Source organism: Diadema antillarum, unplaced genomic scaffold (assembly GCF_040938485.1).
Source record: "Diadema antillarum isolate AM-2024a unplaced genomic scaffold, OU_Dant_1.0 seq00002019_RagTag, whole genome shotgun sequence".
In the NCBI taxonomy this organism is placed as follows: domain Eukaryota; kingdom Metazoa; phylum Echinodermata; class Echinoidea; order Diadematoida; family Diadematidae; genus Diadema; species Diadema antillarum.
Window position 1 is genome coordinate 1 of NW_027272674.1, and position 144,179 is coordinate 144,179.

General features: G+C 39.2%; 2 protein-coding genes across 2 annotated transcripts; one reads left to right on the forward strand and one right to left on the reverse strand.

Moving 5' to 3' along the window:
- The first annotated feature begins 74 nt into the window (after window positions 1–74).
- On the forward strand, window positions 75–97,553 carry LOC139713634 (laminin subunit gamma-1-like). Its single transcript, XM_071625341.1, has 30 exons — window positions 75–465; window positions 34,702–35,003; window positions 40,288–40,418; window positions 45,925–46,100; window positions 60,432–60,620; window positions 63,851–63,968; window positions 65,153–65,260; window positions 66,076–66,212; window positions 67,332–67,454; window positions 68,486–68,675; window positions 69,462–69,574; window positions 70,349–70,579; window positions 71,260–71,445; window positions 72,045–72,174; window positions 73,354–73,469; window positions 73,966–74,256; window positions 74,984–75,121; window positions 75,343–75,534; window positions 75,904–76,032; window positions 76,610–76,790; window positions 77,788–77,922; window positions 78,163–78,337; window positions 79,141–79,263; window positions 81,326–81,440; window positions 82,435–82,634; window positions 84,004–84,162; window positions 85,307–85,406; window positions 86,308–86,492; window positions 90,010–90,142; window positions 97,430–97,553. The coding sequence occupies exons 1-29, from the start codon at window positions 99–101 to the stop codon at window positions 90,082–90,084; spliced, it is 4,815 nt and encodes a 1,604-aa protein (XP_071481442.1). The 5' UTR covers window positions 75–98; the 3' UTR covers window positions 90,085–90,142; window positions 97,430–97,553.
- A 9,587-nt stretch (window positions 97,554–107,140) lies between these two features.
- On the reverse strand, window positions 107,141–126,982 carry LOC139713636 (probable polyketide synthase 1). Its single transcript, XM_071625343.1, has 7 exons — window positions 126,874–126,982; window positions 120,998–121,114; window positions 118,000–119,520; window positions 117,458–117,655; window positions 109,278–114,439; window positions 108,441–108,560; window positions 107,141–107,618 (listed from the first exon to the last, which is right to left on the reverse strand). Exons 2-7 carry the CDS (start codon window positions 121,050–121,052, stop codon window positions 107,400–107,402), a joined length of 7,275 nt encoding a protein of 2,424 aa, XP_071481444.1. The 5' UTR covers window positions 121,053–121,114; window positions 126,874–126,982; the 3' UTR covers window positions 107,141–107,399.
- Window positions 126,983–144,179: the final 17,197 nt, after the last annotated feature.

Here is a 144,179-nt window from a genome sequence, read left to right on the forward strand (position 1 = left end):
CACCACCACCAGCGACCGTCCCCCTTGCAACGCTCGCAGGCAGGTGCGCGAAAAGTTCTGTGGAAAATCTTCGTTCTTCGGAACTTTTTACTGTCACCATGATGAAGTTGATCCTGTTAGTGCTAGGCCTTGTCGGACTTTGCCGGGCAAATGAAAATTCTGTGCCTTGTTACGATGACAGAGGCCTGGCTCAGAGGTGTGTTCCCGAGTTTGAAAATGCTGCTTTCAATCTCAGTGTGGAAGCTACCAATACCTGTGGAGAGTTGCGTGACACCAGCTACTGTCGGCAGACTGGCGTGCAGGGCGCCCGGGCTCGCGGCCAGTGCTACTCATGTCGGAGAGGGTCGCATCCAGCACGCTATTTGACTGATTTCCATAGCGAAGAGCGGATGACAAGATGGCAGAGCGAGACGATGTTCGAGAATGTACAGTACCCAAATTCTGTGAATCTTACGATACATCTCGGTAAGTACGTGGTCCTTAATCACTTCACTTCCATGAAGTTTGTTAAGTTTCGTAAGTTGTCACTCCAACAAAGAAAACTACCCAGTCTCACTCCACTCTCAGTATCCGTTAAAGCATCTACACTTGTAACGTCAGATCTACATAGAATTCTACTTTTTATAGCTAGGACTATAAGGAGTAGGACTTCCTGTAATTTGTAAAGTAGACTAATCCATCCGCATCCCTAAATTGCAGCATCAGAGAGGTGGTCCACAAATCCACCTCCCTGGTTACAGCTTGCACATAACACTTAAAATTCACAGCACCGTGCTAATGTTGTTGAAGCTTCCTCGATTAATAATTTCAAAGATTTATTAGACAGACATTGGAGGGGGGAAAAATTTAAAACCTCTGCTCCTCAACGCACATAAAGCAACAAAGTTGAAGATGATTATATTATGTTGAGACCGGAATACTACAGGACCAGTCCTCTACTTCCGTATCAGATGTGATGTGATGTGATGTGCTAATCTATTTGAATACAACTTGTCAGGTACAGATGTACAGTGTACATGGTCAAGCTGATTTGTGCAATAGTTTTATAAAAAAGTATTCAAAAAGAACTTGACTCTACTCAGTCACAATCTATTCAACTCACTCTTTGAGGTATAACTAAGTGGCTCCAGACCTCGTAGATCTGCAGGCAAGATTTATTGTCAAGTTATGATTGTGGATTTGGAAGAATGAGTAGTCAAAATGAAAAGGTTATGTCTTAAAATAATGCAACATCACTTTTCAACATCAAGTTTGCAACATCAAGTTTCATGATGTAGAACCTCTAGACACCAAGTTTTTACTAATTGTTAATGAAACTAAACAAATAAAAATTCACATGCACAGTTTCTTTCAAAGGGAGTGTATGAAAATGAAAATCAGAGACTTAGGAATGAAGGACTCAGTCTTACCCAGTGAATGAAGGCAGTTTGTTTAGTTGTACGTTGTACATACTAGTGTAATTATCAATTTCTATCTAAACTTATCCATTTCTAGATCATTGAAATGCATACAAAAAGACATATTAGGTTAAGAAAAATCCTCTCACTGTTGTGGGCTATTCATATCTGACCTGGAAGCAAGTAAGGATAGTACACATGTACTTACACTCCCATACAGATTATGATGATGATGATGATGATGATGATGATGTAAGTAGACATGATAGGATAGGACTAGATCAAAGAAATTCTTGGACAAATGGTATTCCTAATTCTCTTGGCCAAACACAGTTGTAAGAGATGAAATTTCCCATGTGATTTCACATGTTATCATACTGTACCAATGAAATGCCTTCTTCAGATGACATTTCACCAAAGCAGTGAAAATTTGCATACAGACACAATTGTATGCTGTACAGCAGGATTTCACACTAAATCATTTTCTGTTGTGGCCATTTGGGCCATTAAATGTTTGAATTAGAAATTTTAGTGGCCAAACAAAAAAAGAAGAAGAAGAAGAAATACTGTGGCCCAAAATAAAATGGATATAAATCCTAGATTCACATTGAGTTTTAGCTACAAAAACTGGCCTAAGAAAGATATACATTATACTTGTAGAGTACAATGTAGGCTTTGTAGAAATTTGGTGGCCTGACATCAGTTTTTACAATAGTGGCCCCAGGCAACCAGGCAACCACTAATGTCAAGCCCTGTCTACAGTGTAACATACGCGTACTTGTTTAGGAGTGCACACTAAAATTCTAGCGGTAATATTATTGTGTGTATGTGTATTATTTAATATTGATTTGTATTCTATTAGTGTGTCAAGTCTCTATCTATTCCTATCATCAAATTGCAGGAATTTCTTCACAAGTTTTGCAGATTCACTTCTATTCACTTGGTTTTCAGAAATGCTTAAGAGCTGCTCTTCACCGTGGAAGAGAATGTCATTGCCAAAACTTTGTTTCAGTTTGATCTTTTCCAACCCATTTTTCCTACTCCCTGGGATTGAACACGTCAGGGAAGTGTCATCTTTCAGTCAGTCACACCCAACTGCATAAAAAAGTGCAATTCCACGGCATGATCAAGCAAACTTTACTATACTAGTGTCAAATTTGATGACCAAAATGGTATGCAATGTTAGTTTTCACCAATGCAAAAAAGTTATAACAAAATCTATAGAAAGAAATCAAATTTAGAGTTTCACATGTTTCACTGAATAATTGATCTTACACTGTACAGTGTACCTGCAATACAAAAATGTGAGATGTCATTACCTGCCCTCAAAACTTTGTTGTATGCAGAAATATCATTAAAATCATGTTGTTGGTATTAAATATAGTGTATAAATCCTCTCTTCATCCTCTTTCATCATCATGGTTGATAATGCTACAAGTACCAAATCTTCAGATTACAATCAGGCCTACTATTGTAGTCAATTGATATATTGTTGATATTGATGATTAAATTGATGCCAAAACAAGAAAACACAAGCTGTTTAATATTAGTGAAGGTGTCTGATCTGTATGTAGATCAAGGGGAGACTTGTGACAGGTGATCACAATCTCTTCCAATTTGCACATCTGGATGCAATAGTCACGTCACTCTTTGGTGAATGTACACAACATGTTACAATTCTGTAGCTTCTTTGATCTTAAAACTCAAACATGGTATGGAATTGACAGAGTTTACCTGTAAAGAGGATGTCTTGGAAAGCCCAGGGGTGTGAATTGTTTGTTATAAGATACAGTGTAGGTTACAGGTACAAATTGTAAATCTTGACTATTAAATCTTGTCTTTGTTAAAGGTTGTTGCGGACTGTGTTATTATTCTGCTTAAAAATTAATGTCACCACAACTCTTATAAAGGTGGAAATGATGTGTGAAACCATGGGGGAAAAAATCCCTATCAAACATCCTGACTGAACAGGCTTTGACACAGAAACTGTCAGGGTCAGCTTTAGTAATACTGGATGGATCCAACAGTTGTAGCTAAAATATCAGTACAATGTCTATAAACTTGTGTCTGGATCACAAAATCGTGCACGCGCAGGTAAGTGGTAGCCAGGAAGTGATAATTTGGACAGCGATTATTCATCCGGCGGCGAATAAGCCCTGGAAAATGTGGTCATGCCTTCACACGGCATTCATCAAGGTTCTTTCTGAATGGCGGTGTTGTCATCACAGTTTTTCCACGATAAGATCTCTGGTAATGATGTTGCTTATCATCTACCTGATTAAACTCATTAGCCAATGGTGTTATAATCAATGGCTTAATTGAGAAAGTAGAGTGATAATAGGAGGTGACAGGTTCATCGGAATCGAAAAAGTATTAGTGGGACAGATGGAAAAAAAAAAGTGCAGAGCTGGAATTATTTTCACAGACAGCTGGTAGAGGAAGTAGGACCTTCAGACAGACGCGAATATTGCTGTTTTGAGACCACGAAACGGGAAGTTTCCACAACGTAGACCAAACAGAAGCCAGACAAACACGGTGCCGAGGCAAAGCCCATCCTTGTTTCATTGGACGATTAGTAACATGTCAAAGGCGAAATGGGAAACCTCAATAACCTTATCGGTCTGGATTAATTCTTGTCCGACTGTTTGCTGTTCCCATAATTTGTAGATGCACTATTTGTTGAATGTAGAAAAAAAAAAACTATGTTGATTGAAAAGCCATTTGTCACTTTTGCATACCAAAACTGTATTATTGACTTCAGGCTCAAAGATACAATTGTAGTTTCAGTATTTTCCCAAAATGAATTTTGTCATCTCTGGAAATAAACAAGTAGGCCTTCATATCCCAAAATATATCTTTGCAATTAGCTTGCAAGGGTTTTGATTTTGCAATTATGATGTAATTTTTAAACCTGACAGTTTTATCATCAGTCTAGCTTTCTACAAGGTGCTGCAGGAATTATCCAACCAAGGCTGTTTGGCATACAGCAGCAATTCACATTCCCACATATCAAGGACAACATATACTTACACATGTGTATTATTGTGGCGACCCAAATTCAAGAGCAGTGCTTTCCACTGCATCGTCTTCTCAACCTTCCACTCACCCTCCACTCAACTGACCGGGGCTGCATCAATGGGTCACTATTACAAAAATGTCAGTCATCTATTAAAAGTGTATGTATGGTCAGTTGTAGTGAAGAGGTCAAGTATTCTGATATTAGCTTCACTGCTAAGATTAAGAGTTGATAGTATGTAGTAGTATGCCCATGTCCCCAGGGATATTGTTCTTGTTTTTTTTTCTCACAAATGTAAAGATTCAAGCATGATTCTGTTGACATTAATATGTTACAGTCTGACATTACTGGGAAAAATGGCTCAAAGTGTATCAACTCTAACTACATTGTAAAGTCAATCTTCACCTGCTGTCTTGAATATTCCTAAACCGCAATAGAATCGAGTTTGTCCACAAACCTCAGGGTGGAAAAAGGAGAAGGACACACACAAAATCAAACTCATCAAGTTCTTGAGAAGGGGATTCTTGTACCAAGCGCAAACAGATGAGTGAAGTGATAAAAAGGTGGTGAAAAGTTCAGTGCAGCTCTACCACCCTACCCCCCCCCCTTTGGTCAATTTAACTGTGGTGGACAAAGGGTCCTTTCCTGTCAGACTTGCTTCAGTTGGATTGCTCATCCCCAAACACTGTCTTCCCTACTTATCCATCAACCACAAAATTTGGGTATGAATGGGTCCAGGGGATAATGGATTTTTCCCACTGGAAGCTTCTGCGTCTTTCTTCTTGGGGGGGGGGGGGGGGGGGGGCTCTCTCCCTCTCTCTCTCTCTCTCTGTGCTTTTCTGCCTGGATACCCCACATAGCCCAAGCCTAAAGAAGATTGATGGTGTATCTTCTCTTGCAGCAGCATTTACTGAATGCATGCGATTGTTGGTTGGTTCTCTTTGCCAACTTCGTGATGATCAGCTAGCCATACAGTGGGATAGGCCCTACGTGCGTAATACCTCCATTTATAGCCCCACAGCAGAAAATCTGTTGAAGAAGAAAGATTGTGAAAGTTAAAGGTCAAAATGGAAAATGGACAGTGCAGACCAACCCCCAGACTTTCTTGTGTGACAGCATGAGTGTACAAAATACCTTTGTTTTGGAACTAGAAGTACTGTACAAGGGTGACATCAGTTATATTTTCAATTTAGAATATGTTTGGCAGGATTTGGATGTCTTAGAAAAAAAAGGGGGGGCTTACCACTGTGACTTTGAGGGAAATTTTAGTGGCATAATCTGATTGGTGGAGCACTAAACATTCTGGAAAGTGAGGAAAATGTTTGTTCCATGCTTGTCGTTGTTCTTTTTTTTTTCAGGAATCTGAGGAAATTCCCTGTCCAGTCTATGATGGAATATTGTGTATTTCCAAATTTGTGACTGCTTGTGGGAAAATACGAAATCCTTGGGGGAAAAAAAAAGAGAATCCAAAGGAAAACCACGATGTTGTTGTCACCATACTTTCCTTTTTTGTGTGTTTATTTGTTTGTCTGTGCGCAAGGCTCTGTGGTTTTTCGTCCTGCTTATTGTTGTAGAATCATAGAAGCCAGTGAGATTATGGAAGAAAGCACACAAAAGAAGGAACAACCACCATCCTCAATGAAGGACAGAACACTGCTGAGAGAGACAAAGAACAAAAAAAAAAACAACAACTAATAAACATCGAGAATGAGTCATAGAATTATTCCTGGTTCCTCGGCGAGGAAATACCACAACTCTCCAAGGACATATCAAAACTGTGGATCACAACATCACAAACCATTGCCTTCTTGGCCTTAGTTCAAGTTTTCTCCCCGAACAACAAGCCCATTGTAGAAACCTGGAGTAGACAGGGACTGGTATTCATGTACTGTGTACACGCAGTAAACTTACAAGCGGTCCTTGATGTCTAGCTATCTCATAGCTCTAGGGAATTTGAAGGAATTTGATGGGAAGAAAAAAAAAAAAGGCTGCCGTGACCCTCAGAATGCAGAGTTCAGGCCCAAGCTGAGGAGAATTCTGTGGATACTTGTACAACTTACACAGTACACTGAATTTGTGTGCTGTGCATTGGCTTCATGTTTAATCTATTGCAGCAGTTTTCTAAATTGGGTCTCACATGAAGACAGAGCTTAAAGGATGCTTGAGTACAAATATCATTCTTACATGTATGGAACTTTTAAGCAGTTTGGCCATTGTTACACACGTTTTTCATTAGGAATTACATTTTTAGAAGTTAGCTTCTAAATATATTCAGAGCTGCAGTACTGAGTCTCCTTGATACGATAGAAGTCTGCCTGAAAGATATTTCCCTCTATTGGGACTTCCTGACAAAAAAAAGAAAAGAAAATAAATTGCAAAATGATCCTTAGCAAAAATACACGTATGTAGGCCTACAAGTGTACAGTGTATGTACTCCTTTGCAAATTGTACCTGTTTTTAAAACTCAACTGTTTTATAGCCATGGCAGATTTACATTGATGTATCGTAGAACTGTCCACTTTCTTTTCAATGTGGCTGAATCAGAAAATTTGAATAATACAATGTGTTCCACCTTCCTAAGAGCTCCTTCTTCATCCATATTGTTGCAATGGAGTGAAGAGGGTAGGCCCTACTTGTATTCAAAGCCCGGTCACACAGCGCTTTATGGCTTAATCACGTCCAAAACCCGTCAAAGAGTGGTCTCCCATCAAGCAGATGATGTTGTTCGTGTTGATGTCAAGTTTAAGACGAGCTACGGTCAATTTATAGACGTGGCAGGACGTGGGGAAAAATTGGAACGGCGTCGGACGCGGTAGAAAGTTTTGAACTGCTCAAAATTTTAGCCCGCGGACAACCACGGGCGGCACATGTGGTAAAGACGTGCAACACACGTGAAACACACGTGATAATCCGTGTTCCGGCAGTGATTAAAATTTGGGGAGACACAGAAGTTTAGCGGTCTGTCACAGGCAGAGCACGGTCAACGGACGCGTGTTACGCGTTGGTATCAGCGTATGTTTAGCAGCTTATCACTGACAAATGGATTTTTCCGCGTACATACACGTGGCTGGACGTGGTTAGCCGTGCTTAGGCAGTGCTTCAGCAGTGGAACAGCTGCCGACGGCCATACCCCGTACAAAGCACGGCCAAACCAAAATTGACCAAAAATTGCCACTTACGACCATGTCCACCAGATTTTCATAACTTTTTGTACGTGATTTAGACGTGGAGTGCTGTGTGACCGGGGCTTTAGAAAGAATTGGTTCATTCCAAAGTTCTCACATACATATGTCCCATACAATACTGGTGTAGGCTTCTGCCACGTAGGCCTACTGTATGTTGGTTGATCTACATTGTGAACTTGTACAAATGCTGTCATATGCACATATACATGAATGTGGTCTCATTACCATCTCAAAGGCGGAGGGGGCAGCGACAATAATTTATGTGTATATGTTGCACCAAACTATTATGTTGATGGGAGATATTCTGTAGAAGGTTGGAGGTTAAACAACGTGACCTCATGTTGACCCCTCTGCTGACCTTATTCGAGGATACTGCTCTACAGTTCGGCCTTGCCTCCTCCAACCAGGGAGGTGCTATGCCCTGCTCCAACACTCCATTCCTGTGGAGGAGGCTCAGCATAGTCTTGATGTCAATCAAAACAACATGAGAAGAGAGATTACAACATGCAATGAGATGGTCAGATGAGCTACAGACAGTGCACCTATACCATATATTTAGCGAGTCTAATTTTATGGGAACCGGGACTTCATGACAATTTTGTGAGTGGTTGAATTTGTGATCGTGGAGTACAGTGATGGACAGAAAAATGTATTATGCATTCACAATCACATCATTCACATTCATTTTGCTGTAAAAGTTGTGAAGAGCACCCGCCTCATGAAATTTAAGCAAAGTGAAAACCCTTGGGAGATTCATGGTATGGCATAGGCCTATACAGTATCATTGTAGAATTTTGATTCATACAGGAAGTTGACAAGTCTTGCAACTTACCATAAGAAACCATTGTCTTCATGGTTTACATGCATGTACCTGTTGACTAGAATTGGGCCTACCAAGTTTCCACCAACCTGGTGAAGAAGAATACATTTGTGTGGCTGTTTTGTCTTCAATGCTTTATTGCAATGCTTTATTGCAATTCTTGTATGTAATCTTAAAAAAAACACACCCCAGAGTTTAGAAAGGGAAAGAGGAAGAAGAGGAGGAGGAGAGATGGGAGAGAGGGAGGAAGAAAAGGGCGGGGGGGGGGGGGGGGGGGAGATGTGGTTCATATTTGAGAGTTGATTGTACACCATCGGTTTACAACACATCGTTCATCCTCAGTCTCATGGTTTGCTTGAAATAGGCCTACATTTTGTCAGTCATAATGTTTAGAGCTTTAGTGTATCATGTGCTGGAGACCACGAGCAGGTTGTGAAATGGTCTACATGATTTTACTAGAATTGCAATGGATGCAACAGAATGCAATACTGAAAAGACTGACATTGTATCAGTCAATGGAGGTGGAAGAGAGCATTGCTGCCAACCATTAGTCTTCAAAAGCGCATTTGTGCATGCTTGTACAACATTGGACTTGTGAATATAGAATGAGAAGAACTTGAACTTAGGGCATGTATGTGCTTCAGGGATGTCAGTGAGTGAGTTGCACCTTTAAATACTGAGGCCCCCTTTGTTATAGGTAGGTGGGGTGGATGTCAGTGACAGGGGAGTGAATGTATTTGGATCAAGCCCTGAGTCAGGCCCTGTCGGCCAGGACGGAATGTCAGATATGTAACTGACTCCAACTTGTGATATGATATGCCAGTGTGTGTGTGTGTGCTTGGTAGCCCTTTCGCGGATTGGGATCACACGGATTGAGACCATGGGCTGCGTGGTTGTGTGATGAGGTGGGGTGGGATGTAGCTTCAAGCTCGCTTGGGAAAAAAAAAGTCTAATGTTTTATAGTCTTGCTTCCAGATGGTTACTCATTGAGAATACTATTATCTGCACAATCTTGAACTACACAATGTAGTGTATGTAAATGATGAGAGTCTTAAAGTTTTCAAGCTAAGACTTCTGTTTAAAGTGGGATAGAAAGTGCCACACATTAATTCAGTCGGTCTTAAAGGTTTATATCTACAGTACAATGTCCCTGCAATCATTCTTTAATGATGGGATGAATAAGACTGAGCGGTTTGTATTGTACAAGCTACATGTATGTTGCCACTGTGTATGACAACATCTAATTCATCTTACAAATTAACTGTGACAAGTGAAATATTTCACATGCAGGCAGTGTAGTTTGAAATATAAAACAGTATGAATTTCTGCAGAGGGTAATATTTTGTATTGCATGTAGTGAATGGTTCTGTCCGAGATGGGTACAGAGCATGATAGTGATTATATTGATTTTATGCAAGAAGAAAATAAAGAAAAGGACAAGAGAGCACATGGACTTCAATATGAATGAGATGTACGATGCATATAAACATAGCCAGTCATAACAGAGTTGTTAAAGAAAAATAAACAGGAAAAGTCTGAGAGAGTGCTAAAGAGCGAAAGAGAGCAAAAGAGAGGGATGAAGGATGAAGAAGAGGGAGGGGGAGAGAGAAGGGGAACGATAGAATGATGGGGAAGGGTATTCAGAAATAGACTATGAACATCTGCTTGGCTTACATAGCATGCATTAGTTTGTAAGTCACACCGTAAGGCAACAAGCAAACAGAGGAATTCCGTTGATGTCATCTTCATTAACAACTTGGCATCTGCCCGTTGCCAGGCATGTATTATAGGGAGGAGATAGAAGTCATCAAAGTTCACGAGGGATAGCGGCATCTCCTCCCAGCGACACCGAGCTCTGCTGGATCGGAGCGCGAGTGATGATAGACTGACTTCATTAGACAGGCAGCCAATATAATATACTGTATATTTATTTCTTTTTCTTTTTTTTCCCCCCACGAGACGCCGGAAAATATGCCGAGCCAATCTAGACCCCCACTGCTAGGCTGTGCATTAAGGAATCATCGGGTCCGTTATAGTGTGAAGCATGAACACTTGTTGACTGTCATTTTCTACAATTGTATATCGTGCAGGAAAAAACAAAAACAGCAACTTGACAAACTTGACAAACTATTTGAGCTGAGTTAGAGTGCAAGGGAGCTTCTTTATGTTATCTTTCAGTCCAATCTTATGTTACTATTTAAATTACTAGAGTTAAAGGACAAGTCCACCTTCATATACATAAGTATTGAGAGAATGCAGCAATATTAGTAGAACACATCAGTGAAAGTTTGAGAAAAATCGGACAATCCGTACAAAAGTTATGATTTTTTTAAGTACAGTATCTGCGCAGTCACTGCTGGATGAGAAGACTACTACAGTGTATGATGACAAATGGGTACAATGGTATAAGGAAAATAAAAAGAGAATTTCACAAAACTACTTTTTTAATAAAGTGCACATTTCTTCGACTTGTTACTGACGTATATTAAGGGTAATAGTATTCCCCCTGCCTTCTGAAAGAGAGAAGTTGAGTGTTCTTTTGTTATGCGAGAAAAATGGAAATACATTGTATGTTGATTTTTCTTTATTCTTAAATCTTTATATCGTTGTACACATGTGACATCACAAGCTGTAGTAGTCTTTTCATCCAGCCGTGACTGAGCAGAAACTTCAAAAATTCATAACTTTTGAACAGATTGTCTGATTTTCCTCAAACTCTCACTGATGTCTTCTACTATTATTGCTGCATTCACTCAACCCACATGTCTATGAAGGTGAACTTGTCCTTTAACGGCTAGAAGTGCCCTTGACTACAATGTATCAAGATTTATAAACCAAATCTGGGGGCATCTAAGTTCATGTACATGCAGTTGAAGCAATTGTACTCAATGTACACAAAATTTAGTGTAAACTCACACTGTTTGGATCCTGTAGAATGCTCAACTACAATGATGTTGGAAAGACAGTTTACTTTTTAATCGTCTCCAGATCATCACATCAAAATGACAAAATGACAAATTTGAAATCTAGTGAGCAAAACGGTTGCCAGAGATACCATGGGTAAATGCAAGCATGCAGCTTTGATTTCAATTTTGCTGTTTGAAGGCATAAGCAGTGCTACTGTTATTAAAAACAATGAATGTTCACATGCATTTTAATTTCATGAATTTTGCGAGAACCAAGATTTGCAAAATTAAAATACACCTGTACAGTGTACATGCACAAGTTCTTGTCTATGCTGTATGCATTGAATGCTAGAGGCAATTTGCGAAAATTTTGTGCAGCAAAAAAGGCGGTCGGCTCCAATTCGTGAAAGTCGCCACGAGAATACATGTATCTTGCGTTACAGTATAGCAATATGCAGTATTCTCAGTAATGATATTTAGGATGCTGACTTACTGCAGATATGTGCAGTTATATAATTTTTATTTTGTCCATGGTACAAATGGAAGCATGAACCTCCAAGATTTCTTATTTGTATGTATGTTTGTGACTAGAATGCATTATTCAAATTCATGAAATTCTTCCATCGAGATGTTTTCATTGCAACTGATGAACAAATTGCCCTACGTCGACGTAAATAAGCACTGAATTGATCAGTGTGTCGATGTCGATTTATGTCGATGTAGGGCAATTTGTTAATAAGTTGCAATAGAATGCATTTGTTTTATAAAATTATGTGAACCAATGTTAAAGAGAAGGCTTAGTTATATGGCATACATTGTATCAGCAATTACATTTAGTATTGTATCTACTTTACATACACTTACTGTTAAAACAAACCCAGTTACAAACAAACCTTTCTTTTGTTGCAAAAGTTTGTTTGTTTTGTGCCAAAGCCATAAAAAAGAAAAATGGCTATACAGCAAAAGAATACATTGCTAAATTCAAGCTGTTGCTATTTAGTGTACATGTACAGTGTGTTTTGTGTGTTGTGCATTTTAGGGCAACTGCACCTGTACTACATTATAGTTGCGGTTTCTGTATACTGTATGCATTTATAATGCATTTATATATTATGTGAAATATCTGCTTCTGAGAGTTTCCAAGGCAAAGCGGAAATATAACGAGAGTTCCAAATTGTCATAAACGAGCGGAAACCAAGGGTGGCCCCTTTCCTGCCGCCATGGTCGTTTGCTGATTGGTCAATAGTTTTGACAGGTAAGAGTGGCAGAAAGATCTGGTTTGTTATTTATGGCACATATGGGATTAACATTATTATACACACTGTATCTAAACATGTATTTATTTATTCACTTATTTTTCACCAGAGTAATATTTTAGTAAGTGAGATTGGGTACAACTTGTAGGTAGAGACCAAGAAAACAGACCAGTTTGGAAAACCATTAACTGAAAGAGATAAAGGAAATCAAAGAAAACCTAGGTTGCTAGAATGCTGGTGATGTCTAATTTCTGTAGATGTGGTGTGGTATCTGAAGTGCTATCTGAAGATACAAACAAAGTATCTCATTCTGTAGAATTAGAAGAATTTGTCTGTTGAGTATCCTGACGGAATGAATAAAGGCAAAGGAAGGCAGTCAGACATCAGTACTGAGGGCTTAAAACTGTTTGTATCATTAAATGGAAACAAACAGTTACACTAGGCATTGATGATCTATTTTATTGATACAGATATTTCCTGAATTGGTGTTTGATGGCCCTTTTACAAGGCAACTGTAAATAGTATTTTTGAAGGTGCTTGTGGGTACAGTATTTCATTGCCCATTATTTTTCATAGCATGCTGCAGGGCAAAGTTTGCTGGTTTAAATGTGACGTTAGTTGCAAAACAGAGACTTTTGATTATGCTACCATTTGCGGGGGAAAGGAAATGGCTGCAATTGTGGTTAGCTGCACTAACAATGGATCTAGTGAACTATTTCCTACTGTGAAGTAGATTTGTGTTTTGTTTTCATAATCGACTACAGAGAAGCTTCCAGTGATACTAGGCAACAGATAGGAAATACAGCTTTCACAAGATTCGCTGTCATTCAGCTGAAGAAAGTCACTCATTAGCTTTTGTATCAGAAGTTTCAGAGTCAAAAGGGCATTGATGATTCTCAATGAGTTATTTGTGATTTATCTGCATTATTTGCTGTGCAGTTTCTATTTTTTTGGGGTTGTACAAAATTTTATCAATTTTATCATCAGTAAACAAATATATAACTGCCAATCTCCTGTCAAATTATTTGTTGTGATAGACACAGCTCTCCTCTCAAACTAATAATACCGGGTATGAACAGTTACAGAGTGAGGACATTGTGTTGTACATGTGTGTGTGTGTGTGTGCATGTGTCTGTGTCTGTGTCTGTCCGTCTGTCTGTTTGTGTCCTATGTGGTGTATTTTATTATCATTTGTTTATCCCCTATTCAACTCAACAAATCTCATACATGTTTACACTGTAGTACATTTGTGTAATTCTTTCATTTTACAATGTTGATCCAATTTTAGGCCCCTAGCTCATTTTACAGCAGTTGCGCTCAAATGAAGATGCATAAATGTACGACAGGAATATCACACATTTGTTAGGCTGTGGAGGGCAGGGTTAAAAGTGATGTGAAAACAAGATTGATGAGTCGTGAAATGTGTTGTACAGCATTCCGCTTTTATATTCAACATCCAAAGTCAGGTAATCCTCCATCAGTAGACATAAAAAGTTGATCTTTTATTGCTTCTCTTTCAATCATTTTGACACAAAGTCTGAACGCCTTTCAGCATGTTAGAACATGCAGTTTTCCTTCCATATGATGGAATGAAAAGTGTTGATTTGTCTGTTATAACCTTACCGTAATTGTCACTGTAAATTTCTATGTAGGTCAGACATCTTCTGCCTTTTATGAAGAGAGATATAGGAATGCCTTTGGTTTGAGCTCTGTGTGCAGCAGTGGTATTCGGCCAAAAAAGCATCCAATTATTAGCTCCCTTTGTGAAACTAATGGGGTCTTTGGTGAAGCTCGTCATGCGAGTGGAAAGGTCAAATGTAAAGCACACCTTGGAAAAAATGGCTCTTTTGAAAGGCATCCAACGGATGGATGCCACAACCAGTAGTTTCCCAGCATTCCAATCTCCATCTACAGTGTACATGTGCTTACAATGTAGACCTCTTCATTCATCTCTGTCATTCAGGGTTTCTTTCTTTTTTTTTTTTTTTAAATTGTTGAGGGGGGATGTTTCAAAAGGAGGAAGAGACAAAAAGAAAGAAGAAAAGCACTATCAAAGATTACTAGGCCTACATCCTCCGCTACAAGCCAGGAATTATCTGTGCTGCTGAATTGTCCGTCTTAATTTCATGAAAAAAAGGCATATTTTGGTAATGTTAGCAATGTTGTGCAATAGTTCTATTGATTGTCACACAGTTGGCAATGATAAGGTTGTATTAAATGCCAACACATAAGTGGGGAATTTATTGCTTCCTCATGATATGCATTTTTGTGTTTACAACTGGCTAAATATATCATATGAAGTTTCACTCTGTGTAAAAGCTTAAAATTCATGTTTTACACTATGCATATAGGCCTATGTGAAAGGAGGGCTCTTTTGGCAATCAAATTCTTGTGAGACGAAAAAAAATACAAGGACTGTATAAGCTGTTATTTTCGCGAATTTCCCTAATCACAGTTGGACCACGAATTTAACAACACGCGAAAATGTCACCATGTGCTAAGGTAGTAGTGCGCTTACGAAGGCCTCGGTGTCAATTCGCGAAAACATCATCTCGCGGAGATGTCCGTGACCTCCTCATTCGTGAAAATATCTGTACACAAAAATAACAGCGTACACAGTAACAAAATCATGCAAAGAAGGCAATATTGCAGGATGCATAAAAAGAGAAATGGTTTATAGAATATACAACACTGATTGAAGATCAGGTGGAAAATTAAATGAGAGAAGGAAATTTGCTGCCGTACAAACTGCTGAACTGTAATTAAGCTTATGTAGTTCATATCTCTGAAAACGTATCAGCACAGCTTTGCCTTTAACAGCCCTATTGATCTGTTTTATTTCACAGATTGACAACATAGCAGAAAAATAAAACAACAACATTGGAATCTTGACCTGAGATCCTGTAGACCTACAATAGGCGTTTTCACATCAGCCCGATAAAAATCCAAGCTCGAGATATTTTTTAATTTCCCAAGTCAGAAAATAGCGCGCTACTTCGAAACATCGGGCTGATGTGAAAACGCCTATTGTGCATGATAAAAGGCAAACAGGAATGTATAACGGGCGGGGAAGAAGGAGACATGTTAAGACCACACCACCAGAAGTCTTTGCCATAGTTGGATATCTATCGATGTGGGTCACTGTTGGCTGACTGGATGATCACTTCACTGGCACAGACAAACCCCAAGGAGAAGTGGATATGGAAAGAAAAGAATGAAGTGACCAGCGACCATACAGTGGTCAGCAGATGACAAAAGGAACCAATTCTCATCCCCTTTATACGCCCTGAAAGGGCTTTGGCAAGGATGCTTGAGGATTTTGTGTGTGTATGTATGAATGTATAGTGTGTGTGTATGTGTGTATCTGTGCAAGTGTGTGTTTGAACATTTTTTTTTTTTTTTTTTGGGGGGGGGGGGGGAGACCAGACAGAGGGGAGGGAGATACCTTAAACATGTAATGGATCTTCTAATGGGAAGACGATATAATCCATGTCTTTTACTTTGATAATCTGTGAGATTAGAAGTGTTGCCCAACATATTGTTCATCTTCTTCTTTTTTCCAATAAGTATTGTAATTTACGCAGCAACAATGATCATTTGTTCTTGCCTGATCGCGTATGAAATATAAAAACAATAGATTATTGAGTGACTGTTGAGATATTGTTTAGACAGCTTCTTTCTCCTGCTTGTAAATGTGTGGTTACTTGTCTTTTCCCTGGAAACCTTCATTGTTTTCAAAATGTAGTATATTGCATCATTGCAAAAATCATTCCATTCTCAATTTACTGTTGATACAATAATATTTTTCTGAAAAAAAAAAGCCAGATACACAATATTAGTGTACTGTTGGTTATGATATACTGTAAATGATAATAGCTGTTGACTTGAAATCAGTTTTGATGGTGTGGTAGAAAGTACCAAAGAATAGGTATGAAGGAGAGATTTCAGATGATGATCGGTAAAGATGATTCTTGCATGCAGAGAAGGGCAGGGTTGATGTGTTGGAGCTTCTCCTGCTTGAAGGATGGTGGGTGGTGGTGGGTGTCCGGAAGGGCAGATCTATAGAATGTGACATTGGGCAGCCATTAGTGTGTTGTCATAGGGAGCCCTGGCGGCATATCTTTGGACAGTCATGCATGGTTTTAAAGGGACATATCCTTTTCTCATTAAAATGGATACGACCCAAGAATACATCCGTCATTGATGCTGTGTGACAAGTTACTCTCCCTTTCAATAGCATAGTTTTAAAGGGACATATCCTTTTCTCAGTAAGGGGATATGAACAATACATCCATCTTGATGCTGCATTACAAGTAATGTAAAGGGACATATCCTTTTCTCAGTAAAGGGGTACGACCAATACATCCATCATTGATGCTGTGTGACAAGTTGCCCTCCTCTCCCATTCCCCCTACCCCCCCCCCCCCCCCCCACACACACACAGTTTTGTCATATTTGGGGAGTAAAGCTGTATTAGAGATGGCAGACAAAATGCTTCCAACTGCTGATAGCACTTCTTACACCTCATCTGATTAGTCAGTGAATAGCATATAACCATGCACCGAGTTTCTTAACTTTTTGTGGAGGCCCTTGAAACACACACTGTTTTGTGCTGCATGTGTTTTGCTGTTTAACAGCAGAGCCATGTCACTGTGGAGAAGAGAATTGATGCGGAGAATGGATGGGTGACTGGTCCCATTGTCTCGGGATCACCCTGGCTCTAATTGTCTTCCTTAAAGACGATTGATCCGCACTTGTAGGGGGTCATTGTGCTCCACTTATTAGTCACAGTTGGGATCTGGATGTCCAAGAGAAAAGAGCCCAGTCCCACTGACCACAGGATTACCTTCTAGTCTCCTGTGAACCCATCCATGTCCAGAGAAGAGAATGGTCACTGGATGGAATCTCTGATGGGACTGTGATGCCATTAGTGTTTACATCCTAATCTGTAGCTGACATTTTGTCACTCTGCAAAGAGAGAAGAGAGGGGAGATGGGATGTATGTAATGGCAGCAACAACAAGAGCAAATCAGATTTTCTTCACCTACAGTGTGTATGACTCCTTGAGAACTTGAAGAGGTAGAATCACACTGCAGCCTTTGAATCAAGTTAGGATACATGCCTACGCATGCAGTATTGAGCCTTTGTAACCAAGAGGCCAGCCATTTGATGCTGTATGCTTAAATTGAAGACGCACCATTTGAACTATCGCAAGTTCAAACTCGTATGATTTTGCTCTGAAGAATTACCATTCCTTTTCTGTGAATCCATCAGTTCTAATCAAAGTTGCCCTCTCTTTCTGTTTGAGGTAAATTCCTCTAAGATTCTTGACCGAAACATAACCTCCAGAACTTGAGAAGTTGAGACATTGATACATGTTTCGCGAGTTACAGATCTTGTTGGCTATCACTGGAATCTCTTTGCGAATGGAAGCTGGCACCTGTACTTTAAACCAGAATACTTCCAAGAGGAGAGTGAGGGGAGGGAATTTGTGGTCCTCTTATAACAAACAGACCTGTGTCTTGTTCTCACGTTTTCACATTCATGGGAAAGTCGCGTGTTGTTCACATCAATGTGTTTTTAACATGAGTCTTGGATGAGAGTACCAAATGTTCAAAAATGAGATAAGGGTTAGGTCCATTCCATCACCAAATGTTGGAGAATGAGATAAGCGAATAAGTTATGATAACGAAAACAATGATAGGTCCGTTTGCCATCAGCAAAAGTTGAATTTTTGAGAGGTTGTCATGTTAGAAAAAACCAGTAGCAGTTTGCTTACTCCCAAAAGTTAAAAAGGGTTGCCCATGCTCCACTCCTTGTGGTTGGTAGGTGTGGTATCACGAAATGGATGCTGAATGTAAATGAAAGTGAACTTGCACAACTTTCATCATGCTCACATCCAAGTCTGCGGAGTCACATGACCAACACTGGAATTTTTATCACTGAGGGATGGACAAACATTTACAGGAACAAAGAAAAAAGTTTGACAGAGTACTTTAGACTAGAGATGGTTTTATGTTTTCATTGTTTGCCGAGTATTGGAGTAGTTGCCTAGCAACATCTGGATGCAAGTCAGGAATATGAGATACAGTGTATGGTGTTTTTTGTTTTGTTTTGTTTGTTTTGTTCTTTTTTTGCGGCCGATGTGGGTGCATGTACAGTGTAAGGTGGTCATTCTTGCACTGAAATTGGTTAAATGCAGACATCTGATACCATTGTGGAAGACATCATGTTGCCTCCTCCCACGATGCCAAGTACTTGTTACTTGTTGAGGATGAGTCTCCTCCAGCCCCTGACATAAGCTGCCAATTGTTGAGAAGGCAGGTATGCTATTCTTAGACTGGATGCCTGTGGATTAGTCTGTCTAGTCAGTCCCTTGAGAGGTGGGCAGTGGCAAGTGCAGCAAGGGAGCTAGATACATTGCATCGAAAGCTAGACAGACTGATAGATAGATGGATGGATGGATGGATAGATAGATAGATACAAAGATGGATAGATAGATGGATGGATGGATGGATAGATAGATAGATAGATAGATGGATGGATAGATAGATGGATTTGATAGGACAAGTAGAAGGAGGTATGATAGATGTGTTGAACTGTGGATGGATGTAGATTAATGATAATAATATCCGAAAAGTGGAGAAAGGTGAAAGAGAGAAAGTGAGACCCGAGTAGACAGACTAGTAGCGGATTCAAGATACTGTATACGCTGTTATTTTCGCGTACAGATATTATCGCGAATAACGAGGGCATAGACATTTTCGCGAGATGTTGTTTTCGCGAATTGACGCCGACGCTTGAAACGTTAATGCACTACTAACGGGGCGCATGGAGACATTTTCGCGTGTTGTTAAATTCGCGATCCAACTGTGATTCGCGAAATTCGCGAAAATGAAATCTCGCGAAAATAACAGCTAACACGGTACATTGTATGTGATGTACAGTATGTGTGGAAAGATGAATGAGTGAAGGACAGATGAATAAATGTAAGACAGATGTACATGTAGGCCTACAGGCAGTGGTAGGCTTTATCTTTTATTTTTGTATTTTTTTTTTTTTTTTTTTGCCAAAGAGGATATGGCTAGATTTAGAGCAACAATGGTAGACAAGAAAGATGGGAAATCCAAAATAGGGCAATCGAAAGGTATGAAAGACATCAACCTCTGTGTAACCCTTTAGTTTTTGACATCCCTGAAAAGAGCGGCTCATCCGTTTTTTGTCTGTGAGCATGGCATTCTACAGGGCTACTCAGAGGGGGGTTCAGTGGGGTTCCAGTGCACCAGAGGGTGAAGACTCTTGCCCAAAGCCTTTGTTCCCCTTGTCAGATAGATACCCCCTTTTCAGTCCTGTATTAGTCTCTATAGAGATACTGGATGGGATGAGTGGTGGAGTGTTACAGAAAGATAGTTGAATAACCTCTTACTTCCGAGGTGTGACGCAACTCTCAAGGCCAGCATGTAATGGTTGTACAACACATTATGACATGAGTATAAACATACACTCATTTTAATGCAGTGTTAGGAGTCAAAATCAGTTTTGAAGAGTTAGCACTAGCAGCACACAGCCAAGTTGGCAGAGGGTAGTGAATGAAAGGGAGAAGGTGGTAGTTAGGCTCCAAGCGTTTACGTATAGCGGGTATATTCATAGATCTCTTTGCAGTGCGGTTGGCTGTATTGGTGACCACGGACCATGCAATGTAGATCTGGTTCCCTTCCAAGTCCATCTCTGGAATGAAGAAAAGATTGAATCTGAAACAAAACCATCATTGAATGATGAGATAAAAACTTGAACAGTGAGGAATTAGAATTTGAAACTGGTTACCAAACCATGATGTAGTGTTGTTCACAGAGATGGGAAAGCATTTGCTTCACCTTTCTTTGTCATGTGGGAGGAGGTATCTTCTAATATATTTGTGAGATTAAAGGAGACAAATAAATCACTTGAGACAAAATCTCAGTAATTCCTATTACATGTTATGTCTTGGATAGAAATTACATGTAGTTCCACAACTTAGCCCGCGTTCGAGCGCTGAAAATTGAACCAAAAGCGAACCAATCCAAAGCGTACTGTACTGTACTGTACTGTGCCAGATTTAGAGCATTTGAGCACTCTGTGGAGAAAGCGTACCTCATTAGTTATGTCAGAGGGGCTGGTCACACTTTTTGTAGCTACAGAGTCATTCACCTGGTGTCTCGAATGAAGAAATGAAGTCTGTGAATTATTACGTACAATTGTATATGTACCTAACACACATTCTTCTCGTAGCAACTTCTGGTACGGTTTTAGTACACTTTTGGAGCATGTTGGGAAGAAGTCCACATCGGGCTTGCTATAGTACGGTATGGTACAATTTAGGAGCGCTAAAGAGCTCCTCTGGTGTGGGTATGATACAGTACAGTATGCTTTAGAAGAGCACTCAAACACACCCTTAATTGTGTTACACTGTAATACTGGACTGTGGTACTGTAAGGCATGAAAGGGGCTGTCCAGCCTTATACAATGTATACATGTTTGCTTATGCTAGAGTCACACACGGCCGGGTCACAAAACGGATTTGATCCGGGTGATAATGAGCTGGATTAGTCCCGGAATGGAGGGCAATTTATGCTGCAGTCACACACGGCCGGATTTCTAACCAGGTCCATAAGGAATTAAAACCGTATCGTCCCGGTTCGAACCGTAGAGACCCGTATTGACCCGTATCGAACCGTATAAAAAATCCGCTTTAAAATCCTTAACTGAATCCTTTTTGACCCCTACCGACCCATGTCAACCCACTTCGACCCGTACCGACCCGGATGTAAACCTTGTCATCATCCGTTGCATGAAGGCAATGCGGTTTACGGCAAGGGTCCATACGGTTCTACACTGGGTTGCAACGGGTCGATGCGAGTCAATGCGGTTCGAACCTGGTCAATTCGGATATCAATATGGAATTGAAATCCGTGAGAAAATTTTGAACATGACCAAAAAAATTTCACCGCCGTATCGTAGCCCCCAGAATCCATCAGGAATTGACACAGGTTACGATGCGGGACAATGCGGGTCTCTACGGCTCGAACCGGGTCGATACGGTTTTAATTCCATGTGGACCCGGTACGAAATCCGGGTGTGTGTGACTCTAGCATTAGGGTTTATGCCAGTAATACAGGACTTCCCACATTGAAGTGTTTAAATGAAAGTGGAACCCCATCTATAGATCTATTCTTGTTACCCACACTTCACGAGGGTATCAATCCAAGAATACTCAGTACCTGTGCGTACCTACAATATTGTACGTGTGATTGTATGTGAATCAAGAGGTGTGATGAACAGTGTGTAGTGTGCTATTACAATATCACAGAATATATAGAGGGACTTGGGTTATGTTTATTTTTTAATCGTTATTATGATGAATTCACCATGTTGCAGTGTGAAAGAGGAGGCTTACGTGTCAAAACCACATCCTGTGGAGCCGTCATGCCGATTTTGAGGTCAACCAATAATCCGCTGGGTGATTGGTCCCACATTTGGTGTACCGGTAATCATAAAGCTGGCTGAATGGATGAAACACAGACAGGTACACTTCACCACCTCCTACTACACTACCTGTAAACCAGCCACTGCCTTAACCCGTTGAGTCCTAGGGAAATTTAAGTGGAATGGAAGTCATCATCTTGTCATCAAATTGGCAACTCTGAGTTTTACTGCATATTTCATACCGGAAAGAGATTAGATGCAAACAGGTTGAATGCATTAGATCTGCACAAAATTAGACACAGAGGTTTTAATACACAATTTGCCAAGTTGATAGAGAAGTGTTTACTTTGATCTCTGAAAAATTGTTGCCAATTTAAGGATTAGTAATTAATGAATTTAGCTGTTTTGAGGTTTTGCTCCTGCACTAAACAATGGGATATCACCAAAAGAAGGTCCAAGTGAATGTTTTTTATTGTCAAATTCTAACATTAAGAGCTATCAGTCAATAGAATTGTAACATTCAAGTGCATGTTCAAGAAATAACAACAAAACACAGAGATGTGGTTAATATGTGAACCCCTGACTTAATATGCTATTAAAATGCAGTTGTATACCATGTCAACTTGATTTTAATCCATAGAGTATCTAAAAATAAGATGAACAAGTGACAGAGGTTTCATTAAAAAAATTAAGAACAAATTTATTCTAAAAGATAAGAAGGTTAGGGAATTTTTGAAAATGTCACTTTTTTCTTCTTCAAAGACGTATAGCAATATTGTTTTGCAATCACAAATGCACAGCGGAGGAATTGATGATGTCATGATTATTAGTTGAGACTGAGAGGTGATGACATCATTCCGTCTTTTTTGGGACCAATATCACTCCTTAGTGACTAACATTTTAGCATTATGTCTGATTCTGACAAAATGTCAGATACCATTTTGTTTTGGATATCATTTACTCTGACCTCTGACCTCTGACTTCTTTTTATTGAGACACAGATTTGAGATGAAGTGTAGGGAACCTATTTACTCACGAGTGGTCCCCATCAAGCTGTGGTGACAGTACTGTGTTTGTCAATATTCTGGAATATTCCCTGATCTATTACTTTCCTTTATCTCTGCTCAGGGCTCAGATAGTTATCCCCATGATACTTTTTTTTCCCCCAGCAAATACAGTATCTCTGGTATATGAACAAACCTACATGTACCCAAGTGGTGTTATGTATGCCATTGCTTTTATCTGATGAAGGCGAACTCCGATCAAGATGTCTTGAGGGGGAAAGGCGCACCCCTCTGCATGCAATATTTCCGAGATGGGTGTGAGAATGGCATCCCTGATTGATGGCAGTCTTCTGCAATCTTCACGACACTCTGTAACAAATCCATCCCACCATCGTCACAAAGGGCTGGTCCCCGATGAGATGGGACAAGCATAGACATTGTGACTGGTCTCTCCATGATGACTTAGCCGTGACCTTGACACCCTTCATACCATTCCACTCCCTGTGTACTTTTCAGGTCACATTCATATAGTCTGATGTCAACAGACCCAAGCTATTAAGTTAAATCTGAACATACATGAAGAATGTCCTCATGGTCGTAATAAAAGTGAACTATCAAATGACATGGGTACTTCAAATACATTAAAACAAGTTTGACAGAGCCTTAAAGGGTGTGTACAGTTCTGGTCGAGGTGAAGATTTAGCTTTTAACGTTTTGTGAGATATTCAGAAACCACTCTATGAGATGTCAAAGAGCATGCGGTTCTAAGGGGTATCAAAAGTTTATTTGATGAAAATCGGTTTTGAAATGGCTGAGATATCCAAAAACAAGGTGAAACAAAGAGATACTAATAAGTTGGGGCACGTCGCCTTTTATTATTAGCACTTTTTGGGATATCTCAGCCATTTGAAAACCAATTTTCATCAAATAAACGTTGAATCCTTCTTAAAATTACATACTCTGTCATATTTCATAAGAGGCTTTTCATTATCTCACTTAGGAATGTTCAAAACATGAATCCCTACCCCAACCAGTACTGTACAGTCCCTTTAAAGAGTATCTTGCAAGCAACAAAAATGCTCTTTTCCATGGTATTTTCCTGTAGATGGTGTGATATCCAGTTTAAAGAAATTATGTTTTGTTTGACACGTTTTGATTTATTTCCCAGGAAAGTGATTTGATGAGGTTATACAATTACAACCACACACAAGGGAAAAGTCACTTTATTAAATATTTGTGATATGTAAGGATCAATTAACAAAGTTTTTTTTTTTTTTCTGGCCTCTTCTGTCACATTCTGATCAAAGCTTGAAAAGGAAGTTTGTCAGCTGATCAATACAGCCCAAGGTGTTCTGCTTGTTCAAAATGTAGAATTTTACTCAGACATACAGTTGATATGAAAATCTCCATGACCATGACCAAGAGCTGAATTTGCTATGTACAACAGAGGCCTGTACGCCGAGACTAATCTCCTCTGGGGGTCAAAGCCAAACCAAGGTTGTGGTATACAGCCTTCACCAAGCCTTGTATAAATATAATGTACACTGTTTAGCTGTCTGTACATGTCACTTTGTCATCAGTTGTTACAACGGCAATATTTTAAACCTTTTCCTGACCATTGGGGATATCATAGATTTTATAGGCCCCTAGACCTGTCAGGCTTACAAAAAAACTAACTTGTCATCCTGTTGCCCCAAAACATGTTTCATGAGTGTGAGTGTCAGTACCTTAACCCGTTGAGGATGAGTCCCGAGTGTACTCAGGCAAGCATCTATGGGAAATGCGTGTTGTAGCAAAATCAAACCGTCCTCAGCGGGTTAAGTGGGCTGACTGTGTGAAATCTTGTACAAGAGGTGAAACTGATATTAGCCTGAATGTATATATTAGAAGTGGTAAATCTCAACCTGTTCTGTCTGAAAGTGAAAACTGAAATATGCTGTCTCTTGAGATTGACTGAATGGATTGCATTACCATTCATTTATAGCAGTTTTATCTGATCTTGAACTCGCATTCAGTCCAAGGAGAGACAAATGCTGAAGTATTTGGAATCAGAAATTTTACCTAAAAATGAATATCATTTACAAATAATGCCATTGTGTCAAAACTGTTGAGTAAACTTTCAGTTGATTCACAAGAGCTGTAGCAAGTTGTTTGGAAATTTCGCAGTGTTTTTTCTTCATTGAGTGTTTGGGAAAAGTTTCTTACTGAAACAAGGTTCTTGATTCGTGTTTCTGGTTCTTGAAGACAGACCAAGCTGCAAGGGATCACTTCCAAGCTTGGGGTGGCAGCTGCCGACCCCCTAAGGACCAATTATTCACAGACGACATTCCACAGGTTAGACGTAATGACAGTGAAATGGAGTCCCGCACATTGAACATGGCTAAAACATGGAGGATTAACAGTGGTGGGAGAGGAGAGAGAGAGAGAGAGAGAGAGGGAGACAAACAGACAGATAAAAAACTCCCAAGAAAGAAAAATGTGGAAGACATATGAATGGCACAAACATCAAACATTAAGTTGGAATACTCACTTGTGGGAACCTGGCCTTGGGAGTGAAATCAGATTTGAGGGGTACATACATTGTACTTAAATATCCTCCTATAGGCTTACATATAAGTTTGGATAAAAGTACACAAATGAAACTCTCCTTGGGGAACACTGACAGAATGTGCCAAAGGAAGTGAGATAAAAAGAGACTGTGTTTTTAAGTGTTGGAATGTTTTGTTCATTTCAGAAAAAAAAAACTATCATCTTAGAAATAATGCTTTATCAGTCAATTAAGAGATTTTTGCAGCATATTTGATTGTGCGATGTGAATGCACATTATTTTCCCCTGTGGTTTTTGGTCTTGGTTTTTGCACTCACTTAGCAGAAACAGTCATGTTTAGGCCTACTTGATTGGGGGGGGGGGGGGTAGGGGAATCGAAGAGATGATTGTAGAAAAGAAATGGAAAGGGGAGGGGGATGGGGAAGGTGGACTTTGGTGCTACATGGATGATTCACAAGAGATACTCCACATCACAAACACAGCTCCCTGTGCCCTTGAGTCACCTGGCTCACATTACCAGGCCTGTTATTTTCACCCTCGCTGGGATTATTGGCTGGATTTGACTTAACCATGGCATTGATCGTTGGGACCAACAGGTGTGTTATATAGCGAGAGCTCGGTCTCATACTCTTACAGGATACAACGGCTGAAGGAAAGAGGGAGTTAGTACTGAGAGGGAGAGGGAGAGAGTGGGTGAAATACTTCAGATGCGATTACCTTCTTTATCTAATAGGATTTGCCAAACCTGAATTCCTAAAAAAAAAAACTCGTCACAAAGTTAAAGTTCAAGCTATGAACTTCAAGGAATAAGTTAAAGCTTGCTTCTTTGCTACTTTAACCTGTTGGACTAGACTACGCAATTATAAGTAATCAGTCCTTCAATGGGTTCATACTACTTAAAGTATAGAAATTTGAGGGCTGCTCTCTCTGTCCTTCACAAAACTGTGGTGATGAATTACAGAAATTATAAACCCAACAAATGGTATCCTACAATGTAAATGTTAAAATTTCCACTTCAGTTTGTCACTCACTTTGGAAAGTTATAGTGCACCTTTCACCACACATTATACTTTTGATATGCATGAATTATGAACAACAAGAATTATAAAGGTCCATGATGGATCTGTTTTTCAGTCAAGTAACTTTGTCCAGTCAAGTTCAAATATTGGTGAAGTCTGGCAAGGTCAAAGGTCAAAAGGTCAATGAACCTTCCCTGATAAGCACTTTACTTACAGTATTGTGGTGTACTCTTCAAAACTTAAGCTGTGGAAAGTTATTAATATCACCACCATTGTCGTCATAATCATCATCATTGTCTGACCTGCATTGATAGCAGAAGTAATACATACAGCTAGGAACTTGGAGTTTTATAAAATGTCTTCCTCTGAACTGATTAAAGCATTCTGCCAATTCCTCCAAATCAGTGGTACTTTGTTGCAAGTAGATTAAGGCAGATTTGACAGTTGATGCACGAGAAATCAAGAATGACTTTAAATGCCCTTTGCTATATTGTAGCTGCTTCTTGAAGCAGCAAAATTTGGTGTTTAGAGGAAGCTAGAAGTAGGACAGTGTAGCGAGATGATTGCATTTTCCCCCTCTTTCTCTCTGTGGACTGGTAAACGATACACCATACGCGCAATTGTCAAACCCTCAGCTCTGACTGGAATTGACATGTGTACAATGACAGATGAAAACCAGAGAGTTATGAAATGAATAGAAGACCTGGCAAACACTGTGATGCTGCCCCCGCCTGACATTAAAGTCACAGTACCTCTATTTCTTCCCCTTGATTTACTTTGATCTGAAGTCTTTATTTTTTTTCTTAACTGAAAGGAAGTATTGTCATAACAGATGATAATCGAGAGCATCATAGTCTGTTCCATCAATTACAACTTCTTCCTTGTAGCACTTAATTGATGAGCTAGATTGACAGAAATGACAGCTTTGCTGTTAAAGAGAAAATAAGTTTTAAAATGGTTGTAGGCTGCTTTAATAGTGCAAGTTTGTGAGTATAGCATGTTGGAAAATCTGTTAATGTTGTTGGCAAGGAAGTTGATGTCTGATTGCTCATCGTTAATTTTAGGATGATGTCAGGCCAGTCATTGCAGTAGCATCATTGATAAGGATGTCTGTGTGGGTGTTAAAGAGACAACAATGGTTGGAGATTATAACAAATGAGTGGGTTTATTTCGAGGTATTTGTTATTTTAAGCCCAACAAATGCAGACAGGATGTTGTCTGGCTGAGTAGGCTCGGTCAGTGTGGGAAGATTGGTGGGGAAGCAGTCGTGGTACACATATGAATCTGAATTGTAGATAATGTGATCATTGGTGCAGAGATACATTCAAACCTGACTATAGTGGCCGTCCAAGGGAGACAAAAAAAGTGCTCATAATAGACAGGTGGCCACTATAGACAGGGTCATTAACATGGCTATTTTCTTTGAGGGAATTGTTTTTAGTAGCTGTATACAGCAGGTGGCTGCTGTACACAGGTGGCCACTATAAAGAAAGGTTTGACTCTATGTGTACAATTGCACAGGAATCATCCAATAGTACTGAACATCAGGTTGTAATGAACAAGTGTTTGATAAAGCATCATACTGAATGACACAAAACCTGACAAGCAATGGAATATATTTTTCTGTATTTAGTGCTTTTCGGGAAAGAAAATCATCCGCACTCTGGAACTGGCATTTAATTTTGTTATGCATGCCACCAGTCTCTGCACAGAGGTGACTGGTGGCTGCAAGTACTTTGGTACCTATGCAGGAAACCATTTAGTAATGCAATTTGTGGTTTAGGGAGTGAACTTTCAGTCATGATGATTAAAGTGCATATAAACAGCTCAATTGTGAGAAAGATGTGTGTGTTGTTTGTTTCCATGTTGTGAACCATCTCATGCAAGATTTATGGTTTAGTTGAAAGGAAGTGTTGTCGTTAGATGTCCAGTACTGTGAGGAAATGATTTCCGGTATTAAAGGAGATGTCTACACCTGTAAGATACTCCCACCTCTGCCACCACCTGTGACTTAAGCAACAACACCAACAATAACAACAATACCACCAACAATTACCTATCGTCAATGACATAAATGGCAACACTCTCATGTACATAAAATCATCAGCAATACCAACAGCAATGATATCAACATCACACCAAACACAGCAAATATCAACACAGGCAGAGAAACAGCAATGGCATCAAAATCAGTATTGATAATGTCAAATCTTGTGGCCTGTCCAGAAAAGTTGTGATTTGCAGAGGGGAGGAGAAATTTTGTTTTGTTCAAGGCCCTGTTTAAAAAAAAAAACCCAAACAAACAAACTTGTTATCAGTGACAACTGCCACATATGACAAATTTGCTCCCAGCCAATCAGAGTCAAGGATTTCAGTAGCTTGTAACAACTGTCACAACTTGTCGCTGATAACAAGTTTTATGAAATGGGGCCTGATCTACCAGTTTTTGAAATAGACAGTGTAATGATTCTTTTGAGACTATAGATTCTCAGACATACTGAGATCAAGTGTAAGATTAACCCTGTGTGTGCCCAGGTACTTTGCTTCACTAATAATGCTTTATCTTCGGCATTTAGTAATCCATCCGAACGCAATCTATTTTGTAAAGTTAGCAAGCCCACTCAGGTATAGCAATGTCCCTCAGTTCAACAGGAAGGCCATGATGACACAATAGGGATTAGAGGGATTAGGTAATCTCACTTTATTCACAAGTAGTATCCAGACATGTGTGGCCTTCAGTGAACAAAGCACAGTAAAATTTAAGGGTTACATTGCAGTTGCACTGTTATCTTCCTGATTTTGCAATAAATCAATAATTTTGACCTTTTTTATCAGTCAGATTAGATAGTGATTTGTATCGATAAACTCCCTTTCATTGTCATTACATTATTTAGATTTAGCATATAACCACATTGAAGGGAATTTTTTTGTGGAAGGACATCTGGATACTCTTGATGCCATGATGTTGAGTATCATATTTTACAGAGGCCATGACTATTGATTACATCAACTACATCAATCATGATGGGATTGTAGATCTGTATAAACCCAAATTGATGTCGCTTGTCGAAAATAGATGGGCAGTTCTGAGACATGAAAGTGTTAAATGAAAATGTTAATGAAAATGCTGAGAAAACCGATCACAAATTCTTTGGTCTGTGGGATGCAACTTTGCCGGGCATTCTTTAGAGGGATACAGCTGTACTGTGCAGGTATATTCAGACCAGGTCATTTATGAGGGGACAGGTAAACATTTGTGGGTACTCTCACCTTAATACAGGCCATTGGTCATCTAGCACTGCAAACAAACCCCAATGGATGGGAGAGTTGAGTGCAAATGTTTGCCAACCCTGTCAAATTGCCATTACACACTCCTCCGACCCAGAATTTTCCGCCAAGCGCACCGACCAGCATGGATTTGGGTGGGCGCACCAAGACATTATTAAAAGAGTTGTGCTGGACTCCTGGCAAAAACCATGGCACCCAACTGAGGGTCAGTTTTTAAAAGCAGTGGCCCTCTTAACAAGCCCTCTTATGCCTGCTTTACACTCCTTCCAAACTTTGCTCCTAAGGTTTCGACTTGTAAAAACATAAGAGACGTTATGAGATTCCACAGGAATATCACTTCTAAAATCAAAGTCTCAATGATGTATTGGTGGGTTTGTCACCAGGAAATAAAAACATCTCTGAAATTTACCTTTGATTTTCTTCACATGTATGTATCAATGTCCATTGACCCAAGGATGAAGGAGGCTCACGTAGAATGTAGTATACAAAAGATGTGTGTCTGTATGAAAGGCACATCCATTGTATTATTTCCTAGTAGGTTTGTTTTCTTTGTTGAACTCACTTTTTATTCTTAAAGCTTGAGGACACAAAACAAAACTAGCAAGGCCAGTGTTGATGTAAGGAATGTGTATACCATATGACACTCTAAGTAGGTGCCTCTTTTTGTAATCATGAAAAATTCAGATGTAACTACATTCTTGGAAAATGCAGGGTACTGTTTTTTAATGAATTTTTCAAGACAGTACAAATTATGTAAACGCTTACAGGTATTTGATGTACATTGTTTGAATTTGTGTTGGGGGGGGGGAGAATGAGATGAAGATGAATATGATAGTCATTTTCTTAATTTAATTAACCTTATGGGTGGAAGTTATCAATTGTGAAGATCAAGAAGGCAATAATTCTTTGCATATGTAGTAATGATTACAAGTGTATGGATTTACATCCACTTGCTTCTGTGGTGAAGAAGTTCTCGATCAGCTTGCTCGACATAAACTGAAATGTACTTTTTGCTCTTCGGCTCTGATCTGACTGACTGACAGGCGGCACTATTCATTACCATGTCTGCTTGATTAAATCCCTGTGTCAGGAGATCAATGCAATCGCGCCCTGTATCAGCAAATGTGTCGTTGACTCCATGCCTTTACAAGCTTGTTATCAGTGTTGTTTGCATTCCTGGCCATCTGAGGTATTTTGTCTGGGGTGTTGGTCCCTCACACAAATATAAAGTGGATATTCCCAGCTCTGCGTGGTCTGGTCGGTGATGAATGAAATCTGCCCTCCTTATTCCCCATCTTGAAATATAGTGTACACATAATTATGTATAGGTGGGACTACATTAAATTGCAATGTGTGTATATCTCTACTTCACAACTAAGTGTCAAATTCTTCCATTCTCCTCCCATATCACTTCCTGTACGAATGAAATTGTTTCAAACTACCCAGACATTTTGAGTTGTCCTTATTGCTGTTATAGACATCGGAGCAGATAAAATTCCTGTATTAACCGTGAACAGAATTGTTGCAGAGAATATCCAATTGAAGACAGAAATTACAGTGTGTAAGCTGTCACATCATATAGTGCACGCACGAATATACTCCCAGCTTTGCTGCAAGAGTTTTATATGGAGTTGTGAAGGTATAAAGTTGGTGAATTATTGTGGTTGCTACTATGCAAGCAAAATGTTTTCAAGCCGCATTGCCAGATTCGGCCACCAGAAGACAAATAAAAAAAAAAAATACAGATCTTCATAATGTAGATATGATCATTATTCATGTAACTAGCTTGTCATATGTTACTTTCATGTGGCAGAAGAAGAATATTTGCCAGGATTATGAAGGTGTATGTCCACCTTTAACGTTTGGTACTCTACTCCATCACGGTCGAAACATTCCCTATTTTTAGACTTAGGTAACCGAAAGGAGGAGTGTGACAAAGCAGTGAGGTATTTCAAGGTGTCCTTTCTCTCAAAGCCCTTCAGACTTGGAAAGAGGAAGAAAACCTCTCACTCTCATCATCCCTACACTCGCTGTCAGTCTCTGTCTCTCATCCTAACCCTGGACACTCCATCATTTGGGCCTGTGAGGTATTTTCCCCCTCCACCCACCCATCGCGACCTGAGATGACCTCAGGGTTGGAAGGAGGTCATCCCGGCAGTGGAAACGCCATGAAAATGGATCCTTTGTGTGTCACAGTTGCCTTGGGGAGTGGTGGGAGGGGGGGGGGGGGGGGGGGGTAATAGGAGGGGGATAGTTAAAGGAGAAGGGATGGGGGAGGGGGGCATTGGTTGAGAGGGTCTGACCAAATGGATGTGGATGTTCCCTAAACCTGAAGGAGAAGAAAGAGATCACTTTCTTCATCTCTGCCATACCGTCTATAGATCCTACCAAGGCACCATCACAAGTTCATGTGGTAAAAAGATTCAAACTCTAGATGTCACTAGGCAAATAATTGAGTTGCAAAAGAAGAGCTGCACATTATACAACTTGTACTTTGTGTGTAACACTTCTATTGGGGTCAATGCAGATACATTTCATGGTCATTTCCTATTATTTTCCATCTTCATATTTCATTTAAGAGTATCCTCTTCAATTCTTTGAATTTTTTTTTTTTTTCAAACTCAACAGTGTGATATAATCTGTGCCAGTAACCTTATAGGCCTATCTGGTGGTGTACATTGCTTCTTCTATAGTCTGCACCACTCACAATGCTCCGGTCAAGTATACCGGTAGGTATCTTGTATTGTGGCGTAGGATATTTTCGAGGCATGATTTTTTTTTTTTTTTTCAAATTTGAGTGGACAGCCTTTTTTGCAGCATGAAATTTTTTGTGAATTGCCAGTGGCATTTAAGGCATACAATGTGTAGTGTAGACAAGAACTTTCATGTGTATTTTGATTTTGCAAATCTTGGCTCTCACGAAATTCATGAAATTGAAATGTGTGCAAACATTTCTGGTTCTACAGCATTACAATGTCTCAAATAATACAAAAAGGCAGTTATGACCTTCTCGTGGCCTGACATTGATTGAAGCCTTGCAATATGATCAGTGTATTGCCCATGACATTCGATTCTTGGTCAGATGAGGTGAATTACTTTCAAGCTTGTTCAGCTCCCGTTCTGTGTGTCTGTACATTTTAATGTGTGTGTGTGTGTGTGTGCGTGTGTGTGTGTGTGTGTGTGTGTGTGTGTGTGTGTGTGTGTGTGTGTGTGTGTGTGTGTGTGTGTGTGTGTGTGTGTGTGTGTGTGTGTGTGTGTGTGTGTGTGTGTGTGTGTGTGTGTGAAAGACATTGTTAAGGTGCAGCAGCATCCTTTTCTGGCATCGAGGGAACAAAAATATTTGGCAACAAGGTCAATGCACACACATCACAAGTACATGACTGCAAGGTGTGAAGACAGTGTCATTTCCTTCATAAACTTAAAGCAGCCATAACGTTGCTTGATGGACACCACAAGCTCTGGCGGTTCCCCACTCAAAAGAGGAATTCATCAGTGAGCTCGTTTCTGGCACATGTTTCTAAATGCACTTAGGTGGATGGAGTTTTCAGGTGCTTTAAAAATGAGCCTCATTACCAGTCTCTTCAGGTGGATAAGAAATGATTGATTTTACCTCTGTCACAAACTTCATACTCTCCTAATCGTACATGCAATTCTCAACATACTTTTATACAATTGTATGCACCTATCATGTAGGCCTAAGGTCTATATGTACATTGCATATCTATGGAAGCACAGTGAGGGAAGTGAATAAATGTCCATATGAATCTCCACAGTCTCAAAAGTATGGAAATGAGCACCTTCAATCAAGCAGTACATGTTTTGGCAAAAATGACCCCCAGACCAGGATTGGCCAAATGTGATTTGAAGAAACATGTTTAGAGAATCAAACTTCCAGTTTGCTTTACAGACAGATAAAATTAAAGCACTTAAGAGTACCATTAAACATGTAGGCCCTACTTCTGTGTTTGCCACCAAGTTCTTTGCCCATGAGAAAAGACTTGAAGATGGTTTATGAGGTGACCACAAGTGTAGAACATCACCAAGATTTGTTTCAGCAAGGAACACTCCATTTCATCTTGGGAAAGGGGAATCACTGGGTTACACACAAATCGATGCCCTTGCCCGTTTCTATGCAGTCTTGACCTGTAGGAACTGTAACGTGAGAAGAAGTGTGTTATAGTCACAACTTTATTTATGCTCATAAAAGCAAAATCCATAAACTATCCTGTCTGGATATATTGATGATGGATATGAGTGCTTATCCTTTGCTGCACTGTAGGAAAAAAAAATGATGTCTTGAGATGTGGAAATGTGACTATCTATCCATTACTATGACAATTCATGGTTTGGAAAATTCTAAACATTGTGTGGCTATGAAAGATAATGCAATTGTGAATGATAATATTGACGAGATAATGTGCAAGTTCTCTTGTTCTTATAGCATGGAAATCTGAATTGATGAGATTGGCATAAACCTGTTGTATAGGAACAATCAAACGCCTTGCTAGTCACAGCAACAGTGAGAAAATTACAATTGGAGCTTGGCAGGTATAAAATGGATTAAACCTTTTTTCAGTGTGAAAATGTTCATGAATGTTCATTGTTACCTCACAGTGAAAATGTTCATGAATGTTCATTGTTACCTCACAGTGAAAATGTTCATGAATGTTCATTGTTACCTCACAGTGTCATGTTTATCCGAAGCTCTTTGCCTTACAACTAGACTATCATAAAATGATGTCTGGTCAGCAAACTCATTAATGTTTGATCAACATCTTTCTGCTCTGTTTTGTTCTTCAGGTAAATCGTTTGAGATCACCTACATTCGTCTCAAATTCTACTCGCCACGGCCAGAGAGCTTTGCCATCTACAAGCGCACGTGTCAGGAGTGCCCGTGGATTCCCTACCAGTACTACAGTGGCTCATGCCGCCCGACCTACAACCAGCCCGACAGTGAGTTTGTCAGCATCAACGATGAGACGCGGGCGATGTGCACCAGCGAGTTCAGCGACATCTCGCCGCTCACGGGAGGAAACATTGCTTTCAGCACGCTGGAGAACAGGCCGAGCGCCAGGAACTTTGACAATAGTCCCATCCTGCAGGTTGGTGGTTCCCCCCGATAGCGTTGCAGACCTAAAGAACAAGTTCACCCAAATATATGTGTGGATTGAGTGAATGCAGCAATATTAGTAAAACACGTCAGTAGAAGTTTGAGGAAGATGTGACAATCTGTTCAAAAGTCATGAATTCTTAAAGTTTTAGTTCCGCCATCGCTGAATGAGAAGACTACAGCAGTTTGTGATGGTACTGCAGGACAATGATGTCAAGAAATTGTGAACATAATTCAGCATATTTTCATATTTCTAGCAAAATAAAAGAGCACGTGACTTACCTCTTTCAGAAAGTGGGCGAAACAATATTGCCCTTAATGTCAGTAACAAGTTGAGGGAATGTGTACTTTTTACTTTAAAAAAAAAGAAATTTTGCATAGCCCCTAATTCTCTTAATGTTTTCTTATATGGTTGTCCAGCAGTGACATCACAAGCTGTTGTAGACTTTTCATACAGTGGTGGCTACACTGAAACTTTAGAAATCAGTAACTTTTGAACTAATGACTTTTGAATCAATTTTCCTAAAACTTTACTAATAATCTATGGCTGCATTCACTCAATTCACACATATATCAAGGTGAACTTGACCTGTAAGGGCATGTATGTGGTTCCAAGGTAATGAAATAAAGATTTTTAAACTGATGCTTTTCAAGCAGCTCTGATATGTTTTTGTTAGAGCTCTTGTGCATTTTATATCCTAATTGTGTGAGATGCCAGATTCAAATGCACCTGCTGATGGGGATAGACCTATCCATTAAAAGTTTGCATGTCTGAATTACAATGAAAATAAAAGTGGCCTTATACCCAACAGTTCCGTGCACTTCTAAAGTTTACAATTGATAGAAATGTTGCTTTCGAGAATTGACACCAAGGTACTGTAAGTGCACTATTACTCTATCGCATGGCAACGTTTTTATGTGTTGTTCATTTCAAGGTCCAACAGTGATCACAAAATTCGCAAAAGTGAAACCCTCACGAAAATAACAGCTTATAAAAAAGTTATTTTTATCCAATGCATCAAGTACAATTTGCATGCACAATGTACGTTGATGGTACATCTTGTTGAGGACACTTGTGTAGCAAAGTCATATAACCTCAGCTCGGTGACAAAAACGAGTTGTGCATGTGCCTTGGTATGTGTTTCAACCTGCATATATATCACCTTGGGTTTCAATTCATACAAACAGATGGGGAGGTGTTGAACCATTTGTTGATGCTAAGTAGAGGGACATTTGTTCGACAACCTTGGCCCACTACACCCACTTCGGAAAACCTGCCTGACTTGTTGTTGGTACCAAAAGAATAGGATGGCTGTCTATGAATGGATGGCAGTTTATAAGTCATCAAAAATATTGTATTGTGGGGCTTTTTATGTATGGAATGAATGAATGGACGTACGCTGATTTTTTTTCTGTTCCGAAAGGTAGTGTCCCCACTTTTTAGTCCTTTCTGGATGTTTATGCTATTCTCTCGATGCCATTTTTCATCATTGTATAAATGCATGTCCATGCAAAATGGTACATCGGCCTGCATTTTGGCTTTTCAGGGACTGTTACCAGAGAGTTGGATTGATTTTCTTTTATTTGAACTCAAGACAAGTGCTTTGCAGAGTGTATCTGTCCTTACTAATAAAAGTTGTGGATGTTCTTGGCAATTTATGGAAGGGCTCAATAGAAAGAAAAAAAAAACACTGACAAAAATGGGCTTATGATGCTTGTTGTTTGAATATGTTATACACCTTACATGTGAAACTTGCATTCTGGTCTTAGCCTTTGCTTGTGAATAAATAATGTCATCATTGGTCAAGAAGAAGAAATGTGGGGGATTGAAGTGTTAACAATGTTATGTAGTGACATACTGTCAAATGTCTTGGTGATTTTACTGACAACCAAAATTCAACATCAGCATTTCTGATGCAAAGTGTAGCGTCTGAAAACTGAAGTGGATGAAATAAGAGAGGGCTTTCCCAGTAGAATGTCCAATGTTGGCAATCAGAATTGTCATGAATTATTAGGTATAATGGCAGAAAATTAAAAACATCGTGATATAAGTTTTCGTGATGACCTCACACTCATGAATGAACTTCTATCTACTGTAAAATGAGGAATTTTCGCTTGCACTTTAATTTCGCGAATTTCGCGAGCGCCAAGATTTGCGAAATTAAAATGCACGCGAAAGTCCTTGTTTACACTATATGCATTGAACGCCAGTGGCACTTCGCGAAAATTTTATGCCACGAAAAAGACTGTCGGCTCCAATTCGTGAAAAATTCATGCCGCGAATATATCATGTTTTATAGTAACTGTCGCTCAAGTCCTCTTTGGTAGGCTTGAGATGACTTAGAAGGTCTCAGAAACAGAGCCAAAGTGGTTCATGCAAACCTTGTCACAACTGATGCATTATCGTGTGCATCTAGGCCTATATATTTGGTGGTCGGTTATTTTGCAAGAATTGCAGAATTTGTGGTAATCTGTGTGGTAATATGTGCACGACATGTCTCAAAATATGCATGTTCTTTGGACAAGCTGCTCCATTTGATTTTGTTCGAAAATATAAGAAAAAGTGTCCAGAATAAAGAAACAAACACCCTCAAATGTTCAAGTGCATATAATGTACAGTTAAATGCCTAGGAGTGGTCGCATCAATTATTAAAATGTACAGTCAGAAGAATGAAACGGATGATTTCCCCCCCCCCTTTCTGACTGGGAAAGATGTAGACCTACGCCATTTATGACATATAACCTTTGTGGTAAGGTGTCATGAGATATAGAGACATCGTTGATGACAGAGTGCAGTGTTGGTGAGGCGACTCTCTCAAATCCATAAGGGTCGCCGATACGTTGTCCAAGAAATATGACCACTGGTGTCTAGTTCTTGCCATCTGTAATCATGAACATGACTGACAGGTTGGGATTGGTTACTGCTCCACTCACCCTCTGCCATCATCTGTCATACAACTGTGATGCTGGGTACAGGGGGTATCAATGCCAGGTTCCCCCCCCCCCACCCCCTTTCCCCCCACCCTGCCCCGCCCCTTCTGCTGATCTGAGGTTTGTGTGGTTTGACCTCCAACCTTGAGGATCGACCTTGACAGTTTTGATTTACTCTGGCTCGGCTCTTTGATACACACACCCTGACGAGGGCCTTGCCAAATTTGTCAGTTGACGATGCATCTCTTTGCAGGGCTTCCCAGTCTTGCTATCCCTTTCATCATATCTCCCCCATTTATTTATCTCTGTGAGATGATTTTGCTAAAGAATCCCCCCCCCCCTCCTTTGTGTGTAACTTAGGAGGTAAATTTTGTCTGTATGAGACAGATCCCATCAATGGGATATACATACAGTAGGACCAGTGCCCAGGACTGTATACGCCATGTCTTTTGCAGGGTTTTTATAGTCACAAATTTCGCGTGGTGGATGCTATTCGCGAATTTAGCAACACACAAAATGTTTAACTCTGATCCCAGCATAAATGCGACATGCGTGCATATGTTTTTCTGTTCATATTACTGTACTCCACCCTCAATCATGAATATAAACATTTGCGAAATTGTCACGAAGTCCAGATGCACACAAAATTAGGCTCATTATATGGCATAGACTGTAGAACAGATTTGCCACCCTCTCAAAGCAACCAACCTGATATCCTTGTGGATCGTACTGTAAAACCAAAAATGTTCACGTGCATTTTAATTTCGCGAATTTTGTGAGAACCAAGATTTGCGAAATTAGAATGCACACGAAAGTTCTTGTCTACACTGTATGCATTGAATGCCAGTGGCAATTTGCGAAAATTTCATGCCGCCAAAAGGTCATTGGCTTCAATTCATGAGAATTTCATACCGCAAAAATAGCGCACTTTACTTGAACACTAGATCAACACGTTGTCCTTCGGACTGAAAGCATTGGTGGATTGTTGGTAAAGCAGTGTATGCACCTTTCATATCAATATTGTAAGAGCACATCCTACATGCAGGACTTGTCAAACTCTGTTGCTGCTGTGTCATTGTTCATTTTAGTGACAGTCAATAAAACTTTTGACCAATCAGATCAATCAAATTAGGGAAGGCAATGCCCAGGATACACTGTATGTATGTATATATAGTTTTTTTGTTTTCTTTTTACAGTGACTTATAATCCACTAGTACTCTCTCTGAGAAGTGATTATAAAACAAGGAACTGATGGGGAATTTCAAATGGCTGCCGCAACAGAAAGCTCGTAACCGTAGCAACAGGAATATGATGGTTTTTGAGCCAGATTGCACAGCATGTGATCTGACCTTGTCTCTGATACAGTGATAGAGACTGTAAATTTTGTCCCACCTCTCTGCTGGGCCAATAAGTAGGCCACTCCCTGCATAGGTATTTCTTTGATCTCAGGCTCAAAGGTCAGACTAAGTTTTCACAGTCTCATGTTTGCACAACATATCAAGTTTATAAGTCAATTTCTGCCATGAAATAACCTGTAAAACATGCAGGAATGATAGATTTTGATACCTGATTAGAAGTTATATTCAAGTACCTGGTAACCGTACCTTTCCCGTCATTCAAAATGTGTCATTTTTGCACTATTGTATCAGTATTATGTCTGATGTAGCTTTTTGAAGTATGGTATGGGGAGAGATACCATTGACATTTCAACTCGTATGTTTAGCCTACAATTGATGAAGAAACGGGTAGAATACCTTAGAGCAAGTGGTTATAGCTTTACAGTTGCAAGAGCACCAAACATGTTTAAACCTTGTATAAATCATCCCAACAGTATGCCATGCTCTTCCAGTCTGAGGTCCAGTTTAAAAACAAACAGAAATGAAGGAAGAAAAGCAATAACAATCACCAAGGAAATGGAAGTAAACAATCTCTTATCAAGACCGTCCTTTCGGAATATCAACTGATAGATCAGGTTCCTGTTTTATCATAAGATATAAACAATTATAAATTTCCTTAACACACAGGCTGCCGTAGACTTATGATAGAAATCAACTATATAAATAAATCAATTATAACTCTTCATAAAACAGGGTCCAGGTATCAGGGAGGTTCTTCTTTAACGTATCATGAGCTGATATAACATTTACTCAAGATGCAACATGTGTAGACTCCAGACTTTCCTTGGAATCTGCCAACTCCAGGTCGATGAATGGTTGTTAAATTCATGATTTACTCCAGACTATTAAATATGATTGCCTACTGAATTCATGCTTTACTCCAGATGACACTATAAATGGTCATTGAAATGAACAAATTTTGTTGCTTTTTCTCCCTATTCTGTACAGGATTGGGTGACGGCCACCGACATTCTGGTGATGCTCACTCGCCTCAACACGTTCGGAGACGAGGTGTTCCGGGTCCCCAACGTTCTCCGCTCGTACTTCTACGCCATCACGGACTTCTCCATCGGAGGAAGGTAGGAATCAGGCAGAAGGGTGCATTTGTAGCGATCTTTCCATTGCAGTATCATTTTTGTTGTGCTTCCTAACATGATGAAACTCAAGTTGATAGATGCCCTTTTATCTTTATGTCATAAGGTCAAATACAATCTTTGCCATTTTTGCCAAAGGTTGGTTTTATTATTTAACTGAACTGAAGATACATTGTAGATGTTTTCTAAATAGAGAATTCCTTCGAATTTGCCTTGAAGTTCCTCAAACATTCAAAGTTTCTTCCATTCATTTGCAGATGTTTAAGTCTGTTGAAAAATTGTCATATCATTTTCACAAATCATTGAACATTCTGTCTGTATTGGTCAAGCATGTAATTTTTCCCTACACCACAAAAAGGTCAATATTTGGGAAGTTTCCTGCCTACACAAAACAAATAAGTGAATTTTAATACTAGACTATCAATACTGGTCAAATATTGAGGTCATCTGTAAACTAAAAAGATGTGCAGAGTTTGTACATCCAACAAGGCATTGAGGGGCTCCTGATCTGATCATGCTGAGTTCTTCATGATATTTTCATAGTGGATTTTAATAGGGAAAGAGACTTCAAACTTTGCAGAGGGGACACATAAACTCCATCACACTGTGGGAAAAGGAGGATATGAGTCTGGGGCCATTGCCTTGTATCATCAGTTCAGTAAATTATTTGATAGCGTGGAGGCACCCCTGTGTTGGTCAGTCATAACTTTACTTGAGGTGGTGGTCTGCATGAGGTCATGGCAGCCCATGTGTATGTTTAATGGCGATCTGAGGAGAGCGTTGCTTGAAACTCCAATGCTCTTCTGTGTGCAAACAGTGCCTGAGTAGCTTTAGGCTGACCTAGGCTGGCCAGGACAACCCATCCAAGTCACTGCCTTGATGATCTGTAGGCCTATATGATATAAAGGTCACAGAGGAGTCTCTTGTGTGCTGTGGCAAGTGACATTCTTCCGCGCACGTCCGAATATGTAGGTCGAAACAACAGCAAGCGTCTTTGTCACCAGCTTGTGAATGGACAGATAGAGACAACCCATCAAAATTTGGCATGCCTCCCAAGTCTTTTTTTCTTTGAGGGGTGTAGCAGAGATGTGAGAAAGTTGTGTCTGCATCCTGTGTATGCAGTAGCAACATGAGAGGAATTGTGTAAATAGTTACCCAGTAGCCGTTGCGATCGCTCAAGGTCCACGAGCATTGTTAGCCAGTAAGTTGTGGGCTGGATATTCGTTGAGAATCAGTTTGGCGGAACCTTGGAGATTAGTTTTGTATAGAAGTACAGCCTTGTCTGGCACTGCTGAATTGGAATTAAACCTTACACTAAGAATAGCAGGGTTGTCATTTTAATATCTTCTATGTATTCACTGATTAACGTCTTTAGTTTGAGTTGATGAGAAAATAGAGCAAAAGCCCTTTAACCTGTTAAGGAGGAGTCCTGAGTAGGGCAGGTGTCTATGGGAAGTGTGTGTTGTAGCAAACTTTAAACTGTCCTCAACAGGTTAATATAAAGAGAAAATCTTCAAGCTTTCGATGTTCAAAATGTTGCCTGTATGCTGTATCCCATTCCTTGATCGCCAAAGGGAGGAATTTTACCTGGCTGTTAGTTTTTCTTTTTTCCGTCGAAGATCATCTCGAAAAACCTCGCATCATTCCCCCCAAAATACCTGAGGCTGCTTGTGAGAGAGATGCCTGGCACAGTGCCTCAGTCGTATGCACTGTGACTTCATCCCAAGTCTCCCACGCACCTGTCAAACATTAGCCTATTTCACAGGCCTTGCATACTGTTGTTTGCACATACTGTTGTTTGCTCTGACAGTTGTGAGCGCAGAAAACTTGAGCCAAGTATCTGGGCCTTTTCACATCGATAAATGCCATAATTTGTGAGCTGAAAAAAAAAGTTTCTGCAACTGGTGCGTGTGCGCACCACTTCTACTGAATATTCAGTCCCTGAATAATTTCATTCGTCACTTTGACCAATGAAATTGCTATTTTTGCTCTTGATAGGCTATCAGTGTAGAGTGTAGTATGCATATAATGTTTTAATGAGTTTCTTTGAAAGGCTCTCTGCTACTCTACTGCTAGTTTTGTTACTAATGGCTGGTAGCAAAAGTTGGTAATGCAAGCAAAGAGTGATGTTCGTAACTTTGGATGAATTTTCAAAGGCCATCTTGCTGAGGCATGCTTATCTATGGCTCATGGTTTGACTCTGTCTTGTTTGACTATCCTCTACTTCCTCTCATTCAAAGTACTACAGTGAGACAGCATTTGACAGAGGCTAGTCAGAATGTTGGAAAGGTGTGCCAGAAATGCCCTTACGAGTATCATCCTGCGAGCAGTGAGACCAGATCCATGGCACGAATACTTCCCGTGGCTAGTTTCGATTGCCGATTGATAGATCAGTGACCCGTCACCCTAGATGTCAACTTCCAATGCGACGGCAACAAATTCTGAGCATCAAAACGCCATCTAATCATTCATTTCCCACTGGTTTATGGTTGATAGTACATTTTCCCCAGCTTTCAACACTTTCCATTCCAATTGTTTGTTTGCTTGTTTTAAAAACATGAGGGGTCTAGCTAGGCTGTGCTGAGCTTTGCAAAACTTGGTTATCTGTTCTTCAACCAGTGTAGTGGATTTATGTGCCAATAGTTTTCTCAAGTCTCAGCTTATCATTTGTTTATATAGACATGTATTCATATTTTGCAGAAATCTGCTTCAACTTGTAAATTAAAAAAGTTTCGATTCCACTTGATTTGATAAGGTGTAGTCGCAGAATTTTATGTAGGAAATACTTCTCATCAGCATTTCCTTTCTGTCAAAGCCATCACCATCAAATTCCCCACACTAGTACTCTAGCAGTAGGCAAGCAGAAATAATGGTAATTTAGCTGAAATACAATGTATGAAAAGAATATGCCATGGTATGAACATTATGACTTTGAGAATACTTTAGTATCTCACAGTCAAACTAGGGAATTGTTTGATCTAGGACTTGAAACATTTGAATCTCAGCCCAAGAAGTCTGAATCATCCCAAGATGAATTTTGCAACCACAAACTGAGATATACATGTAGATTACCACAAGTTTGTAATGTACCTGCACACACACACACAAACACACACATGCACATACACACAATAACAAATTAAACAGAGGGGTCTCTCGTGTATGGAATGGAAATCTCTTTGTAAGTTACAATATTTCTCGGGATGCAAGCGCTAGATTTGTATGTCGATGTGATCTCAACTTCGTAATTCCTCTTTCAGTTTGCCTGACTTTAAATGACAAAGAGATCACTTTTTTTTTCATTGTTGATGCATGGACATAGGAATTGTGACTGTCATCAAACCAAAATATGATAATGAAATATTAACATCCTAAATGATCAGTGTAGCTTCTTTCTTAGTGGTGGGGCAAGGAGGGATAATTACTTGCCTGGATCTATGTTGAAAATGAATTCTCACCTCTCTTTAACTTGCAACAAGCTCACAATGTTTGTTAATCACTGACAGAGTGCATTCCATGGGCTGAATTGCTCTGTTCTCTCTGCTCTATTCTTATCACTATTCTTTCTTTCTTTCTTCCTTTTTTTTTTGGGGGGGGGGGTATTCTTTATAAGCAGACATTTCATAAAACAAATATTGACCCTTGTCACCCTATTCGTCCATTTCACGCCGTCAAGTTCTTGCCCTGAAAAGCACACCTTACCAGGCCATTGCCATTCATTGAAGGCAAAGAGAGTGCTGACATTTTACTACAGCATTCTGCCTTAATGAGGAGTTCTGATAGATTGAGCATGAAATTCATTTGAAATTCCTTCAAAATATTCATTGTTAAGGTGAATTGTTGCCCTGAATCATTTCTGATGTACAATATCTGTTATTTTACCCTTTTTTGCTCCCTCTCTGTGATATCTGTGATGATATATTTCTCCCAGACATTTGCATGATGTTGCCTCTATTACTGAAAAAGGGTCTTACTTTTCAACCCTCCCCTCCTGTATGTAGGTGCGCTACACTTTGTGTAGTTCTATCAGAATAGGAGTGACAAATGTTTAGATTTTTTATGTTTAGTACTTGGAGGAAGTTTATTGCTTTAGCCCATCGTGATTGAAACCAGTGTTCTATTGATGCTGATGATAGATTGTGCAGGGTTTGTCAAATACAACTTTTTTCCTAAGTTTTTCTTTTTTTTTTTACTCTGTTTCTTCTATTGTGGTGAGAGAGAGAGAGGAAAAAAAAGATAATTGATAGCACCACATACGGCAGGGTCATGGCGCATCTAAGGAAAGGTTAAGATCAGTGGTTGGAGACACCCAAACAAACCAGGAACTATTGTCTCGCGTGGGGTAAGGCACAGGGAAAGTGTAAGCATTTTCGCCACAGCTTTGTAGGGAGAGATCCAGTGATATGTATCTAGTCCTGTATTGATGGATGGATTCCCCTCACATGAAGAAATAGAATACAAGAGCTAACAGAGAGGTCATATACACGAAGGGGATGTGGATTCACCCCCTACCACCTGTTGCCTTGTGGTTGTTGTCCATTCATGGTTAGGATGTACAGTCGTCTTTTTTTTCTTTTTTTTTTTTGATGTTGCCTGGGGATAATGTCTTTGGATTCAGAGCCCCCATGAGATGAATCATAGTGGTCCCCCCTCATCACTGTCTTTGAGTCATGCCTGAATTTCATTGAGGTTGACTCAACATGGGCATTGTTAAGGAGTGTTTTTGAAGTGCATGGGAGTGCAACTTTTGAGTGGTATCTGCACCTTTCCTAATACCCCTATCCTCCATTTACGTGAACTCGTATCTTCTCAAACTTTGATAGGTTGTACATTGTTGTTTGTTGGGGCAAGTGAAATAATAATTTGGGAGTCCAGTCTAAGTGTTTGTGTGTCCAGCTTTCAACATATGTAACCTTTGTTTAGTTATAAAACATTTTTTTTGGGGGGGGGGGGTGGGGGGGGGGGGAATAGATTACATTGTTTTGTAACTATCATCAAATTGTTGTACCAGCAGCTGAATACACATGATGGCATGACCAAGTTGGAGCTCCTTGGCATGACTCGGTATTTGCTACAAGTAAAATGTACTTGGTGATGAGAATAGTATGTTCATGACATCCAAGTCTTAACAATTTATATCTGACTGAAAAGACCATATTTTCCCGCAAAGTGACACGCTGAATGTGGTGTGTAAAAAGTGAATAATAATGCTGTATCTTGAATGTTTGGTAAAGACTGGCACTCTGTACATGCAGGTATTTTTCACCATAAAGCTTCAGGTACTGTTCCTGTATCTATCCCAAAGAGTTGATGGCTCATTACAGCAAATATTGCCTCAAAGAAATGCTGTCAGCCATTTATCTGTCAAAGGAAGGGCCTCACGTAGTGCTGCTGATGATAATGATGCTGGTAGTTGTCATGACGATAGCAGTGATGATGGAGCTTTTCCATTCATTTCCCTCTTTCTCCCATTTCCACCCCGACCCCACAGGTGTAAATGCAACGGTCACGCTAGCCAGTGCGTTGAGGCTCCCAACGACCCCTACAACCGACTGGTCTGCCAGTGTGAACACAACACAGCAGGACCAGACTGCGGGGAATGCCAGCCCCTCTTCAACGACAGGAAGTGGAAACGCGCCACAGCGGGGAGTGCCAACGAGTGCATCAGTAAGTATACGCCTTTAGCTCACTCAGCTCGGTGGTGGCCATTTATTTTGCTCAACTACCCATCCCCCTCCCCCCACCCCCTTCCCCCTCATTTGGATTGCGGGGGGGGGGGGGGGGGGGGGAATGATGTGATTATCTTGGGCAAAATTTTTCATAATTTCCCAGCGGTATTCGTCAGCCGTTAGCTATGATGTGGCAATTATAAACCCCCGTCAATGTCTACAGCATGGTTTATAAAAACATCGCTTGAGATGTGACTAGGATATGTTGCATACATGTAAAGCTCACAAAAATCATAGGAGAAACTTATGCTGCAAGACAATGGTAAAATTTTTGATAACTGCCAGAGGTGACAACATACAAAACAAAAGAACAACAGAAAGCATAGACAGGTACATGTAAAACAAGAAAAAAAAAGAGGAATATGATAACAATAGATAGGAGCAATGTGGGAAAAGACTTCAGAGAAAAAATGACTTTTCAGGAGATATTATGATTCAGAATAAAGTGAGCAATGTTGACACTTGGCTGTACAAGAGTAGACTATCATTCTGTCAAAATTGTTGTAGACACAATCTTTATGTTCATGTTGTAGTCACTCTTTTCTTTGGTGAGTTTTTGCTTGTTGAGAAGCTTAAAGGTCCTGTTTTCCTTTTGGGAGCAGTGATTTAAAAAATGTTCAAGATATCACATTTGATGCATATGAGTGGGTCTGCTGTACCACAAAACTTCCTACCATATAAAATTTTTGCAATAAAGCCTAAAATATAAGGAGATATCAGTATTTTTCTCAGCAAACTGTTACTGTAGATGGTTTAGTCTGGAAGTATTTTTATTATAACTATTGTTCATATTTTGTATATTTATCAGTACTTAGCATCAATTTTATTATTTCAAATTTTTACAGTGGTTGTTTCTATCTCTAACTCATATTTTAGAACTATTTTAAAGCACTAATGCTGTGTTTTTGTTTCATCTGCAAATGGTAAAGCATGCCTTTAAGAATTCAACATATTTTCAGGTGTTTTTTTTTTGCTTTTAATCCACTTCGAATGTGGGGGTCAAGTTGAATTCATGCAGAGTTGGGACATGTGTATCGCACATGTTTTGCAGCACCACTGGAAGCTGGCGAAGGAATTCTCTCTGAAGTTTAAGGCTTCTGTAGATATCTGTACCTGTAATATTGCATTTGGTCAAGGTTGCCGTGACTTCTGAACACTCTAAAAATGCGGTCAGGACTAAAAGCAAGCAATTGCTTCATGCCCTGAGGTTTAAAGGGGGAAAAAGAGGTATATTCTCAGGCAAAGCAAAGGGGGAAAAAAAGACAGAAAAAAAAGTTAATTTCCTTTTCTGTGCGTTGGTTAGCAACACATTTTTGGAGTGACTGTTTGTCTCAGCCTGTTTGTCTCAGCTGAAAAACAACACAAAACATAAACAAACAAATTATATCAGAATGCAATCTCAAACCAATACTGCCCCTGTGTTTTGAACAGGAAATGTGCAACAAATGAAAGTTACAAGAATTGTTTGAACAATAGCGACACGTAAAAGACAGGCTGTTGAATGATTTGAGGGGAGGTATTGCCACAGTAGCAACACTCCAGTCATTGTAAACTATAGCTGTAATGACCAAATGAAATTGGGCTTGATGTGGAGCAATGAGTTAAATGAATAAGTTTGTGTCTAAATTTATAGTAACTGCCAGAAGATAGGAGGACAGTCAAGAAGTTTTTGAACATCACTGAAACTAAAGACCTTATATTGTAATTTATGTGGCCAAGATGTCATAACAGTCCATTTTATAGTCAAAATATATAACATATGTCCCACATAAATCACAACTTTTATCTTCAGACAACTGAAGAATTCCCATTCGTCATGCAAAGGAAATGAGAGGAATTTCAAAGGACAGTTTAAATCTGTACTGCATAACTTGCAAGCTCAATTTACAGCAGGCCTACTGTACATAGTTAAGGTACTGTAGTTGTGATGTGTACCAAATGATACTTGATGATGTCACCTTTCAGACAAAATTTGTTGAAATTGAATTGCAAAGTCTCTACAAAACATTAGGGTTTTTATTCTCCCTGTGTGAAAAGAAAAGAAAAGAATTTGATTTTAAGTGTCATTATTATCATTATTTATTTGACTATTTCAGAAACGGACAACATATTGCAACAGCACAAAATACAACACTATCATACATTACACATAAAAGTGGGACAGAACATAAATAAGGGAAGTAATGCTCATGATTTATTGAGGGAAATGTGGATAGAGGCAAGGGTGGTGTAAAGTTGTGATCATTGCATTGTGAAGGAAAACATTGAGGCATGAATGCTCTTTATAGTGGTACTGGGTCTGTTCCAACAGATCGATTTGTCTATGACTGCAATAAATCTCTGTGGTATACAGAGAAACCTTTTAAAGGGATTAGCTTTAAGTCCAAGGATTTTTTTTTCTAACACAGTTAGTAGAGTATTAGGAAAGTTCCTGCATTATGTCAGTCTGGTGTGTGTGTGTGAGTTGATAAGTTCTGCACATACAAGGTTGCAACTTGCAACTGAATGACAAATTGCCCTACATCGATGTAAGACAAGGTTGTAACTTTCCAGTGGCAGAGGTGTGTGCTACGTCAATTCTGCTGGAGCAGAAAACTGGAACAGTGCCCTCTTGTGACAGTGTGAAAACTCTTGCTTGGAAGTGTGGGGCCCCCAGTTATGTTATCTATTCAAGGAACATTGCAAGGCAGTATTATATCAAGCAATAGAAATAAGTGAATTTCCTCTAGCCTGAAAGGAATATTAATTTAAGTGATGCTCCTAATCATGATGATAATGATAATGATGATATCCTAGAAAAATGTGATAATATCAGTGATAACAATGCTAAAGTTTGCTTTATTCTCATCCTCATCCAAGTAGTAGTAGTAGTAGTAGTAGTATCAGTAGTAGTAGTAGTAATAGTAGTAGTAGCAGTGATTCTAGAGATTCCTAGAATTTAAGTAAATTACTTCTGTATACAAAATATGACTTTGACATCGTTTAGAAGAAATGAGCAAAAGCTGTCAAAAGAGCTAGCACACTATGGTAGTATTAAATGTATTGTAATGTGTGATAATTATTACAGAGATATCTTTAAAGGACAAGTTCTCCTTGATAGACATGTGGGTTGAGTGAATGCAGCAATATTAGTAGAACAATTCAGTGAGAGTTTGAGGAAAATCATCTACAATCCGTTCAAAAGTTATGAATTTTTGAAGTTTCTGCTCAGTCACGGCTGGATGAGAAGACTACGATAGCTTGTGATGTCACATGTGTACAACGATATAAAGAAAGAATAAAGAAAATTCAACATATTTTCATTTTTCTTGCATTACAAAAGAACACTCGACTTCTCCCTTTCAGAAGGTAAGGGGAATGATATTATCCTTATTAAACATACGTCAGTGACAAGTCAAAGAAATGTGCACTTTATTCAAAAAATAAAGTTTTCTGATATTCTCTTTTTATTTTCTTTATATTGTTGTATGCATGTGACATCATACACTGTAGTAGTCTTCTCATCCAGCAGTGGTTGCACAGGTACTTTAAAAATTCATAACTTTTGAACGGATTGTCGGATTTTCCTCAAACTTTCACTTATGTGTTCTACTAATGTTGTTGCATTCACTCAATTCACATGTTTATGAAGGTGGACTTGTCCTTTAAGTACCCCTTAAAACAATTAAATAGGTGTTTATTCACAAACATCATCAACAACAGCAACAAAACCAGAAAAGTAGAAAAAACCAAATCCATGAAGGAAGGTTAGTTATCATTTCATGTCCTTACAAGCCAGTTATAGGATTCTAGGATCTCTACTTAATGTATTAATTTTCTCATGATGTAGATGTTTTAGATCAAAACTGTGTGCTGTTTCTGAGCAAATGAAGGAAACAAGCAAAATTCAAACAGTTTTATTATGTTTTTTACTGTCAAGCCTATCTGTAGTTAAAGTGACCTATGGCACACTTCTGTCATATGAAGGTGCTGGATGACATTTGATGGCACTTAATGAGGTTTCCTGGAGAAAGTTTTGTTTGTTTGTTTGTTTTTTGCCTGTAAATGACTATCTAAATCAACATGAAATACTCACATATTGTATGCAGTTAGAGCGGGAAACTGCTCAGTATTGTCACGGCAGACAGATGCAATGCTGCCCTCATTTGCCTGTTTTGCTTGTATCTACACTGGCGTCAATGTGTCATAAATACGGTCATACATACAGTCATACAAGTACATATCATATGGCAGATTGTGTATCTGGTAGATTGTGCACAGTTGCTTGAATAAAACTATAGAATAATGAGTGTGTGGTACAGTTACAGGGAGAGTGAGATTGGATTTCGTCATTGAGATGAGATACTGTAGGTAATACACAGCAGGATGGGGGGGGGGGGGGTGGAGCAGTCAGTATATTTCACATTTGACCCTTATTTACATATGAGACCCCATATGACTCACAGAACCGAAACTCATGTTAAAAAAAAAACAAAAACAAAAAAAACAAAAAAAAAATTGGTGAAATTTTGAAGCTATTTTAATGCTGATGTGAGATGAGACTGTGACACTGTTATCCGAACTAAAAGAAATGAGATCATCGTCCCAGAAAGGAATTGATTGTAATTCATTTTCCCTTGGTCAAAGCCCCATTGAAGCCCCCTCTCCCTGTATTTATTTGTCTGTCTGTCTGTCTGTCTGTCTGTCTATCTCTCTCTCATTTCTACTATGAAGCTGTATTATGAAAAGTAGATATCAACCAACTTTCAGCAAGTCCAATTTTACTTCTTCTCCCAGCTGATAAACTTTTGTAGTATTAATCTGTGCCCTGTACACGGTAAAGAATTCAGTATAAAAGGATTAGCTACATATTTTGAGGACTTGGTTTTTGGAATGAAGTACATGAATGCCTCTTTAGCAACTGATGACTTGTATTTTTTGAACTAAGAAAGTTGAAGGCTCACAGTGATTATTGGAGGAAATTTTTGCAGTAGATGTTGCATACTACAACATTCAAACATGATCACATGATAATACATAAATGAGAAAAGAAATAACATTGTTCTCGTCTGAAAGTAACCAGAAGATGCCCAAATTAGGCTTTCAAAATAACACATTATTTCATCAAACCAATGGTATACGTTCCGCATTTCATGATTATGATAACAAGAATTTTTTTTTTTACTGAAATGTTTCTTTTTTTAGAAGGTTAACTGAGTCACTTATGTGATGTAATGATTAAGACTTCATTTTTTCCGTGAGGATTGTCAACAAATAGAATGACACTTTACTTTGATAAAAAGCAATATTTTAATATGTCAATCAGTTGCATTAAAAAAGTAGAACAATATTTGTCGTATCACACAGTTTAGATTTTTTTTTCTGCCAATATTACTCCTATTGAATAGACACCTACATTGTATGACAATATTGAAACATCTTAAGATTCTATCGTAATCAACAAGGGATTCAATGTATTTCTGGATATACAGCTGTGTTATCAAATACATCCTATCATTTCCCTGTAGAGGATGTCAAAGTAACATTTTTATTCACACACACAAAAAAAAATCACATTTATTCAATACATGTAACTACATATAGATACAGGATGCCCCATTACAGTTTCTTTGATTTCAGAGGACGACACTTTATCGTACATGAATTTAGCCGGAAACTTGTCTTTCATCGGTCGCCAGTAAAACCATTTTGAACTAAACAAGCATATTATATTTTAACACACATTTAGATTGAAGTCATATTTTTGTCTTTGATATGATACTGTGATAGGTATGAAAGTGCCTAAACTATTAAAAGATATGAAACCAATGAGGAAAAGAATATCGTGACACATGTGGCCCAAAAGCCTAGTTTCTGGTCCATTATAGCTCGTGGGAACTCTGGCCATATGTGAAAGGTCGTGCAAAAGTCGAAAGGGTCAGCGGAGATAGGCAGGGCCTGTTTATTTAGAGTATCCGTTGTATACTGTAAGACCCAAAATACAAGAGTTACTCATACACTGGCTCTTTGAAAGATTCAGTCAGTATCGATGGTCTGTTTACTGAGTCTAATCATACCTGTATGCCAACTTTTTACCAATGCAATAAAGAACACAGATTGCAGAAAAGCCAAACATGCATTACATGTTTGTCCCTACTGTAGGTTAAAGGGCTCATGTAGTTTTGATGAGACCTAACTTTTCTCTTCTAACATTTTCTTTTAATGTGTGTGAAATAATGAAAAACTTATGAAAGATGAAAGAGCTTGTAATTCCTAGAGAAAGTCAGTGTTGATTTAATGAAAATTGTTTTTGATATGGCTGAGATATCCGAAACAGAGCTATCGTAATAAAAGGTTGTACCCATCTTTTTATGATCGCTTTGTGTTACTTTGTTTTTGGATGTCTCTGCCATTCAAAAACTGATTTTCAACAAATAAACTCTGAATTCCTATTGGAATGGTATGCTCTGTGCTATTTCATTTGTGGTTTCTTGGTATCTTGCAACACGTTAAAGCCCAATCCTCATCTCCACCTATATTATATCATCCCTTGAAAGAATTGCTTTGGGTACGTTAATACAGTAACCTTGTACATATCATTATATTGCACTTAATTGCAAAGAACTGCCATGATGATCAGGGCAAGAGAAGTATTTTTTTTTTTTCATTTTCCTGAATTCCTCTGGAGTGGTCACGCCTGGATGTTGATGATGATGATGATGATGATGGTGATAAGCATTATTTCATTATGATCACTTTTTTGTTGTTACTAGATGTCAGGAACTGATGTAATCAAAGATCATTTATCAAAGCTCATGTAAAAACCACATTCCAGAATTGGCTGTGAAAGACATTAATATGTTGCTAGAGAAAACTTGCAAGTGTATGTAGACTATGTACTTGATTGTGAATTTTATTCTCCAATTGATGGATGTCATCATCATCATCAACAACAACAACAGCATCAACAAAAAGATTGATAAGTATAAAGTGAAAAAGGATTATAAGAGTGGTACATTTTATATACCTAGTTTGCCAGTTCAAAGGCAGTCCAGTGAAAATCTAATTTTTGCATAACCATGCATGGGAGTCGTTCTAAACCTGTCCTCACATAAATCATTGCCCTTATAAGGAACACTACTTTTGCCAGAGCTATAACTTTTTTATTCCTTGCTGCATCCTTTTTCAAATTTTCACTAAACTCAATTCAAAATATTATGGCTTTGTCATATTAAAAGGAACTAGATGTGAGATTTTCCATTAGTACACCTTCACTGTACAGTATGATTAAGTGAATTACTTTGATTTGCAGCTCTTTTACTTGATGAGAATGTAGGTATGTGCGTGTGTTTTGATTTTTGAGACTTCGAAATTGTAGTACAATGCTGTTGTTGTAAAACTTGTCTCTTTCAGGGTTTTTCCTTATGAATTCAAATCCAACTCATTGCTCTCTGTGACAGAGTGTAGGTTCGTTAGATTGGAGGTTATTGGTAGTATATTATTATATTATATATTATCATATATTATTATTATGCTTATACACTCCCAGACTGTAAATTTCTCTCCGTCCATCAAAATATTACAGAGGTGATTTGTGTCGCTCTCCTACTGGGTCAAACCTCATTAATGCCGGAGCCACACCAGTAAATTGAGGGAAAGCCTTACAGCAGTGCAAGTAACACGTTCTACTGTTCTTTCACACACACAGGTTAAAGACTTATATCCTTCTTTCCTTATGCACTCCCCCTCTCTTTCTCAACTTCCGCAACGCTTCACAGTGCCAATTATTTATACTCATATATACTTTTCATCATGATAGAATGTACCAAGAAATTTTGGCACCTCCAAATTTGGCAGATAGAGCGAAAGAGTTGTATGATATATTTATGAAATAATAAAATGGCTTTGTTACTTTATGAGAGATTTTTTTTTAATGTACATCATTCATTATAATTCTGTTACTTTACTTGACTTACAATGTATCTGTGATTCTGTAGCAATGCTTCACAAGTTTTGGCTCATGCTCTCTAGAGTTAGTTATTTTCAGTTAATTTTATGATCACATGTGAGAGCTCAGTATAAATCAAAATCCAAGTGAATTTTGTCAAATGAGGGTCGTGTTTGATAGAAGTGTTGGCAAACATTTTAAAAGTCCTTAAAATGTCATATTGTCTTTCAATATTGTATGCTTCAATGATGTGATGCTTGCATCATGCTCACTCGTATGGCTGTGTGAAGTTGTCGTGCCAGTGCCAGTGCCAGCAACAGAAATGAATGAAACTTGCCAACATCAAAACCAGTAGTGCTTGAAATCTTCCGCTGTTCGCCATGGAGCTCCATGGGAGTGTAGAGTTGTCTTTCGCTGCTTGCGAGAGCGGGGCTTTGCAAGATGGAAATTTGACTCTGGTTGTGGATTGGAATCACAGGGGGAGAAACAAGACAAGTATTAAGGTGATGTTATTGAACTCTGCCATCCCTCCCCCCCCCCCCCCCCCAAAAAAAAAAAAAAGAAAAAAAAAAGAAAAAAGAAAAAAAAAAAGAAGTTTTGAACAGCTGTTGAGCAATTTCTTCATCCTATCAGAGTAAGCATGTCGACTACATAGTCGGAAAAGAAAAGAGGAAGATTGAACGTCTGAGAAATAATCTTCCACTGTTCTTGGGTTTGGTACACGTCCCAGCTGTACACTAAAATCCCAAATTGTTGTTTGTGCTCCCACAAGTCTAGACAGTCTCTCCCATTTAGACTAAATAGTATATAATTCTGCTACTGCTCTTTTTTTTCTTCTGGGATTCAAAGAAGAATTTAGTTCATGTAATGATGAAAGAAAGAGGATTTATAGTGAAGTTGGCAATAGATTGAGTCATTGACTTTAAGAGGAGTGATGCATATCTTGTCAAGAACAACAACAAAAAAATCTGCAGGCTGTGTTACTGTTTCTTTGACGAGACTTCATGCTCAGTAACTTTTCTGTCACCAGATGTTTAGTGTGTTTTGTAGTGCTGCTGTTAAGAAGCTTTCATTCTATACTTAACAAGCCTGTATTCTTCTTTTTTTTTCTGTAAGGCCATTTTGTCACTCATGCTTGTGAAACTCAATAATTGTTTTAGTGGAGGAATGAAACTTTGCTTTCCAAGATAAAGTAGAAAGTTATAGCCTTGATTACATGCACTAATCATATCACTTTGGTAATATTGCTGCTAGCTGTCATCACTCCAAATGTATCTAATCATGTTTTATTATCAAGGTTGTGACAAAAAAGAATGGTATGAAACATTGAGTTGTGGGAATTATACTGCTTGCCACTTTTGCCAGGGGTAAATTCATTTAATGCAGTATGTCACTATTCAATCCATGGCTTAACACAGTTTCCAGTCTCCAGTCAAGAAAAACCAGCACTTCTCATTTCTCCTTCATAAGAACTTTGTGAGAAAAAGAAAATCTTTCCCCCTTTTTTTTTCAGCCAAATTATGATATTAAGGTAGAGTTGAGCCCTTAGTTTCACTCTAGCCAGATGTGCTTGAGACATTTCCCTGTTGACAAGAAGTAATGCCCCTCCCCCCTTCTTCCTCTTTCTTTTTGTCTACCACATGTACGGCCGACTTTTTCTCGGCAGATTTGTGGTCTTGTTCTCAGTATCGGATCCTGCACAGAAGCTAGCTAAATGAGGCATGTGCTGCGGGGATCAACAATTTTGAGGAATCAAAGAGTTTTCAGAAGACTTTGGTTGGTTGTAGCCGCTGAGTGCACATGGGAATGGAGAACTTCAAAGTATTGGGGTGTTCCCTGGGAAGGACGGCATTTAGTTGAGTTGTGTAGCACGTCATTGCTAGATCATAGTCTTCTTTCATTGTGTGGAGAACCACATCGTTTCTGCCTCTTCACCATCCTGTCTTGGAGTCCATTTGACGTCCAACAAGAATCCGAAAAGGACATTCTTTCAGACAACATCAAATAGCTGTTAGGACAGTTTATAACTGTTACAAGTAAAAGCTGTTTCTTGTTTTGACCACTTGTGTGGCTGCATTTAAGATTTGGATTCCTCTGATTGTTGTTCTTGTTTTTCTTGCCGTGCGTTTGTTTCTGATGTCGGGATTATTCCAATGAAATTTGGATGGTTGGTTCTAATATTTGATTGGAAGACTCGATGTGCCCCGTATCTCTGGTGTAAGATTAAGAAGACAACTGGGAAGGTGCAGTGTACCCTGAAGACTTATCATAAGTTTGGAGATATGCTGAGAGATTAACTTTGAATTTTCCTGCAAGAGAAATTAGGGGAGTAAACCATACATCAACAGCTCTACATTGAATGAGAAACGGACAGGAAAGCATCCTTGGTCTCCGTGGTGATGGTCTGAGCAGTCAACTTCCCTGTGGGATAATTGCCTTTAATTTTTCCAGCATTGCATCTCACTCTACACCATCCTGCTCACGTCCCATGCCTGCTCTTTTGAGGACCACTGAACACATTGGCGCATGTTTCCGTAAAACTAATGACGTAGCAGCATTGTAAAGCCAGTCATGCACTCTTTTGCAGGATTTTTACATGAATGTTTTCTTCTGGAATAGTTTCAATACGCAAAGATAAGTATTTGTTTTCATGGCAAGAGCTTCCCAGGAAGAAGGAAAGTGATTTGCCTGTTCCTTTGTGCTTCCTAACGCAGTTGGAGGATGTTATTAAGCTGGAGCAGAAATTAGCGTCGGCCAACACCCTCTGCATTCCGCCGAGGCAACGAAGAGTCACCAATTTATTGTTAATGATCTTCTGGGGGACAAATTAAAGGGCTCTTGTCAACGCTAATTTGCAACATCTGGGTCAGCCACAGATAGCTGGACGGATTGCGCAAAACATATTTTGTATTTTCGCCCCGCCATCCTCGGGCCGAGTCGCTCACGGTTCACCCTCATACACACATGGTATATGACTTGAGCTGATGGTCTTTGCGAGATCATTGCCATTGTGTCATGTGGATTGTCGGCTATTACGCAGTCAAACTTTCTTCCATTCCCAGTGTGTGATGTCATTGCATATCGCCATTTCTCACTTGCCAAAATATTTGTCACTACTGTCATCAATATACTGCTTGAGCTTCCGAGTTGTGGTGTCTTTAATACGGATCATTTTCATTTCTGGAATAGAGTTGTGCAATTTACCAGCAACAGATCAGTAGCAGGATGGAATTCACTCGGTCAGTGCTCTGCATTCTGGTCATCATGACTGTACTTTCGTTCTGCGCCAGAATGACCGAAGCATACTGGTGCTGGGATTTCTACACTCATCGGTGGGAACGTATGTCCAGAGATCCTTATCATTAGCAGATAATATCAGCATTCCTTGACAACTTTCTACGGTTTTTGCACCAGTTTGGTTTGAATGTGTGACAGAAATGGGAAAAGTGCGAAGAGCAGTTTTTTTTAATGCTTCTTCATCGCAAATTCAAAAAGTAGATATGCCATGTATAAGTTATTCAACTTCACTGAAAGAACAAAAAGAAATTCAATTCTATAAAAGAAGATTTTGTGTTGAGGCTGATTTTTTGTTGTTTCTCTGCTCACAACTATTGTGTTATTCTGTGTAGCAGCCAGGCATGTAAGATGATATTCTTGCTGTGTATTGGTGATAATGTGTGATTTTGTTTAAAATGACATTTATGGCTTATGTGTACTAGGAGAATTGTCTTGTCTTTTCTGTAGGTCTTGATATTTTGAAATTTATATGATATTCAGTGCTGGTTAAAACACATATTCAAGATTTTATCTCATTTGTAATATCAGACATAATCAGATATCTCAAATACCAAAAGCATTATGGCAAGATTAATCACCAGAAATGTACTTATTTTCTTTCTCGGTCATCCAATGGAAGGTGCACTGTAAGTCTTGTTTTCTTGTGAAAATTTTGGCAGTCTATTCTTGAAATGCTTGATGTTCACCTGAAGAATTGTTGTCGAGCCGTTTGTTTAGTTCTTCATGTTTTTAGATAGATATGACATTTAATAGTCGAAACGCATATATTCAAGTGCTCATCATATCCTCAAATATTATCAGATAGTATCTCAAGTACCAAAAGCATTACAGGAAGATTACCGCCAGGAATATACTTTGTAAATTTCTTAATCATCAGATCCAAGATCATCAGATCCAAGGTGTCTTGGTTATTGAGAGAATTGCTGTGTGGACAACTTATTCTTGAAATGCTTCTCACAAACGGTTACAGTATGATTGATTGGAAAGTTACCCAGAATGATTCCCAACTTTTTCATGTTTTTAATTTTTTTTTTTAAAGGAAAAATTTCTAGTAGCTGTATGGATTTGTGTGTGAGTGTTCTATTTACAATTGTTGTGGGTGTAAGTGTCACGATGGCAAGTTGACTTTCATTATATGTATTATGATTCCTCTTGATTACTTGATTTTCTACCACAATTTTTTAGATTGTTTTACCTTAAGAAAGACTCCCTTTACAACAATATCATTTTTTTTTTTGCATTGTGATATCTGACAGTTACTGAAACAGAAAAGAAAATTATCAATTGCAGTATTTTCATATCAGAATCTCATTCTGGACCTTACAGGAGAATAAAGCCCTAATATATCTGAGGATTGAGCAAATGCAGAAATATTACAAGAACACATCAGTGAAATTAGAATATCAGACAATCCATTCAAAAGTTGAGAGTCTAGAAAGTTTCCATACTGGCCTGGCTGAACAGGAAGACTACAACAATATATGATTTCACAGTTGGCCAGCAATGTAAAGAAGACATAAGGAGATTTCACCTAACTTCCCCTTTTTATGAAAATTACATGTTCTTTCCTCTTTTTACTGACAAATGTATAAGGAAATATATTCATCCTCCTATGTGAAAGAGGTACTTTGTATAAAAATGAAGTGCTCTTTCATTATCCTAGAAAAATAAGGATATGTTGAATTCTCTTTGTGACATCACAAATTGCTGTAGTGTCTTTTATATCCAGCAATGGATTTGAAACTTTCAAAATTCACAACTTTGAACTGATTGTCTGCTTTTTCTCAAACTTCACTGATATATTCTACTAATGTTTCTGCATTCACTCAATCCAATGGGTTTCATATCCCCTTAAATAGCTGTCTGGACCTCGGCTGCTTTTAGAGTGAGGGAGGTGAAACAGTGCCATGTGGGGGTCTTCTTGTATTGAAACTAGAGCGTAGAGGAATAGACCTCATCATCTTTCATGTCAAGAGATCACCAGATTGCAGTAGATCGCCAGTTCAGCTGACACATCAGACAATCTGGGAATGTGGTGATGGAAAGCGAGACTGAATGGAGCAGGGGCAATAAACGTGGCTTTCTGAATGGAATCACTCCTAAATGGTGGTGGTGGGGGGGGGGGGAGATGTTGAATATTGGTATAAGAATGTTTTTATTTATTTTATGTGTCCATGGAGAAATGCTTATAAGTGAGCAACAGAAGGAATAGCCAACTTGAATAGGAATAGGCCTTGCCAAAGGGCAAAACAGAGGCAAAAGGTATAGTTTTGTTTGAGATGGGGCTTAAGGTTTCCAACTTTATTCATGAGATGATGAAAGACCTCTTACGAAATATGAAAGAACATACTATGCTATCAAGAGGAAATCAAAATCTATTTGATGAAAATTGGTTTTGAATTGGCTGAGATATCCAAAAACAAAGAGGTTCTGATAAAAGGTGTAACCACCTTTTATTAGGACACTTTTCATCAAATTTCGATTTTCGTATAATATTTGATTTTCATCAAATAAACTTTGAATTCCTCTTGGAATTGTATGCTCTTTGATATTTCATATGTGGTTTCTCATTATCTCACAAAAAGTTAAAATTTGAATCCCCCATCTTAACCAAACCTGTGCCATCCCTTTGAAATTGGGATTCTATAGTCTCATTTTCTAAGTCACGCAGCTTTTCTTTTTGGAAATTACATCACTACGGATCAAATGCATCATGTCTTTTTTTTAATAAAACTGTAACTCTCTTCTGTATTGTTGTGACACATTCTCTACATAATATCCCACTAGCTTTCCTATGTCTGAAAATGCAACCCCAACTTCTCCCAAACTGTTAGATCAAGCTCAATCAATATGCAATTCAAACTGGACTGGTCAAGATATGCCTTATGTTTGCAGAGCACATATGAAAAACAAAATTTGTTCAGGTGTTTCATCTTGCATGGTGATGGCTGAAGTTGCTTTAAAGTTGTTGTTGTTTTTCTTTAAATGTTTATGGCACCTGATTTCTTAATTCATTTCTCTGTATCTTTTCTTGATTTCTTCCAGAGTGTAACTGCAACCTGCACTCAGACCGATGCTACTTTGACGAGGGTCTCTACAACACCACCGGGTCTGGCGGCCACTGCATTGACTGCCGAGACGACACTGCTGGCGTCAACTGTGAGCGTTGCCGTGACGACTACTACCGCACCTCTTCTCAGGCCAGGTGCCAACCGTGCAACTGTGACCCAATAGGTACACTGTACTTGTCTGAAATGTGACTTGGTGTGTTTGGAGCACAGTGGGTAAAGATTAAATAGAGTGGTTTAATAGGAGTTGTTACATTTACGTTCTGGGTGGGAAGATATTTTACATTAGATCCCTGGACTGTCTGTGGAGTGCAAAATGTATACCTCTTACAAGTCTCATCTAGACATTGTCTGGCATCAGTGTAAGAATTTGCTGCTACATGTAAGTGGTGAAGGGCTAGACATGCATTGCGATGGAGAATGCTGTTTTGTATAAGCATTGTGGCTTGATAATGTGTACAGTTTTGGTTCTGGTTGCCTGTTTATACAGTTCTTTCTCATAATACAAATGTAATTTAGGACAAAGTGGCCATTTTGGGTCATTCTTCAGTCTATCTGTGAATGTTAATGCACTTCACCTAGGTGTATAAAGTTTGACAATGAATTTACTGATCAGAACTTCTGTGTGTGTGTGTGTGTGTGTGTGTGTGTGTGTGTTTGTTTGTCTGTCTGTTTTAAGGGGAAGGGAGGGATTTAGCGACAAAGATCAAGACTAGAAGGTGAAGATTGGATTTCTATTGTGAAAGAATTTTGTGCAAATATGGGCATTATTTTTGAAGATTGGTAGGATAATGGAAGCATTTTGCTGCAACCTCAACTTCCACTCTACTATCTATGTATATTGGAGTCAGCATGTCTACACTGTATGGGACACTGACCTGTGTACAGCAGCCTCTATATATGTGACTTCTTGTGGCAGGCATGTACCTGGGTTCATTATTCTGCAGATTTAGAGGGATTCCATACAAGTCCAGGGTGGACATGGGCTGTGGTTTTGTGAATTAATGCCACAAGTGTGTTTCTGCGCACTCACGTTTTTTTTTTCTCTGAAATCAATACAGAAGTGATGATGTACCTGGCTAAAATTTTTGTTCTCAGTCTTCCCAAACACATGTCCTGCATGTGTGCTGTGGTATGCCTTTGTCCATGGCAGTACATGTAGTTGTAACTTTATAAAGGAGAAGGGGGAGCATTAATGGCTTGTCATGATGGATACGACCCAAAATACTTTCCTTGGTGGGTAGATAAATCTCACTAATTTTGCGTAAATTAATTTCTTCTCCACTCCTCTTTTTTTTTTGTTTTAAAGGAAATTAATGCAGACGAGTACATTGTAAATGATATTTTCCGAAATATTCTCAAGCTTCAATTCTGATAAACCTTTATGGTTGAAGTGTATTCATGTGTTTGCTGATAGATCTATTTTTTATTCATTTATTTATTTGTTAAATTTTTCATTTATCCCTTTTTTTTGGGGGGGGGGGATGGGGAGGAGGTGATCTTTGGTCCAGTATTTTGTAAGATTACCATAGGTACCTTTAAGTGCATTGTCAAATTTTCGTTGGAGGAGACATACTTGGGTGCCTAAGGGGGGGTCACCGTGCATCCCCCCCAGGACTCCTCGAAACTTACATTTTCAGGATCCTCATGACATACTAAAACATAATCAAGATGTTAACAGGAACGAAAAGTGGCTGTTCTAGGTGAAATTTAATGTATTCTATTGTTTTTCATAATTTCTTATGTATTTCTTTGTTTTTCAACTTTTTCAACTTTTGTTTTTTCTTTGTTTTTCTATTGGAAATTGTCACTGACCACTTTTCTACCATAATTAGCACAAAACTAATCAATGAAAGTGATTAATTGTAAAAATAATCAGGTTTTCATGACTTTCATGACAGAGCACTGTTTTCCATAGGAAATGTACACAAAAGCACAAAATTGTGCCCGTTTTGGAACGACATTCCGTTACAAAAATGGGCGTGACTTCGCAAAAGTATACGCGGATGTTGCAAATTTGGTCTCAAAAGTTGTGCGAGACTTGACCAAACAAAGTCAAGAAGCCTCGCGACAGATTTATAGCGCGAAACTTCGAGGGGGGGGGCGGATCCCCCCACCCCCCGTCCTTATGTATGTATGTAATATATAATATGTGCTTACATGTAGGGCCTACATAGTAGGGTACCTAAGGGGGGTTGGGGTCACCGTACACCCCCAGGACTCCTCAAAACTTACTTGACTTTGTTTTGTTCAAGTCTCACGCAACTTTCGAGACCATATTTGCAACTTCCCCGCATACTTTTGCGAAGTCACGCCCATTTTTGTAACGGAATGTCGTCCCAAAACGGGCACAATTTTGTGCTTTTGTGTACATTTCCTATGGAAAAAAGTGCTCTGTCATGAAAGTCATGAAAACCTGATTATTTTTACAATTAATCACTTTCATTGATTAGTTTTGTGCTAATTATAGTAGAAAAGTGGTCAGTGACAATTTCCAATAGAAAAACAAAGAAAAAACAAAAGTTGAAAAAGTTGAAAAACAAAGAAATACATAAGAAATTATGAAAAACAATAGAATACATTAAATTTCACCTAGAACAGCCACTTTTCGCTCCTGTTAACATCTTGATTATGTTTTGGTATGTCATGAGGATCCTGAAAATGTAAGTTTCGAGGAGTCCTGGGGGGGATGCACGGTGACCCCCCCCCCCCCCCCCCCCCCCCCCCTTAGGTACCCAACTAACATCTGGTAATAAATCATCTTTTGAATCTTCTCATGTGTTGTTTGTGGGTCAAAATGTGTGTGAGCTCTGTGGATAAGGTCTTGCAAGGTCTGAGCTTGCAAATACTTCTCCCCGTTGACGATGGATGATTAGCACCCACTTCCCCTGCTTCCACAGTTTGACCTCGTGAAGTGCACAGGAACGAATGCAGGAAGAAAGGAAGGGGTCGTAGATGGGATGATTTGTAAGAAATATCTAATTTAAATATGGGAAACTGGGTCTAGTCTCCTTACATCTATATTAGATTTGTGTGTTTTGGAAAGACATTGGCTCATAATGTGAGATACAGTACTTGTTGTTACCATAGCAACAACCAGAATGCTCGCAAGTGATTGGTTGCTGCCAGGTGGCTGCCATCATGGGTGTATTATAATCTGTGTAAGGTGCAGTTTCAAATTAAAATCTTGTGTCTGTAGTAGTAGCTGGCTAGTGAATCTAAGTAGCTGGCTAGTGAATCTAAGCTGTCCCCCTCTCCCATGCCCCCTCTACCTCCCCTCCCCCCCCCCCCCCCCCAAGCAGTGGGGTTAGAGATTCTTCATCAGTTTTACAGAGAATACTTTGCAAGCTGTCTCTCTCAAATGTTCTGGTTGCTTGCCATCATTGCTCTCCTTAGGATCTCTGAGCCAGCAGTGCAATGACCAGGGCCGCTGCCAGTGTAAGGTGGGCGTGGGAGGCGACAAGTGCACCCAGTGTCTGCCCAACTTCTACAACTTCGGAGAAGGAGGTTGCAGGTAAGTGTTCCTGTTCCATGCTGTTGTGATTCTCTCTTCTTTAATTCTGTTAAGTGATTCATGTGGTGGGTCTTCATGTAATTGTTGTTGTATTAATAGTAATGAGGATAATGATGATGATAATAATAACACTGAAAATTATGTCATTACTATTGATAACTATTACTATTTATAATGACAAATATTATGGCAATTATGATTGTGATGGTAATGATCATTGTTATTGTTGTTGTTGTTGCTGTCATTATCATCATAGTTTGATTACTTTTCACAATGTCGGAATGATACTTTTAGTCATGGCCTTCAGTAATTATTCTCGTTTAAACATGGAGAAGCATATATCAACCACATGCAAGTCTGCTTTTTATATGTTGCATAACTTGCGTCACATTCGTAGATATTTGAGCCAGGAAGACGCTGAAACTCTTGTTCACGCATTCATTAGCAATAGGCTTGATTATTGTAATGGGCTATTGTTTGGTTTACCAGATTCACAGATAACCAAGCTTCAGCGTGTGCAGAATGCATGTGCGAGACTTGTGTCCAGTTCGTCAAAATTTTCACATATTACACCTGTTTTGAAGAAGTTACATTGGTTGCCAGTAAGACAGAGAATTGTATTTAAAATTTTGATACTCATTTACAAAGTATTGCGTGGTCAAGCACCTGGTTATTTATCAGAATTGATATCAATGAAATCACACTCATATTCTCATAATTTACGAAGTACACAGGATAAGTTGCTTCTAAAGCAATCTCACTTAAAAACGAAAGTAACTTTAGGGGATTGTGCCTTCAGCTGTGCTGCTCCAAAACTTTGGAATAAATTACCTGAGAAACTGAGGAAGGCATCATCACTTGTTGTCTTCAAATCTTTATTGAAGACATATCTTTTTTCAGAAGCCTTTGATTAATTTGTTATTTATTTTTCGTGTGTCTAATCAGTGACAGGAGCTCTGTAGAGTAGAGTATATTTACATAGTAGCTGCGCTATACAAATTTGTCTAATTATTATTATTATTACAGAACTTGATTGTTAATACATGTTTATTCCTTTTTTCTTTCTTTTTTGGCAAAGAAAAGGGAAAAAAAGGATCATTGATGAAGTAACTTTTATCATGGATGTTACTGGGAAATATTTGAAACCTTCAGCTGATCTCGATTGACCATGCTTCATTTTGCAGGAGCTGTGAGTGCTTGAGGGCGGGCAGCATCGATAACAACCCGACTTGCGACGAGAGGACTGGACTGTGTAACTGCAAACTGCACGTGGAGGGGCGGGACTGTGAGAGGTGAGTGATACCACAGCTCTTTGATTTCTCCACCTTTATACATGGTCATTACCGTAGAAACCAAAGCCATCCTCCAGATGCTCCAGTTATCCCATACTCTGCTTTAATCGCCACATGGATCGCATGCTAGAGTGCTTTCTTTGCCGACTGGTGCCGATATCTGGAAACTGATTGTCACTGAATAGAGATTACTTAATCTCCGTCATTCCTATTGTGTCACCATGGCCTCCCTATTGGACTGAGAGGCATTGCTACACCTGACTGGGCTTGTTAGGTTTACAACTAGGTAGAGTTTGGAGGGATTATTGAATACTGCTGAAAGAACTTGGCACATTAAGCTACATAGTTGGTGCCTTGACACTAACTAATTGGGCACACGTGAGTCACATCACATACGACTCGTGATCCACAAAAGTGATGTAAATCATGATGTATATCAAGTGAAGTGACTAAATTGAACCTCTAGTTAACTCTGTATGTGTTGAGGACAAGGTCACCCAAATAGCACTGAGTACCGGTACTGAAATCATATGTGTCTTTACTCCCTTTTGTTATTGCTTTTTTGCTTGTGATGACTTTATAATAAATGTAGTGTAAGTGTTGAAATCAGTGTAGTTACATTTTATCGATAAAAGGGTTTTCTTTTCGATGTACATGTACATTGTATGTTTAGCAAATTGCTTGAACAGTTCTTACTTTGCTTACTACCAGAGTGATGTTGCATACTCACTATATAAGTCTTGCATTTCAGACAATAAGAAATTTATTTCATTTTTTTATTTGTTTGAATTTGAATTGGTTCTTTTCCCCAACAGGTGCAAGACGTCATATTTCAACTTGCAGGAGTCGGACCAATATGGTTGCCTGCCCTGTTTCTGCCATGGACATTCCGATACTTGCACATCAGCTCCAGGATACGAAGTGACCTTCATCGAGTCAGACTTTGACTTAGGTGTGTTGGGGATTTTATTGGATGGAAACATAGATGAATAGATTGCTGAATGGATGAATGGCTAGATTGATGAATGGATAGATTGATGGATGAATGGATGGAGTGAGGGATGGATGGATGGATGGATGGATGGATGGATGGATGGATGGATGGATACCATTTTAGATGGATGGATAGAATGATGAATGACTGGATAGATGGATGGATAGATAGATGGATGAGTGGATAGGTGGATTGGTGATGGATTCATAGATCAATTGAAACTTAAATGACAAATTGATGGATGGATGAATGCATTCATTCATGGATAGAGGGATAGATGAATGGATAGATGGATGGATGGACATATATATTACAGAATGGAGGGATGGAAAGATGGATCAATGAATAGATGGATTTATGAATGGGTGTATGGGTGGATGATTGAGTTATGGACAGAAGACAGAATTACAGTGGGATCAGAGTCATGTATCTGTACCAGAGTGAAAATGTCATTAACTATGTACATGATAGCATTAATTAGGCATGTGAGGCAAAGGTCATCAAAATTTGACACATGGTGTTATAGTACCACTACCATAGATACAATTTGTATTTGTGTGTGTGTGTGTGTGTGTGTGTGTGGGTGTGTGTTTATTTCAGTCAAATTCATGTGAAATAAACATACATGTATTCGCTGATGTATTCACAGTTGTCGTAATCACGGAATCTAAAGAACAAATTATGCTTATGAAACATTTTGGCAAGGAACTGTAAGTCAGTGATTTTTGTATTTTAAAAACAAATATTTTAGTCATTTAGTTATCAAATTTGCTTTTCAAGCACATTACCTCACACATAAGAGGCTTGTTACTGATATATTTTCCGGCAACTGGAAACTGAAAGCTAAGGTATGAAGCGTTTTTTTTTTCTCGTCTCAGTAATTTTTCAGCACTTGCTTACACATGGTGTAAGTGCAGTCCTTTTTCCTGACAATTGTGCTCAACAGTCACTGTTTGTTTGTTTGTTTGTTTGTTTGTATATTCTTTCCCGGGTGATTTCCAAGTCTTTCCAGAGGCATTTAGGATAATCATCTTCTTATCCTGATCTTCCTTTTCTTTTTCTCCAATTATTTTCCAGGCATGAATGGCTGGAAGGCCCAGACCTTAGATGGAGAGGATGAGGTCCTGGTTTACAACGCTATCACCAAGGAGGTGGGAGTGGCCAGTGTTGACAGCCAACCGATTTACTTTGTCGCTCCAGGTATGATTTACGATACATGAATTTTGGGTGGACCTGAAGGTCGAAATGAACATTGTTTTTACCTTTTGTTAGGATTTGTAAATCAGGTTTTTACCAGGCTTAGCACGGATCATTCTCAGAGGCAGGGCACCCACAAAAAGGCTGCAACTACCAGTGTACGTGTATGTAAATTTTGAATCTCTAGATTGTGCGGCAGTATGGCCAATCCGTGGTGAATTCAGATTGTCTTAAAGGTAACAAAAATGAACATATTAGGTTTGTTTCAAACATATTTTGCGGGGTGGGGTGGGCTAAAGTTTGAAATCAACATTGACGGTTTGAGCGAAGGCTGTATTAATGATTGCTTGGAAATAGCCTTCCTTATTTTGGAGAGGATACACTTATTCATATACTGTAGTACACTTATCTCACATCAGGGCTTCAAAGCAGAGCCCCAGAGGTCTAATGCACGGTGATGAAAATACATTATATTTCCAGATCAAATCATGCCCTGTAGTTGGATTGCATGTAGACACATTGTACTAGAAATAGGATAGACACCAAACTTGTTCTTGACAGTTCAAGGCATAGGTTCTTTGAACTCGCAGGGAAAGAATTAGCCCTTTGATAATTTTCGTCCTCTAAAATTCATGATTAAATTAAGGGGAAATCATTCTTAAGTGAATGGAAATGCAGACTTTTACTCAGATGATACAGATATTTTCCCTTGGGGGCCATGGGCCTGGGCTGCTGAGAGCACAAACGCTTAACATGTCAACCATCACCTGTCTTCAATAGTATGACTGTACTGTAATATTGTATAAACCTTGATAGATTATGAATGAGGATTGTTAACAGGGCTGGAGAAGAAGCAATGCTAAACATGTTTAAGGGCACTGCAGGCAAAAGTGCATCAATGTTGAATATATGACTCGAATATCATGTGACCATGAAGTAGATCACTCAAACAGAAGCGCAAGTCCATTAATTGGTTTTTACTTCATGCTGTATCCTGTTCTGCGCTCTGTCCTTTTGCCCCTCCCTAACCACAGAGAAATATCTAGGCAACAAGCTCTTCAGCTATGGACAGGAGCTCAGCTTCGAAATGCGGCTGGGCAACGACAACGTGGCCCACACGGTGGCCGACCTGATCTTGGAGGGAGACGGGAGGCAGATCTCCGCGCCGCTGCTCGCCCAGAACAACGAGGCACCGGGGATCTACCCCCGGAGATACACCTTCAAGTAAGTCCGCTGGGGAGCCCCCAGGGAATTCTTCTGCAAATGAGTGGAGATTGTGCACATTACGTAATAGTACTCCATGTTAAAGTTGGCAGCTAATGAATGACATTGAGCAAATCATAGAATAGTGATTTCATCTCAGTTAGACCTAGTTTGAGAAAAGTTATGAAATGGTAAAGTTTTCCTTGTTTCGACAAAGCGATGCTTCTGGTCAGAATCAGATGTGAGATGAAGTGATGATGTCATCACAATCCGCTCTCCCATTGATTTGCACAGTATACCTGTATCTCTTGTGATTTTTTTTTCTTTTCCCTTTTTGTAAATGAAAATCAAGTGGAATAAAGGATAGATCCTCTGAGAATATATCTGAGAAATGATCACTTCTTATTAAGACATGAGAATTATAACTGTGAAATTTTATGATATATTAAAAAAAATTTTTTACTGACCAATGGAATACTTTGAAGGAGTTGACATCATCGTCTTCTTTCTACTTGCATATGTAATGTACCTCATTTAATCACTGTTGAATTTAATTTTATTGGATAAAAGGCAATGCGTACATGATGTGGAATTTTGCTGGAGATGTCAATGAGCAGTTACATAGCTGTGTATATGCACTTTGTAGCGTGACTGTATCCGTCAGTCTCATTCTAAGAGGAAGAGAGAATTGAGTGGTGTAGAAGTGTAAGGAAAGAGATGGGCTACACACAGTTGCACTAAGTGCAACAAAAGGGAGAAAGTAGCAATTTGACACCGCCCTCTCCCTTTCCTCCTCCTCTGCCTCAGACTCAGGGCAGAGCAAGAGATGGGATGGACCCAGGTCCCGACAGCGTTTGATTTCCAGCGTCTGCTGGCCAACCTGACAGCCATCAAGATCCGAGCCACGTACTCCGATGGAGGTTGGTACTTGACTCTGAAAACCTTTGACATGTGTCATCCGTTAAATTTCCACCATTTTGTTATGTTCTCCACTGGATGAACTGCCTTAATAGTTTGCTGTCAGATATTCTATAAAGTTGCATATGTTTTTCAGGTTGTCCACTTTGTTTTACATATTTGTTTAAATCTTTGAAGCTGCACATAAGATTTTAGTCTACAGTAAGGTGAACTGTAAACTACTTTGTTTCAGCATTTGGGTACTCTGCTGATTCCCCCGAAGCACTCGTGTGTCCTCTCTCCAGCTGTAAAAATATGATACCAGATGATAATGATGACGATGGTCATAGCAGGTTTTTATAGAGCGCATTTCACACTTGTTAAGTATCTCAATATACAGGTATATAGCACATGTGATACAATTCTGATTGTTTTTTTTTTTCAATTGGATCATAAGTTATTGATTTCAAGTTGAGAAAGATTTACTCTCCACTGTAAAAACAAACAAAACAAAAACAAAAACAAGAAATCAGTGATCATTACCTGTAAATAAGAGTTATGGTGTGCACAGGGAAAGACACAATTGATATCAATGAATGTAACCCCCCTTGCTTACTATGAAAATAGCATATGCATGAAGGATCACATGAATGAATGGCTACATCGTGTAATCAAATGCAATGCCAAGTTCTTTAAGAATCCTCCACACCCCCCCCCAAAAAAAAAAAAAAAGGGAGGAGAAAAAACAAACAAACACAAAAACACCATATGGCATCAACATCAACTTGCCTCTCCAGGTCAAGGCCATCTGGACGATGTGAGACTGGTCAGTGCCCAGCGGTCAGTTGGCCCTCAGGGCAACAGAGCCAACTTTGTGGAGCTCTGTCGCTGCCCCGAAGGCTACGTGGGCCAGTTCTGCGAGTCCTGCGCCGCTGGCTTCCGCCGCGACCCCTCGGGCAGCGGGCCGTACACACGCTGCATCCCGTGCCAGTGTAACAACCATGCTGATTACTGTGATGTGGAAACAGGTAATGGTCTTGAAATTAAATTTTGACATATTTTGCCCTTTGGTTGATGCTGTGTCATTGTTCAATTTAATGAATTCTTACGTCGAGTTGGTTTTATTGTAGCTGATTGACAAATTCGCCCTACTTCGCAGCAGTTAAGCACTGATTAATTAGTGTTTTAGTAGTATCCACAATGAAAAATCATGGGCATGCATGCTCAGGTCAGACTCAACAGTGATCTCATCATAATCGCTAGAATGTCTTATCCAATAGATTACCAAGCTTCTGCCTGATAGCCAGTGCTGGTTCTTTTCCCTTATAGTAGGGGGTACTGTGAATCTATTTAAGTGCGAAATTCTTATGCCGATTTTTTTGTTGTTTTAATTGTAACTGATTGACAAATTTGTCAAGATTTCTTATGTTGTTGTTTTGAAATAATACTGTTATAGACTGTCACCCTTGCCCTTAGACAAGGCACTTTCAGATCTTGCAGTCATTCTTCAAAGAAAACTTAAAGCTATAAGGACCATGCCTCATGGACTCCTTGTGTAAAGTTTTGAAGTTGATCAGCAGTTCGTCGGAAGGGAAATGTAGCGACAAAATAAAAAAAGTTGATTTACTGTTGCATAATTCTCCCAAGATTCTATAGATTGAATTCTATTCCAAGATTCTATTTTACCTGTTCATCCTTCCTCCGTCAGGCGAGTGCATTTGCAATCACAACACCAGGGGAAACAACTGCGAGTTCTGCGAGAGGGGTTTCTATGGCAACGCCCTCCAGGGCACAGAGAACGACTGCCAGCCGTGCCCGTGCCCGGGAGGCACAGAATGCATCCTTGATGCCTTCGACGAGGTTGTCTGCACTGAATGTCCAGAGGGTTACGTCGGTAAGTGCGGGGAGAAAACGGCAAACGCAGAAATTTGGATTTGTTTAAATCTGATGCATCCCTCTCAGGAATAAGTCCGTGGTGAAATTATATCAGACCAGTGTAGGGTCCTGCTCATTGTGACTAAGATAGCAATATTTGATTTAAGTATGGGTCTCCTATTACAAGTCTCTGTCAGAAAATGTTGATATTGTTTTAGTATTAATATTGATATTTTGTTGTTTTTTTCTTGTATGTTGCAAAAAGAAATGCTGCCTAAAACAACTTGTCCAATAGTGGCGAGCCAATGGAGTAATATGGAGTCAAAAGGGACCTGAGCCTTCAATCCTAGCAGAATCCTCTAGAGCTTCAAAAGCTTTGAGAGCGCAGGCCCCCTTTTGACTCTGTTTTTCTTTTTCTTTTGCTTACTTTGAAAGCACAAATACAGCAGAGTTTAAAGTACAACTGGTGACATGATGATATTCAACATATTATGCTATTTAACTTTATAGTTCTAAGAAAACAGCAAATGATGCAAAAAGACAGAAACAACGACAGGCCATCAATGTTCAGTGGAGTAAGCATCACTTCATTGCACTAAATGACCATGTTTTTGACAGGCAACCGCTGTGAGTACTGTGCTGATGGCTTCTTTGGTGACCCCACTGGCATCAGAGGAGAGAGGCGGGCCTGCGGACGGTGCTACTGCAACAACAACATTGACCCCAACGCTGTCGGCAACTGTGACAGGTAAGAGGACGAGTGTGTTTGATAGGATGTGTAGTGGAATAATGTGCGGTACTAAAACCTGTGTCTGCTTATCTTATAGAGCTAACAAGTCTCCCTGATACAGCAAGGGGCTCACTGAAAATCAAAGTTTCTCTGCTGTATCCTAACAATGGAATGCAGTAGCCTCCCTGATTGATTGATTGATTGATTGATTGATTGATTGATTGATTGGTTGGTTGGTTGGTTGGTTGGTTGGTTGGTTGGTTGGTTGGTTGGTCGGTCGGTCGGTCGGTCGGTCGGTCGGTCGGTCGGTCGGTTGATCGATTGATGATTGATTGATTGGTGTTTATTTATTCATCAATTTCAAAACACTACATGTCAAACAGATATGCATCAATTGCTAATTACACTACTTAGCATCCTTTTTGCAGCCAGAGATTGAATTGCAAATGTTGCTGTACACTGATTAATAACACGTAACATTTTCTGCCACAATGCATAGCAATTTCTACAATAATACAATGATAGAAAAGAACAGGAAGATAGAGAAGAAACAAAGAGGAAATCACTGGTGCCGAAAATATTGAGTAGTTCAAGTTTCTGGGCATATCATGACTATATAAATGAATTGGAAATAATTAAAAAATGTTAATATCACTATGTAAAAAGTGAAATGTGATACCAGAATAAATTAAATTGAGATGTAAACTTTGAGATGTGAATACTTGCAGTTCATATACATGTCCCTTTATCATCTCTTGGTATTGAGTCATCTTCTTGTCTGTAACTGCTTCTAGGTGCTATCTTTTTTTCCTGTCATCACACTATGTGATTCTACATCCTCTTGGTCAGACGTCATTCAGTTTTCTTCCACCCTTCCAACCTTCAGTCTATTCTCCTCTGTACTCTCCTCTTCCATTCAATATGCAAAGCATTATACACCAAGTAATGACAAAAGTAATGGTGATGATGAAGATGGTCAATAATGATAACACTGGTAATATCAAAATCTATAATGTTGATTTGAATCAGAACAAATAGTTGATGACCAGACATCAAAACTACATAAGCGAACTTCTAGGAGTTTGGATTTTGTTTCTCTTCCCTTCCTTGCAAATGTGATATGAAATGCTTTCAAAAAAAAATTTGAATTTTTTTCGTCCTTGAAATTCCTTTCTCTGCCATTGTCTTTGCACCAAGATTTACTGGCGAGTGCCTCAAGTGTGTTTTCAATACCGGCGGCCCCAACTGCGAGTACTGCCTGCCCGGTTTCTATGGCAACGCGCTTGGAGTACCCAAGGGAGAACAATGTCAACGTGAGTAAACGGGCACCCCTTTTTTCATCTTTGCAGATATTGGTAGCAACATGTGCAATCAAACCCCCTGCAGACTGTCTACACACCCATAGGCATGGTATTACTGCATCCAACCCTCATCTAAATTTTCTACCTTTGATACACTTGTAGATTTATGCAGTTTTCAATACATGTCTTGGTTTTTTGTGTGGTTTTCTTTTTTTAGAAAATAGGCCTTCATGCACTATAAAACAAGGGACATTTTATGACTAATGTAGCTGATATTAAACAGTTCTTGTGATGTGTTAGACCTTGTGCTTACACATGACTCCCTGGACTTGTTTGCAGACCCAAATATCAGGTAGAACATCTTGATCGGTTGAAGATTGATGGGTCTACGGTTGTGGAAACCAAGTGAGGCAGTATGTGTGAATGGCCAGCACTTTGCCAGAAAGTGTTTAGGATTGTTTCGGATGCCCTCAAATAAAATCTTGCCCTTCCATCAACCCCTCTGCAGCATGCGGTTGCTACAGTCCAGGATCAAGGAGCTTTGAGTGTTCCCAGGATTCCGGCCAGTGCCAGTGTCTGCCCAACGTGCAGGGGCGTGACTGCAGCGAGTGCTACCCTGGCTACTGGAACATCGACAGCGGGCGGGGCTGCGAGGCCTGCTCTTGCGACAACGTCGGCTCCACCTCGCCGCAGTGCGACATCGGCACCGGACAGTGTCCCTGCAAGCCCGGCGTGACCGGCCTGAGGTGTGACCAGTGCGAATATGACCACTATGACTTCTCGCTGTCGGGATGCACTCGTAAGTTTTTCACACCTCTTCACTTCCTAACACTTTGATGCCCTTGATACACCTGTACAATACATGATAGCAACCTGATGTATTATTAGGGCCCTGTTACGTGAAGAGTTTTTAAATGAATGGATTATTGCAGTGACTATAACAGTGACTGAAATGCTCACATGTCATGCCAGGATGACTGCAGCTATCATAAATTGCAATGAATGTTAATGCAATTGAGACAAGATATTAATCCCTTTACCTACATATGTTTTATATGTGAAGTAATGAGACATACAAGTGGAGAAAAACAGGAAGTGTGATATATGTACACCCTGAAAGACTAAAAAAAAAAAAATACTTTGATAGGTGATCAAATTTTCCCCATTGTTATAGTGGGAATAAGTGCTATTGGAGTAGCAAGCAAAACATTAATTTTATTTCTAAAAATACGTCAGGTGAAAATGAGAAGGCTGTTAAGTTGCCATTAAACCCATAGTGTTTGAGACAACTTAAACGCCCTGCTCATTCTCAACCGAAGAATACTTGTCAAATAAAGAAATGGTATTAAGATTTGCAAAGTACGAATGGTATTTTGTGACTGCCCATAAACTGCATGGTTCTGAAAAGGCCAACTAAAAGTAGAAAACGAGGAGAATGGCCACAGAGTTAAAGACAGAGTGAGAAATTACTTTTGTCCCCGGCAAACTGTAGGGTGTCAATCTCTTGTCTTGTTGCCTTTCGACAGCATGTGAGTGTAACCCTCAGGGATCTCTGTACGCCAACTGCACATCTAGGGGTATCTGTGAGTGCCAGCCAGGAGTAATCGGCGACAAGTGTGACTCGTGCGAGGAGAACTTCTACAACATCGCACTTGGGTGCATTGGTAAGTTCTGCCTCGACGAGAGAATATTATGCTCGCAAAATGTATGAGGTATACAGTATTGACTGATTGGAAATGTTCACATGCGGCAGTCTTGTAATAAATTGATTGCCACCAGGGTCATATGAAACCTGTGGAAGCTGGAGAGATACTGCATCTACTTGGTAATTCTGTCCGTTTTGTCATTTTTCATTTGTGTGTATGCTTACATTGTTCTCCTTCAGCCTGCCCTGTGTGCTACAACTTGGTGCGGGACAAGGTCGGCGAGCACCGCCAGAACCTGGCCGACCTGGCCAACAAAATCCAGCAGTTCATGACCAATCCCAAGGTGGTCAACGACGAGGACTTCGAACGTCAGCTGAATGAGCTGGAGAGGATTCTAAACGCGACGATCGATGAGGCCCTCGTGGCATCTGGTAAGAGATGAGAATTGCCTGCTTCCGAGGATGTTCCCTATTTTGCCACCAGTTGACGTAGTTACCTGCCTACTATGTGCTATGTCCTATCTCTCAGATATCTGTGTAAAATTGTTATATTTTGTGTAGCTTTATGTATGTGTTTCTATTGATATATCAGTAAAGCAAGTTTGCAGTTTACAATGACAATAAAAGACCAATATCTTATGTCCATCAATTGGTCAGGCCCATGGCATTCAGATCCATGTATGAGCCCTGTGCTTTTTTCAATGCTGCGCAGATTTTTCTGCATCATGTGAAGACAAGACTGATAATCCATGGTCAGCGCGTAATGAAATCCTTTTGGTCGCCCTTTTCTTTTGTCCACAGCTGATGACCAGAATCTGGCCACCTACCTTCAGTCCATCAAGGACAGCTTGGACGACCTGAGGGAGCGGCTCGGTCGTATCGGGGCCACCATCAACCAGGCAAATGGTTCAACAGAGGCAGCCAAAGAAGGTAAGAGAGAGACCATCTTGCATAGTTTATATATATCTCATACAAGTGTCACAGGTGTTATGTCCTTTGAGGGATGGTATAATTTTGGTTGAGATGGGGATTCAAATTTTTACTCTTTTGCGAGACAATAACAAATCATTTATGAATTATTATAGAGCATACAATTCTAAGAGGAATTCCAATTTTCATTAAATAAACTTTGAATTTCTCTTAGGATTGTATGCTCATTCATATTTCTTGCGAGGTTTTTCATTATCTCATAAAAAAGTTGGAAACCTGAAGCCCCATCTCAGCTCAAACTACATCCTCCCTTTGAATAATTGTCCCTTGCTGTTTATGTTGTCTCTTTTCTTTCTTTTTGCATCAAAATATCTCCATATTCTTCTGGTTCTCTGCAGTTCCTGAATCATGGACCAGGTTGTTCATTGCGTTCATTTTCTGTAAGAGTCCTATATTGTGTTTAAAAGTACTTCCATTTGAGAAATATCAGCATGCATGAGATGAAAAGAAATGAAATCTAAAGTTTCTTCCATCAATATGTCCAATTGCTACCGTCTATTCCTCATTCTTCCGGCAGATGTCGCCGAATCAAATGCCATCATCGAGCGTCTCAAGCGGCTGCTGCCTGATGCCCAGACCCTTCTGGACGAGCGGGGCTGGGCCGAGCTGGACCGTCTCAACACCCTGTCCCGGAACATGTCGGACCAGGAGCGGCTCATGTTGCAGTTGGCCCAACAGGCCCGACAGCTGGCCGATGAGTAAGGAGGAGACACGCCCACTTTCTCTTCATACTGTAGCGTCACCTGAGCCAAGAGCACCAAAGGCTCAGGTTAAAGTTGGGATCTAGTTTTCGCATATTTATTTTCTTGAGATTGTGTGGTCAAATTTTTACCAAATTTTCGCTCGGACAATAGAATATATATTTCTACAGATTGGCACCTTGCCCCACTTGGGGCCCACTAGATGCCTAGATCCCTCCAGTTAAGAGAATCTTTAAGTATGTTGTCTGCTAGAAATATTTTGAGTGATTTTGATACTATGTACATTAGTTAATGTACTTAAAAGTTTGTTTTTTTTTTTTAATGGCAGATTCAGGGGTTGCCCCCTTGTGGCTAGGACCAAATTTGGGGACCAGTTTTCACATTTTGATCTTCTTTTTGAAAATGTATGGGCAAATTTTGTGTAACATTGGCAAGATATTATTTCCAGTATGCAGATGGAACATACAAGTGGATACCATGTCCTCTTGGAGGTCCCCCAAAGCTGCCATAGCTTGCCATAGTTTGTTCTATTCTGTTTGTGTAATAGTCTGCAAGAATGTGAGGAAGGTGAACTTGCAATACTCGGGTAAAGCATTAGACCCCAGGACTCCCCCTTCCCCCCCCCCACCTTGCTCTGTGGCTACAAGGCTAATCAGGACTGATTATCTAACACCAGTGTACAAGTCAAGGATTATTAAACAAAAAATATCAAATTTTATGTCTAGGATTGACGATTCTTCCATTTTTATCAGTCCTGGAATGATACTTCCCATTACCTGTAGATCACACATTTAAATCATGACATCATAATGGCAGTGGTGGTTTCTTCTGTGGTGTAGTTACCATGCATCGAGTTTAACTCACATTGAGCAGATACTGTATAGAGGTCTTGTCATCGAGAGTTCCACAATATCCTTTGAATATGCAGCTGCCCCGACTTTTTGAAATGTTGTGGCCTGTGTGACATCACAAATATACAATTCTTCCCATACAGGCACACTGCTGCATCTGCAGGAATCGAAAAGACCGCCAATGATGCCCTTGAGCTTGCCTACGAGGCCCTGAGGAAAGTCCAGAACAGCAGCAACGGGCAGGACCTAGAGGAGCAGATCACGGCCGTGGAAGACAGGTTTGTTGGTTGCCATAGATACCCAGTGGTAGACAACAATGATGCTGATAGTGATTCACCAGTGTCTACACAGCAATTCACAAGATTCACTTGTCAAATGAAGTTTAATGTATATGTTTGTATTAGCTTGAATGTTTGCAATATTGGATGAGAGCCTCGGGTATCATTTGATTCAGACAGTAGCATCCTCCCATGACTCCAAATCCTCCTCTTCCTCCTATTCTCCCTTCTGAACGACAGATTCCGTGAGGCCCAAGACCTCTTCAACCAGGTGGCGAATACAGCAAATGACTGCCAGCAGCGTGCCCAGGAGGCCGCGGAGGAGGCCCTCAAGCTGCTCACCAAGGCCAACATGCCCATCCCACCCATCGACATCAACTCCCTCCTGGATGCTGCCAATGATCTGAGCGTCAGAGTAAGTGTCACTTGTCTCGTTTGTTGCCATAGCAACAGCATTGAGAGAGGAAAAAAAAAATAATGCTAGTTGTCAGGGTCTGATCCATGAACTGCTTTCCATATCGCCAATTCAATTCAATCCAAGTCAGGCAGTGTGGTGCTGATTTTGTGCTAGGATAGCAAAATATTCCACGTCCTTCCCACTACATCCCCATAGAGTGGAGCATTCAAATATACTAACAAGAATGTGCAAATAATGTTATATGTACAACATATCTGGCTGCATCATTTTATTGTCTGTTTGTGTGAAGGGAAATGTGTGCAGTGGCATGCAGTAACCCTCTGGTTCATCTGTACCAAATTTTCTGATAAGAGAGAAAAAATGAATCTGTAGAGAGAAGATTGTTACACTCTTGAATTACCAATTTTCAAATGTTAAGCGAGAACTGTCGCTTAGTTTAGCTTTCGGTTTGCTCTTCAATTGATGCTTTGCTGATGCACATTCATTGCAAATCCTTGACTTGAACTATACCTTCTTTTAACAGCCCACTGAAAAGGAAGAACATTAGTCATCATAGTCATTGTCAACATTTGAAAGCTGAAATTGGCTGGGGGGGGGGGGGGGGCAGGGAAGATAGATAGATAGGTAGAGATAAATAGATGAGTAAATACATGTAGGAAGATAGAAATATAAAGACCAAGAGAGATAGACAGAGAGAGAGATATTATCAAACTGATGGAGGGTAAGATTTAACCATGTTTTCTCCTAACATTCGTTGGCTTAATCTCTAATGTGCACCTTCTTCCTGGTTTCCTGCTCAGGCGCAGCAGATAATAAATGCAGCTGAGCGGATCAAGCGGGAGAATGCTGATCTCCTGGCCGAGGTGGCATCTGATGCCGCCACTGCTGCCGATCTCCTCCGGCAGGGCATCGATTTGGAAAATGTGAGTATAACCATGGTAACGGAGGAATGGGGCAAGTAGCTCACATGATTTCCTCTATCCATCCATATGGATCCTTATTTTTTTTTGTTTTTGATGCATGAATATATTGCAGTTGACAAGAGCAGGTACACAAAATTTTCGCTCCCTAAGGTGAGATTTTGATAGGTTTACCGGCAATTATTGTCCCCGCCGAACGAGTTCGAGCAGGGGACTATGAAACGGGCTCCGTACGTGTGTGTGTCCGTGTGTCCGTCCGTCCGTGTGTCCGTCCGTGTGTCCGTCCGTGTGTCCGTCCGTGTGTGCGTCCGTGTGTGATCAAAATGTTCAAAATGCTACTCCTTCGCCATTTCTAACCCGATTTTGATTCTGTTTGCTTTATATGATAGCACTACATGGGAGCTTTGAAACTTGTATACAGAATTTCAGTTGTGACCTTTGACCTTGACCTTTGACCTATATTGTACATTTTGCTTCAAAATGCTACTCCTTCGCCATTTCTAACCCGATTTTGATTCCGTTTGCTTTATATGATGGCACTAGGTAAGGGCTTCAAAACTTCTACACAGAATTTTGACCTTTGACTTCTTTGACCTTTGACCTGGATTTTTGACCTATATTGTACATTTTGCTACAAAATGCTACTCCTTCGCCATTTGTAACCCGATTTCAATTCTGTTTGCTTTAAGTGATGGCACTAGGTGAGGGCTTCAAAACTTCTACACAAAATTTTGACCTTTGACTTCTTTGACCTTTGACCTTGATTTTTAACCTGTATTGTTCATTTTGCTACCAAATGCTACTCCTTCGCCATTTCTAATCCGATTTTGATTCTGTTTGCTTTATGTGAGGGCACTAGGTGAGGGCTTCAAAACTTCTACACAGAATTTTGACCTTTGACTTCTTTGACCTTTGACCTTGATTTTTTTACCTATATTGTACATTGGCTACAAAATGCTACTCCTTCGCCATTTCTAACCCGATTTCGATTCCGTTTGCTTTATGTGATGGCACTAGGTGAGGGCTTCAGAACTTCTACATAGAATTTTGACCTTTGACTTCTTTGACCTTTGACCTTCATCTTTTTACCTATATTGTACATTTTGCTACTAAATGCTACTTCCGGCGGGGACATATATTACGCACCGCGTAATTTCTACTTTTCCTTGTTTTTGAATGAATTTGATTTCACATATCTGAGTGGTGTGAGTAATTGTGGCATTTAGAGATGGCATGAATAAACTCTTTGCTGAATGTGGATGAGATCCTGTATAACAGAGTTAAAGAGAAATGGATGCATCATTTTTGGATTGCCAACTCCATTAAGCTTCACAGGAATATTATATAATAATGATGATGATGATGATGGTTATGATAATAATAGCAATAATGGTAATATGAACTTGTATTGTGCCAAATCCACTCTGTGAGAGCGCTCAAGGCACTCTGCTCAAAGATCACAGATTCCACACTTTGCAGGCATGTGTAAACTCCAGCCGCCATCAGCTTATGATCTGTGAGTATGCATCTGATTCTCACAACACTTAAACCTTACTTTGATGGATAGACATGAGCGGAAGACGTGCACAAAATCACATGATTGAGCCATTTTTGGTCTGACAAGCATTTGTAAACGGTCATGCAGGGTCGTAACGGCACATCCAATTTTCGCGAAAGCGGTGTCATTAGATGCGGAAACTTGAAAGTAGAAATTTTGTGCGGCGGAAAGGTCGTGGCAAATGTCGGGGGGGAGGGGGGGGGGGGAGTTGATTCAACCCCCCCAGCCGTTTTGAGGGTAAGAATCTCCCTGATATGGGAATCACATTTGCCCTTTGAGTTACATGTAACACACAAGTATCTCCCCCATTCCTCTTTGAAATTTCACTGATTTTGATGAGTGAATGTTGGCAGCCCTACCCTTCCTCTCCCCTTCCCCTTCCCCTCCCCTTCCCCTCCCCTTCCCCTCCCCCTCCCCTCTTCCCCCCCCCCCCCATATTGAAAATATATGGTATTGGCTCTTGATGAGTGATTAATGTGCGATAATTGAATCCGTCCCCGTGCACAGAACGTGGCCCGCTTGCTGGCCATTGCCAATGGCGCTCTCGGTGATGCCCAGGATGCCAAGAGGAGGGGAGATAAGACACTGGAGGAGGCCCAAGACATCCTGGACAAGCTTCGAGGTCAGTGACCCCTCCCTCTTACGGGAATCATTGCAGTATGTGCTACTGTAAAAGTGGATGTTTTTACATTGGGCAGGGTAAGATGAATTTCACATGTTTTTAATTTCGCGTATGGTCACTACAATCTAGCAAGCTTTAAACGGCTGCTCCTGTCATGGCAGCACATATACTTTGTATGACATTAAAAGGTAACTGGTCCACACTGGGACAGCAAATTCCCTCACACCTCAAGACTAGTGAATGGGGAAAAAACGTGCAAATGACATCTAGCAGATATACCTTTGCAATATGCCTACCTTGAATTCAAAGCTATAAAACATCATTACCAAGTTATTCCAAGAAAAAGATTTGTGCACTTTTTTATGGGGCAAGCTTCATGTTGTGCGAAATGCGCAGAAATTTTCGCTTTTACAGTCATGGGGAATACTACTTCTGCATAAAGGTTAGTGTGAATATTACAGCCCTCTGCAAAAAGTAGACATTCCCCACATACAAAGAGATAAATGAATGATAGTATGGTTAGCAAACAAATGTAATGATTGTTCTCGGGGTTTTTCTGCTGTTGACCATTCGGAATGAGCCTCATTCTTCCTATCTGCTGAATGTAAGGCTTTGTGAGGCTTGCAGGTAAATGGTGATAATACTTCATTTTGAGAAGCAGATGGTGCTGTTGTAGACAAGATCAAATGTGGAGATGTAATTGTTCTGGCACAGTAGGTTATCTCTTACTGACAACTACCCTGTTTGTTTAAAATGATGATACAGTGGGCTCCCGTTTTAACAAAGCCCTCAGGACTGGCAGTTTTCTTTTGTTATAACGACCTTTGTTATAACAGAACAAATAAACAATGAAAATACATAAAGGGAATAAGGTTGTGGCCTGAATTTTTACTTCGTTATAATGGGAATTTTGTTATAACCGTGTTCCTTATAATGGGAGTACACTGTACCATGATGCAAGTATTAACCCCCCTCCCTCCACCTGTCGCTCCAGGTTTTAATGAGAAAGTCGAAGAGAGCAAGCAGAGGGCGACAGAGGCAAAGGAGAGGATCCCGGACATCGAACGCATGATTGATCTCGCCAACCGCACAGCTCTCAATGCCTCAGAGGCCATCGCTGCTGCAGAGGGTGATGCCATGAGAGCACGGGAATTGGCCAACATGGCGGAGGGGAATGCCACACAGGCATCAGCGGTCAGTGGCTTTGATAGAGATTCACTCACACCTTAATAATTAATAAGGTCTGCTTTATCCAGGGTAGCCTCTTAAGTTTTGCCACTGTTCTACCAGAGGGCCCTGCCATTATTATTACCTTAGCGTTGCCAGGTATCCATTTATACACCTGGGTAGAGAGGGACATTGTGGGTAAGCACTGGGCGGAAATCAAACTCGGATCCTTCGTTTGGGAGTCAGGAGTCTTATCCACTGTGCCACAGAACTGCCCCCCCCCCCCCCATCTTGGCTGCATTCAAGAGCTCAAAAGCAAACCAAAGCAAACCAATCCAACATGTACCATACCACACCATGTCAGATTTGGCACCTAGCACTCTGTGGGGAAAGCGTACCTCGTGAGTTATTTTTGGAAGGGGTCACATGTTTTGTAGCATCGGCTCTCAGGTGTCCCAAACAAAGAGAATCAACTCTTTGAATTTTGATGTAGTGTGTGCTGCACGCATTCTTCTAATGCCAAATTCTGGTAGGATTATGGTACACTCTTGGAGCACATCGGGAAGTGGTCCACTTTTGGCCCGGTATAGTATGGTACGGTACATTTAAATTGTAAGGAGCGTTCGAGCGCTCCTCTGACACAGGTATGGCACAGTAGGGTACACTTCAGGAGCGCACTCGAATGCACCCCCAGATATACAGTGTCATCTTGTGTGCTAGTCCTAAAGAGTGTCATACGCGGTGACACAGCATACCTCATTTTACATACACACCTCACTGTGCAAACTTATATAAATAACACATATTGCTTTGCCATGGTGCTAATTCTTCAGTGTCAGATTTAATGTATTTGGCTCCTGATGTGTGAAGACTATCCCTTCTAGCAAAAGATATGTTTAATGGTTAATTATGCCAAGATGATTCTTTCTGTAGCATTTTTTCCCCCTAGAACTCTATTGGTTAATATGTGAAGATATTTCAAAGTAATTATCACTGTGGATCTGGGGGCAAGTTTTTTTTTAGGAATTTGCAATCATTATGAATTGCAATAATTACACGCACTGCAGCAGCAATTTGACTCCTCACAGCTGATCAATCGTTTCTTAGCTGTTGCCATGGTAACAGCCACTATTGAAACTTAGAATAGAGGGCGTGATGGGGTACAGAGATGACAAATCGTCATCGTCATGGCAGAAAGGCTCTAAGGCTTCGGGCTTAAAAAAAAATTTAACAAAAAATTATCATCACATCATATGAAAGAGCTGTCAAAACTCTGTCAAATTATGTCACATACAAAAATTAGATTTTGGGACAAAATATTATGCTACGACCCTTCTACCAGGCAGGTGACAAAATGTGTTTTGTAAAACTTTTTATTGTTTCCTCCCCATCGCAGGCTGCTCAGCAGGTGAAAGCAGATGCAGAAGCCACCAAGCAGCAGGCGCAGGACCTGAACGATCGCGCCGACGGCCTCAATGGCAACGTCACGGCAACCATGATGCGACTGAACGCTATAGACGCCCAGGCCGACGCTGATGGAAATCTTGCAGATACGGTGAGAGCTGCGCTCTCTTCGTCGCAAAATTGCTGCAGTTACAAACACTCTTGGTCTTAACTTGTACTCGATGTAAAAGAGGCCTTCATGGGAAAGGAGGCCAAAGAGAGAAGATGATGCATCTAATGATGTTTTGATTTTGACTTGAAATTTTAGATTCAGAATATAGTTAACAAATCTGTTGCCACTGTATCTCTATATCGTCGTTGGGGCGACAAGACCTCCTATCTGCAATATGTCAAATGTTCAGGAGAGCCAAAAAACATGGCAGCCAAAGCACTATATCAAATGGGAAAGCCTTTCCTTTGACATGCCGTCGTGACTTCATTTTTGGGGTAAGACAGCGAGGATTTGGACAGGACATAACTTCAGTGATTATCCAACCATTCGTCTAAAAAAGTCATTTTCACCAAAATTTCAGATACAAGGTCTTTTCACCCCAGCGACAATATATTTTCAGCTAACTTATTTATGCTAAGGCAACTATAGTCATATTTGATTACACATTTGTGACTGCCCAGCTCAAAACCCACAAAAGTAGACCTACAACGATCCTGTAAATGGATTATTTGCTGTTATACAAGTTTACAAGAGTAAGCTCTAAGCTTTAAAATGATATATAACTTATTGAAATTGGACTGTCCGTAAATGTGATTGAAATAAGACAGAGTTAGGAGGTACAGTTTCATAGAGAAGGGGAAAAAGAGGCTTTAAAGATTAGGGTCACTCAGTCAGGCATGCTATGCAAAAGTATCAATGAAAACAGGTTTTATTTCCCAGTGAAAACAGCACCTGTCAAAAAACGTATGGTCCAGAAAAACTTCTAATATCTTCATTTTGATTTTGTGGCCGCCATATTTTGACAGTAGATAGAGAAAACATTACTCCCAAGGTAAGACAAATTCAAAAGAATTGAGTCAGTCAACCCAAATGACATATTTCTGTCCATTGGGGAGAATCCTCATCTGAAACTTTTTGTCACTTTCGAGTTTGGTGGTCACATTCGTTTTTGGAATAAATGATATGAGGCTCTTTGTACTGTGTGACTTTTAGATAATTTAAGTGTACCAAATGAAGTCAAAGGAAATTATTATTATTATTATTATTTTTTTTTTTTTTTGGTCCTTGCTTCTTTCATGTCCAGGCTCAGCAAAAGGCTAATGCCGCCAAGCAGATGACCCAGGCGGCGACCCGGGCGGCTGCAGATGCTCTGGATCAACTCAACATGATCAAGCAAGCTCTGGGTAAGGCCTCACTGCAAGGCTGGCCCAATCACCACCATATCTTTGTCTATCAATTGTTGCAATGTTCACATCTGTCAGTCATTCCTTCCGATGTCGTGGTCACAGTAGGTACTTTGCGTCAGGTTCTATGAGAAGATCGTCCCTCAAGATATTTTTGCGGCATGAAATTCGCGAATTTAAGTCTTATTCACGGCGTGAAATTTTTGCGAATCGCCACTGTGACTAGAACTTTCCTATGAGTTTTGATTGCGCATATCTTGGCTCTCGCAAAATTTGTGAAATTAAAATGCACACAAACATTTCTGGTTTTGCAGTAACAGCCTGACTTTTCACTTGAATTGGAACAAGATTTAAAATGACATCAGTAACTGAAGTATGGCTGTGCAGAACATCAGCAAACTAAAAGAGTTGGAGGCTGTCAAACATATATGAGGGACTGAGCAGTTAAGGCAGAACATCAAAAATGAGACTAGATTCATGTGCAAAGTACTCTCAATAATAGTAATAACATTGACACAGTGCTTCCATAGTGCATATAACTGCTGTTGATTGTGTCTCTCTGCACTGAAAGATAAAAGAGACTAGATGCTATTAAATGCCAACATACTATTGACTCTTTCAAAATCTTTTTGAAAGTACTCTGTTTTCGGTGCAATTGTAAATTTTGAAGCTGTGGCCGAGTCCTGTAAGTAAGAGGGAATAGAATTCCAAAGAAGAGGGGCAGCGTGAAAGAAAGATCACTCTCCATAAAACTTGGTCTGAGTAATGGGACAACACCAAAGGTCATTCTGAGCCAATCTGAGAATGCAATCTGTTGAACGTCTTTATAATTCCCTTCATAACTCCCTTCTCCTTGATGTGCATGCCTTGAAATCTCGTCCTTCTGCTCAATCTGTGACAGACGAGGTGGGTGCCATCAACCCAGATACCCTCGAGGAGCTGGAGGACAACATCCTCAACATCAACGCCACCCTGACCTTCGACCTGAAGCTGACGGACACGCTGGATGAGATGCGAGAATTCGCCAGGCTACAGGAGGGCTGGATCACAGCCCACCAGACTGACCTAAGTGAAATACGAGCCGAGGTAAATATCCCCATCCCCCTCCCCCTCCCACCTTCCTCATGACACTCCTCTCCTCATTAGAGACTTTATATTTATAAAGTCATGTCACATGATCAATTGTTTCCTGTGTCAATTTAGTCCCCCTGTAGATCTACAATGGACACTCCCCTGGAGGGTCTGAGACTGTGTCAGCTCATGCTGTATGGAGTATACACTGTCAGTGTTTTTTAGTGCACTGTTTTCGTTCCCCCCTTATAATTGTCATGAAATTCAATTCTTGTAGGAGTGCAGTTGAGTCTTATCTTTGTTTGGTGGCTTTTTTTTTTTTTTAACCAGCTTAGAAAGGAGGACATGAGGATGTATATTGTAGGAATCTTACCTGACAGCCAGACAAGCATTTGCTGGAAAAGTTACCATTAAGATGGGACTTTTAATGTGAAAAAGCAATTTATTTTCACCATGATCAATAAAATTGTATCTGTGCCTTTATGTCTCTACGAACCTTACCACTTCCATGTAAGGCGCAAAAAAAAAAAGGAAAAAAAGTGTGAACAGTCAAGTAAATTATATATTTTTTAAATTCTTGAGTTTTCATCCTGCTGTTAATTCCTTTGTGTGCCTCATGTCCGAAAAAAACAACAACCCAACAACAATGTTCAGTTGGTGATGTTGAGGCATTTAATCCTCATGTGATGTTTTGTTCATTTGTATTGGATATTTTTCTGTTTTTTAGTCTCTTGATTTTCACTCGCATTATTGCCATTTCACTGGTGTTGGGATTGATTGAGAATGCATGTTGTTTTTATGATTCTGTCTTATCACCATCCTTTTGGAAATTGTTTTAAGCACCTCTCTTCCGCCTTATTTTTCTGATGAATGGCATGTCTGTGCAATGAATTATGCTTTGACATTCTGTGGTTAATAATTCACTCTTGATCAATTTCTATACTCAGAGTTATGTCTTGAGAAAGTTCACACTTATGTCAAGATATGTGTGGTTTCATTTCATATTCTCTATCCAGTGATTGGCAGATCTAGGAAAACAAAATATGGTGTTTTGTTTGTGTGTCTATTTATTTGTTTGTTTATTTGCATTCCCACCCACAGGAAATTATTGACTACTTAATGGAGCAGCCACTGATATGTCCAATGTGGTTGTTGAAATTTTGAAGCCAATGCTCATTTAATGTAACATAGATATATTCAAACGACAAAACAGGGAAAATTCCATGATGATGGTGCACTACATCATGTGACATGGAGCATATGCATCTCTGACGTTATCAGACTTGCAAGATTGTTTCATGTCCCACTTCTGTCTTTCGTTCAGTACGGAAACATAAGATGTATCACTCTTGCAGTCTTTATACTCGATATAAAATTCTCCGTCAGCATTGTCCAAAATAAGATTGGTATAGGATGAGATGAGACGTTATATCATACCACTACAATTCATTGTTGAGAATCATTTCCGTAGAGTACATAAGATGAAATCAATCACAGTTAATCTGAGACTTGAATGAATTCATAATAAAGATCAAGCTACATTGGTACCTTGACTGTAAACACCTCCCCCCCCCCCCCCTTTAAGGAAGCATAAATCATGTGATTGGCTTTAGCCAGACTGTCACCATGGTAACTGCAAGAATCATCAGTCACAAGGGATGTTGGTGGCTAAATCCATCAAGTCTACACAACCACATTTTTGTGCTTTGGTGGAGCAATTTTTTTTTTAATTGAATAAAAAATAAGATTATGATTTTGATATTCATTATTGAGTTTTCCATAGGATAGATATAAAAAAAAATGCTTACTCATTGAAGCTCTTTGTTGTTCATATTTAATTGTTGCAGGATTTCCCGAAGCCTCTCTATCACTAAATCTATAACTAGATTTTAAATTGGCAACACATTTTAGAATGTTAAAATTCCTGTTTCTCTCTCACAGTGGCAAATTTTGGTAAAGTCCTCCCTGATTTTATGCAGATTTTAATGAATTCAACCAACCCATCTTATCTATTTTCCTCATGGCTGATACACAATAAACTTCAGAGTTACCAATTTGATGAGGGTGACGTGATAATCTATGCAGCAAAATTACCCTAGCATTTTAGGGGTTAAATCATGAGTCTGTATGAAATGCCTAATGTGATTGGTGCTTAACCCTGTGTGTGCTCTGAGTGCTGATTGGCACAGAAAACCCCACAGCATCGTACACACTGTCCAAAGTCCCTGGCACAGAAGGGGTTAAGCGGGTCCTAGGATGTCTCTCCCAGTATCGATTAAAGGACAAGTCCACCTTCATATACACAAGGATTGAGAGAATGCAGCAATATTAGTAGAACACATCAGTGAAAGTTTGAGGAAAATTGGACAATCCATTCAAAAGTTATGAATATTTTAAGTATCTGCGCAGTCACTGCTGGATGAGAAGACTACTACAGTATATGATGTCACATGCGTACAACTATATAATGAAAATAAAAAGAGAATTTCACAAAACTTTGCTTTTTGAATAAAGTGCACAGTTCTTCGACTTGCTACTGACGTATGTTAAGGGTAATATTATTCCCCCTGCCTTCTTAAAGAGAGAAGTCGAGTGTTCTTTTGTTATGGGAGAAAAATGGAAATATGTTGAATTTTCTTTATTCTTTCTTTACATCGTTGTACTCATGTGACATCACAAGCTATAGTAGTCTTTTCATCCAGCCGTGACTGAGCAGAAACTTCAAAAATTCATAACTTTTTAACGGATTGTCCGATATTGCTCAAACTCTCACTGTTGTGCTCTACTAATATTGCTGCATTCACTCAACCCACATGTCTATGAAGATGAACTTGTCCTTTAAGCTGTACACTGAAAACTATCGGTTACAAGATATTGTCCTCAAAGAATACAATTATCTGGAGACGAATTATATGCCTCGATGATCTTTCAGAATAATAATTTTTTCGCAAAAGACAGTAAACCTCACCAGGATAGAATGTAATGAGGAATATGAGTGGTAGAGTCTAATGTTAACAATGGATGCTTTTTCTTGCTCAGTCTTATTTCAATGTGATGACAGTAATTTGTGTGGCAATGATGATGTGAATACCATTCCAGTAGCATTTGTTGGAAGAGTATAAACAAACAAAAAATCACTTCATCTCTCATTCATAAATTGGCAATGGGTCCTGTTCTTATATGCTTCTTTGTTATTCGATTTACTTGTGTACTGACCTGTAAATCTTTGGTTAAGTATGATTTTTTTTCAAATGAGTGTGCAATTTCTCTCTCTCTCTCTCTATATATATATATATCACGCCCATTTACAGGTGATCAGCAAATCTGAAAGTTTCGCCCAATCTTGTTTGCATTTCATCAATATTTTGTATGCCTCCGCCACGAATTGGTGGCGGAGGCATTATTTTCTTTTGTTTTCTGCCTCTACATCACTTGTGCAGAAGACCACATTTTTCTCGTGATATGATCGAATCTGAAGAGTAGCTTGAAGTACTTCTTTATTCAACACATGAAACCTCCTCTAAATCCACAGGTGCTGAGTCTTACCCTCGTCCGGGACTCGTTGCCCGATTTCTGCCCCAACCTAAATGAGCTAGAACCCATCTAAATGCAATGCCCCGGTTCACACGTGTCCACTCTGTGCCAGCAGGCACAGAGCCCAAGCCGTGAGTCACACACAAAGAGTCGTTTGAGGAGCTTTGAACCCCCGCCCCTCTCACTCGGTGCCCCCCAGTACATCCCCACTGCGCCTCTGCCCCATTTTGTGTTGTCCTGACATCATCTGCATGGAGTCGATGGGCTTTGCCTAATATCCTTACCCCAAGACAGAAACATAGCTCTCCCTACCCTCCAACCTGCCCCCTAAAAAACCCACCAAAAACAAACAAACAAACAAACAAACATATAAACAAAGGGGGCTGGTCCTTGTTTAACTCTTGTAGTCTGATCTGGTGTAGAGACATGCTACCCCCCCCCCCCCCCTCCTGCCATTTCTTGCTGTGACCCAACCCCCTACTTAGTTTGTACCTCCCTTCCCTGCAACAGAAATATTGTGAATTTTCCCTCTTTTTTTTGAGTGGCCTGTGCCATGAAGATGTTATCTTCAACTGCTGTTTTGCTATTGTGCATAACTTCATCAGTAAATCCAGTGACTTGCCTCAACTTTGTTCAAGGAAATGTTCCTTGAGTAGATTCCTCAAATATTCCCCCAAGTACTCAGACTGTTCGTAACAACTTGGGTACTTGACCAGTCATCTAATGGTACTAAAAACCAGGCTAGTCTCGTTGACGGAATTGACAAGTTGACAACAGACATTGATTCCAAATGATGGTGAATGCTTTTATTATGTGAATCTATCTTCAGTTTTACCCTTAGGGAAAGCAAAGTTGTGATGTGTTTAACACAATAAGGTTATTATCAAATAGTCACAAGGACTTTTAGGGCAGCTTGTCCAATTGGGTTACATTGTAAAAGCAGAAAGAGCTTATTCTCCTCTTGTACATCAGGACTTGTGCATCAGGACAAATTCTGCTCCTGTACAGTGCCATTTAAGCTCTAATTTCAACTGCTGGTAACAATCATTGTCCATGGCATTTGTAGAGTGAGTGGAATTTATCTTTTATAAAAAAAAAGAATAATTCAACTGTCCTCCAGAATTACTCTGCAGTCTCGTCTTGAATTAATATGTCAGGACAGAAGAAAGAAAGCTTCAATTTGTCCCTTCCTTCTCTATTCCTGCTGCACATTGTCAAAGTTTCAACCCCTCTGATTTTCCTCCCGCTTTTCAGGTTTCCAGTTTGGAGCTTGTGAGGGACTCCCTCCCCAATTTTTGCCCCCGCGTGGTGGAGAATGAATTGCCGGCCATTGCAATACCGCCGCAGAGGGGGGACATTCCCCAAGACGCATAAATTCCCCCCAGGGCCGACGCTAAACCTTAAGTGAGACTCTGTGCTCATACAGTAGTGCGTATAGTGTTACAAGTAGCCTAGGCGCACACATAATTTTCTGGCTCAAACATCGTCACGCTGGTTTGCTGCCTAGCAGAGCAAACAAACAAAATACTATGTAGTCGCATTTCATCTCCAGTTCATCCTGATAAGTTTTCAGCATCTTTTCCCTCCTTAACTGCTTGTAGATGAAGCATAATCAATATAGTTATCAATCAAAACATATTATATTAAGATGAAGAATCTTCTCAATTGAAAATGCCCATCATTTATTATCCAGCATTCATCGTTTGTGTTTCTTGAAAAGAGTTTTTTTTTCCTTTTTTTTTAAAACGTGCCAAGAGCACAGTTTGGAGATGTGACATCTCCCATGAATGCTCTGCAAATACTCTGCATTTAGTGTACTCATCAAGTATCTACACACTATTCCTTTTCTTCTCATATTTTAAATAGCACAGTGCCATACTATATCCATGTAGTTTGTTCAGTGCTGTAAAGCGGGAGACAAGGAGTACTTTGCAAATGAATGCCCCTTTGTCACATCCCCTGCTGAATCAGCTGTTAAACTTAAAAAATTCTGTCTTTCACATTACCACATTTATGACAAGTCGCTCACGAAAATTCACCAGATCAAATTAGATAATTGAAAGTTCAGAGTTCATTGGAAGACAAGCAACGTGTATCGAAAGTGACCGGTAATGAATGCAAAATATCCGGTACTGCTATTCGTGATAGCAAGCAGGGCTGTACATACTTCTAGTTGTAACCGGCAGACTCACGAACTCTAGAATGATATGGCGGGTGTGTCAAATGTTTCGGGATGTGGACAATAGCTCACTCAACCTGTGGTGGGGTTCTCACTGAATATGAAGGTCACTGATAAGGAGATTAGACTTCTTGAGAGGAAGAAATATTTTACCCTAAAAAAAAAGAAGGCAAATCTCTTCCTTCTGATCCAATCTTCCCCCTTGGCCAGACTACAAGTCCAAGGTATAGAGGCAAAATGTCAAAAGACTTACAAACCTTTCCACAGCTACCCCAGTGCTTCCTTCTATCTATCTTTCTTTCATTCTTCCTGCCAAAAATCAGTTTAGATGTAAATAGTAAAATGGACACATTTCTCTGCTCTGAATATTCATTCATCAGGCTGCCCACAATGACGCCCAGCTCTGCAAACATTCCGTGTCCTTTGCCGTCCCACTTTCATTGTCCTACCTCTCAAAGATGTGCATGCAATAAAGAAAAAACAAAACAACAGCTAGAACAAGCTATAAGCGCCTAGAGTATTCATGTCTGCATTGAAAACATGTAGCTTAGTCTTGCCTGAATGGGTAGTACGTATTTGTGGTAGATGACAGATGTATCCGGAGTTGACTAGACAATTCATTTTTTGTTCTATTTTTAGGTTCTAGTCGGCATCTGCCACAACTGTCTCTGAATATAGTAAAATTCATCCTCATCGCGCTTTGCAAATCCAATGCCTTTGCATACAGTAGGAATAATTATTTTGACGAAGCTTGAAGGTGGGGGCTGCTTGTACACTCAGGATGACAGCTAAACAATATCAAAGCAAATGCAAAACAAAAGGCATACAAAAACTCTAGAAAAGCTATTGGAGGCCAAGACCTATTTCTTGTAGAAGATCCTTGAAAAGCATTCTTATCAAACAAACTAGAAGAGTCAGTTATATGTCTCTTTATGTATTTGTCCTGTGAGACCTATTTCTTGTAGTAGGTTCTTGAAAAGCATTTTTATCAAGCAAACTAGAAGAGTCAATATATATCTCTATCTATTATTAGTATTTGTATATTTCTTGCGCATAAAATCACCTCCATGGAAAATTCTGAGCAATACAGTTGTAGCTCATAGTTGCATTTGTTTTACCTTGAAAATGCTTGAAAGCAATCACTTGTTTTTAGACGAGGTAGAAAAGTGCGCGTCTGTTTTTTCAAACAGGCTCACACCTCTGAGTGACATTTGTACACAGAATCGATCCGCGTCGCAGTCGTCAGATAGTAGTTAAGTGGAGAGAGTAGTACGAGCTCCTACTTGAATAGTGGCATGCTCTAGGCAAAGCTACCATCGGTGGTAGTGAATTCAACCGTAAGCCTGTAGAAGTACTTCTATAGATTAGTAAATTCTTTAGCTAGAAGTCAGTCTGTATAATGACTCGATCATTATTTGTAGTGTTCATCTTTTTCTCCTTTCTACTTTTGTTTTTTTGTTGTTGCAAAAACAAGCACAGGACTGAAAGAAGTGAATAGAAATGCATATCAGACACACATGAAAAGTAAAATTAGCGTGAAATGAGTAAAATGGTGGAAGGACCCTGTTTCAAAATGAATCATGCCGTCACAGAAATGTTCTGGACAGTGTCAAAGTTATGCATGTGGTCCTGTGAACTAAAGTCCTGTATGATATAAATGTCAAGATTTGATTTCAGAAATGCATTAATGATCTTTCCCCAAGTGAATGCAAATGATGAAAAAAAAATGGAAATGAAAACAAATAAAACCTCCTCAAATGTCATCTGTGTTGATGTACATGAATCTCTTCGGATGGAATTTCTGAGTAGTGACTGGCATAAATTTTGTAGATTACCCCCAGAAGCTGAAGACTATATAATTAGAAATTGCAAACAGTGCATGTATGATATGAGTGTAGGGGATGTTGCAAGAGAGTAGAGTTGTAATCAGTTGCAAATTTTGCATTCACCCCAAAATTCATTGTAGAGTTGCACTTTTATTTTCAATTGTTAGCAAGATTTGTGTTTGATATTAATGTTTGATCTCAAGTGCATCATTTTCTTGCCACAGAGCCAATCACAACTTGCAAATTTTGCAATTATCTGTAAGACTTGTGTGGTTGATTTGGGGGATTTGCAACTTGATTACAACTTGATTGCAACCTGATTGCAACGTTCCCTGTGTCGCCGAAGTCATGTAGATACATATGTACATATTTGAGGCCGCAATCTTAAATTGATGTATATCTTCCTAGCAGCTTTCCATGTATACCGAGCAATTTTTTTCTCCTCAGAAAACTGATGTGTGAATGTTGATTGAAGTTGTCATGGATTTCTATCTAGTATGCTTGGTGCATGAGTGTAGTGAACACCTCTTTTTAGATGCAGATCCACCGTGTCCCCCCGTCTTGAATTCAACCCTGATCCATGAATGCCAAAGGAGCATGTTACTACAGATGGACCATCAAAATGTTGTGATCATTGCCCCCATTTATTTTCCTGTCTTGAATTACATTTAATGAAAACAAGTACTGCTTTAGAATGCCATGTTCTGTTCATGAGTGAACCCCAGAAATTCATCCTTCATCTATTTCTCTTCCATAGCAGGGTGTTGAAACAGCCATTATTATGTGAATGCCTCCCCCATCCACAATTAAAACAAGTTGTCTTGTTCCATGATTGCAAGTTGGATATATATTTCAGCGTTCATGAGTTTGATGTGTAGTTCTAGAAGTTCATTTGCATGGATATCCCTGTCATTGATGATGGCTTTTCATTCACCAATCAAACATGCCATGTATTCAACGCTGATTGGTTAAGAAGTCTTCCCTTTGACTTCAGATGCCAAAATCCACCAATCACAAGCATTCATTCATTTTATGATGATGGGGCATCATCGAATTCCGTGGTATGATGGACAAAGTGGACATGTGAATACAAAAGTACTTTGGTGATTTACAGCGTATGATTGCACATTCACATCAGATATTGGTTTGTATCGACACCAGATAAAAAGAATGATACAACATTCAAGACTCAAAAGTACAATGTATACTCCACCATCACCGTTTTATTTAGTATTGTCTATCAAACCCATGATGAGATGTTATAGGCTTTGGTCTGTACATAGTCAACATACATGTATAACCAGGTAACTGAAGAAATAGATAAATGAAACATTCAGAGCACTGTTTATCTACGATGTCTCAAAACACCAAAACTGTCAATCCTTTTCTGTAATAAAGACTTTATCCAGTTTAGCAGTGCAGCCACCTATTCTATATCCAATAACTCTTGTATTGCTTTTGTTACTTTGTGTTTGTCTCTCATATCCATGGATTACACACATGCGCTTGCTTTTTAAGCATTTGGTTGCTTCTGCATCGGCCATGTAAAGAAATGAAACCAAACCTGTAGCCTAAACACATGTTCACTTTACATCCTGAATACCAAGTGGATTTCCTATGTGTCGTCTACTGCATGTCCCATTCATTATTCATGTGTCATTCATTCAAATGGAATGTGCCATCAATAACTCAGATCCATGTCATATAAAAATCAGGTCACTAGTTGTCCCATTACATGTACACCGCCTCGTAAATTGACGCTGTGATAGTTGTATCAAGATGTGCAGCCCGAATGCTGCCCGCCGATCGAGCTTGACCCAAACTGGATTTGCTGTGTGGCCCTCATACCTGTTACATTGACATTACGCGTGTGAACACACCCTAGGAATGGCTCGGCAGCATGACCCAGATGAATGTTCCATAATTGGTGATCATTTTTGTTCTCGATGTAGCATGCTGTCATTCTCATTCTCAACCAGACATTGCTTCAGAGCATATTTCCCACATCGGTTTGTCTCTGTAAAGTGTGCAGAATGCATGAGAACTATTCACCCTCCCACCATGAAAGCATCCAGTTGATACATAAACTTGATGGATATTACTTGTAAACATTTCACATTGTCACTTCACTTATATGTGTGAGTTGAACACTCTAGTAGACATCTTCTTTGAATTATGTGCTGCTGTGTATTTCAATAGGATGAATAAAGTGTGTAGGAGATGATGTCATGATACATTAAAGGTGCATTTAGACAGCAGAATTCACTGGAATATAGATTCTTAAGACAAAATAAAAATATGCTTCCCTTGAACAGTTGTCCTTTACCTTCTGCTGCTTTTCTTTCAAATGCAAACTCTCTTTTTTTCAACTGCTCTTAGGATTGTAGGTCAGTAGCCTGAGGTAAAGCTGGCAAGTTTTATGAGCAAGCTGCTCTATCCTTCTCTCACTTTCTACTTTTTATTTTTTCGTTGTTGCAATGCGAACTATTTTTTACACTTCTTTCATGGAATGAACTTCATGCTTGCAGGTGGATATGAAATTTTATCATGACAGAAGAGGAAACAATTAAAAAAATAAACAATGAATAACTCAAAATGGCTGGTAGGTGTAGTGGTGGTGACCTTTTGGGGCAATGCTTAATCCTGGGGCAACTGACATTGACCTTATGATTTTGTGCATGTATGTGTGTATGTGTGTTTGAAAGTCAGTATGTATGCCTTTCAATGTCTAGCGATTATATTTAGTATGTGGTAGTTATATTGGGATACATGCTTCAAATAGCAAATATGTTTATATTAAACCATCTTCATGTTTGAAAGAGAGAGGAACCCAAGTTTTCTTTTGATTCCCCATGATTTCTTCTTGCTTTTCAATTTTGAGCCTGCCTCTCCGAGATTTTATTAGCAGTATTAGCAGATCATGCGTGGTTGCCATAGGATGACCCCAAATTGAATGTTGAAAACAGGTGTAGCATCTTCACTGTTGGTATGAGAAGCCACATTTGAATGAATCCACGTAATCTCCTTAGACTGCCATATAATGCAAACTGGAGTGGCTAATTTCAAGGGTAACTACATGGTGTACGTCTGTGTGGTATCATTGTGTTGGACCACACAAATGCTTGCTCCATGATGATTTGATGAGTCTCAACAGCAAAACTCTTATACTGGCTTACAAAAAGGAAGAAATATTGGGTTTGTAGTCATGATAAAATAAGTACAGATACTTTACTTTACATGCTTAACAGACTAGGGTCATTATGTGTTGCTGTTGTTGTTTGTTTGATGATTCATAGTGTTGCCATTGCTGCATCTTCCTTTTTTTTTTTTTTTTTTTTTTTGTCTGTCAGTGCTAATTCTAATTCATTTCACGGCCATTCTTGTGTCTCTGTGTCCAACTCGCCTCCCTCTAGGTCGCCTCGCTGGAAACCGTACGAGATTCACTGCCGGAGTTCTGTCCCAACAGAGTTCGAATAGAAGAGGCCCCGGACGCTGTCCCATGATTACCTCCAGTTTTTCACACCACCACCTCCCTCCTCCTCCTCCTCCTCCTCCTCCTCCTCCTCCTCCTCCTCCTCCCTTCCCCATCTGATTCTCCTCTACATCGTCTTCCACTCTTCCATCATCTCACCATCAGTTCTTCCCATCTCCATTCATCACTGTCATGTCAAGTGATGAGTCGTGGTAGTTATCTTTTAAGGACAAGCCTGGGCAGTACACTAATCTTGTCAAGTAGCTGAAAAACAATGTGGAAAAATCAACCCACCATTTGAGACTAAAGTCTTAATACCAGACAATTTTGGCTTCCAGGTTGCAATGACTGTGAAATCAAATGCCAAAAGTTGTTCTCACACAGCAGTCAGTATATGTAAACTCTGATGTATGACCTTAATCTCGCCATTGGTCATGATCTCAATGTACCCTGTACTGCAATGTCTGAAATCTTGTAATGGAAAGGCAAAGGATGATTGTGATTGTATTCCATTGCTCTTGGGTAGAGTGGAACCAGCTTCAAGTCAGGGACTTAACAGTGAGGGTCATGCTTTACATGGTTGTGCTTGGTATGTATTAAAGCTGCTGATCATTATGGTTACAGAGCTTCTAGCTATACAATGAAACATTCACAGTGATGAATTACAAAATTGTTGTACTGCCCAGGTGGTAGTGTTGTAAAGTTACCTCTTCTATTACACTATTTTTCCAGTAGCTAATGATAATATATTATAATCAAGCATTATATAGACTAGTATTTATGCAGATGGTACTTGTCGCCAGTTTAACAGTTTGGGCTCTGTGAAAACTGTCAAATTTATTGTAATCAATTTAATTTTGTACATTTTTTTTTTTACTTCTGTAATGGGCACAAACATTTACTGTGATGAGTTCTGAGAGGACATTATGTGACCCTTGAAAGTGTGATCCTGTTTTAATTTCAGAAGATTTTAAAGTCGAGACAGCAGTCATGTAGTTTGTATTATCATTCAGAACCCTATGGTGTGAGGACTGTAGCATAGTCATTGGTATTTAAGTCAGTAATCTTTCTCTAGGTCTGACTTTGCTAGCCTCAATAATCTCAGCTTTTCAAGAGAACATGCTAGGGATATTGTCAGAAATTCAAAATGAAAATGGAGAATTTATCAAGGCAAGATGTACATGAATATATGCTGATTTGTACACTCGACATGGTAGGGTGTAAATGGCTCTGTATATGTATTGCAATGTACATTGAATAGGTCAAGAGCTCATGAGGTGCGATCCTGTAGCAAGAGTCATGTGGTGGTGTTGTTTTTGTTTTGTTGTGTATTTGTTTGCTCTCCCAGTACTCCTGTTAAATTTTGTGTCCCATTCATGGTATGCCAGCGCTGTTCTAGGAATTATTTTGTAGATCATATAATTATGTGCTTTTCCTTGCTTCCATCCTGTATCATATCTTTCATAACATACGGCTGTCACTATCCCCTTTCCATCAAGTGGATTTTCTTTAAAAAAAAAAATGTGTGTTTTGTTCTTTTTGTCATTGTAGTATGTCTTTCTAGTGCACGTCATAGTTGGTTTGTGGTTGTTGTTGTTTGTTGTTGTTTTTTTTCATGTAGCAGCATTTTCATATAGCAGCATTGTGGTTTGTTTTTGTTGTTTTTTTTTTTTTCATGTAGCAGCATTCACGTGCATTGTTCCCCAGCCATATACATTGCATTTCCCCCCCCCCTTTTTTTTTTCATTTCCTTTTTTTTTAAATAGTGAAATCAGTGGTTTTGCTTTTCAGGTTCGTAGTTTGTAGCTTCCCTCTCTAGAGCAGGCTTCGACAGATTTCAGTTGCTGACGTTCTTCATAACATTTTCTTTCCTCACAGAAGTTTGTGTATCTCATTTGCGGTGTCGATGCATGTTTTTCCTCATGTTTTGGTAAATGCTGACTCTCCCCCTCCCCCCTCCAACATTAAAAAACAAATCACAACTTATTCAAAGAGCATGATGAGAAAACATGCCCGACGGGTCTGAATGGGATAACCTATTATTAATCTCTGAACCCCTCCCCCCCCCCCCCAAAAAAAAAAAAAAAAAAAAAAAAAAAAAAAAAAGAAGAGAAAAACAAAATAGCTTTGATTCAAATAACTACAATTATCATCCTCTGGTTTGATATTACGATATAAATTGCATAATTGACTAATATCTAGAACAGTAATTAAATTCAAATCCCATGTCCTGTAAAGGTTTGATTGTTTTCAAGGTGATGTTCTGGACATTTTTGAAGTTTTTAACCCATCTCTCCCAATCCCTTCCTTCTGTGGGAATCATTAATAAAGATGCTCATATGTATATATATATTTTTTTTTTCAAAAGTACTGTCTTCCCCCCCCCCCCTGCCCCCACCCCACTCCAGTGTATTTTGGAAATCATGTGTGCTTAAGCTTCATGGTGATCGTCTTCTTTTTCTTTTTCTGCGCCTGGACAGATGTGGCAGTCATTTGTTCTTCTAAAGCAATCAGCTGCAATTCTGGTTGGACCAGTCAAAGCCAACCGGAGATTATGGTTGATTGCTCGGATCAGCAAATAATAACCACATTTCTTGAAGAGGGGGCCTAGGAAATGGACAAGTTGTATTCATACTCTCCATAAAACAGCATGTGCATTCGCAAAGCTTTCATGGATTATTATCATTATTATTTTGATTTTGAAAACTGATATAGATTGATTTGGTAGAGCCATTAATACAGACATGTGTTGGGCACATAATCTTCCCAAGTGAATTCTTAACCCACACATACATGTACACACATGTACTGCACATTGTATGAAAGTGGTGTGTATGTCAATTCGATCAAATTTCAATTCAATTCAATTCTTTATTTTTCCATCCATAAAAGGAAATACATGATACACGATGATACATTTATCAATTCAACTTTAAACAATTTGTATGGACAAATCATTGAATATAATACTAATATGGCAAAAGTTTATTGTATGATCATGCAAGCTGTTTATTCATGCGTGTGAATACAAGTTTCTATGCTTCAATTACCACCCCCTCCCCCATTGTACTGGAAATGCTCATTTAGAAAAAAAAAAATTATACATGCTGCATGTTTGTGAAGTTTGTTTTTATGTACAAAAAAAAAGAAAAAAAAGAAAAGCTGCCTGCTTCAAGCTTCCCGCATTGATTTTGTCTATCTTTGCTCAATGTTTATTGCATGTGCAGGTTGCCAGTGTGGAAGCGATCAGAGATTCCCTGCCCCAATTCTGCCCCAACAGGGAAGCACTAGAGCCTTGAACGAAGACTAGCTCAGCTGGATTTGACTTATAGCGATCAAACTCTGCAGGATCATGACTGCTGTTTGTTGAAAGAAAGCAAAAGAAAGGAGTATTAGTGTTTTTATAAGCAGACAATGTTACATTATCTCAGCCCCTGTATTAGTTTTTAACGTCTCACTCTTTTTCATGTGCTTGTATCATAAGAGTTGCTGGTTCTTAACACGAGGATATCAAAACCTAAACCGTCAAATCCATTGTCATAGGTGACATATATATATATATATATATATATATATATATATATATATATACATATATATGATATGCTTCAAGTCAATATCTCTTTGTTTAAATATTCATTTTTTTTTTTTAGATATTGTATTTTATGTGACAATAAAGTGTACACTAAAATAAGCATGAATTTGATTTGTACATACATGAAACCCCACCTTGGGACAAAAAAAGACACACGTTTCACGCTTTCCGTTTTCCGGTGCTTGTAGGCAGTTGCTCTTCCTTAATGATATACAGTGAGAATGTTGCTTTTCCTTTACCCCTCCCTCACTTGGGCAAACTACCACAGTCTAATGTTTGTATCTTTACAGTCATTGCTCCTCATCAAATTGGCAACAATGCTACAATGCTGCATATCATACCTAAACTGTGGTATTTTTTGGTACCTCATTTTGTTAGTATTGTTAGAATTGCTATCATTATTAGAGCACTATTCTTTTTGTATTATTGTTTTATTACTATTATTGTTAATATTGATAACATTATCATTTATTGTAATTGTAGTTTTGCTTGATGTATTTTTGTGCGTTGTTCCTCCATTACGTCGTATTGTGTACATATAATGATTGCAACTCCTTTTATGCTCCTATGACAACCTCAAGGAATATGCAGAACAAAAAAAAAAAAATTCCATTGCATGTTTTCTCAATAAAACTTGCAGAGTTGAGTGTGTGTTTGTGTGTGTATCTGTGTGTGTGTTTTCCCTAATCCTCCCCAAAGGTGCCTCTATGCCTGTCATTATTATAAAGTCGTTCGTGTGTCACTGTGTGTTTGTTTGCTTATATTTTGTACATACTTAGCTGTTATTGTGTAAAGTGTTTACTACCACTTTGGGTTGTTGGTGTTTTTTTTTAATTGTTTAATATTCAGGAACTTTCGCTTGTGAGTCTCACTGGGGCACGTGATTGCTGCAAACTCTGTAACTTTCTTGGATGTAACACATTTTGTGGCGATAATTGAGCTTTGCGAGAACAGGCATTGAACTCTTCTTGCAAGTCTCAAAAATTGGAATAGAAGAGAGAGAAGGGGGGGGGGAGAGGGAGAAGATATTAAAGGTGTTGGCAATACTCACATGGAGTATGAAAAAGCATTTATTATCTAATTCATGAAGCTAATCTTACAAAAGAAAAGAAAGCGCCAACAGAAATTGGATTGATGAAAATGCCTCATTTTTCGGCGCATGTTCAGTAATTTAACTCAACTGCAAGTATCCAAAGGGGGAAAAAAAAGAATGCTTTATTCATGCAGGAAAATATCTATATATTCTATAAAAAAAAAAGAAGTCTAACTTTGACCATGAGAAAAATACAGTTTCATTAAGTACAATCACGTCTGTAGGAATCAAGGGACATGTATTATCATATGAAGTAGTACAACTGGCAGATGCTTAGAGTGATAACGGAGACCTTTTGAGAAGCATTGCATGATGTCTGTATTTCAGCAGTGAAACAGACATTACATGTGTTTTTACCAGCAGTTCACTGCCCCAATGATCATGTTGTTTTTTACTGTAGCTAGAATCATCAACGTGCTAATGATAGTAATGTTATTTACAACTGTGTGCATTTAAGAGATTCGAAGAGGGAAGAATGTCATAACTCTGCTTTTTTTATTCACATTGTCAATAGTGCTTATATATCTTTCTCTCTTTCTTTTTTTAAATGGTGCTAAAAAAAAAAATCACTGTTCAAAGATGGCAAGTTTTCTCCGGAAATGGCAAAACAATGTCAGTTCATTCTTTTGAATATGAGAGTTGTGTAAGCTGTTCTCTATTTCCACATCTACAGTGGGTATTAGGTGTTGGCAGAAAATAGACTTTTAGTCAATCAAATTTTTCAAAAACAGTATTCTCTGAGTGCATGACAGGTGCAGTTCAAACACTGATTTACCTCAGTGTAACTTATGTGAACATATTGCCTTCATACTCCATACAATTCTATTTTTGTCATGAAGAGGGGGAAAAAAAGAGATACTATATGTCATTTGAATGTCTCAACCCTTAAAGCACCTATTGCCTGAACATCACATCACCATTTTTTTATTTTTTTAAACCAGAAGGGTGTTAATTCTTTGCAGCTTTTGATGTGTTGATACCCGTTTCTTCTCTTACAAAATGACGTATGCAATGTGATTCTATCACTTTGATATGTGAAGTCAAATGACCACCGGGGATTTTTATATCAAATATTCATGTTTCTTCATGTACTGGTCATGATGTTATGCTGTAGAAAATTAACACACGCTGTCAGTGTAGTAATCTCATTTGAGTTGTAGATAGCAAAAATGTATTTTTTAAAAACAAAAAAAAAGGCATATTTAAAATGACAAAAATATTACAAACATGTATTTATTCTTGTATGTGAATGATCATTTTTAGAGGACTTTTTAACATACCATATCTTTTGTATGCATTATCCTTACTGTTGTTGACGAATTTTCACGCTTGTTCCGCATTGAAGACAAAATATATATGGTGCTATTTCTTGAAGGCGTGAAGTAATTGGTAACTTATTCGTAGGCATTTGCAAGAGCTTGTTCACGTAGTCTTTCTTATCACCTCAATGTACTTAACCACATTTAAATCCCAAGCTAAGCTCCTTTGAATATTTTCACATCCAATTTTAATAAACTGATATTCATTTGGTTGTTTGTTTTTAAAGATTGGTAATGTTGTTTGAAAATGCCCTTTTCATTTTTTGTTTAATTCAATTTCATTCTCTAGTGCCTTCAAGTATGACTATGCAAATTAGAATCATGAAAGGAGCAGTTTATTTTTTAACAAAGCTGACAGTTTTTGATAATTTGTGTTTTGGAGATTTGAAATTCTGAATAAACAAATGAAAGCCCATGACAGACGAAAAGCGAACTTGAATCACATGTCTTTTCTTGTGGAATGTTAAAAGAAACAGAGTCCACTTGATATTCCAATACCCAGAATTGATACTGATGCTCTGTGTGTGTGTATGTTTGTATATATATATATTATATATATATATTTCATACAAGTTCATGTGACTTAGAGAGAAAGTTACTAGCAATACATGCATTAGGTATATATATATATATATATATATATATATATATATATATATATATATATATGTGTGTGTGTGTGTGTGTGTGTGTGTATGTATATATATCCCACTCTCCATATGTCATAAGTATATGAATCTGTGGTGATGAAATTTATTGCAAGAAAATAATACATAATTGATGGTGTTTTTTGATAGCTAAAAAGTACTTTGAACAGGTGTGACAATTCTATTAACGTGCTCATTTTACTTGTGGTTCCATAATGCTCCACTTGCCAGGTACATGTGTTTTGCTAACTATATTGTATATACCGGGTGTCCCAAAAAAAGCGGAACGGTGGATTTTCAGTATCTTTTGACATCATTAGAAAGAGCATCTTCCGCAGAAGACTATGATACCAAAATCATCAAATTTGGTTCAGTACTTTTTATTCTACGCCAATTTCTGAAAATGCAGTCATTGCCAAATTTCGCCGGATTTTTGCGACTTATGAGATAATAATTAAAGTGCACTACGCGATCCATACGGTGAATATTGTGTAAGCTCGGTGATCCGTGTCAACAAAAGATACAGCTTTCACATTGGGAAACCCGTGTGTGTGTGTCTGTGTGTGTGTGTGTGTGTGTGCGCGCGCTCCCAATATGAAAGCGTTATCTTTTGTTGACATGGATCAACGAGCTTACACAATTCACCGTATGGAACGCGTGTCGCACCCAAATTATTATCTCATAAGTCGCAAAAAATTGAAAATGACTGCATTTACAAAAATTGGCGTAGAATAAAAAGTGCTGAACCAAATTTAATGATTTTGGTATCATGGTCTTCTGCGGAAGATGCTCTTTCTAATAATGTCAAAAAATGTATCACTTTTAGAACGCAAGGTACTGAAAATCCACCGTTCCGCTTTTTTTGGGACACCCGGTATAGGGATTTCGTTTTCACAGCTAGACCGAATGCGGCATTGTAAAGCCTGCATGTTAGAGATGCTTATTCATATACGTTTAAACACGCACACATACACATACACACACACACACACACACACACACACACACACACACACACACACACACACACACACACACAATGTGTAGGCCACTCACTTTTTCAGTAGTAATGCATTGCAGTTAAACATTGTAAAGACAGCTGTTATTATTCCTTATTGTAATAACTTGTGAAATCTACAAGAATATTATATAGCACGTGTATATCAAGTCCCAAGTTCTGTTCAATCTGTGTGTAAACGTAAAATATTTGATACATTGTATTTCATGCTCGTTCTGTCAAAACTATTTTCAATATGCTGAAATTCCACTCGCCTGCCCTCAGCTGGACCAATTCCAAAACATTCTGCTGTTAGACATGACAAAGTACTCTAGTAGTCTTCCGACGATACTTTTTCTCTCCAATATATTTTCTTTTATTTCTCTATACCACTTCCAGAAACCAAACTATGCCACAACGGAGAACCAAATCATCCCAATCAACACCAAGTTTATCATCTGCTCATGGCATTTACTCGTATGATATGCCCGCCAACAATTCAGGACATGGTCAAGTAGAAAGTTCACAAAAAAACAAAAAAATGCATAATCCATAAAATTGGATATACTCCAGATATACTCTTGATAGATCAAAGTTGTTTTTTTTTAATTCATTCAAACACGATAATTTCACTAAGATATCATCAAATTGAGTCTTTAAATGTGCTTTTAGATCATCACATATTCTTAAACGAAAGAGAGTGAGAGAGAGAGAGAGAGAGAGAGAGAGAGAGAGAACAAAAAGAACCTGCTAAACAGAAAGCTTCTTTCTGTTTTCCAAAATTAGGTTTACAAACTTCATCATATAAATGTAATGCATTGACGTCATGTCATGTCTTCGCCCGTCAATTTTCCAAGAAGCAATCATCAGAAAAGCATGAGTATAAAAAGTAATTGTTTCTTCAATTTGCCATACGATATCTGTTTATCAATATCATCATGCGAAATAAAAAATTCTTTTTTTTTAGAGATCAAGTCAGCGAGGATAACATGAAACACATAACTTTGACACATTTTTTTTCTTTCTGTCACCGATCTAGGTATACGGATCTTGCATTTAAAATAAACAACAATCAATATTGCAAGTCATATTCAAGTTTGATTGTTCTGCTGCACGTCAATTCGCTTTATCAGAATCATGAAAACTAAAGTCATACGAGTTTAATGCTGCATGTGGCATAAAGTCATTGTCGTTCACATTATGTCCACGTGTGTCCTTCTTGCACACATTTACTTCATAATCTACGTAACGATCGACTTATTAGTGCTTTATAATGCGGTAGCGTTAGTTATTACCGTGTATTTGATTGAACTATACGAAAGCGGCTGAATAGCCCAGTCATGAGTCTGTGCTTCGCTCATGAGGGTATTGTCAGTGTCGCTGTCCTTACAGTTTAAAAATAAAAAAGTATATAGATGTGTAACATGCAGCGCATTCAATAAATACTAAACTGACAACTCGGCCCAGCTCATTTTGTGGGCTCACAATATTGCACAATTATCAATTTTACTCAAATCACATGAAAAAAAAAAATGTTATGCTGTTTACTTTAAGCAAGCAGCTATAAATGAATAGCCATAATAACACAAGATGTACAAAGCTGGTATGAAATAAATTGTTAGGGAAAGGAGGTGTAGTACACTACGACGAAGCCTTTTGCGATCATTATTACCTTAACACGTCGTAGAGAAAATCTGCGTTTCTGTATAATGCCGACAGTAAGTACGTCAGCACCTCTAAGTTGAGGCTTTGAAATCATTCAGTGGAGTTCAAACATAAAGGAATATTCCATGCGCCTATACCGTAGATTTATTCAACGTAAAGAAAATCTTTGGCTTAAACATAAACCGAGCATCATGGAAACATTGATCCAAATGCTGTGGATTCTAGTCATCGCGCGCGAATCTCAAGGCTTTTAAATCATTCTGTGTAGTTCAAACATAAAGTGACATTCCATGCACATACCATAGATTTATTCAACGTAAAAAATAAAAAAATATAAATCCATATAATACAGCAACATCGTTATGAACCGCAAAAGTAATCTGCTTAAAATATTAACTGTACTTCGGAGTTATTGTTCATAAATTCATGCATGAAAGGAAAAAAAAGTTATAGTAAAAAGACTGCCGTGATTGTAAATTACCTCCTCATACCAATACCAAAGATTTTTGAACGTTGAAATGGTGTATTAGGAGCACTGGGAAGACACCTTTCAAGTCCTGTTACTTCCCTCGTCGTCGCGTTGGTGGTGGCCGGCTTAGATGACCACGCTGTTGTCGATGGCCTTCTCCAGCAGCAGTCCAGTGGTGATGCCGCCCAAGATGTCCAACTGGGAGATGACCACGTTCAGCTCGCGGCTGGCCCACGTGACCATTTCCACAGCCATCAGGGAGTCGACGCCGTAGTTGATCATTGGCTGACGAAGGTCGATGGTGTCGGGATTGACGCAGAGCAGGTCTCCGAGCTTGTTCTTCACCTACACGACAATGATGATGACGAACGAAAATTGATAGCATTAAGTCACTGGTAGCAAACAAAGACCACTTCGTTGATGCGATGGAAGGACTACACAAATTACTTCCCTTGTTTAATGCTAAATGATATTGTGCATTATGGTGAGCGTGTTCAAAATGTACGGTTCGTGTCATTGATTAACGACCTATTGACAACGGTTGCAAACATGTCGCACCATTGTCAATACTCTCGAGCGCGCCGCACCTTCACTAACACACTCTATCCTGTGCATCATTAGTATACGAACGTTAATTCTAAGTGTATCTTGGTATTTTTGCGACAGCTTCTTAGTTTGGCATGGAATTACAAGAAAGCAGCTTCATTTGCATCACGGTTTTCTTAATTTCCACGTTTCTAATTTTTGCTGTTGTGTACTGAAAAATCCTTGAATTTATAATCAATAAGTATCATGTTGTTTTGATACAACGTATCACGGAGCAAAAATTGCTCTGTATGGGAAAGTCTGCAGTAAATGTTTTCAGTTTCTTTCGAGAATTTATAATCTTTAATTTTGTATTTATTCATTTATCACTGGGTTTTTTTCCCTCTGGAATATCGTATGCATTTTCAGAAATGGACGTTTTCCACTCAGTTTCCTCCTTTAGTAGGCCTATTACATAATACGCAATCATCATACAAAAAGAGCTGTGATTGAATGTGCCCAGTTTAGTTCCAACTTGCACGAGGTTTGTGTACCGGTACTCATTCCTTTGCTCTATTCCCTCCATTAACTACGCCCATTACTGACTTTCCCTGAACGACAAAAACCTTCACACGACATTACCTGTTGCTGCAAATCCTCCAGACTAAGTTTGCATTCTGACATGGCCACTTGTTCGCCTGCCGCTAGGTGGCGGAATTTCAGGGAGTGATCGTGGCTGAACTTCAGGAGCGCCTCCCAGTCCTGTAATTAGACAGTGAGCGAAAGAGCATAATTAGAAAACAATTTGAGATGTAAGAAATTTTCTAAGTTTCTACAAAATTGATTGCATAAAGGATAATGTTCAATCGTCGATGCTTAGAATATTAATATTTCTTGACTTAGCAAAATAGGTGAACTAACACTGAAAAAATATGGAGTCGGCTTCTTGGCAGCTGACAATTCAATGTTTTGATGCCCTGAATGCCTTCACTCCAGAAAGACTTAAAGAAGTAATTCATTGTAGCGGTCTGTACGTACTCTGATGGCGAGCAACAATTAAGGCATCAATTATGAACTGTCAATCTTGGATCTGCACTTACTATGATATGCTTCATTACAATTTTTGCCCGTGTCTATGTGAAAGGGAGGAAAATTAAAGAAGAATTGAGGCGCACACTTACATCTCGCACAAAATGCTATTATTCAGTAGCAGTGGGAAAGGAAATGCGTTTCTCGAAACTGATTAGAAGACACCCAGATTCATCAAGTTTGATATCTAATTAGTGACGCATCCTTTCTACGCTTTATATATTGTATTCCATTTTAAACGTTTTGATTCTGTTTTGTGCTAAAAGGACGAGATGTTCAAATTGTAGTGTTAACTAAACATGATTTTGCACTACATAGGTCCTTTAACGATGATCGATTCACTATGAAATTCAGAAGATGAAACATGTGTGATTTAACGAAGGTGATTACCTGGTTTGTGAGACAGACGCAAGGTGGGGTGTCCGGTGACTGTAGGAGTTTGCCAAGCACCGTCAAGAATTCTTCCACGTGCAGGCTGAGTTCTCCGTCGCTGACCGGCAATGTCGTCTGCTCACCAAACTCGTATGCGTCGATGCCGCGCAGAGCGCCCACTTGCAAGTTGAGAGCCGGCTTTCCCTCGGAGCGCCTCTTCACTGCGAAGCACTCCAGATACGAGTCTCCGGTCACGCTCGCGAGGGAGGATGGGTTTCCCCACGCAACGTCGTCACTGGAGAGGGTGACGAAGTAGTCCAACTCAATCTCCATCTTCTGTGTCATGATGTGGAACAACTTCGCTGGACGGACCTTGGAGGACAGCATCTTTTGAAGGCTGTCGTATGTCACATCTGACATCGTTTCTTTGCCGGGCAAGCGGTAGCCACCGAGACAGAAGATGCCGCGGACACTGGGAGCTTTCTTTCCCTTCAGGCCTGTTAGGACTTTAGCAACACCTCCTTCGGGTCCTCGCACGTGCAGATCGTTGCAGTACTCGTAGACAGTCACGCCCTTGTTCGTCAGGTATGAAATCGTTCTGCTCGCCCTGGACTTTCCATCTTCGCTGAGGTAGCACATAGCTATGTGTCGGGCACCATTGTTAGCTATCCAACGAGCGACGATTTGTGAGATCCCTGAGCCAGCTGCAGTGACAATGTAGGTTGCGTTTTCTTTGAAAAGCTGAGTTGTGGAGATTACCTTGTTAGGCTTGAAAGATGCAGGGATCTCAATCACAACTTTGCCGTTTGACGTGATATCTGCGTCAGCAAACACAGTTGGGTAGTCGGTGATTGGACGTACCTGGACATCTAGAGGTTTGACTTTGCCGTCTTGCATCAAGCCGGATACCTTCTGGAGGATTCGCTGAAGTAGAGGCTTCTGATGTTGAGTCAGGCTGTCAATGTTGCAAGGGATGAGTGATCTGTTGTTCTGTAGTAGACGCATCTGGAGTTTGAAGTTTGTGTCGTCATTACCGGTTACTGCGCAGAATCGGCCGCCTGCAGCGAGTAATTCTATGCTCTTCTCCAGCTGCTTTCCTTGCAGAGAATTGAACACTACATCGACACCGGCTTCACCTGCTGCCTTCATGACATCGCTAGCAAACGATGGAGAGGAATGTGATGGGACAACTGTTGCTCCAAGCTTCTGTAAAGCGGCTCTCTCTTTGGCATTATCCGTAGAGCAAATTATCTTTGCACCAGCTTGTTTGGCGATCTGCACTGCTGCAGCCTGCATTCCCAGATCTGAGACTTGGATGAGGACCGTCTCACCACTTCTGATGTTGGCTCGCTCTACTAAGGCATAGTAAGCACTTGCGAAGGATGAGCTTGTTGCTGCTGCTTGGGCTGCACTCACTTTCTGTGGTTTCTTTACGATAAGATCAGCACTAGCGATGGCGTACGATGCAAGACAGTGATCTCCGAAACCAAAAACTTCGTCCTTTGGTTTAACATTGGAAACGCCCTGTCCCACCTTCTCCACGACACCACAGAATTCCGTGCCAAATGCTACATGGTCTGTATCACTTGAGGCAGTGCCCTGGGCAAGGTCAATGTCCTTCTTGTTGATACCGACAGCAGACACCTTCACAAGCACCGTTCCAGGAGCCGGAGTCATGTTAGCCTGGTAGGCGATGCCCAGATCGTCCACTGTAGATTGCGCCTTGAGTGGATCTGTTTCTCTCGTTACTTGCCAGTATGGGGTCTCGGTCACCTTCATCTCGGGAAGCTGCATGCGGGAGAGTCTTGGTGCCAGGCAGAGACCATCTTTGACCACCAGTTCCATGTCGCTCTTCTTGTTGCCGAGGATGGTGCTTGTCAGCGACGATGCCCAGACCTTGTCTCCATTTGTCACGTCTTCTGGGATGTCGATTGTCACGAATGGAATTTGACATGCATTTGCTGCTGCATGAACCATTCCAGCGCCGGCTGAGTTGATGGGTCTCTCCCCGGTTGTAGCTGCAAAGGTGACCATCCATAGTTTGCAAACGTTCTCCACGTTCACACCAATCTGGTGCAAAAAGTGCAGAAGAACCTTGAAGCCATTGTCATGATCGACATTCCAGACAAATATTGCCTCCATGACTGCCCCATCCTCCTTGAGCTTACTCAGATCTGCCTTCATGATTTCCTCGTAGCTGACAGAAGTTACTGTACCAGACAGAGACGACTTGACAACATTGACGAACTGGGCGTTGTCTGGATGAGATACCACAAGCCACTGCTTGGAAGTGGTGACAGGAGCGGCCTTGGGATTCTTGCAGGCATCATCACCTCCGGCCTTGCGTCCAATCAGCACACTATGGAAGAGTTCTTTGGGTGATGACAAGCCAACGACATCATCGAAACCATGCGTTTCAAGTGCCGTCTTCCATTCCTTCTGGCCCATCCAGCAGCATTCTGTTCTGAAGTCCTCGAACACCCAACACAGACGCAGTGCACCAAATATGAGCTCTGCGATGAACTTGATTGTCGTGGCCTCGATGAGAATCATCCATCCATTGTCGCAGATGAGATCACGCATGTAGTAGATGGCCTCATCCATGTCACCTGTTGAGTGGAGAGTGTCCAGGCAAATCAAAATGTCAACAGATCCGGGAACAAAGCCCTGACCCTCGATGTCCTGCTCGATGTCCAGCTGCTGGTACTTGACAAATGGATACTCAGCCAAGTGATCACGGGCATGCGGGAAGAAGGCAACGCTGAGATCTGTGAAGACATACTCAACCCGCCCTTCCAGGCAAAGGTCTTCCAGGAATTCGAGGATGTGATGTGTGAGACCGCCCATGCGAGCACCAACTTCCAGGAGCCGTACAGTGGACTTCGTCTCCAGTGCTTTCAATACAGCCTGTCGCACAACCTCTGCTGTCGCCTTGTAGTAGAATGTTGTGGTCAGAGAGTCCAGGAAGTAAGACGCCATGCATTCTGGTTTGAAGAGGAGCGTCATCGCTGATTGTGGGTTTCGAAGTGTGGTGGGGAGGTGTTCACCTAGGCTTGTAGCCATGCTGAGCTCCTGTTTCATTTCTGGTACTTTCTTGAGCATTTCCTCTCTGACTCTTGGAATATCTTCGTACTTGATGTGGGGAACTGATGTGTCTGTCTTCAGTTTTTCAAGTCGGCGGTAGTAGCGTTGATCCAGGTAATCAGACCGCTCCTTGACTGGCACCTGGTCCAAGCCATTCTTGATGTAGGCCAAGCAGATGGCACCCATGTTGTGGTAGACCTCTTCAGCCCTTGTGATGGCTTCCATGTAGTCTGGGAAGAGCTTCGTGAGATTGTCCTTTTCAAACACCTTTGCGACATCCTTGATTGCTGGCAAGTGAGCGGCAACATTTTGCCACTCTCTCTTGTAGAGACATTTATTGATGTCGACGCTGGTCTGTGTGCCACTTGTGTTTGTGCACACACAGTTTTTGACTTCTGCGAGGACTTTTCCGTTGGGCAGGGCAATTGTGATGTCACCTCTCAGGGCATAACTGTCACAGTCACTGATGGAAGCATGTGCGATGAGTTGCTCCCCAGGAGGTAGTAATGGCACGTTCATCTTGATGCTTCCAACTCGGCTTGCTTGGTACAGACTTGAGCGTGCTCCCAACGCGTAGGTAAGAAGCTGGAAGCAGGCGTCCAGATGGGTCGTCTGAATTATCTGCTTGTTGTCTTGGGCTGGTTCAAGGTATCCAATGCTCTCCCCCTTGCCTCGATGCACTTCTGTCAAGACTCGGAATTTTGGTCCATATTCATGGCCCAAGTCCTGTAGGTATCCGTAGAACTCGTCTGCAGTCTTCTTCTCTGCACAGCGCTGGAGAGCATCACCTACCGCAATGCTGGCATCGTCGGCCACGCCTTCTTCAATGTCCGCGCAGCTCTGCAGCTCACCGTTGTAGCTGATTTCGATTTTATTGCCATCCCTGACAAGGTCCAGGTTCAGTGTCGACTTCTTTGTTCCAGTCACAGTCTTCTCCTCAGGCCATTCAATTGGGTTGCCGAAGGTGACGTTGTTCAAGATGGGAAGGTCGTTGCCAGAGCCGCAAGCCTCGAGCATGTACTCCACAAACCCTGCCTCCGGGAACGCCAATTTTTCTTTGACCAGCCTGTCATTTAGGAACGGGAATGTTTCCAAGCACAGCTGTCCGTTCTGTCCCTTGAATGTGCGATCATCCAAACCAAGTCGTCGCTTTCGGCGATACTCTGGCTCGAGCATGAAGGGCTTGTGCTGCCATGGGTACAAGGGAAGCTTGGTGTGAATGGCCGAGTCACGGGTGATGTTCTTCCAGTCTAGTGGCACGCCATTGTTGTGCATGGTACTAACAGCCCGCAGCGCGCACAAGCGATCATCTTGATTTCTTTGCCCAGATGGGACTGTGGTCAGCTGGATCTTGATGCCCGACCCCTTGGCGATTTGATTGCAGGATGAGAGGAGAGTAGCAGATGCAGCACACTCAAGGAACATGTCGCATTCCAGATCACGGAGAATGTTCTCGATGGCTGACTGGAATTCCACAGCGTTGCGGATGTTGTCCCACCAGTACGCCGTCTTGAAGTCTCCCTCGTACCGGGCTCCAGTCAGGGTGGAATAGAATGGTATGTTGCGCACTCCAGCCGGCGTCTTGACTACCTTCTCCATTTTCGCCTTGAATGTCTTCTCCGTAGGGTCCATGTCGGGTGTGTGGAAGGCGCACTGGACACGCAGCTGCTTGGCTATGGTCGGGTTATCGGCGGCAATCTGCTCGATGGCCTGCGTGTTGCCAGCAATGGTGATTGCGCCAGGTGCGTTGATGGCAGCTACGTAGAGGCGCTCGTGCTTGCTGCACAACTCTCTTGCCTCCTCCAGCGTCATCCTCAAGGCAGCCATACTGCCAGTGCCTTTCAGTTTGCCCTGCTCGATGCTCCTGATGTAGATGGTCTCCACAGCTTCCTCCAGCGTCATTCCTCCGCACGCGTAGGCAGCGGACACTTCCCCGAGGCTGTGGCCGACGACGCAAGCAGGCTTAACGCCCCAGTGACTCCAGAGGTTGAAAAGACCGAGCTGGATGAAGAGGATGGCGGGCTGAGAGACTTCCAGATCGTTAATGAACGCATCAGGGTTGTAGTCGGCCGACTTCGGACGCTCGACGAACAGAGCTGAGAATTGTGAATAATATAATCAAGCACGTGAACAAATTTGTCTGTCAATTCGAATTATTTCTCTGAAAAAAAAAGAACTAATTCATAAATTGATTCATACAAGGATAGCGTGTTTTGTGTAGAAGTTGGAAAAGAGTAGAAATGTTAAGCTGTAATGAGGGACACAAAAAGTACAAAGATATGATTAACTCGGCACAGAAATTCGGACAAAAAAATTGTACTTCGAATTTCAAAGTTGCTTATTCTTTGTCATTAACAGTTGATAAAACAAACTTAACTTATCTATAGTAATGCAATGTTACTTTCAATTCACAATCCACATAGTAGCGCTTTAACTAGTGAAGGATTTGCAAAAAAAAAAAAAAGAATAGATTACCCCTTTGATACAACAATCTCATGTGCACGCTTGCAAAATCAGAGCAACGGATTGATATTGCAAGGGGCACGGTTTCTTTGGGCAAGGGATTATCATTTGCAAAGGGACGTTTTAATGTATTATGAAACACAGACTAGTGGATTGTAATTGGGTGTCAAAATAACTTCCTTTTTCAGGTTTTAGGTACATGCGTTTGTTATTGAGAGCCAACAGAGTATATTTTACAATGTTTTTAAGTTCGCATCATGTTGTGGCATCACTAATTTAGTTCCCTTTTTCACATAATACCAGAATTGTAATACTAGAGCAATTGTTTATGTAATGCATATCACACGAAATTTCTTGTAATATACTTCCACAGTGATGTCTACACATATTGATATTGTCCCATAGCAACTGCATAGTGGATGCTGCTTTGGTAAAGTTCTTGAATTATTCTAACATATACCAAAGAACCCTATATCAAAGGAGCGAAGTCCTCGTTCATTTATTAGACATTTTGCATGTGTAGTATATACAGATATATATTTTTTGTGTGAATTCGATAATCAAGTGTAGTCATCAACGTTAAAGGACAAATTCACCTTCTTTAACATATGGAATGAGAGAATGCAGCAATATCATTAGAACACATTGGTGAAAGTTTGAGTAAAGTCGGACAATCCGTTCAAAAGTGATGAATTTTTGAACTTAAAGTTCCGCGATCACTGGATGTGAAGACTACTACAGCTTGTGATGTCATGTGTGTAGAACGATAAGTACAGAGAGAATAAAAGAAGATTCAAAATATTTTCACTTTTCTCGCATACAAAAGTGCACATGACTTGCTTTTTTTTCAGAAGGCAGGGGAGTAATATTAGCCTGAACTTATAAACACATTTTTAATGTCAGTTACAAGTTGAGGGAATGTGTACTTTTAACAAAAATGAAATTTTGTGGAACTCTCTTTATATTTTTCTTTATATTCTTTCTACACATGTGACATCATCAACTTTAATAGTCTTCTCACCCAGCGGTGGCTGCACAGAAACTTTAAGAATTCATAACTTTTGAACGGATTGGATTTTCCTCAAAATTTCACTAATATTTTCTACTGATATTCCTGCGTTATTATCAATCCACATGTATATGAATATGAACTTGTCCTTTAATCGTGAACACGATACGATGTATTCAAAACAAGCCTTCATGTATCCCATTTCATAAAGTACCAAGTAGGGAGATAATATCTATCAACATATAACACACTGGAATGTGTTTATGCATTCATACGAGAGCTCGCCTTTCTTTTCATCAGCACACCAAATGATAAATATCACATGCATTCATCTGTCCTTAAAATCTTACATAAGGAATATTAGCTACAGGGAGGTGTTGTATCGAAGGAGCGGCAACTCTTTGTAATTCATGCAAACACATATTTGAGCTCTAAAGCATAACAGGATGTCTAACATTCAAGTCATGCTCGGCACTGCTCTAGCGCCAAGATAAAATTTGGAGACGAAGAAAACATTCCTCCTGTAGTTGAATTGAAAGCTATATTTCAACGTACAATTTTGAATGAAATACTCTCATTTGTTTAGATCAGTTTAGCAAAGAATTAAAAATTATAAACATGTGTTTCTGTCCTGATAATGTGCAAATCGAAATGAAATAGAAATTCAGGTCCCCTTAAATAGATATGTTTTTCCAAGTTTGCGGACGTTAGCTTTTTACATTTTCCTATCAAAGACAGCCAATCCCTTTTACATGCAAATTTTTGGAAAATTGGTGAGAACACTTAGGTATTGAAGAAAACATTATTTGGAAACCTCCTGTAAATTTTTGAACTCAAGAGGGTCTTTATTTGTTTACTAAAATGACCGTTAAGATTTGAATATTTTTTTCGTACTACGAAAAAATTACAAATCTAAACTACTAGTCTAGTTTTACAGACCTGTGTGATGCACTTAGTTGCACGTGTAGTTCATGTAAGTGGTGTGTTGTTATTTGCTATCGACAACAAAGTAAGAGAAGCTAGTGAATTCTTCATTTCTAGCTGACAGCTTTAATATGCATATCTTTTGTTCGAAGTACAAGTCGTGTATAAGTACAATTATTACAACCACAGGAGGATTAATGTATGCAGCTGTACCTAGTACACAGAATACGTTACGGTGAGCGTTTGGTGCATTATTTGAATCTTAACGGCTAACCACCTTCTAATATCACATAAATGTTATAGATTTACAATAGTCTTGTCATTCTGGTAGAATATATCATGTTCTGTGCTATTTGGGAAGGAATGCAAAAGGGAGGGCTATCTTTAAAAGTGTGATTTTTACACTACGGTTGGATTCGCAGTTCCAGTTGAAGGTACACACATTCATTGTTGCCAGCACATCGAAAGAGAGAGTGAGGAGGTATTTTCTGCTGTGAGAGTTCTTGACCTGATTACTGATGTGCTCCTTCATCAAAGCAACTGGATACCAACTGTAGTTATAAGCGCATAACTTCTCGGCGGTGCCGAGCGTGACTTCAAAGGAAAGCAGAAGTTCTTTCTTCATCTGTAACACCGCCCTGTTCATGGTGGGATCGAGGTTAGTATAGCAAATACATTTTTGCTAAAGTCACAAAGGAAAACGTGACCGGTGACTTACATTTCTCCTCCAGGACGGACCAGCCGCTGATCCTCTTGAAGATGGCGTCACACTCGTCGATGGTGCGCCGGAAGACGGGCTCGGTCTTGTAGAGCTGTCTCCCCATGTTGCTATACTGCTGGCCCTGACCGGGGAAGATCACGCAGATCTTGGGTTCCGATGAGTAGATCGCACTAGTCGTCGCGTTCTCGGCACCCCCTGAAAACAAAAACAAAACAAGAAGCACCACTTATCTCGTCAGTTATATAACCAAGTGTGAAAGACATTCTAAATTCGTTGTCTCCCAGAAATGTCGTAAAAAGTGCAATTGTGGAAATGTGGAATTTTACAAGTGTTATATTCGAATGAAATATACGTTTTTGTAAGGGGGGGGGGTCATGCGTTTGTTGTTTAATTGCTTACTTCATTTGTGCGTTTTCCTCGATACATGAACATGAACTAAGGCCGAAAGATAAGGACTAAAATGTCATGACAAACTGTATCGATAGTTTCAAGCGATGTATTGATGAAAGCGTAATGATTTTGGGAAAATGTCTACTTACCTGTTTCAACGAACTCTTTCATCTGAGCGCGGAACTGCTTGCCGGAGCTTGAGATGACGGTCAGCCTGTTCTCGTGCAGTCGGCGTCGGGTGGAAAGCCAAGACACGACGCTGAGGGCGTCCTGGTCTAGACTCACATCCTGCCACTGCTTCGCCACGGCAGCCAGAGCTTCGGGTGACTTGGCCGTAAGAGGAATGACGATTGACTGGCCCTCGGTGTCATTGTCACCAAACTTCCAGCCGCACGTCTGCTCTGCTGTCAGCTGCTTGGCTTTCGTCTTTGGCGCTTCCTCGAAGATGCAGTGAGCCAGAGCGCCGGCGAACCCGAAGGAGTTGAGTCCGATGATGTGCTTGTCTTCAGTCGGGAATGGTTGGACGTCTGTCACGATCTCCAGATTCATCTCGTCTGGGTTGATGTGAGGGTTTGGAGAGACGAAGTTGATGGTCGGAGGGATCGCCCTGTGCTCCATCATCAAGGCCACCTTGATCGCAGCGGTGACTCCGGCGGCGACTTCGGTGTGGCCAAAGTTACTCTTGACGGAGCCGATTTTCAGGCGTTTGTCGCTGCTGCGTGCGAAGGCACGGGATATGGCTTCTGCCTCCAGTGGGTCCCCAACCATGGTACCTGTACCGTGGGCTTCCACGAAGTGCACGTCATCCATGTTGATGCCAAACTTCTCGTAGGCTTCCTTCATGACGAATTCTTGGGCAGGGGGAGAAGGCATGGTTAAGCTGTTACACGCTCCATTCGCGGCAATGGCGCTTCCGCGGATGACGGTGTAGATGTGGTCATTGTCTGCAAGGGCCTGGTCAAGAGGTTTCAACACGAGGGCGCCCCACCCTTCACTGCGGACGTATCCGTTGGCAGTGCTGGAGAATGGACTGCAGCGGCCGTCGGGGGACAGAACACCAAGGGCGCTGAACCCAACAGTGATGTCTGGCAGCATGATGTTGTTACACGCCGACATGAGAGCGATGTTGCATTCTCTGTTCCACAGACTGGTGCAAGCCAAATGAAGAGCAGTCAGTCCACTGGCACAAGCTGTGTCTACAGCGAAGGACGGACCTCTCAGGTTGAAGGCGTAGGAGATGCGGTTGGCCGAAACGCTGTGGGCAATACCGGTCAGTGTGTAGGCGTCGGTGGTCGACGTATCGACGAGTTGGATGGCGTGGTCCATCATTCCGATGCCGACGAAGACACCACAGGACTCTCCCAGTAGGTCTGGGTTGATGCCGGCATCTTCGAAGGCTTCGTAGTTGACCTCGAGGAGATGCCTCTGTTGGGGGTCGAGAGAGGCGGCCTCACGTGGGGAAATCTTGAAGAAGAGGTTGTCGAAGCCGTCCATGTCCTCGATGAGACCGCACCGACGCGTCACCATCTTGCCCTGCCTGGTCTGGTCCTCATCGTAGAAGTTGTCGATGACCCACCTGTCGGCGGGGATTTCCTGGATGCATTCCTTACCCTCCGAGAGGACTTTCCAGAAGTCGTCTGTAGTGTTTGCTCCACCAGCATGGCGTGTGCCTATGGTTGGAAGCAAAACGGTGATAAGTCATCATAAATATATGCATTCTGCCTTAAATTGCAAGCTTGCACACTTCTTTGTTCAGAAGAGTTGAAATAAGTTCAAATGTTATGATATGATGTAAAAGGGGAACGTACAATTCAATATTGAAAAGCACACACACGTCCACATCCCCACACTCATAAACGAGTTAGGACACACTCGATTTTGTGATTTATGTGTATGGCCATTGTGACTTGGGAGGAGGGAAGGACAAAACTTTGATGTTAATGACAGATGCATGAAGAGAGTATATTGATTTCAGAGGAGAGAACAGGAAGTGGCAGAAAGGGGGAGAGATGATGTATGAAAGAAGAACAGAGATGAAAGAAAAGAGCAGAGGAGAGCTTGGAGGGAAACGGAGGAAGTACAGTTAATAAACTTTCACAGTAACATATATTTAATGGCAGTAATGTCATGATATTGCAACACGATATTTTCCTCATGTTAAAGCATTTGCTGGTAGATTTAGGAACATTATCATTTGATTACCATTAAAAATCCTTCCTCTTGAAATAAGCCATAGCATCGTTAACGTTTTATTGATATCGTTGCTTTAAAAGGTCTCATGTAGGGTAACCTATTATGACAGGTATGATAGTGTGGCACTAAGAGGGGGTGAAGAGATAGGAAATAGTGATAATTGTAGCGAGCAGTCAAAGAAACGGCAACAATAATAACAATAGTCATTAAATAAGTGCATGTGACTGTGCCCCTAGTTGGCAGTCTCCTAAAAAAAAAACAACTACTGACATTACAAAAACATACAGAAAATATGAATACATAGTACCTCAATTTGACTACCCAAAAGATGCATGCGGTTTTCAATGAGATGAGGCGTATGGGAATAGAGACTCATGCAATGATCAAAAAGTCAGAGAAAGAAAAAATTCAGAAACACAACCAAAAATATTCGATTGCTCGTTAGGTATGTTAATGCGTTGTGATGAGGTGATTAATCAGCAGTTAAGATATCTTTGTTCTCTGTTCTAATTTGTCAGCAATTATAAGCACTTTACCGTTTTAGAAATGTAAAAAGCTAAGTCATCATCAATATACAATTTGAAGTAAAACGATTTGTATGACAGTCGTATTCTAAAATTTAAACGACTTCAGATTTCAAGAACCTTTGTTCAAACAATTTTAAGGAGTGCTGGTTTTCGAAATATTTCACCACTAAAATGTATTCCTAGATCGTGTGAACGTCGTGGAACGGTAACTGCTCTATCATCGTTAAGCGCTACCAACAACAGCACTATCATCATCGTCACCATCATTATCAATACCATGAAGATGATGATTGTTCCACATTTCCATTTTTAACCATAATCATAATCTTCATCACGCTCATCATCATCGTTGTCGCTGTTGCTGCTTGTTAATGTTATAATTATTATCATCATTTTCGAGGAACTTATTCCAAGTGTTTCTACTCACCGATGCCCACGACAGCGATGGGGAAATAGCCCCAGCTGGTTTTGTTACTTCCCATCTTGTTTTTAGTGCGCCGTTTTGTTTCCTGGTTTTCGGAGCTGATGCTGATTTCTCCACGAACTGCAAAGAACAAAGCATCATAGACAGACATTTGTTTATCTCAACATTTTGTTTTCAGCGTTCAAAGATCACTTAAGATTTCATTTACATTATCAAAAACTTATAAAGCACTATATCAAATAGGCATTTGTTGATGTATGTGCATGCATAACATAAAGAAATCTAAATGATAAACGAATGCATTTAAAGTTAACATCATATTGATTGCTTCTCAAGAAACTACACATATGGACAAGAAATAATAATTTCCTTAACAAAAGAAAAAAACACCCATGGCATTAAAAAGGTATCGAAATCGGCCCAACGTGAAGTCCAACGATGATTTTGTTTTATTTCTCCTTGTCCATTATCTTATTTTTCTATTGACGTTCTCTTTACTTGAGGGGCTGATATTCTACAAGCTTTGTCTTTTTAGTGGGCCCCTCCGTATTTCGTAATTGACGTGTCGTTATTTCATTTTCATCACTTCAGTTTTCATGACAATGTATAATTACTACAAGGTTCCACAATTATTGTATACTCTTCTCAGTTTGCTTTGTTTTGCTCATGATGAAACCTTATTGTCTGTAACCAGAGAAAGTGAAGTGTCTATATTATGCTCTCGTCAAAAAATGAAATAAGATTTGAATTGAATTGAATTGATAATAACAAAAACAACAACAACGATGAAGTTATCACACCGCTTTATATTCTGAAAAGGAAGGTCATTTAACAAACAGATGAAATGATGATGTCGTCTTTTAGAACAATATTCTCGGGATGATTATTGTGCATCGTGTAATTGTTGAACCTCATAGTGAATAATGAAAGACTTACTGAGAGCTGAGATTAAGCTTAAAAAGGGGGGTTGTATATTGACAAGATCATGGTTCTTTCTATTTGGTTTCATCAATTGAAAAAGGTAATTTCACTACAGCTGTGCTATGATGCGGAGGTGGTCGAGAGAGGCCACTCCCCCATCTAATCTCTCTTCTTATATCCAGTGTTTTTTCGTAACTATGGAACTATCACTAACTCTATGTTCAGAGAGAAAATAAAAAAGAACACGCCAACGAGCACGCATGCGAGCGCGCGTGTGTGCTTCTCGCAACATAAACTCTCTGCGTCCCATGTTAAAGGGGATCTTGAGATGATTTTCAGACTTTTACATATGAACAACTATAAATTAGATAAACTGAGTTCAGAGTTTCAGAATTCATAGTGATTGGGATGAGGAATGAGAATGTTTTCAAAATTGATAACAAATTGCAATGAACGAGGATGATGACATGTAGCCTCACCATAAGAATGCATGAGTTATGGCTCATGGAAGCAGAACAAAAAAAAAAAAGGCATGCATAGATTCTTCACACGTGAACTTGTTGAGCAAGCGGTGTTGTAGTGGAATTACACTGCTACACTTCTGAAATAATTGAGGCTCTGATGTCATCAACACTGTTCAGTGTAATTTGTTTAGGATTTTCAGTTCATTGGTTTCTCTGCTCAAGGACCCCAATAAATTCCACGAATCTCTACATGGAGCTGTCGATCTATGTACTACATGACGTGAAATTATGAAAATCGTCTGGAATGTCCCTTTAATCCACTGCCCATAGGTATTTGTGAGGAATTTGTGCACAATTTTCAGACTCTTTAGCACGGAAAGAGTTGTTAAAGGACAAATCCACCTTCATATACATAAGGATTGAGAGAATGCAGCAATATTAGTAGAACACATCACTGAAAGTTTGAGGAAAATTCGACAATCCGTTCAAAAGTTACGAATATTTTAAGTATCTGCGCAGTCACTGCTGGATGAGAAGACTACTACAGTGTATGATGTCACATGCGTACCACTATATAAGGAAAATAAAAAGAGAATTTCACAAAACTTTACTTTTTGAATAAAGTGCACATTTCTTCGACTTGTTACTGACGTATGTTAAGGGTAATATTATTCCCCCTGCCTTCTGAAAGAGAGAAGTTGAGTGTTCTTTTGTTACGGGAGAAAAATTGAAATATGTTGAATTTTCTTTATTCTTTCTTTATATCGTTGTACTCATGTGACATCACAAGCTATAGTAGTCTTTTCATCCAGCCGTGACTGAGCAGAAACTTCAAAAATTCATAACTTTTGAACGGATTGTCCGATTTTGCTCAAACTCTCACTGATGTGTTCTACTAATATTGCTGCATTCACTCAACCCACATGTCTATGAAGGTGGACTTGTCCTTTAACACAGATTATTCTAAAATCATCCGCTACATAGAAACATGGGGAAGGAACATCGTAGACGCACATCTATTATTATGGTGCTAGGCATTTATCGTGAATTGTGGGGAAATTTCTGAACAATATCACATCAGAGTTTGTACGCCATCCTCATGTCTAGAAGATATTGATGAGACACCACATGAAATAGACTCGGGAATACGCCCATTACCCATTACCGTCATTGAAGATATCCGAGGAATGCTCAAATTTGTTGGCACCAGCATCTTGTGTAAGCGATCCCTGGCCCGGAGGAACCAGTATGTCTCTCAAACTATACCCGTATAATTTCACCATTATGGTATTTTAACTTTATTGTAACCTTTAAATAATTATTTTCTATGTGCATTAAGCAACAACAACAACAAGAGGTCTTCTCTTAGTCTTTGAAGAGACGTTTCCGGGGAATGGCTCATGTAACAGGGTGCTGGTATTTATGCCTCAAACGATAGAGAGAGAGAAAAAAAAGCAAAGAAAGAGAAGAATATGACTGTTCCCTCCCCTATCTATTTTCTACGTCTATGGGGGGCAGCCTTCTGTCAACGTGAACAGGTCGTGTGCGAATTAAGTTTATGTCAGTTATGTCAGTTAGCTTGTCAAGCTTTTCACTCGTGCAAGGGAAGTGGAACCGTCATTATGGAGAGGGTGCCGTCACTTTTACATTTTTTAAAATCATCATGACCTTTTTTTCTTTTTTTTTTCTTTTTTTAGTCTGGAGAATTCTTGCGATCGGAAAAGAGAGGGCAGTCAAACAACTTTTTATATCTTTCGCCTCTCGTTGAACTCATCCTAGAAAAAGTGACACCTCTCCAAGCAAAACATGTTCCTATTTTCTGACCATTTATGAAGATCGCGTGGAAAAAAAAAGGGAACAGACATATACACTATTGGATACCCAAGAAACATAGACCAGCACATACTGACATATACCTACTCGGAGGGAGACAGACAGTCGGACAGACACATACAAACAAACAGACAGGAAGAGAGAAATGTACAAAATAGTAACTCGACAACTCGTGACTCTCATAGACTTAGGTTAGTATGCCTAATTACTTTCTCTAAGAATTGATCTATGGGAGAGCACCTAGCAACCCAAGCCACAAATGGTATAAACCGGATGCCCGCTGGAAAAAAAAAAAGTCACGAACCATCATGACCAGTGCAACTTGGAAACCGAGTTACACCATTGAGTTACATGGTAGGTAGATTTTTAGTTGGACCCTCCATTTCCATTCCCAACCTTTTCTAATTTGTACTATGCATATGTACTAGTATATATTTAAAAAAATACAAACTGAAATATCTGCGATACGAAATTACGATTGGGACTACATAGTGTGTGTGCATTGCTTACACGGCCTCTTCCCATTTACTTCTAACTTTTCTTTTGAGAGTTGGTTGGAATTAGGATGAAAGATGTTGTTATCCCTCGCTGGCTATGTATATTCTCAACTACTCGCATGTCAGATTTATCATGTATTTTTTGGTATATTCTGTTGAAGAAAAGTGAAAATAAAATTTGAATTTGAGTTTGAAATTGAATTTCAAAGTTTCTGTATTGAACATTCTATAAGATTTTTACCATTTTTGCAATTTATTGTTCAATCTGTTCCTTGTTCATGAAGCGGATGATATCTCAACATTTTAAACATGTTCAAAATTTCTCTGAGACACGGAAAAATACGTTTGCGAATTTAATTGCAACTGTTTACGAACTTTTGATTGCCACTGTTCACGAATTCTGAAGAAACCTAGAATTTGCTATATACGTTCGCAAACATTCACCGTTCGGTGAGATACCCCCTTATAGCTCTTTGGTCTGACGATGACAAATCAATGGCACAATTACTTTCATTTTAATCTTGCTGGAGTTTGTTCGGGGAATGTCCCGCTCGATCAGCTGTTCGGTTTTGAGTTGCGCTAAAAAGGCACAAGAAACAAGGATATGGCAATAATTGACATTATCACGGGATGAACTGATAACCACAGAGCTGGTTTCGATGTGATTGACTGGAGATGTTTCGATCTCTCGGGAAATATCTTTTGTTTTCACGCTATACGCGATACCAATCGACACTTAAACAGGACACAACGTTTTTGACTTTAGAAATGACTCCGAAGAATCAGAGAGTGTTAAACAAGAAACCAGATGGGTCCACCATCTTATTCTAAAATAGTATAAATTCAACCTTATGCCTTATATCACATGTTATATACAGGATATACTATACAAAATATATTTAATGATTACATGCATAGATATATAAAACTATACAAAACGGAACAGGTATAGGGTGTTCCATCAAATCATGAGAGCAGCCGACATGTATCAACATTGGGCAAGAAAATGTGTTGTTCAAGATTGATTATTATACTTGAAGTATATTGATTATTTACATTTAATGGACAAGAAATTGGCGAAAAATACGACTAAAAACACCCTGGATATCACTTACGAATATTATTTCTGCTACTCCTACCCTTAAGACTTATTTACATCTTTATATTGATTGACTCTACAGATATGACGCCAAGAGGCAGCCACGATATTTTGTACCTTCCTGACCAAAAAAAAATGACTTTTTTCATATTGAAAATAGATCAAAAGCAAGCAAACTAAAGTGATGAAAAAATGAAAGTTACACAATTTTTGTAAATATCGCGTTCTTGTATATAAGAGAGAAATATAGGCCTATGTACTCAGAAAAAAAAAATAAATATGAAAGAAAGACCTGACTCAGTGAAAGCTTTTCACCTTCTCAACTTTACATCGCTTCTTCCTCAGATCGTCTCATTATTCTGTTAGTCCTCACTCTTGCTATCAAGAGAACTCCAAATCAAAATGTCACGATCTGGTAAATACCTACATGACACTTGAGGTCATAATTCTAATCAAGCCTGTCGTCTGGGTCTTATCTGTTTTGTCCTCTTTTTTTTCTTGGAGGGGGGTGGGGGTAGTTATTCAATTTCAAAGCAAAAATTTTGCGTGTAGCAGTTTCCTTGTTTGCCCTATAATCTAACACAGATGCGGGTACATGTACTAATGACAATCGTAAGCAAGGACATTTTGGATAAAGCTGAGCGTATCATTGCGGTTACCCTCCAAATTGATAACTGAACTGAACTGAATTGAAATGAAATGAAATGAACGAAATGAGTTGAATCGAATTGAACTGATACAAGGAATTCCTCAAGCGTATTTAGATCAACAGAAAACTATCTCTATCTTAAAAACATTCTCAAGACTTTCCTGAAAGCAATCAAAATGAAAAACAACGAAGAAACAAGTCCGAGACGACTAAAGAATTACAAACAATGCCAAATTTTTACATTAGTTTTTGTTAGCTGATTCAAACAACCTTTAAATGATTTTGTTCCCATAAACAAACGCCAGCAGCAAACTGATGATTAATAGTAAATACCGAAGGGATGCAAAAAAAAAAAAAATCAACTGACTATTTAACACTTAAAAAAATGAAAGAAAGATTGAGAAATAATGACTTACTGTGTGTGTCGGTCGCTTCTGTATCTCCGGGAGTGGTCTGGTTCTGGTCTTTCAAGCACCGAGAACGGGAACTCACCACTGGAATCCAGATACTGGGATCAGAAACGGAAAGAGTGATGGTCCTAGCTTGGTCCAAGCAAAGATATTCAAGACGACTCTTGCTACGGCGTTCTACAGCCCCTTTTATATTCCAATTTCCATCCGAAGATGAGAGCAAGGAGCAGTGAATAGCTCATGAATATTCACGACGGCACTCCTTAATCCCGGGAAATGGGAAGTATGTGGTCCAATCAAAAGGCGGCTTTCTGAAACAAAGTGGAAGCTCACTGGCGTATGTATCTGACATGCAGTAACTTTTAGATTTTGTTTTTGTGCTGGTTGGTTTCATTGAGGAAAGCGGCGCCGTGCCAATGAATATTCATCACAGAGCGTTACATGGTCTTTGGACTGCTGCCCTCATACTACCGAATGTACAACGGCTTATCTAGAGTTACTTGGATTTCTCTTCCGTCACAGTCTTGTGCGGGGAATACCAAAATTCTTACCGTGTCGTTAAATTTTTCCAACCTCGTTATAAGTGTCAGACATCATCTGACCCAACAAACTCAAATTTTGCAATCATGACTAGTAGGTATCTAAGCTAAACCAGAATTTTCTTTTCTGTTAAATGACGTGAGATTTATATATGATATATGATATATGATAGTGTTTGTTCAACACACTTTGTCTCCTGACTATTCTTTTCGTTTTCAATTGGTATGATATCATGGTGAATTCTTAAGGAACTTAAAATCTATGTAATAACAACGTGTTTGTGCATGTGATGGCTGTATATAGTTGGCAGATGTGTTACAACAGTGCTCGTACATATTTTCTTCTGCTTTCAGATGCTGGCGTTAATCATTAGTTACGAAGAATGTGGCCATATGACTACATAATCATAGCTTTCTCTCAACCATATCTTGCTTAGCATTGCTTAGCGTCTCTATGGGAGAGAGAGAGAGAGAAAAAAGGACACATACGGATTAACGATTCGGAACTCAAAAATACAACAGCTTCCTATACACGGTCGTACTACCGGGTCGTAAATTGTGCCGTTCTGCTGTCACATTGCGAATGCTCTATCGTGTAACAATGTGACTTCACTCTCAAGTATACCGACAACCGCAGAGAACAGTTGATATTACACATGATGAGGTTGCCAATTGACCGACTAATGGAACCCATGTGTTTTCAGGGCATAGGCCTACTTTCGCCTTTAAATGCATTATCTAAGTACTCCTAAATTGCAGATGAAACAAAATCTTGCTTTAGTGCTTCAAATTAGTTCTAAAATGTGACTTAGGGAGATGAACAGCCGGTGTAAATATATTGATCAGTATAATCAGAGTTAAGTATTGTGAAATACACAAAATGATAATGGTTTTATCAAAATTGCTTCTAGAATAAACCGTCTACAGTCTGGTTTATTGAGAATATTGTCTCCTTATATTTCAGGCTTTATTGCAAAGTTTGTGTATGGCAGGATGTTTTATGATACAGCTGACCTACACACATATGCCTCAAATGTGATAACTTGAACATTTCTTTTTAATCACTGCTCCCAATGGTAAACAATGACTATAAAGAGTTTGAACACTTTTAGTGTTTCCCTCTGAAATAAACTATATGACTGCTATCTTTTGCTTACGAGAAACAGACGATATTGTCTAGAACGCCATGAAACTTTCACCGGAGTTTAATGCATAGGTGAACTAATTTCATGTACTATTGATAGGTATTGCTGAAGCATCTCTAAAAGAAAAGTTTTGTGGAGTATGACTTGGTTTGATATAGGTCTTTTCTTCTTTTTTTTGGGGGGGGGGGAGGGGAGGTGAATACTAAGTGACCGATTGGTACTGCAGAGACAGTCAAGCTTTGGTGTACAGTGATCCTTACTACCATCTTTTTCTTGTAATTCTGCCCCACGTTTGGCCCCATGGTTACACAATCTCTTGTCACGTGAGTCAGAGGCAGATCGACGTAAGACTCTTGGTATCCTTCCTACAGTCTCTGATGTCATAACAGTATCGATGTTTTTGTTGTTTTTTTTTGAGGGGGGGGGATGTCTCCATTTGTTATATAAGCGCACAGTTTCTTATATCTACTGATTCTTGTATACACTTTACTTTTTATAAGAGTAGCCTCTGTGTAGTAAAATTAGATAAGCAATGATAATTATGTGTTAGGAAACCGTATTAGGAAACCGGCGTGCGTTATTATGTTTCTTTACAACTTTTTAACAGTTGTTTTGATTTTACAGCTGATAGAATAGACTCTATACTGTAACACTTCCCTCCAACACAAATATCTTAGTCAATATTCAATATCATAGTTTTCAGATGTTATTTGTAATATTTGTGATATTTCGTCACGTTTGTTTCATGGAGGTGAAACTATTTTGAAAAGACGCATGTTTATCTCTCTCTCTCTCTCTCTCTCTCTCTCTCTCTATATATATATATATATATATATATATATATATATATATATATATATATCGATTAATTGATTGGTATTGTGATATGGACAGGTGTAACTATTATACTGTGCATTAACTGTAAAATTGAGTGGAATATCCGCTGTTCTGGAAGCTCCTCAAGTATCCTAAAGACCTTCGTCTTCATATAGGCGTGTCCTGCAGCTCCTTGAGTTCAGTCGCGGAGTTCCACGAAAACAATGAAGACCCGGTTTATGTTTAAAAGGAAAAAAAAATCTATATTGGTATACTTGAATTCTTTCTCTCATTATTGTCTTAGATACACGCATGTTCATGTATAGACCTTACCTAGCACATTACATTATACACTCCATATACACATTGCAAGAATTGCATATACGCATGAACTATAGTTACTCCTCCCTTCTCAACAGCAAACGGGGAAAATGTAAAAGAGTTAGACAACACACAATATCCATGCACAAACACAAACTCTCACACACAACTGTTTATGGGAATGCTTGGCTTGGTTTGCTTAGTTTTATAACTATATTTGTCAGTAGAACTATATACGTGTTCTTGCTCTTCCTTACCATATCTGCCTATATTGTTCTTGCTCGCTCTTTTTTTTCTTCAGTCTTTCTCTTGCATGATGTCTTTCTCTTATGATGAACATTCTAACACACACACGCACACACACACACACAAACACACACACAAACACACACATATATTATGGAAAGAAGGATACAAAGAAAGATGGAGACATACATAGAAAGATAGTCATAATTATCCGTTCGAACAAGAGTTCAAGAGCACGCTTAAAGATTGGTGATAAAGATAATGATTTATTTCGCGAACAGAATATACGGAAAGCATCGGTAGTTGTGTCCTTTTTTTCTCTCTCTCTTTTTCTTCTTCTTTTCTTCTTCTTCTGGGTAATTTGTGACAAAGGAAATACTATAAGTCTCCATGCTGAATGGCATTTACAATGATTTAGTGGCGCTTTCTTACCTAAGTAAAACTGCGAAATAATGTTCTTAATTTCTGTGTTCTCCTTTGATTACAAATGCATGTAGCTGGTATAATATGTCATAAAATCACTCTCGCTTTGGCATTATATTACGTAATTTTCTTTCATATCCCTTGCGAACAAAATAACAAAAAATAGCCTACCGGGTACTCTTTAGTTATTGCATTAAAATATATAACACCGAAACAAATGCTTTTAGAGACTGACGTTCATATTTCACACACATATATACAATAATGTTTGGATACGCACAAGCATCTACGTCCCTATCTCGTACATCAATATCCTGTAGATATTCCTTTAAATTTGTGTATAGATGACACTATATCCAGTGAAAGTTGTCACGGGTCAGTAGCTGCTTCTGCTGTTGCTACAGCCACTTTGGATAATTGGATTGAGTTAAAAACTACAACCGATCCATCACAATGTGCAATGTAGTGTTTATGTAAGCCTGTTACTATCTATTTTTAGCTCCTGTTACGACGGGTATTATACGTTTCTCCAGTGACATAATTGCACTTTCTCAATATTCTGTAATCGTTCTCATATTCCACCAATAATTTTAAGCACATATACTTGAAAAATGTTTGCTACAAATTTCATAATTATGTTTTTTTTTCCTGAGTGTATTCTATAGAGAGTATTATATCCAATCAAAATATACTTGATGCTCGTTTTAGTAAATTCATCCAGGGTCAGATTTTTTTTTTTTTTTTTTTGCAGCTGCTGGTAGTCTGCGTGTTACGTGATCTTGGTTATTGCTTTCTACATCATCAGTCTAGCTGTCTTTCCCATGTGCAGATTTGAATTGTTGTATAGCTATGGTTTGTTGCATTTCTTTGGTACCGGTGTCGCTTATATTCTGCACATCTATGTTATGTAATACCCTTCGGAAGACTGAAATTGACATGTAGGAACAGATCTATAAACATGTCATAATCAAAATAGATTGGTGACGTAGGCCTATACCACTATTAGATGAAAACAAGCGAACTCTAAAGTTCCGTGACTTCAGTAATTTACGGCTGATCTTTATGAGTTTGCTGAAACGAATGAATGGATAAATGAATGGATGGAAAGATGGATACACTGATGGATGGATGAATGAATAAGTGAGTGAATTGATTAATTAATCAATTAATTCATTCATTCATTCATTAATAGATAGATAGATATATATAGATAGATAGATATATATATAGATAGACATATAGATAAACAAACAAACGAATAAATAAGTAAGTAAATAGATAGTCAAATAAACAAATAAATAAATGAATAATTTCTTTTTTCTTTTTTGTCAAGATATGAGACAAGATGGCTTGCTAACCCATATTCACTACAATAGGGCTGCTAGTCTTCCATGGGGATCGGTTAATTGTATGTATTATGTGTAGGCCTGAACAGTGTTGATGACATAGGAGCCTCATATATTTCAGAAATGCAGCAGTGTAGTTCTATTTCAATACCGATTGCTTAACAAGTTCACCTGTGTAGAATCTATGCATGCCTACTTCTTCTTCTTCTTTTTTTTGCTACCTTGAGTCCCAACTCGTGCATTCTTACGGGCGGGTGAGGCTGCCATGTCATCGTTCTTGTTCATCGCAATTTGTAATAAATTTTGAAATAAATTCTTATTCCTCATCCCAATCACTTTAGATTCTGAAACTCTGTACCAATATCTGTAACCAATTTATAGTTGTTCATATGTGAAAGTCTGAAAAATCATCCGGAGGTGTCCTTTAACTGACTGAGCCACCTCACCGAATTCTACTGAAAGGAAATGTATAATTTTTGTTGAGACCTATCTTCAGGTTTCTAACATTCTTTGGTGAGATAAGGAGACACCTCTTATGAAATGTGAAAGGGGATGTATTTCCAATAGGCATTCAATGTTTCTTTGATGAAAATTAGCTTTGAAATTGCTGAGATATCCAAAAATAGAGCGATCCCAATAAAGGGTGGGATCCACCTTTTGTTACGATCGCTTTGATTTGCTTTGTTTTTGGATGTCTCAGCCATTCCAAAACCGATTTTCGTCAAATAAACTTTGAATTCCTCTTAAAGTGGTATGCTCTGTACTATTCTAAAGGTGGATTTTGGTATCTCAAAGAAGGTTAGAAGCCCAATTATCCTCTGTAGTCTCCACCAATACTATACCATCCCTTTAAAATGCGGCTTCTCCTGTCACTTTATTAAAGCACATAAGTGTTTTTTTTTTTTTTTTTGGGGGGGGGGTCTGTTTAGTTCTGATGTCTTTCCAACAATCATATAATCAAACAGTATGACTAATCAAACAATATGATGTTCGATGAGAAATAATACACGAATGACAGCATTACAATGAATCGCTCTATTTTTCTAAAGATCTAAAATGATACCAATATACATACTGAATAAGAATTGACTTTGGTTCTTTTAACTATAAGGATAACAAAAGCGCACATAGTAGTCTTGACTGCATCATTAAAGGCACTGCTCACTATTGGAAGAAGTGATTTAAAAAAAAATGTTCAAGATATCACATTTGATGCAAATGTGTAGGTCAGTTGTATCAGAAAACATCCTACCATATGAAAATTTCGCAATAAAGCCTAAAATACATGTATAAGGGGATATTACTATTTTCTCACTAAACCATAACTGTAGAGGGTTTAGTCTAGAAACATTTTTTATTAAAACTATTGTTCACATTTTGTATATTTAACAATACATTAATTATACTGATTCAAATTTTTACATTGGTCGTTTCTATCCCTAACTCACATTTAAGAACTATTTTGAAGCACTAAAACTGGGTTTTTGTTTCTTCTGCAAATGGTAAACAATGCCCTTAAGCGGGATATGATATGATATCAATTTTCCTCTTCAACGCAGACGTGCACCCTGAAGGAAGTCAGCTCTTTTCCACACAAACATCTATAAATCCTGGTCAGACGACGGAAAAATAGATAGCAAACGATTTCGCTTGTATGAGGGGAAAGCATGGGGAAGATGAAATTTTATAACGACTTTCACAAGGCTTCACTTCAAAGAAATGTCCAGTTTCCAATATTTCCCAGTTTCGCATTCGAGGGTCATGGGATAGAAACGCCAGCGCCATGAAACAACATGTGCGGGTGCCATTTCTCTTCATCTGCAACATAGATGGAAGTATGTATACAGTTGGTGTGCATAACTACCGTATCATGGTCCCGTGTCAGATATCGGAAGCCTGACTACATCTTATCGAAACATAAACATGAATGCTTGACTTTGCGTGACTATGGGATACAAAATGAAATATTCCCATTACTATGACGATCAAGACTATTAGCATGATTAGGCGTTCAGAAATTTCCCACTTGATGCTAGTATTACATGACGAAAGAAGGGATTTCGAATAAACAAAATAAGATAGCCGTGACACTGATTACAAACAACGGCCGCCTGACTTTTTAAGTCAAGTGATTCATGTGATCTGAATGTTCACTTTGATTTCCTTTGCTTTCTCTTTTTTTAAAGTTTGTTTTCGTTGCACAGGCAGAATTATAGCAAGGCATTTTTCCGTGTGGCATTCTCCCGTTGATGATTTTTTCAAGGTAATGTTAGGCGTTGTCAGCTGCTACTTAAATGTGAAAGAAGCAACAATACATAACATTCACTGATTGATTTAATTCGATGCAAAACTTAACGACCTCATTAAATCCCGCATGGTAGCCATTCTTTGTGATTACCTGTTTATGTTTCAACAAATACCCCCATAGGACAGCTCCGCCCTGTAAACATTATTATACCTACCAATGCCTACGCACACGTTCGCACTGATTACACATACAGTGACATAAGCGTAAGAGACTCCAATTCGAATAGTTAAAGATACTGTATTATCACGCTGATTAGAGAATATTTGTTTTTGAATTCTATGTTATAAAAAAAAACATAATCATTATCAGTTTTAATCCCCATTGTTCCTTTCACGGTTTGCTTTTTATTTCAGTACATTTCATTTAAAAATGCACGAGTTTTCACTTCATGCTGGTATCGGAACACCATCGGAATGTTACCAACATCACAAATCATGAGAGGATTGGCATGAGTGGACGAGGAATTCGGAAACTTTACTTTTTGTGGGTTTTTTTTCTCTCTCTCTCTCTTGTTTCAGGGCATATCCCCTAAAAAGAGGAACATATTACAGCAAACTGCCGGTCAGTGATGATAACCTATCTCCGAAAGTACATTTGTATAATCTTAAAGGGATGGTACGGTTGAGTTGAAATAAGACTTCAGGTTTCTAAAGGTTTTTGATGACGATTTTTTAAGATAATGAGAAACCTCTTACGTACTGTAAAAGAGCATAAAATTCTAAGAGGAATTTAAAGTTTTTTTTTGATGAAAATTGGTTTTGAAATGGCTGAGATTTTCAAAACAAAGCGATCCTAATACAAGGTGGGACCCAACTTTTATTAAAATTACTTTGTTTCATTTTGTTTTTGTATATCTCATCCAATTTGAACTGCTTTTCATTAAATAAATTTTGAATTCCTCTTAGAATTGTATGCTCTCTAACATTTCATAAAGTGATGGTTTGTAAGTATCTCGCAAAAAGTTAAAAGCTGAATCCTTACCTCAACCAATACTATAATATCCCTTTAAAATCATGCATGCCGGCCTATATATATATTTTTTTTTCTTGTTAAGCCCATAGTTTCTCTTTCTAGTATTATCTTAAAGTAAGTGACATATCACATAAGTCGGAGAGTTTCATGGATGGGATTTTCTTTCATTAATTCATTCCTTTTTCTAAGTATTTAGTTCCATACAATATGCATAATTACATATTGCAAACGTCGATATATATACACCATACATTATTGTACATATTAGAAATAGGAAAGCATCTTGTTTTATTTAAGACTGGCACGTTTATGGGTCACGACACAACTGAAAGCATTTTATGCTAGTTGACGCATTCAGTCGATTTTTTTTTTTTCAGGGAAGGAAGGGGAGGAAGAGCGGGAGTGGGAGTAGGGGTTCTTATATTGCGTTTTTTAGCATAAGGTATTTGTGAGGGTTCCCACAATTTGAACTGGGTTAGCACGTTGGCATAACCTGCCTCGCACGTGGCGGGTACATGAGGATCCGGTTAACTATACAGTATTTCACATACATGTCGCCACGATGAGAATCAGAAGGTGTGTGGGCGTGTGTATGAGTGGGAACATTGAAATATGTGGGTACATTATGTGGGACTACTGGGACTAGGTATGGGTGATATTTTAGGCACAGGAGGCGGGAGAGGGGGTGTTGTCGGCTGCCTCTTTCAAAATGGATCTCGTAAAGTTATTATATTCACTGTATTTTATTATATGTTATCATCTAATCACGATAATTTAGAATCAAAATCATGTGAAATATTTTCAGTTATCTTCTTCCATTGAAATGAGTTGGTTTGTATTAAAAAAAAGATCATAAATGTTTGGTTAAATTTGTTAACACATCCAAAGTACTTGCGCACATTTTCATTTGCATCATGATATGAAATCAGAAATAAAAACTATTGGAAAAATGTGTCCGTCTATGTGTGTGTGCTTGCGTGTTCAGCACCAGTACAAGGAACACCTATTCCATATAGTATGATGCGCCAAACGCTCTATAAAAGTGACTCAAAAAAACTAAAACTAAATCTGATCCAATTTTTAAAGGCCTACCATTAAACTTAAAAAATGACCATAAATCCAAATATGTATCAAGAAAGTCACACATTAATCATATCATATCATATCAGTATACTGGTGACATTACTCGTTGAGAATTAGTAATAATGCTGATTATTATAAAAATGATAATGAAATGATCAATCAAGAAGTAGTTTTAATACCATGAATACTGATAAAGAAAAGGAGGCGAAGAAGAGATGAAACAATTATGCTGATACAGAAAAAAAATAAGAAAAGTAAGTATTTCTTTAACATTTGTACAAAGTACTGTCAAAACGAAATATCAGATCGCAGTCATATTTTTTGTGTCTTTTCTAAAAGCATGAAGTATGGTGAGTAATATTACAGTTATACAGTTATACAGTTCAGTTTATTTCCACAAGTTCAGGTAAAACATATAAATACACAATCAATCAGTTCTAACACATACATAATACAAACCAAAAATCATTTTGGATAAATATATAATCACAGTTAAAAGTTAAAAAGTGTGTGTTCATGATTGACATAACAATTAAAATAAATGGTGGAGGAAATCAGCAGTAGGCCATTGGCCTTTCGAGGCTGATCATATTGAATTATTTACACTGTAGTTACCTGTTTCAACTGTTTAATTCAAACAATATTGTACTCAATGATTTTGTTCAATTGCCTTTTTGTTACATTTGTATGTATGAAAAAGAAATACAGAAGTAAAATCAATCATTCAGTCGATATGATTCACCACCATCAAAATACTGAGATCACAACGATGTTTCAGGTTTTTCGTGTCAATAATTACTACAGAATGATATATCATATACAAAACATTCAAGTTCCCACGTACACACATAAACATGAATGGCTAGGAAAATGATAACATACTATGCACGTGTTGGGTGTCATTATGTATTATTTGCATGTGTGTGCTGGTCTTCGGAATGCTTATGTCAAATAATCGAAGATTCAAGAATGACGGTTTTGAGAATTCATTGATATGATGCTCGCACATATAATCTGTTATGAAAAGTCTACAGGAAAGGATTGTACGTACATCATTGACCATTGTTGACGCAGGCTAACAATAAAAGTCAACTTCGGGACGATATATTTTTTTTTTACCAGATCTAAAAATATCTAGCCCCCTTAAATGTAATCGAAAGACGTTTTACAGACGAGAAAGGAGGGACAAAGTAATGAAAAAGGGTGGGTGAATGAAGGGTGAAAATTTCTGGAGATGTCTTCGAGGTTATCATTACTTTTTATTTTGTGCTGGTGGGGTTAAAAAATGACACGGGTCGATGTAGGACCCACACAGCCCGCAAAAATACCAGGCAACGGATGCTGGGGGAAAGGAAACGCATAAACTCACTGACCATAAAAACAAAGGAGAAGGTTCGATCCTACTGTTCAGGGAGCCTGCATTTTATATTTTCGTAATATATGAAGGAGTATCTGATTTCGGAAAGTATGCATAGGTATGTACACGACTTGACAGCGTGCATCGGGCGCGACCACCGGGGCACTCTGTCTCGCAAAGACGTTGCAGCTCACAGACACGCACGCCTTCCGTGAATGACAACAGGGAGCTTTCGATTGAGGACGCAGTGAATTCTGCGACGCTGAAGGCAACCAACCCGGAACGTCCGCGTCCTTCAGTGGAACACGCTATTGTACTCGCATCTCTCTCTTGGTCACAATCATCGTCAAATGTGGACAATATGGGTGTACGCCAAAGATATTATGCTTTTGATGAATAAAGTCAGGTCCATGCAGCTCCGCAGTCATTTTGTCAATTTAGTCTAAGACAGAGGCAAACACGGGCAGACATTCTTCTGTTTACCCAAAATTAAGATGCGCAATTCGACAAGCAAATACTACCCAAAGCTACATACAGTATTGTAGGAGATATACTCTGTTATTTCAACTTTTTCGGTCCAATAGATCAAATTTGACAACATCATGTCAGACGAAAGAACTGATTGTGTTAACCTTATTTCTTTTTTTGTTCTTTTTCTTTTTTAGTTTGGCAAGTAGAAAAAGAAATAAAACAATTATATTCAGAGATTTGGTTTATTCCAAGGAGTGTTTAATTAGTACGCTGTCTCAGATTTCGTGCAATCAAAGAATTCACAGAGGCGTAAAAGCCATCGACATCAGTAATTCCAGTATCATATTCTGTACAATCATCGAGAAAACATAATTGATTGCTACGATCCACAGATCAGCTTCTCCTTGCTGGATGGCGCTGTAAAAACCCGCTTCTTATGATATTCAGCATTCCACGGTGAAATGCATCGAGTAAAAAAGACCAACAGAGAACTGCTAGGCAATCCAGTAAACCAGTTTAAAAAAGCTTCAGATTAATATATGCATGCCTTTATAATGGAGGTTGCTCATGACCGAGAAAACCCAGCCCTATGATAATAATGACGACCCGACGTAGTAGCACCTTATGCAAGCAACCATTGTTTCATAAGTGTTACAGTGCATGTTGTAGGACAGAAGACTACAATTGTCTAATACATTGATGAGTCATGAGGGAAGAAAACAAAATAGGCAAGAGGTTGAATATAATATCAGTAAACCGGCTTATTGAAAATTAATGTATTTTCATGTCTTTTCGTTTATACACAATATTAAAACGTAACAATTAGAATCAAACGTACACAAAATGTAATTTACACAGTATTTGACGTTTCAGGACAAACTTGAATCAGTCTGTAAAATATGACATATTATTTGGAATTCAAATAATGTGTGGCAGAGCCTACAGAAGCCATTGCGGAAGACATTATGCCTGCAGCCATCAGTTATACCATATCGATAGTAACTTGATGGTACTCACTTTGGGACTCGGAGCCAAAGTAATAAATTTTTACATACACTGCATTGATGTCAACATAGTATTGATGCTTGAGACATGTTGGGATATAAAACTCGATATGTCTTTTGTGTTTTTAGTGATCTCGGAAGATCACTTCTCTATCCCTATCTCTCTCCCTCTCTCCCTCTCTCTCTCTCTCTCCCTCTCTCTCTCTCACTCTCTCTCTCTCTCTCTCGATTTCAATTTGATATCTATTTATTATCTATCTATCTATCTATTTTACATCTATCCATTTATCTATTTATCTTTTTATCTGCCTAAATGTCTATCTCTCCATCCATCCATCTATCTATCTATCTATCTATCTATCTATCTATCTATCTATCTATCTATTTATCTATATGTCTATCTATCTATCTATCTATCTGTCTGTCTGTCTATTTATCTTTCTAGTTATCTTTCTGTTTATCTGTCTGTCTGTCTATCTATCTATCTGTCTATCTATATCTAATCTACTATATCTATCTATCTATCTTTTTATCTGCCTATATGTCTATCTACCTATCCATCTATCTATTTATCTGCTTATCTATTTGTCACATATTACCCTATACACCATAATATCATGGCCAAGTCTCTCGTGTATAATGGCAGTCTCCTGCATTTGTGTATTTGTGTTTGTGTAAAAGATAAAAATAAGTTGCTTTAACGTTGTGTTCATCCTAACAAGATGTCTCTCTGGTACTCTCTGGGTTCCAGCGTTTATGCTCCCATTATATAATCCCTACTCCAGTATTTACATTTTGAACTCGTTATGAACTTGATTCTAGACATGACGTGTTCGTATACTTGTGTATCTATATGCTATTTTTTCACTCAGTTCTTATTCATTTGGTTCTTGTTTTTTTCTTTCCCTCGTTCTTTTACTTCTTCTTCCCTTTGTACCTTGCTATTTTAGCTTTCATATAGTTTCGTCATTAGTACTTTGTGTCTCCATTGCATAATACATTTACATTAATATTTTTCTCCTGGAACCTGCGTTTACAAGCTTTGCATTTGCAGTTCCATTATATTTCACATGTTATAGAGGATTGTCTTATGTACATAATCATGTATGCTGACACTTTCTATTCATGACCCGCTTTATATCATATTTTGTATCTTGCTTGTTTGTACAGTGTATTCTTTTTATTTTACGTAGTACAGTATTCCAATGTATAAAAGGCAAGTGAGATATGAAAATGAACGTGCTGGTACTGTTCACTGTGACTCGAATGTAAAACCAGTGCAGTTTCATTTATTCAATTCTCTCTCTCACTATCTCTCTCTCCCTCTCTCTTTCTCTTTGTGCCCTATCTGAAGACGTAGGCACAGAATGTGCCGCAAATCACTGTTTCTGTAGCCTTTTCACTCAGATAAGTTCAAATAAGAATATGTGCTCCTTATACACCTTTCGTGGAAAAATTACCTTCATTGCTTTTATCTTTTCTAATTACGTTCCCCGAAAAGTGCAGAAAATCAATACGATTATGGTGTCAATACAGTAAAATTCCTTAAATTCCAATCTTCATTAAAAAAAAAAGTTTGATATAACATCTTAGAATATTAGCATTTTGTTCATTATCATTAACATTATGTACTTACAAAACTTTTAATTTTCGTCACAAAACTTTTAGTTTTGTTAGGGCAGTTAAGGTTCACTCAACTTGTGTCCTCATTTCCCCCCCCCCCCCCCACCTTCCTCCGCCTCTCGAGAGTCTAATTTCCCTTCCTTTTCTGCAAGAATATGGGGCAATGAAATTCATTTGTCATATCTCTTATCACCAAATGACAAGTCCTAGTGTAGGTTCCTTTTCTAATTTTTCTCTTTGCCAAATCTTAGCGTCTCCAATTTGTGGGTACGACCCGGCAGCTTTAACAGCAAGCATACCCTCCTCCAAGGCCTGAAGCCGTAGACATTCTTTTGTTAGTCACTCATTCCATGCAGTGCGACGTAGAAAGGTGAGGGTCTATAGCTCTCGAGCAAGCGCAGGTTGAAAGAAACAAATACTGTTCAAAATCCATAGATAGAAGAGAGAGTGGGGGAGAAATTGTGCAAGAGCTCAGAATAAAGGAAAGTTCTCCTGAAAACGAGACAAACGTTAGCCAGGACATTGAACTTTGAACGTTTTTCAATCCACATATAGTCACCTTATAAGGTGCAATATAACTTAGTCGTGCAGACAACATTAGACAACGTGTTGATATTTCTACATCTAAACGTACAGGAGTGACACGTGGGCCAGGACTCACAAAAGTAAGATTCTCTATTGTTACCCGGATGCATGTAAGTCCTCATGTGTCACACTACCTATAGCTGGCACATAATAAAGACGTTCATTTTTTCCCATTTTTTTACCCTCTATGGACTATTTTATTGTCTCAATGTCAATATAATCACTGCACAACTCAAAATATTCCACCATAATCGTTCATGCTAACAAAAACCGCTGATCAAAAATCATTGTTTTAAAAACTTTGTTGAAAGCGCTTTCGTAAGATGTAGCGAATTGTTTTGGGCGGTAACGTTGCATCGCAGAAGCAATTTGCGCTTTGTTGATATTCACTATTCAATAGTGTTTTAATCATTTGAATGATTAGAGTGCTTGATATAAGCAGAACCCTTGCAAATGCGCACTGTCTCCTTGGTAATGCTATCAATTTTTGTAAATTTCAAATCATATGCGTTCCCCTACATGGTGTTGCAGTATGTCAGATGTGACTAAACATACAAGGAAATCCATACAAACTGAACGATATTGGCTTTGGTCCTTCATATTTCAATCTGAAAAGTCTACAGTTTCAGGCTTATCAATCAATCAATTCAATAGCCCAACAATACATTGATTTGTTATAATTTTGTAGCTAAAATACCTGCTCAAGACAATGTTTTTTTTAATCATATAAATATGAATTTGGAGAGTGGTCAATTATTATGTGTCAAAAAAAAATAATGTCCAGCAGATTGTGACTTCCAGAATCGTTCGTATAATGCTTTTATCATCAGTGATTGTAGCCGATTGTGGATCTATCCAATAAGATTTACATATGGCTTGACAAAAGCCAGATAAAGCAGCTATGTTACCAAATTCTAATATCTGAGAATCATCTTTTTTTTAAAAAATTAATATATATTAGTGCATCCAATGAAACATTTTTTGTTTCGGGCCTAACTTTCGAATCTCAAACATTCTACAACTTAATCGAAAAAAGATTTAAAAGCAGATACTTGTGATTTGATTGAACATCTCTTCACAATTCCTTCAATAATATTTGTACAACTCAATTTATTCAAAGATGATATATTCAATAGCTTCACTTAAACACCTTCATTTAAACCTTCCTGGATAAGCACACTCACTATGTATATATGCATATTATATTTGATACAGTATATAGGCCTACATGTTCAAATAGAAATATGTACATACACTTTTTCTAATATAGATATAGATATTTATATATATATAGGCATTGGTATAGATACAGACTTGATGGTTATTCAAAATTTGGATATTTATCAAAAAATCTGTCAATTAATCAATACACGCTGTAGGTAACTATGGCTTAAGAGCAAGCGAATGAAAAAAAAAAGTGATATAAAGCAGACAGTGAAATGACTGATATTACTTCAGAGGGAATCACCCCTCTGGTGTCCCGTATACCGTGTGATGTCAATGAGACCACGGAGAAAAGAAAGTATAGAGATTAAATGCCCTCCGGAAAAGAATAGGAAGTAATATCGGAGCCCTCAATCTTTGGTTATTTCCTCAGCTATCTCAATGACTGTTGAAGGCAATAGTTCTCATCGCTAAATTCCTCGATCTCAACTTCCGTTAGAGTTCCCCGTGCTCCGGAACTAAACATGCGGGACGGTTAGGGTAAATCTGCCCCCTACCAGGGTGGAAAAAAAGAGAGTAGATGAATGTCTTATTTTATTTTGTTTTATTTCATTTTGTTTTATTTCATTTTATTTTATTCTATTTTATTTTATTTCATTTTATTTCATTTCATTTCATTTCATTCAATTTTGTTTTATTTATTCTATTTTACTTTATTTTAACTTTATTTTATTTAAATTTATTTTATTTTATCTTATTTCCTTTTATTTCCTTTTATTTTATTTCTGCATTTTCACAAAGTATATAGAACGTAACTGATAATTTTGCAACCAATACAAAATGAACATTTTGTATTCGAAATATAATGTATCAATAATAAAATATTGTATAGATGAGTTCTTCATTGCAGGGCGTGTGGAATGTAAGAGTAGATTGACTTTAGATTTCATTCCATTTCATTTATTAAGTATCCACACAAATCACATTTGTGACATACATCCAGAGATCAAAGAATAGTAACAAATGTTTGGAAATTCAGTACGAAATGGAATCATATCAATCTAGTGTACGTTACATTCATATTAGATTGTCATATTCGACAGGCATGCGTGCGAGAGCGCGTGCACGCACACAACAAAGAGAAAAAAAGGGGGGGGGGACACTAACGAGACCGTCCTATAGGCATGATAGGGACGGCATTAAGTAGAAATTAAAGTGAGTGCCTGCACCTGCGAGAGAAAGAAAATATGGAAATAAAAGCAGTTGGAAATGAGATGTGAACTTGTTCAACAACGATGCTGAAGAGTTTAAATCATTGTTAATTGTTCTAAATCTTTTATTGATTCGTGTTGTCACTAGGGTATTAAAAAAGTATTTTCAAGCTTACGTTTGAATATGTAACATCCGAATGTTCGTTGCATTTTAGGATTTAGAAAATTCCAAACTTTGGGACCATTCTTGTACAAGTGTTTTGCAAAATTCGTAATTAAGTTTTTTGATGCATGGTACATGTATTCGAGTGCATCGAGTAACATCAGAAGTAAGGGCTTTGTCTCCTCTTAGAACTATACGGTAGTGTTTCTGAGTTTAACGTTTAAAGTTCGTGTATCCCTTTTGCAACCTGAAAATTATATTCCTCTCATAAGCAGGTATTTTGCAGAGGTAGGTCGTTCAGACCTTTCGTCTGCATGATAAAGCTGGAAATGTGATAGCGGGAACACAATATCAGGGTTTTTTTCGTACCCCCCCCCCCCCCCTCCTGAAAAAAAAAATCCAACAGTTATTCTCGGTAAAACAGTGGGAGGGGCGTATTCTCGAGTGTATGGGTTTAGTTTAAAAAACAAACAAACACTGGATTTGATAACCTTAAGATTTCATACATGATGTTGGGAGACATTATCTGTCAACC

Bases quoted from the DNA above. Each gene is read 5' to 3' on its own strand.
- LOC139713634 (XM_071625341.1), top strand. From the start codon at position 99: ATGATGAAGTTGATCCTGTTAGTGCTAGGCCTTGTCGGACTTTGCCGG. The intron at 65,261-66,075 runs GTGAGTGATACC...TTTCCCCAACAG, and splicing joins GAGGGGCGGGACTGTGAGAG to GTGCAAGACGTCATATTTCA. The intron at 82,635-84,003 runs GTCAGTGGCTTT...TCCCCATCGCAG, and splicing joins ATGCCACACAGGCATCAGCG to GCTGCTCAGCAGGTGAAAGC.
- LOC139713636 (XM_071625343.1), bottom strand. From the start codon at position 121,052: ATGGGAAGTAACAAAACCAGCTGGGGCTATTTCCCCATCGCTGTCGTG. The intron at 119,521-120,997 runs GTGAGTAGAAAC...TTCCAACCATAG, and splicing joins CATCGCTGTCGTGGGCATCG to GCACACGCCATGCTGGTGGA. The intron at 117,656-117,999 runs GTAAGTAGACAT...TTTTGTTTTCAG, and splicing joins GAAAGAGTTCGTTGAAACAG to GGGGTGCCGAGAACGCGACG.